The sequence below is a fragment of the Gymnodraco acuticeps genome, unplaced genomic scaffold, assembly GCF_902827175.1.
Source record: "Gymnodraco acuticeps unplaced genomic scaffold, fGymAcu1.1, whole genome shotgun sequence".
NCBI classification, from domain to species: Eukaryota; Metazoa; Chordata; class Actinopteri; order Perciformes; family Bathydraconidae; genus Gymnodraco; species Gymnodraco acuticeps.
Window position 1 is genome coordinate 2,472 of NW_022990020.1, and position 144,179 is coordinate 146,650.

At 42.4% G+C, this 144,179-nt stretch overlaps 8 protein-coding genes across 24 annotated transcripts in view; 5 read left to right on the plus strand and 3 right to left on the minus strand.

Moving 5' to 3' along the window:
- LOC117544646 (nuclear receptor subfamily 4 group A member 1-like) overlaps positions 1–3,193 on the plus strand; it is a gene marked incomplete at its 5' end in the record, with an annotated part of 5,517 nt that extends 2,324 nt beyond the window's left edge. Inside the window, one exon of the mRNA XM_034213864.1 lies at positions 1,561–3,193. Coding sequence (XP_034069755.1) covers positions 1,561–1,817 — 257 coding nt within the window. The remainder of the gene's footprint in view (positions 1–1,560) is intronic.
- Positions 3,194–15,484: 12,291 nt separating this feature from the next.
- Positions 15,485–40,194, minus strand: zgc:56699 (uncharacterized protein LOC405758 homolog). Its single transcript, XM_034213858.1, has 7 exons — positions 40,042–40,194; positions 36,163–36,289; positions 35,781–35,890; positions 27,881–28,007; positions 22,788–22,865; positions 17,986–18,043; positions 15,485–15,804 (listed from the first exon to the last, which is right to left on the minus strand). Exons 2-7 carry the CDS (start codon positions 36,251–36,253, stop codon positions 15,729–15,731), a joined length of 540 nt encoding a protein of 179 aa, XP_034069749.1. The 5' UTR covers positions 36,254–36,289; positions 40,042–40,194; the 3' UTR covers positions 15,485–15,728.
- A 412-nt stretch (positions 40,195–40,606) lies between these two features.
- Positions 40,607–52,908, plus strand: letmd1 (LETM1 domain containing 1). Its single transcript, XM_034213857.1, has 9 exons — positions 40,607–40,748; positions 42,562–42,689; positions 42,870–42,985; positions 44,295–44,377; positions 45,939–46,119; positions 47,876–47,977; positions 49,022–49,174; positions 50,658–50,754; positions 52,640–52,908. The coding sequence occupies exons 1-9, from the start codon at positions 40,651–40,653 to the stop codon at positions 52,699–52,701; spliced, it is 1,020 nt and encodes a 339-aa protein (XP_034069748.1). The 5' UTR covers positions 40,607–40,650; the 3' UTR covers positions 52,702–52,908.
- Positions 52,909–55,522: 2,614 nt separating this feature from the next.
- Positions 55,523–79,813, minus strand: cd63 (CD63 molecule). Of its 2 annotated transcripts, none has more exons than XM_034213859.1 (8): positions 79,666–79,813; positions 77,896–77,980; positions 65,783–65,971; positions 60,749–60,823; positions 58,119–58,217; positions 57,510–57,653; positions 56,558–56,641; positions 55,523–55,888 (listed from the first exon to the last, which is right to left on the minus strand). In XM_034213859.1, exons 2-8 carry the CDS (start codon positions 77,959–77,961, stop codon positions 55,823–55,825), a joined length of 723 nt encoding a protein of 240 aa, XP_034069750.1. In that variant the 5' UTR covers positions 77,962–77,980; positions 79,666–79,813; the 3' UTR covers positions 55,523–55,822. The 2 variants fall into 2 exon arrangements, with proteins under 2 accessions (XP_034069750.1, XP_034069751.1); XM_034213860.1 differs by having other exon boundaries at positions 77,896–77,977; positions 79,666–79,802.
- Positions 79,814–87,375: 7,562 nt separating this feature from the next.
- nemp1 (nuclear envelope integral membrane protein 1) lies at positions 87,376–105,506 on the plus strand. Of its 2 annotated transcripts, XM_034213862.1 has the most exons (10): positions 87,376–87,515; positions 89,823–89,953; positions 92,273–92,489; positions 92,607–92,679; positions 94,079–94,172; positions 97,165–97,279; positions 98,917–99,142; positions 102,397–102,573; positions 103,374–103,418; positions 104,245–105,506. In XM_034213862.1, the coding sequence occupies exons 1-9, from the start codon at positions 87,383–87,385 to the stop codon at positions 103,375–103,377; spliced, it is 1,170 nt and encodes a 389-aa protein (XP_034069753.1). In that variant the 5' UTR covers positions 87,376–87,382; the 3' UTR covers positions 103,378–103,418; positions 104,245–105,506. The 2 variants fall into 2 exon arrangements, with proteins under 2 accessions (XP_034069753.1, XP_034069752.1); XM_034213861.1 differs by lacking the exon at positions 103,374–103,418.
- Positions 105,507–109,450: 3,944 nt separating this feature from the next.
- LOC117544637 (protein NLRC3-like) lies at positions 109,451–137,781 on the plus strand. Of its 15 annotated transcripts, XM_034213842.1 has the most exons (12): positions 109,451–109,497; positions 110,305–110,460; positions 115,525–115,629; positions 116,727–116,861; positions 117,482–117,586; positions 126,580–126,717; positions 127,597–127,701; positions 128,640–128,875; positions 129,070–130,376; positions 130,443–130,939; positions 136,511–136,684; positions 137,089–137,781. In XM_034213842.1, the coding sequence occupies exons 2-12, from the start codon at positions 110,336–110,338 to the stop codon at positions 137,270–137,272; spliced, it is 3,111 nt and encodes a 1,036-aa protein (XP_034069733.1). In that variant the 5' UTR covers positions 109,451–109,497; positions 110,305–110,335; the 3' UTR covers positions 137,273–137,781. The 15 variants fall into 15 exon arrangements, with proteins under 15 accessions (XP_034069733.1, XP_034069730.1, XP_034069732.1 ...); XM_034213839.1 differs by having other exon boundaries at positions 129,070–130,939; XM_034213841.1 differs by having other exon boundaries at positions 129,073–130,939.
- On the minus strand, positions 122,042–125,253 carry LOC117544639 (zinc finger MYM-type protein 1-like). Its single transcript, XM_034213855.1, has 2 exons — positions 125,004–125,253; positions 122,042–124,900 (listed from the first exon to the last, which is right to left on the minus strand). Exons 1-2 carry the CDS (start codon positions 125,197–125,199, stop codon positions 122,523–122,525), a joined length of 2,574 nt encoding a protein of 857 aa, XP_034069746.1. The 5' UTR covers positions 125,200–125,253; the 3' UTR covers positions 122,042–122,522.
- Positions 137,782–141,174: 3,393 nt separating the features above from the next.
- Positions 141,175–143,506, plus strand: LOC117544640 (NACHT, LRR and PYD domains-containing protein 12-like). The gene is made up of 3 exons (XM_034213856.1): positions 141,175–141,465; positions 142,521–142,564; positions 143,337–143,506. Coding segments are annotated over exons 1-3 (234 nt in total). The 5' UTR covers positions 141,175–141,277; the 3' UTR covers positions 143,339–143,506.
- Positions 143,507–144,179: the final 673 nt, after the last annotated feature.

Below are 144,179 nucleotides of genomic sequence, written 5' to 3' on the forward strand. Positions count from 1 at the left end.
TTATTACTGCCGTATTTTATTCTATTCTATTTCTATGTAAATACTGCTATATTTTACTATATGTTATTTTTGATGTATGCACCACGACATCAAGTCAAATTCCTCGTACGTCTAAACCCACTTGGTAATAAACCTGTTTCTGATTCTGATTTATAATTAAGACATTATTTAACCCTAAGGCTCCAAATGCAAAAAGAACCTTCATTAGTGGACATATCAAACTTTGCATCGGAGTTAAATCAGACTTATTTTTACTCGGCGAGGACAGGGTTTGCTCGAGGACAATAAGAGAGTTACACAACACAGGACTGACAGGACAGGTGTGAGACACGACCTCATGTATGGTGCACAAGTTATATATATTATCACAGCATGCCGAACACCAACACAATGCCGTATACATTTACAGCTGGGAGTTGTTGCACCGCAGAGGCTTCAACACGTCTGTCAGCACAGAGCATTCAGCTTTACAAATCTATTAAAAGCGAGGAACTGCAGGTGAACAGTGTATATATATATATATATATATATATATATAACTAACAGATATCACCCACTTCATGACTGACATTAACTATCATTTTTTATATTGCAAGTTTTCTGGTATATGTTTAAATTAGCTTATGAGGCATTATGTAATGCTAACAGTAAGTACAAACATTAGCCGCCTTTAGCTTAGCGGTGGTGACGTGAATTCATGTGACCGTGCTGCAGGGGTGGGAAGTAGTGGAGTACAAATACTTGGTTACTGTACTTAAGTACATGTTTCTGGTATCCACTACTTATTTTGCTGAGGACTTTTTACTTTGACTTCTTACATGTTGAACACAAATACCTGTACTTTCTACTTCTTACATATTGAACCCAAATACCTGTACTTTCTACTTCTTACATGTTGAACCCAAATACCTGTACTTTCTACTTTTTACATGTTGAACCCAAATACCTGTACTTTCTACTTCTTACATGTTGAACACAAATACCTGTACTTTCTACTTCTTACATGTTGAACACAAATACCTGTACTTTCTACTTCTTACATGTTGAACACAAATACCTGTACTTTCTACTTCTCACATGTTGAACACAAATACCTGTACTTTCTACTTCTTACATGTTGAACCCAAATACCTGTACTTTCTACTTCTTACATGTTGAACCCAAATACCTGTACTTTCTACTTCTTACATTTTGAACACAAATACCTGTACTTTCTACTTCTTACATGTTGAACTCAAATACCTGTACTTTCTACTTCTTACATGTTGAACCCAAATACCTGTACTTTCTACTTCTACTTTAAAACAGCTGCTAGTTATGGGTATTTTTTACTGAAGTGCATTTCAAAGCCCTCTTTACTTTTACTTGAGTTAAGAAGTTTAGTCAGGACTTCTACTTTTACCAGAGTATTTTTAAACATGAGTATCTGTACTTCCACCTGAGTAAAGGATGTGTGTACTTTTGCCCTCTCTGTTTATAGCCCAATATTAGCCAACTTTTAGCTCTGTAGCAACATAAAACTATAAGCTCTCTTAACGTGTCTCCTTGTCTCCTCTGCAGACAGACACGGTCTCAAAGAGCCGAAGCGAGTGGAGGATCTTCAGAACCAGCTGATCACCTCCCTGAAGGACCACCTCTCCGCCTGCGGGTCAGACTCCCTCCGGCCTCATTACCTCTCCCGGCTGCTGGGGAAGCTTCCTGAGCTCCGGACTCTCTGCACTCAGGGACATCAGCGCATCTTCTACCTGAAGCTGGAGGACCTCGTGCCCCCGCCGCCCATCGTGGACAAAATCTTCATGGATACGCTCCCGTTCTGAGGAGGAAATCTGTGACGGAAAATCTGGAGATTGTATAAGACAACAGACTGATTTTATAAAAGCAGATTATGGACCTGAAGCTGACATGCAACAAGCTGGAGGCATTTTTGATGGATTGCACTGCCAAAGTTGCAAAGTTACACATTTAATGAAATTAATAACTGTAACGAGCACAATTTAAGCATTTTGAAAAATTGCTTACATGTCTTTTCTAACAGTCTTCTGACTTTAAATTGCACCTTAAATATCAAAGTAGGGCTGAAACATTTGGGGGAAAATATTATAAATGCGATTATTTTACCTGGTGTTGTCACGATTCGACAGGAAGGCGGACCCAAGAGCAGTCAAAACAAGATAAATAATTTACTTTGATCGACAAACAAGCTGATAACAAAGAACAACTAAACCGGTACAAACCGGGGAACATGGGGGAAGGGTCATAGCAAAGATGGACTGGAACAATCATGGGAACAACGACTAACCGACAAGGTTTGACTAGACTATGGTTGCGGTCGAATTGTCCAAAAATCAGCTCCTATCGTCTTCTCCTAACCACTATTCCTTGACCTCTGTGTGAACGTCACGGGGTCAAGGAATTGTGTTTAGGAGAATTCAAAAGGACTTAGGGGAAGGCGACCGGGCTTCAATTCAATTCAATTCAAAACCTTTATTTATCCAGGTAAAATCCCATTGAGATCAATGATCTCTTTTTCAAGGGAGACCTGCAGCAGTAGGTTCCACAAGAAGACATAAAAACATAAACAACAGAACAACAAAAGGACATCATACAGCAAAATGTACAGGGATTACAATAAGCTTCAAGAGAATCCGACTGCACTTACACTATTGACGTATTCATGGCGCGCCAGCGGATGTTATTAATGTGCGTCTGCTGTGGGGAAACTATATTTGATAATTGCGTTAAAATTCCCATTAATTGTTCAGCCCTACGATAAAGCATTTCTATTTTATTCACAGCAGAAGTATTACAAATGTCAGATCAAATACTTCAATCGCTCCGGTATATTCTCAATGATTTCACCACAAAACCCTCCTCCCTCAGAGCTCCAGTTCTCTCTGTGTAATATAACCACTGATTGTTTGTGGTTATAGTAAAGTAGGTTAACCTACAGTATCCTTCAGTGGTATCGTTCGTGTATCATGAATAACACTGAGCAGCTGTGTGTGTGTGTGTGTCCAGTCTCAAACACACACACACACCTTATGTAGATTATTTTAAAATCTGTGTTCGACACATGAACTGTATCCTGCAGTTTGAGGAAAATGTACGTATGTTTGTTTTGGATTATTTTTACATGCTGAAAAGTTTTATTTTACTGCAGAAAAACATGAAATAAAAAACTGTATATTTCAAATGGTTTTGTAATTTTTACGTAGAATATTTAAAGACTTCCACTAATGTTGGGCCATAAAGGAACTACAGCGCGGTCACATGACTTCCCGTCAGCACCGCTAAGCTAAAGGCGGCTAATGTTGGGCTATAAAGGAACTACAGCGCGGTCACATGACTTCCCATCAGCACCGCTAAGCTAAAGGCGGCTAATGTTGGGCTATAAAGGAACTACAGCATGGTCACATGACTTCACGTCACCACCGCTAAGCTAAAGGTGGCTAATGTTGGGCTATAAAGGAACTACAGCGCGGTCACATGACTTCACGTCATCACCGCTAAGCAAAAGGTGGCTAATGTCGGGCTATAAAGGAACTACAGCATGGTCACATGACTTCACGTCACCACCGCTAAGCTAAAGGGGGCTAATGTTGGGCTATAAAGGAACTACAGCACGGTCACATGACTTCACGTCAGCACCGCTAAGCTAAAGGTGGCTAATGTTGGGCTATAAAGGAACTACAGCACGGTCACATGACTTCACGTCAGCACCGCTAAGCTAAAGGTGGCTAATGTTGGGCTATAAAGGAACTACAGCGCGGTCACATGACTTCACGTCACCACCGCTAAGCTAAAGGTGGCTAATGTTGGGCTATAAAGGAACTACAGCGCGGTCACATGACTTCCCGTCAGCACCGCTAAGCTAAAGGCGGCTAATGTTGGGCTATAAAGGAACTACAGCATGGTCACATGACTTCACGTCACCACCGCTAAGCTAAAGGTGGCTAATGTTGGGCTATAAAGGAACTACAGCATGGTCACATGACTTCACGTCACCACCGCTAAGCTAAAGGGGGCTAATGTTGGGCTATAAAGGAACTACAGCACGGTCACATGACTTCACGTCACCACCGCTAAGCTAAAGGTGGCTAATGTTGGGCTATAAAGGAACTACAGCGCGGTCACATGACTTCACGTCAGAACCGCTAAGCTAAAGGTGGCTAATGTTGGGCTATAAAGGAACTACAGCACGGTCACATGACTTCCCGTCAGCACCGCTAAGCTAAAGGCGGCTAATGTTGGGCTATAAAGGAACTACAGCATGGTCACATGACTTCACGTCACCACCGCTAAGCTAAAGGTGGCTAATATTGGGCTATAAAGGAACTACAGCGCGGTCACATGACTTCCCGTCAGCACCGCTAAGCTAAAGGCGGCTAATGTTGGGCTATAAAGGAACTACAGCATGGTCACATGACTTCACGTCACCACCGCTAAGCTAAAGGTGGCTAATGTCGGGCTATAAAGGAACTACAGCATGGTCACATGACTTCACGTCACCACCGCTGAGCTAAAGGTGGCTAATGTTGGGCTATAAAGGAACTACAGCACGGTCACATGACTTCACGTTACCACCGCTAAGCTAAAGGGGGCTAATATTGGGCTATAAAGGAACTACAGCACGGTCACATGACTTCACGTCACCACCGCTAAGCTAAAGGTGGCTAATGTTGGGCTATAAAGGAACTACAGCGCGGTCACATGACTTCACGTCAGCACCGCTAAGCTAAAGGTGGCTAATGTTGGGCTATAAAGGAACTACAGCACGGTCACATGACTTCACGTCAGCACCGCTAAGCTAAAGGCGGCTAATGTTGGGAGTGATGACATTTAGTCGTCTCATTTAGACACTTGTTAGCAACATCTGTTTTTAAATCCAACAGTGGAGTATTTACTGAGGTATTTTATGTGGCAGAACACACCATTTAAATCTCTTCAGCTTGTGTTAACCACAGACCTTACTTCAGGATAACAACCAAAAACACATTCAGAAACCATTGACCTCCAGACCAGGGCACAGCGTGCTTAAATGCCGACTCATGTCAGGGTTTTAGGACCCATTAATGCAGGTCTGTAACTCAGCATCTACCTTAGCTTCTTTGGGAGCTAGCGCAGATGCTAGCGTAGTTTCAGATCTAAGAAAATACCGAATTAGTTGAGTTTCATGAAAAACAGAGGCCAGTGAATTGTTGTACATGTAACAATTGTAAATATGCAGTAGTGTTTAGTGTCAAATAAACAAATTCTGTGTTCTGGATTTAAAGGTCCAGGTCATGCTTTTCTGGTTATTACCCGTCCCCTTGTGTGTTATGAAGATTTTTCTGCATGTAAACGGTCTGCAGAGTCACAACCCCTCAAAGTACACCCAGTAGCGAGTAAAACTCTAACACAGAAAATACCTGTCTATGCTGCCCCAGAACGCCTCATTGGACATTTCTCTTTTTCCATTGTTTACTTCTTGTGTATAGTGACGTATTTCGGGTATAGTGACGTAACGTAACGTCCGCGGAGCCGTTACGTTTGGACCAATCCGCGGACTTCCTCACACACACACACTCGTCGGGACGTTGCGAGGCTCGCTGCTGCGAGGAGTGGGACACTGTGAGCCGGCTCACTGGTGTGGGGTCGGCAAGACACCGCGGAACTCAGCCTAAGCACACACACACAAACTCCCAGCCAGGCTGCGGGTGTGTGTGTGCTACGCTGTCTCGCTGATTGATTGATTGATTGATTGAAAAGTTTATTAACAGCTTGTATATTGGGTACAGTACAGTACAGCTCAAAACATACAATTGTTAAGGGGATGCAGACCAGAGAAAGACTTTCGTCTTGTTTACATCAGGGTCCCCCATTTCCAATTCATCATATCATTTAAGACATATTTGACATACAGATGGCTTATTTACAATTTACATACAGGTGGTTTTTTACATACAGATGGCTTATTTACAATTTTCATTTTAGATTTCGTTCTAATACATCCTAACCGGACATTTAAGACATACCAAGTCTACAGATATACAGTTAGTAACAGAGTCTAAAATGCGAGTATATACATAGATGGGGGGGGGGAAGCTGTCCATTGAACGACAGGTTGAGATTTGTACCATTACCGGGGCCAGTTCTGCAATGCTCTCCCCCGAAGGTGCTCTTTAAGAGAGGTTTTGAAGGTAAGTATAGTTTTACTTTCCTTTACAGTTGTGGGAAGAGCGTTCCACCTTGATGTGGCATAATTGCGAAACGTGTATTCCCCCTTTTTTGTGCCAAATCTGGGTTTCACATGATTTGTGGAGCTCCCTCTGGTGTTATGATCATGGTATTCCTTGACCTTTGGGAAGCATTTTGACATGTACATGGGTACCATAGAGGTGTAGTGGATCTTGTAGATCAGGCCCATTGCAAGTAGCTGTACTCTGTCGTCTACTCTAAGCCATCCTAGGTTGTCAAAGTGGGCAGAGGTGAGGTGGGTTCTAGATGAAAGGTCAAGCAGTAGTCTGACCAGTTTATTTTGCGATATTTGAAGTTTTATTTGTAGCGCCTTGGAGGTGCTATGGTACCATGACGTGCAAGCATAGTCATAGTACCCTTGATTGAGTGCTCCTGCCAGAGTTTTCAGGGTGAACTTGTTTACCAGAGAGGAGATCCGGTATAGGAATCTAGTTCTTTGATTGACTTTTTTTATTACATTGGATGCCATTTTGTCACAGGAGAGGTTTGCCTCAAGAATAGATCCTAGGTATGTAATTTCCTTCTTACTTGTGACAATAATGTCGCCCACTGCAACTGAGAAGTCGTCGGATTTGCTGAGATTATGTTTCGAACCGAAGAGAATGGACTCTGTTTTACCCAGGTGTAATGATAATTTATTATCGGCGAGCCAGGTGCAGATTCTGCCGAGCTCGGAGCTGAGGGTTTTTTCAACCTGCAACCCGTTCCTGCCAGAGACCAGCAGGGCTGAGTCGTCCGCGAACAGGAACAAGTTGCAGTCACATGCTGATGACATGTCATTTACATGCTGTCTCGCAGACGACCACTGGGCTCACAGGGGGGGGGGGGCAGGAGCTCCAACAAGCCGTTTAGGACAGAGTGAATACACATACTATACAGAGATGCTGTATGAGAAACCAATGTGAGTTTGGAACATTGAACAATATAAATATATTCTAGTAGACCTCAACGATGGAATTATGATCAGTAGAAATGCCCATGACATGGGACCTTTATTTACTAAACGTTAAATACCTGACTAGGTCTCAAATCAGTGGGCGGAACATCTGAAATTCAGTCGCTGTACCCAGACGATTATTTTTGTGGAGACTTCCCCCTTCATATTGTGTCCGTCACGTTTACTTCTTCCCTTTTTGTCAATGTGTTCCACGGGGGAGGAGTCGAAGTGTGAGGTATAACCAAACATATTAACGACTGATTATTTGTTACCTGTTGCCAGTCAGAATAAAAGGAGATCAACTCCAACGGTATGCTGACTCGGGTCTCAAACCTTCAAAAAACACAACGCAGACACCGCTAGTCGACACCGGTTACAAACAGACAGAAAGAAAGCGGTCCCAGGATGGAGCCCTGAGGAACCCCAGGGTTTAGGAGTGGGTCGATGAGGGTTTTAAGTTGTAAAGGTCTCCTGTCATGCAAAATGCACTTTGTGATGTCTTCTCTACATCAATATGTGTCCCCGGTGTGTCAGGACCGTCAGGATTCAGGAGACTCACAAAGTGTCAGGAAATAAAACCCTCTCTCTTCTCCTCCGTACCCACATCACTAAAAACATGGGAACAACGGAGCTGATCCAGATTTGCTGTGTCATGATGACATTACTCAAATGTGGGCGGGCTTTACACCCATGGGCCAATCAGAAACGTTGCTGTCAGAAACAATGAGACGTGTTCTGGACCTAATATGGTCTGTGTTTACATTAGCATCGCTAACACTCAGAGCTAACCTGTACTGGAGAGCATGTGTAAAGAAGCAGGAAATAAAAAGGAAGTCACCTTGTGGTAAACCTGAGAGAGAGAAAGAGTTTGAGCTCCATGCTGTTTCAGAAAGAATCCTTGATGTAGTTTGGAACATGATGGCGTTTAATCACGGCAGCATTTAGCTGAGTTTCTGCTGGGACAATTCTGAGCGGGCATTAGCTCCGCCTCAACGTTTCTCTAACAGCTGAAATAGAGGGATATGAGGGATGTCTAGAATGCATGATCTGTTTGGTATTTTGAGCAAACACTTCATAGACATTGTTTTATATATTTTTATATATCTGAGACCCATAATATATGCCTTAAAATAGCATGATAGGAGATCTTTGAGTCGGGACAGATCTGGGTTCTGCTCAGTCCTTTGGTGCTTGTTTTTTTCAGGGTTGGGGTATTAAAGTCACAGCTGGGAGTTTGCATGTCTCCAGAGAGGACATGATAATGTCTGAACACCACGGACAGCTGACAGACAGTAACTTCAAGTGTGACTTTTTCTTTTTGGCAACACACCAGAACACGCAGCTTAAAAAATGCCCCCCCCCCTCCTCCTCAAGCCCACATGTTCTTCACTGCTCTCATTTTAGAAATTCGCAGTCCAGTCTCAAGTGACTCAGGACTACTTTATCATTGTAAAGCACCACAGGCTCAGAGGGTGTGTGTCTGTGTGTGTGTGTGTGTGTGTGTGTGTGAGGTTGTGTGTGTGTGAGGAGACATGAATGTACACCTTTTACAGCTCGAATACATGTTGCCACAACCACGGGGGACAGGTTAGGAGCACCTACTAATAGCACTGCCTCTAATTAAGCAGTGCAGGGGGTTCATCATGAATGGGAACCAGTGCTTTATGTTTTTGTTTACTTATCAACAAGACTACAGAAATGACACTTGGTGGAGGCGTGTGTCATTAACCAAGGAAACTCATACGATTTTGGAGCAGATGCACATCAGAGAAGCCTCCATGTTAACACCCTTTTAGTGTATTTTGAAGTATAAAAACAAATGCCAGGAGTAGCTGTTTTTAAAATCCACCGGTGCTTTTAAGTGTCCCCTGGTCTCCTAATGTCAAAACTGAGGAAAACAAAAATAAACCCCGTGAACTTTGGAAATTACTCAATAACCAGCTTGGCTGCAGTAAAAAACTCAAAACGAGATTTTCTAACTTAAACATAAAGACAGATAACAGGCTCATCACAGACAAACTGGATGTGGCCAAGTACTTGAACATTTTTTTCACAAACATAGCCACAACTCTTGTAAATAAATTACCCTCCCACTCAGGGCTTTTTGGAGTAGATCACATCATGACCTACTACAAAAACCTAGGGGTACGCAAAGATGATTTCAGTCTAGCAAGGGTAACAACAGCAGAGGTACTCATTAAACTGAGCGCCCTCCAACCTAACAAGGCCACTGGCCACGACAATATCCCCTCCAAATTCCTCAGAGACTCAGCAACCGCCATCTCACCAGTCATAGCTCACATAATTAACCTCTCCATAAAACAGGGAAAAGTACCCAAAGACTTCAAAATTGCAAGAGTAACCCCCCTGCACAAAAAGGGCAGCAAATTGGACCCAGGCAACGACCGCCCTGTTTCTATACTTACCTCCATCTCGAAAGTCATGGAAAAAATAGTATATGAACAGGTCGAAAAGTACCTCGCGGAAAAGAAACTAATCTATGAATTTCAATCTGGCTTTAGAACATCCCACTCCACTGACACATGCCTTCTTTATTTGAGCGACCACATCAAACAAGAGGTGGACGAGGGCAAGTACTGCGGCATGGTGATGCTGGACCTACAAAAGGCTTTCGACACTGTCAATCACCCCATTCTGATTGACAAGCTAAAAGCAATTGGTTTTGATAAACTATCGGTGAGCTGGATGCAATCCTACCTGGAGGGGAGAGAACAGATGGTGGAGGTAAACGGTACTCTGTCCCCCCCCCTCCCAGTGAGCTGTGGTGTTCCACAAGGAAGCATATTAGGTCCGTTACTGTTCCTAATTTATGTAAATGACATGTCATCAGCATGTGACTGCAACTTGTTCCTGTTCGCGGACGACTCAGCCCTGCTGGTCTCTGACAGGAACATGTTGCAGGTTGAAAAAACCCTCAGCTCCGAGCTCGGCAGAATCTGCACCTGGCTCGCCGATAATAAATTATCATTACACCTGGGTAAAACAGAGTCCATTCTCTTCGGTTCGAAACATAATCTCAGCAAATCCGACGACTTCTCAGTTGCAGTGGGCGACATTATTGTCACAAGTAAGAAGGAAATTACATACCTAGGATCTATTCTTGAGGCAAACCTCTCCTGTGACAAAATGGCATCCAATGTAATAAAAAAGTCAATCAAAGAACTAGATTCCTATACCTGGATCTACTCTCTGGTAAACAAAATTCACCCTGAAAACTCTGGCAGGAGCACTCATTCAAGGGTACTATGACTATGCTTGCACGTCATGGTACCATAGCACCTCCAAGGCGCTACAAATAAAACTTCAAACATCGCAAAATAAACTGGTCAGACTACTGCTTGACCTTTCATCTAGAACCCACCTCACCTCTGCCCACTTTGACAACCTAGGATGGCTTAGAGTAGACGACAGAGTACAGCTACTTGCAATGGGCCTGGTCTACAAGATCCACTACACCTCTATGGTACCCATGTACATGTCAAAATTCTTCCCAAAGGTCAAGGAATACCATGATCATAACACCAGAGGGAGCTCCACAAATCATGTGAAACCCAGATTTGGCACAAAAAAGGGGGAATACACGTTTCGCAATTATGCCACATCAAGGTGGAACGCTCTTCCCACAACTGTAAAGGAAAGTAAAACTATACTTACCTTCAAAACCTCTCTTAAAGAGCACCTTCGGGGGAGAGCATTGCAAAACTGGCCCCGGTAATGGTACAAATCTCAACCTGTCGTTCAATGGACAGCTTCCCCCCCCATCTATGTATATACTCGCATTTTAGACTCTGTTACTAACTGTATATCTGTAGACTTGGTATGTCTTAAATGTCCGGTTAGGATGTATTAGAACGAAATCTAAAATGAAAATTGTAAATAAGCAATCTGTATGTAAAAAACCACCTGTATGTAAATTGTAAATAAGCCATCTGTATGTCAAATATGTCTTATATGTCTTAAATGACATGATGAATTGGAAATGGGGGACCCTGATGTAAACAAGACAAAAGTCTTTCTCTGGTCTGCATCCCCTTAACAATTGTATGTTTTGAGCTGTACTGTACTGTACTGTACTGTACTGTACCCAATATACAAGCTGTTAATAAACTTTTCAATCAATCAATCAATCAATCTCCCAGCTGTGTGCTTCACTCTTTAGTGTCCCCTGGTCTCCCAGCTGTGTGCGTCACTCTTTAGTGTCCCCTGGTCTCCCAGCTGTGTGCGTCACTCTTTAGTGTCCCCTGGTCTCCCAGCTGTGTGCTTCACTCTTTAGTGTCCCCTGGTCTCCCAGCTGTGTGCTTCACTCTTTAGTGTCCCCTGGTCTCCCAGCTGTGTGCGTCACTCTTTAGTGTCCCCTGGTCTCCCAGCTGTGTGCTTCACTCTTTAGTGTCCCCTGGTCTCCCAGCTGTGTGTTTCACTCTTTAGTGTCCCCTGGTCTCCCAGCTGTGTGCTTCACTCTTTAGTGTCCCCTGGTCTCCCAGCTGTGTGCGTCACTCTTTAGTGTCCCCTGGTCTCCCAGCTGTGTGCTTCACTCTTTAGTGTCCCCCTGGTCTCCCAGCTGTGTGCTTCACTCTTTAGTGTCCCCTGGCCTCCCAGCTGTGTGCGTCACTCTTTAGTGTCCCCTGGTCTCCCAGCTGTGTGCGTCACTCTTTAGTGTCCCCTGGCCTCCCAGCTGTGTGCTTCACTCTTTAGTGTCCCCTGGTCTTCCAGCTGTGTGCTTCACTCTTTAGTGTCCCCTGGTCTCCCAGCTGTGTGCGTCACTCTTTAGTGTCCCCTGGTCTCCCAGCTGTGTGCGTCACTCTTTAGTGTCCCCTGGTCTCCCAGCTGTGTGCTTCACTCTTTAGTGTCCCCTGGTCTCCCAGCTATGTGCTTCACTCTTTAGTGTCCCCTGGTCTCCAGCTGTGTGGCGTCACTCTTTAGTGTCCCCTGGTCTCCCAGCTGTGTGCGTCACTCTTTAGTGTCCCATGTCTCCCAGCTGTGTGCGTTCACTCTTTAGTGTCCCCTGGTCTCCCAGCTGTGTGCGTCACTCTTTAGTGTCCCCTGGTCTCCCAGCTGTGTGCGTCACTCTTTAAGTGTCCCCTGGTCTCCCAGCTTGTGTGCGTCACTCTTTAAGTGTCCCTGGTCTCCAGCTGTGTGCGTCACTCTTTAGTGTCCCCTGTGTCTCCAGCTGTGTGCGTCACTCTTTAGTGTCCCCGGTCTCCCAGCTGTGTGCTTCCTCTTTAGTGTCCCCTGGTCTCCCAGCTGTGTGCGTCACTCTTTAGTGTCCCCTTGTCTCCCAGCTGTGTCGGCGTCACTCTTTAGTGTCCCCTGGTCTCCCAGCTGTGTGCGTCACTCTTTAGTGTCCCCTGGTCTCCCAGCTGTGTGCGTCACTCTTTAGGTCCCCTGGTCTCCAGTTGTGTGCGTCACTCTTTAGTGTCCCCTGGTCTCCATTTGTGTGCGTCACTCTTTAGTGTCCCCCTGGTCTCCAGTTGTGTGCGTCACTCTTTAGTGTCCCCTGGTCTCCAGTGCGTCACTCTTTAGTGTCCCCTGGTCTCCAGCTGTGTGCGTCACTCTTTAGTGTCCCCTTGTCTGCCAGCTGTGTGTGTCACTCTTTAGTGTCCCCTGGTCTCCAGCTGTGTGCGTCACTCTTTAGTGTCCCCTGGTCTCCCAGCTGTGTGCGTCACTCTTTAGTGTCCCATGGTCTCCAGCTGTGTGCGTCACTCTTTAGTGTCCCCTGGTCTCCCAGCTGTGTGCGTCACTCTTTAGTGTCCCATGGTCTCCAGCTGTGTGCGTCACTCTTTAGTGTCCCATGGTCTCCAGCTGGGTGCGTCACTCTTTAGTGTCCCCTGGTCTCCCAGCTGTGTGCGTCACTCTTTAGTGTCCCCTGGTCTCCCAGCTGTGTGCGTCACTCTTTAGTGTCCCATGGTCTCCAGCTGTGTGCGTCACTCTTTAGTGTCCCCTGGTCTCCCAGCTATGTGCGTCATTCTTTAGTGTCCCCTGGTCTCCCAGCTGTGTGCGTCACTCTTTAGTGTCCCATGGTCTCCAGCTGTGTGCGTCACTCTTTAGTGTCCCATGGTCTCCAGCTGTGTGCGTCACTCTTTAGTGTCCCCTGGTCTCCGTTGTGTTTGAGCTTCTTCAGCGTCTGGTTTCTGCAGCTTTTAGTAAACGCTGCCATGTCTCCTCAAGTTTCTGAATGTTCTCTAAACGCCGCATGTGTTGTCAAGTTGCTGAAGATGTTTCTTCATGTGGAAAACATTTTATATTTGTATATCTGCATCGTTTCTGAAGCGGCAGCGTGTTTCTCCTGATGCAAGAGTTTTGGGTCATTGTAGTGTGTTTGCACCTGTCAGCCTCCGTACTCGTGTTTCTTATATGTTTTCATACAGACTCTTTGCTGTACATCTAGAAAGCATCTTCCAGAATAGCTCCTCACATGATGTACGGTATTCAATCATCTGGACGGCATGCACAGAGCTATTTCTAATCCTGACTCCGTGCTGGCTTTTTAATAAGAAACTGATATTTAATTTGCAGCCTCAGGTTCCTGCAGTCAGTATCTCTCTCCAACGAGCATCAATTTCTACCCCTGAGTCGTGTTCAAAGGGTCAACGAGACATCTAATCCCAGGCAGACACGAGTTTAAGAGGTCAGGACTAACTCGAGCTCGGAGGACAGGTAGGAACAGAGCTTCCTCGACACACATGGTGCACGTACTCCGAGGAGAAAGGAGATAGCAGCTCGCAGCACACAGCTCAACACGTCTAATAATAGACCTTCATCACATGGAATCAATAATGCCACTTAGAAATGACAGAGCTCTGTCCCCCCTCACACACACAAAGTTGTTTGATGTAACTAAGGAAATACAGTTAACTTTTTCTGTATACTGATAATCCCGTTTCATGTAATGTAATCCATTACTCCCCAAACCAGCACGCGCACACACAATTACTCCATGAACAATGGAAAGTAGTCAGTATTTTCTTTTTACATAATTTTAGAGAAATAATGTTCTTTTTAAGTTCCTCTAATTTCTATATTTTTTTCTAGTTGAAAGTTCATTTTTTTTTTTTTTGACATTTTAAAAGCATTTTTTACATATAGTTTTTCTAATTGTTTACTCATGTATATAATTTCCTGCCTTAGACATTTATTTACTTTTGCAGAGTTCAGAAAAAGTACAATATTTGTTTTAAATATTCCTAGTAGTTTCAAAGTACGTTTTTCAAATCTTATCATAAAAATTCTCCATCCTAATATATTCTTTATATTTGTCCTTTACACATTTTAATGGCATTTCCATATTTTATTGTATTCCTCATCAACTCCATTTTAGTTTCTAGGTCAAACTACGGTATTTTTATGTTTTTTCTCCAATACTTGCTTTAGTGATCTATATTTTCCTGACTATATTGAAGTAACATGTTCAATGCACTCGTTAGGTTATTTTTTAAAGCCTATTATTTTACTGAAACTGCCCTCTTGTTCTTTCAAAGGAACAGAATCAGTGTTTGAGTTGATGAGTGCTGCCCCCCAGTGGCGGCTCAGTGACACTTGTTTAAAAATGCTCTTTATTGTAAATTCTGACTTTAAAAACAGCCAATTAATTATAGATTGTGAATTAGGAACATCTGTGTGTATGTGCGGCGTCTACATGCGTTACTATATTACATTAAATGTTCTGTTAACCAGTCCAGCCGTGCACACAGCGTGCAAAATGTGTACGTTTCCAAATGTGTTTTTCTTAACGTACTACTTTAAAATGTTCTTTTATAGTATTTTATTTGTCTTGTACTGCACTTTATTCTTTCTACTCAGGATAAACATTTGGGTCTTGTTTATATTTGATTTATTTTTCTTCATTTTAAAGGTAGGGTAGGTAATTTTGGAGAAACCAGCTCGAGTGCGCTAGAATTTGAAAATACACAACCGGAGAAAATCTGCCACTTCCTTACAGAGCCCCTCCTCCAACACACACGAACGCGCTCATGACCAATGTGTGCACACAGATGGAAGGCTGACAGGCAGGTAGGCCATCCAGTTACTTTAGCCGGGCCGGCTCAGATGATTGGTCGAGCTTTTTACAGCGCCACAGATGACTTTTTTTATTGGATTTTTTGTCAAAGCACTTCAGATATTCATTGCTATCGGGATGTTAAGAGCATTCAATGGAATATAACAAGTGTATCTCGAGCCGGTTTCTCAAACTTACCTACCCCACCTTTAAAGCATATTATATTTCGATTATATGTTTTAGTAAAACAATTCCGTCATGCAGAAAAACATGCAATAAATGAATGAAGACGTTTATAACAAAAAAGCAACTTTTAATAAAAACAAGCACACAGAATACACACTAACACCCGAATATCAAAACAAGATTGAAGGCCATCAGTTTCCTCAGCGAGAGTTGATAAAAAAATCAAAGTGCCGATTTAAAACTTAAAATGGGGTTAAGGTTAAGGACATGCGGAGAACACATTCTAAAATAAATATTAATGCATGCGTTTATATAACACGTGTTACTTGTTTTTATTTGTTCACACGTCATGATTTAGAACTCGGCCCAGGGCAGCGTGTTGGGGGTCCTGAAGCTCGGACCCAGGTTGTTGGTCGGCTTCATCTCAAATCTGCAGACACAAAGAACGTACTAAAACATAATGCATGCCATTTGGGAAATACTGAAGCACTCTTTCAAGGAGGTGCACAGGATAATGAAGGCCCGAGTGTATAAGATAGAACAACCCAGTCTCACGGCATTTCGAGTTAAGGCCCGGACACACCAAACTGACACCAAAGAACTGACAGACGGACCCCGACTGTTGCGTCGCCTCGCGTCTTGGCCATGTGTCGCACTGGAACTCACCGCACACACTTCAGCCGACGGCCAAGAAGCACGTACGAACTGCGCATGCGTGAGTGGCAATAACTCTCCTTACCAGCAGGCGGCGGTAGTGTGTATTCGTCATTCAAAAGAGGCAACAACCTGAAGACAGACTGCGTGATAACCGAGAGAAGAAGAACAGACTGCGTGATATAAACAAACAACAAATAGCGTGCGTTCCATTTTCACTCTCGTCCATTAGACTGTTTCACATAACGACGTATCGAAAACATGTTTAGTGCGGTCCTGGAAAATGAAAAATAATAGCCGTCTGTGTGTGCCTTCTTCACTTCCGTTTCGCTTCTCATGCACTGATTCGCTAAGCTGAACAGCCAATCAGAGTGATTTATTTTGCCGACAGCCGGAAGGTGTCGGCACGGCCGAAAAGACACGACGGGGCGGGACACCAATCTGAGTCGGGCGACAGGACGCTCATCGACGGCCAGACATCTATCGACGGCCGAAATCGGCTTGGTGTGTAAGGACCTTAAGGCACGGACACACCAGGCCGATTATCGGCGTCGGTGGGCGTCAGGCCGACGATGAGCGTCGACACGCCCTACTCAGATTGGTGTCCCGCCCCGTCGTGTCTTTTCGGCCGTGCCGACGCCTTCCGCTAGGCTGTCGGCAACAGAAATCACTCTGATTGGCTGTTCAGCTAGCGAATCAGTGCATGAGAAGCGAAACGGAAGTGAGGGACCCAAACAAACGATTAGGAAGGCAAATCTGAGATGTCATTGAACTCCAGCTCTCGACACAGGTTCGGGAAAGCCCCGTGAGCTTCTCGCTGTAGAGGGAAGATGGAACGCTATTTGTTGCTTGTTTATATCACGCAGTCTGTTCTTCTTCTCTCGGTTATCACGCAGTCTGTCTTCCGGTTGTTGCCTCTTTTGAATGACGAATACACACTACCGCCGCCTGCTGGTAAGGACAGTTATTGCCACTCGTGCTTCTTGGCCGTCGGCTGAAGTCTTTGCGGTGTGTTCCAGTGCGACACAGGAGACGCAACAGGCGGGTCCGTCTGAGTCAGTTCTTTGGTGTCAGCTTGGTGTTCCCGGGCCTTTATAGTCACGACATGTAATCTATTGATTCGTGTTCACCAACACGATTTCTCCCTTTGTTTAGTTTCACACAGAACGATTTTAAAAGCAATGTATTTCTATTGGTAGTGTGTTTCGTGCCTGCAGCACGTCTTTTTGTCCGGTCGTGGAAGACCGGCAGCTGTGTGGTTCATAAAAACATGTTCTTACTCAATATCAAGCCACAATTATTGTTTTTATTTTAAATCGACTTTTTTTTGCCGTCCGTGAGGAAAATAAATGTTTTACTTCCAAAAGTCCTGAATTCTTGGGGATTTAGCTTCGAAAGCGACGATTTCTTCTACGCTTGACCGCTTTTGTTTGTAAGTTCTTTAAAATTGTTGCACAAAACGATGGATAATGTGAGTTTTTTTAAGTTGTACTATTATCCTGTCAAAGCTCAAACACTCGTTGCTATTTTCTGGTAATTTATGGCTCTGTAAAATCAGGGTTTCCTACATTTTAGGGCAAGTTAGATTAAATAATGTTCTGTAATGCCGTCCAATCAGGACCTACGTTAGTGCATTTTTAAAGATGTTACAACGCAATGTCAAAACACACTCATTCAAATCTACTTGCCATGTTTTAGGAATTAACACATGTTAACTGTACTAAGAAGTAAGGTGAAAGAATATCTTTACACTTGACTATCTTTAACGACTGTCTCCAGACAGGAACATCTGTACTTTTGGAAATGATAACGTCTCTCTTTTCTCAGTAAATGTTGACTTTACAAACCCTGATGAAGTAACCAATGAGAGACAGAAGACAGGGGATACTGTGCACTATTTAAAAAGTAGAGTTTGATTGTTAATGATGACGTTTTTAAGCTGAATCAGAGCACTTACTGATGATCTATCACCGTGTTCACCCCCCACACAAATGGAGGCGCCGCGTCATCGACCTCTGCAAGAAACAAAGAAAATAAAACCGTGTTACCTTCAGACAAATGTTCAGAGTGTGCAAGGGGAGAAGATCAGGTTACATATTGTGCATCTCAAGCCCCTTAGGGTCACTTTAGAAACACATGCATGTTTCATAAGAAGCAGGCGCCTGCAACATTTATACCAAAAAGGAAATTCAGCTGTTGTGCAGATTAGTTAATGACTATAGTACATTTAAATTGTAGTAGTTTGGTGTATTCTAACTTATGTCCTTGTATTTCATTGCTTTCTATTAACCCTCTGGAGCGGGGGGTAGCCAACACGGTGCCCACGGGCACTTAGTCGCCCGCAGGGGCAACGTGAGTCGCCCACGGGGCATGTTCTAAAAATAGCTCGCCAAGCAAATCCAAAATGTAAAAAATACACAAAACAAAAAAGGAAATGTAATTAAAAGAATCTACTCTATGCATAAACGTAAATCATAGCGATCTACTTACTACAACTCTATATCTATAGGGTTAGGGTTAACCCTGACGTTGTGAATCGCGCTGAGCTCCGTGGAGGTGTGGTTTCCTTGTTTAGCGACAGCGAAACACAGCCAAACTCATCCTGAGCACACACAAAGTCACAGTCGAAGTAAAAACTATAAGTGTGGCTTGATATTGAGTAAGAAAACGGTTGATAAACGCTGTGAGAATGGGTCTGCAGAGAGAACTGTCTGTTATCAGCCTGCAGCCAGGGAGGAGAAATCGGCAGAGCTGCCTGCACTGAGTGTGTGTGTGACGAAGTCCGTGGATTGGTTAATTTGGACCAATCAGCCTGGTCATAGCTCTGGGCGTGGCTACTGTGTTCAGACGTCACAATGTCCAGGAAGAACATGAGAAATCTCCAACGAGGTGTTTTGGAGAGTTATTTTCTGTGTTAGAGTTTTACTCGCTACAGGGTGTACTTTGAGGGTTTTGACTCTGCAGACCGTTCACATGCATAAAAACCTTCATAACACAAGGGGACGGGTGATAACCGGAAAAGCATGACATGGGACCTTTAACATTTGAAATCCGATATTCGGAAAATCTTCAAAACTCTTGTGAAAACACAAATTAACTTTTTTGGTGTTTTAGATTTGTTTACCAAAGTCTTTGGATCACAAAAGTAGTGACATATTTGAATTACACTGTATATTAATGTGTTCTTCATGTCTAAAACGAAATGTAGTAAATTCTGAGTAAAACAGCTGTCAATCGCTCTACTTTCACCACAGCAGGCTGAGATACATCAGGACAGATTCATAGATATCTTAGTCATAACCCATTTAAATACTTAATTGTCTCATGTAATTAGGACTTTTAGAGCATTCTGTTTCTCTATTTGTGTTCTTTATCTATATATATTTTTTTACATCGTGTATGAGTTTTTCAGTCTGTGGCTATACATGAGACTGTGGCTGCGTTTCACTTCGGTTAAATGGATTCCTTGCGTCCCTCACTTGCGTCGTTTCCCTGCGACTAGTCCCTCCCACCAGGGAAGCATGGAGAGACGCAAGGAAACCACGAGAAGCAGGGAAATGAGTTTTAAGAGCAATGGGACGTCCTTTCCTCCGGAGCGTCACGTGAAGCGACGTCTGTTTGTGATGACGCTGCACAGCTGATCGTCTGACGATCTTTGACCACTTTGTTGTTTAGATATACCACATATTTGTAACTAGGGATGTAAGGATACCAAAAACTCACGGTACGATATTTATCGCGATATTGAAAAATAAAGGAAAAAATGTGAATTTTCTGGTTTGTACAGCATTTTAGTAGATAGTAGTATTTTAAAGTGTCATCAATATAATAATCAGACCCTGCAATAGAATAAATCAAGTTTCACTTTAGTTGTTCAAGTAACTGAACTCTAACTCACTCACTCAGCAGCATCAAGGTTATCTTCTAGGAATATGAGCATGTCCACATTTCCAGGTAGAAGCTGGGATGTTTGGGCGTTTACAAAATCCCCTGCTGTGGAAACAACTCTCTTGCTTGGTACTGATGTTGCTGGGACAGAGAGATTTGGCCATGGGTGACAGCAGTGGGTCAAACTGTGCATTGTCTCTCCACCACTTCAACAACAATACCGTTGTTGCCAAAAAGGTGAGGCTTATTGACAGGGCGAGGTATAAACATACTATTGGTACTTGTCAATGTCTCTAGGTGTGTACATGTAGCGCTGTAAATATGATGTCCTTTTGTGTTCTGTTGTTTTATGTTCATGTTGTAACCTACTTGCTGCCATGTTGGACAGGTGTCCCTTGAAAAAGAGATCGATGATCTCAATGGGACCACCTGGTTAAATAAAGGATTTTGTCAGTCTCACGACGGTATTGAGACATCTATTTACCGCGATATATCGTTACATCCCTATTTGTAACTAAATGATACATGAATTGAAACAAAACACGGTATAAACTGAGGAGTGACTCCCGTGAGTTTCATGTATTTTCTTCACTCCGCTGGGAAACTGCTCTCATGTCAAGAAGCATCAGATCAGTGCATGCGCTGCATCGTCCAATCAGTGAGCGATACACAGTAAGGGGGCGGGGCGAGTGTCTGAGGATTTCATCGAAGGATGGTCTGGTGGTTCCTCGGTTATAGCTCCTCCATTATCGCTCCTCGCTCCTCCGGCAGAAATAAGGCCATTGGGACGGTACTCAAGATGGCGCAGACAAATCAACTTCCGGTGAGACCGAGACCGAGGAGCGAGGAAATGAAAAATAAGAGAAGTGAAACGCAGCCTAACACCTACGTCACTTCGGGGCGAAAATTACGGCGCCGCCCACTTTTGGGGGAAAACTGTCATTTGAATGGCAACAATACATTAAATCATTGGAAATCGACGATCGGGCTCGATATATGGTTAAATTAAAATCAGTAGGCGAGGCTGTAATTTCGCCAGCTGTTACTCTCACGAGCGAGGCGGAACATAATTGTGTTATCATGCCAACAAGCTGCTGCGTCGCTTATTGCTCCTCAAACATTAAAACAAATCCAGAGTTACGTGTTTCTGTACTTCCTCTAAGAAGAAAGGACAGTAACAGAAGAGCTCTGTGGCTTCAGGCTCGATCGCCGTTCAAATGACAGCGTTGTTTCCCCCAAAAGTGGGCGGGGCCGTACTTTTTGCACGGAAGTGAAGTATGTGTTACGGAACGTCCACACAGTTAAAAACGAGCAACGCGACCAACAACCAATCACATGAATCTAAAGCCCCCCTGCTTGCTAGCAATGTTAAAACGAAGTAAACTGGATATAAAATCCCCAAACAGGCGAAAACCTACCAGTTTCACCCACTGCCTCTGCCACCTCCCTCCATGCCTGGTTCCTCCGGTTTGTATCCCGGTAAATAGTTCTGGTCGTAAAGAACCGGGTGATTTGCTACCGTAATTTCTCGTTTGGAATATGAGGAAATGAACTGCGGTCTGGCTCTCCTAGCTTGCACGCAGTTTGATTGGCTAGCGCTTGTACTGTCAGATTTGCATAAACGGGATTTGATTGGCTGACGCTTCCACCTCAGCTTCAAAAGTTGAACATTGCTCAACTTTTGAATCCTGAAAATCCTGGAAATCTTCGTTTTGCTTCCCACAATGCAGTTCGGCGAAAGGTGAGGCAACGTTGGAAGATTTTTTAACGCTGCTGTGTGGACGTGCCGTTACTCTCATGTATAAGTATGGTTTTCTTGTGTTTTCTTACAACATGGTCTCTTCTTTATACTTGAGTTGGTGATTTCTTTGATAGTTAACTTTATATGTTATTAACATGTAATAGTAGGCTACAGTAATATAAATAATTATTGACAAAATGTACATTGCAGATGTTAGCCACATTGGTAAGTTAGCTAAAAAGATAGCCATATTAGACAGTTATTAGACAGGTATTAGTTAAACGTTCGTTTGTCACAAAATAAATTACACTTGTTGGACTTAGATTTGAGGGCTTGGGCTTGAGCATGATGTAATTATGTTATCTATCACATTCGCTAACCTGTCTGTCTTTAAATTCTTTAAACAGCTCTGGATGCCGGTCGACGAGGTGCTTAGCCAAGTCTGATGTGTTGGCTCCCTTGGTTTGCAGGGATCTAAAACATGTCTCACAGACGGGCCTCGTGGTGTCCGTAGGCTTGCCCTCACTGTCAGAGATATGGCTCAAATACTTCCACATTTAGCTTCTGGCGTCTTTTTTGTCAACAAGCCGAGGCGCATCGGCAGTCCCACTTGCAGCCATGCTTCTCGTTTTCTCACATGCTCTGGCAGCTAGCGCGTGCACGAGAGAGGGGAGGCACTTAGAGCGTGCTTGAGAGAGGAGGCACTTAGAACGCGCTTGAGAGGGGAGGGACTTAGAACGCGCTTGAGAGGGGAGGGACTTAGAGCGTGCTTGAGAGGGGAGGGGCTGCAGTGCAGGGAGTGGAAGCAGAGCGCTGAACACACACGGCTCTTATTAAAACAGCACTTTCTCACCGGAGTACTTTTCCCCGTCATTCTTAAAGTACCGATACTAATGAAACTGAGGAATCGTAACGTTTTTAACGGCAGGGTATTGCGGTACCTTTCAAGTATCGGTACACCGTGCAACACTAATTTATACTGCTTTTTATATATCTATTGATGTACAGCACTTTGGTCAACTCTGTTGTTTTTAAATGTGCTGTAATAAAGTTGGATCGGATGCTCATGACAGCAAATCTGGGAGAATAACGAGAAGGATTTAAAGCATTATTATATAACGGAACATTACCATGGTCCCAGTCCTCGGACATGTCGGGGTTGACCCAGGTGCTGACCTGCAGGGGGATCAGTCGGTTGGTGCTGCCGCCTGCAAACAGAGCACAATGTACTGAATGTATCTTCCAACATGAGAGTAAACTGATAATAATACATTACATTTATAAAGCGCTTTTCCTGGTGCTCAAAGCGCTTACAAGCAAGTAAAACAAAATAACAACAAAAGTAGAAAGTGCTAAGCTAGGAGGAATAAGGGCAAGGGGTTAGTTGATTAGGAGTTGAAGGCAAGAGTGAAAAGGTGAGTTTTGAGGGATTGTTGGAATGATGTGAGAGTGTTGGCGGATCTGACGTGGCTGGGGAGGGAGTTCCAGAGTGTGGGGGAGGCTGCAGCGAAGGCCCTGTCACCCCAGGTCCGGAGCTCTGTCCTGATGGGCTGCAGTAGGTTAGCTTCAGCAGACCTGAGGCGACGGGTGGGGTTGTATCGTTGGATGAGGTCACAGAGGTAGGGGGGGGGGGGGGGGGGGGGAAGGTTGTTGAGGGCTTTGAAAGTGAAAAGTAATATTTTAAAGTCAAAGCGGTGTTTGATGGGGAGCCAGTGGAGGTCATGGAGGATAGGGGTGATGTGGTCGGAGTGTCGGGTGGAGGTGAGCAAGCGGGCAGCTGAGTTTTGGACATATTGACATTTTAGTGTGAACGCAGGTGATCCAGTCGGGGTGTTATGAAGGCATGGATCAGAGTTTCAGCAGCGGTCGATGAGAGGGAGGGTCTGATGCAGGCGATGTTCTTTAAAATGGAGGAATGCGTTTTTTGTGACCTGGTTGACGTGAGGGAGGAAAGTGAGGGTGGGGTCGAGGATGATGCCAAGGTTACCGATGTGAGTGGAGGGGTTGACAATGGAGCCATCGCTGGTTGAGCGGGTAAGTGAGTTTGGGCCAATGATTATAAGTTCCGATTTGTCACAGTTAAGTTTTAGAAAATAGTTTTGCATCCAAATGTGAATGTCAGTAAGGCAGGTGCTGAGCTGGGAGTGTGTGGTTGGAGAAATTGATTTTGTTGAGAGGTAGAGCTGTGTGTCATCAGCATAACAGTGGAACTGGAGTTGGTGATGACGGAGGATTTGTCCAATTGGGAGGATGTAGATGATGAACAGAAGGGGACCAAGTACAGAAACCTGAGGGACGCCATGATTGACGGGAGCTATGGGAGATTGAGTTGTTAATGGAGATGAATTGATGTCTGTCAGAGAGACAGGATTTAAACCAGGAGAGGGCAGTACCGGTAATGCCAATGGAAGACTGGAGGCGGTTGATGAGGATGGAATGGTTGATCGTGTCAAATGCGGCTGTTAGGTCAAGGAGAATGAGAATTGAGAGGGAACCAGAGTCAGCAGAGAGGAGAATGTCGTTGGTCACCTTGAGTAGGGCAGATTCTGTGCTGTGGCGAGTACGGAAACCAGATTGAAAAGGTTCATGAAGGTTATTGCAGTCCAGATGGGATTTTAGTTGGGAGGCAACAGTTCGCTCCAGAATTTTTTACAGGAATGGGAGGTTAGCGATGGGCAACGGAGATGATCGGTGTACCAGGGGGCCGAGTGAGTGAAAGAGACATACTTGGTTTTTATTGGAACGAGTTGGTTGAGACAGGAGGAGAGAGCATTGTTGTAGGTGTTGACCAGGTCAGTAGGGGAAACATTCTGGGTGACGGTGGAGTCAGGGATGGTGTCAGCCAATAGGGAGGAGAGGGAGGGGTGTATGGACTTGATATTCCAGAATTATATGGTGCGCTTCTGCTTGATGAGGGGGGTTGTGGTTAGGATGTCCATGATGAGGGCCAGGTGATCGGAGATGGTGAGGTCATAGGTGGTCAGGTTGCTGATGGCGATGCCAGTGGTGCAGATCAGGTCCAGTTTGTGACCTGGAAGTTTTTAATTGTACGATGTGAGGGTCTAAGGACAGAGGGTGTCGTATTGTCATACTGATATTCTGTACAAACTGAGACAAATGTAACATTTGTGATATTGGGCTATATAAATAAACATTGATTGACCTTTTTTATGGGTGGGAAAATCAACATGTGTGATATTGAAACAGTTGAGTATGTCCAGGAGTTCTGAAGCGGTATTGGAGTCGTTTGAGTCGACATGAATATTGAAATCACCAAGTAACAATACAGATGGAGAGATAGAGCAAAGTTGTGTGAGGAATTCAGCAAGATCCGAGGGGAAAGCAGGGTTTGGTTTGGGGGGACGGTAAATGACTGCTGTAACCAGGGGTTTTTGACCAGACAGTTTAAATGCAAGGTGTTCAAATGAGGAGGGGCAAGGGATGTTTATTGCAATTGTTTATATTATTTCTTAGAATTGTGGCAATTCCACCTGCACGCCCATGGTGGCGTGATTTTTCAATATATGTGTATCCTGGGGGTGTTGTCTGGTTGAGGGAGAAGTATTCCTGTGGTTTTTGGCAAGTTTCTGTGATACAGAGAAAGTCCAGATTATTGTCAGTGATGAATTCATTGAGAATGAGACTCTTGTTTTTTAGAGACCGGGTGTTAAACAGAGCAAGTTTAAGATGAGGTTGAGTTTGAACAGGCTGGGGTGCTTTGGGAAGGGGGCGTAGGCAGGCAGAGTGCGTGTTGGTTGTTGTGATGATGAAATGGAGGGGGTGTGTCAGTGCACGCAGCAGACCAGATGGATGAGATGGAATGACCGGACCGGGAGTAAACAAACTTTCGCCCGGAGCTTCGGTGAATGTATTTGGGTCGTTGTAGCAGTCCATGCTCACTGATGGCGGAGATCATCGTCGGGCATGGTGGAGTGGATGTGTGCTTTAGCTGGAGTAGTTTCGCGATGGAGTATGACAGAGTTATGTCGGCCGGGAAGGATGCAGCTCACAACGAACCTCTTGAGAGGATTAATGTCAGACAGCAGGAAAGCACACATCATGGCAGGTGATCGGGGTGAGTAGCGAAGTTTCTGTTGACAATCAGTGATTTTGCAGGAATCAGTGGAATGAAGGCTAAGAGACGAAAAGAAGGAGAGCGGTCCAATGCTAGCGTTAGTATGTAGCGACCCGGTGACTGGAGGTTGGCTAGCTGTAGAGGTAGCGGTCACGGCTACTAGGGCTTTCCGCACCGGGACAGCTACAAATATTTTTTCCCACCGTAGCGGTGTTGTGCAGAGACAAGGGTGTCCAATGTTAGTGGCCAGCTGACGGCAGGGAGTTGACGAGATTGTTGACGGCCAACGACTGGAGGCTGGTAGCAAACGGGCTAGCAGGCTAGGGTCCGGTACGCAGGAAAAAGCAAATAGGTAACGGAAAACTACTTTAACAAAGTAGCGATTCAGTTGGAGCCAATATTGACAGATGTTATATATAACTAACAGATGTATACAGAAAAATCAGATCAAATATGTTCAAACACGAACTGAAAGTAGGATAGCGGTGGAGAAGCGGCGAACAAACCACGCCAGCATCCTCTCCTATCGGCAGAGTAAGTGATAACAAAGGTATCCCAACTGTAGCTGAGTACATGACAGGAGGTATGATTACCTAGAAGAGCATCAGGACGGTTTGAGGCATATGATAGCTATGTGATTAACATGATGCTCATTTCTGACGTGGAGCTAATCTGAACTAAACATTGAATACTGCTTTCTATTCCTCCATCTTGTGACTGTGTAACGGGAGTTGAATACTGCCTTCTATTCCTCCATCTTGTGACTGTGTAACGGGAGTTGAATACTGCCTTCTATTCCTCCATCTTGTGACTGTGTAACAGGAGTTGAATACTGCCTTCTATTCCTCCATCTTGTGACTGTGTAACGGGAGTTGAATACTGCCTTCTATTCCTCCATCTTGTGACTGTGTAACGGGAGTTACAATCGATAGAATACAATAGAAAGCAGTATTCAATGTTTAGTTCAGATTAGCTCCACGTCAGAAATGAGCATCATGTTAATCACATAGCAAAATTCTGACTTTTTCAGAAATCACTGTTCAGGAACTAGTTGATGCTCTGTATGTGATGACTACTTCCATTCTGGAGAGGATCACAAATACATGGATCCTGAGATTGAAGCTCAAGCCGGGGACGAGTGATTATTAACATTTTTAAGTATTCAGAAAAAGTGAGAATTTTGAGAAAAAGTGAGAATTTTGAGAGAAAAAAAGTCAGAATTTTGTGAAAGTCAAACATTTTGAGATTGTTTTTTAGAAAAAGTCAAACATTTTGAGATTGAGAAAAAGTCACAATTTGGAGAAATTTGATTTTCAGAAGAAAAAAAACATTTTTTTTAAGAAAGTCATAATTTTTAGATGGTGAAAAAGTCAGAATTTTGTGATTTTGAGAAAAAAGTCAGAATTTTGTGATTTTGAGAAAAAAGTCAGAATTTGGTGAAAAGTCAGAATTTGTGAAAAAGTCAGAATTTTGCTTTGGGATTAACCTAATGCTCATTTCTGACGTGGAGCTAATCTGAGATTGAAGCTCAAACTGGTGACGAGGGATTATTAAAAATGTTAAGTATTCAGAAAAAGTTACATTTCTGAGATTTTTGAGAAAAAGCCATATTTTTGGAGAAAAAGTCAGAATTTTTTGATGTTTGAGAAAAAAAAAAATCATATTTTTGAGATTTTTTAGAAAAAGTCATATTTTTGAGATTTTTAGAAAAAGTCATATTTTTGAGATTTTTGAGAAAAAGTTAGATTTTTAGATGATGTATATGTAACAAGGGGAAGATCCTGAATGTCCTCTTCCAACATGAGAGTCACATGATAACAAAGTTATCCCAACTGTAGCTGTGAACATGACAGGATGTGTGATTACCTAGAAGAGCATCAGGACTGTTTGAGGCATATGATAGCTATGTGATTAACATGATGATTCAGCCTCTATGGAGATAGACATCAAGCATGCTCATTTCTGACGTGGAGCTAATCTGAAGTAAACATTGAATACTGCTTTCTATTCCTCCATCTTGTGACTGTGTAACTCCCTCTCTTGGATATCAGCATGTGAAGGACACTGTTCAGGAACTAGCTGATGCTCTGTATGTGATGACTACGACCAGTTTCTCCAACAGAGCCGGTATAAAAGGAGATGTCTCACGGTCTTCAATGTCCACAGAGATGCGGTCCTCGCAGGTCTCCGTGTGGGACATCAGCTGGTTCTGAGGCACCAGGTGACGAGCGTTGTACGGGCACGTCTTCAACTCGCTCGCCAGCTTCGGGTGGTTCTACATCAGCCAGAGACAAAAGGAGATGCTGCTGTAATGGAGGCGTTTACATTTACACACAAAGCTTTACATGTCGTTATATCTTAGAACCAAAGAGCTGGGGTCGTGCTTCCTGAACATTTTCTACTGTTTTTGTTTTCAAGTTTCTTAAAACTGATGCATAATGTGTTTTTATATTTTGTTCTGGGTGGTTGTACATCAGCCAGAGAGGAGACCTGCTGCTGCTGGAACCGAGGGATTTACCTTTTTACATCCAAAGATTTCCATGTCGTAGGGCTGTGCAATTAATCGTATTTTAATCGCAATTACGATTTTGGCCTGCCTCAATTACGAAAACAACATAATCGAAAAAAACAATTATTTTGCTTTGCTAGGTTGTGACAGTGCACGGCAACATATTTGATCTAATTTATTTTTATTTATATATGTTTATTAGCTTGTGGAAGTGCGCTCAAATATTTGTTGGTATTTATTATTTTGATATTATTTATTTAAATGTATCATTTATTTTATGATTGGTTTTTCAGTTGCATTATACGTTCAGGGTGATCAACAGTTAAAAAGATACTGTTCAAATTGTTATTTGTTTTAAAGTTCAATAAATGGAATAATCGTATTTAATAATCGTGATATCAATTATTGACCAAAATAATCGTAATTATGATTTATGCCATAATCGCACAGCCCTACCATGTCGTTATATCAAAGAAATCAAAGAGCTAAATCTTGGCATTGTGCTTCTGAAGCGGCGACTTCCTTAAAAAGGTAGGTAGGTCATTTTGGAGAAACCAGCTAGAGTTCGCTAGAATTTGAAAATACACATCCGAAACAAATCTGCCACTTCCTCACAGAGCCCCTCCCCCAACACACAGGAACGCGCACATGACCAATGAGGGCACGAGGTGAGTTTGTGCCCAGATGGAAGGCTGACAGGCAGGTAGGCCATCCAGTTACTTTAGCCGGCTCAGATGATTGGTCGTGCTTTTTACAGCGCCACAGCTTCCACTGATGATATTTTTATATATTTATTGTCAAAGCACTTCAGATATTCATTGCCATCGGGATGTTTTGAGCATTCCATGGAATATAACAAGTGTTTCTAAAGTGAATGACCTACCCCACCGTTAACATTTGATAACGTTTTTGTGTGCAAGTTCCTTCAAAACGATGCATAATGTGTTTTTATTTTAAGTAAAGCTAAAATACTCTGTTGTTGGTAAATGAGTATTTTAAGTCTTGGCTTCTGCATTTAAGGCGACTAGATTCAAGAGGTCTTTGTAATGTTACCAATCAATGCAATATCCAATGTTCTAGCTTCTTCTACGCTTCTTTAGACTTTTAAAAGACTCCTTAGTGTAAACAACAAATGTTCAGTTCACCTTGTGCAAAAATGACGATATTTAAATGTTCTGCTGCAAAACTGTGCCGCAGCAATATTTCCGTAGATCCACGTTCTGATTATTGCACGATGGAGTGAAGCTGGGGATCGGAGATTAAAGCGTGTAGGATGCAGCAGAGCTGTTGCATCTGGGGTTTAGGTATTGTTCTGACAGCTGTGTGTTGCAAGAACTCATGCATCTGACAGCTGTGTTAGCTCTACACAAAGATCCTTTTAATGCACGAAGTACAGTGGAATCTGCCTTCATGATGCATGTAGTCTTTTCATTTAAAAAACACTATACAGCATGTCAAAATGTAAAGGTATCGAGTCGTGGTAAACCTAGGGATGGGTATCGTTAAGGTTTTAACGGGACTCTTATCGGTTCTTTTGGAGAAAATAAGGTAAACTAACTAAACAAATTGTGAACAAAGCTAACATTGATTTTTATTTAAAATTAAATAAATAATATTTCACATCAAACGAAACAACAATGTTTTAACAAATCGTATTACATAATCTGATGACAGAACTGTAAACACAGCTGAGACTTTAACAAAATAAATAACTCAGTTATAATGTAGTTAACTCCGTGTGTTGCTGCTAGCATACATAACACCTGACGTGGAAACGTTACTCGTGGACGGGGCTACAGAGCTGCTAGAAAGACGGTGGAACCCGGTGCATTCCTCCGTCTGGATGTGGAGCACTTTTGATAAATGTTTAGACAAAGTGCTCGTGTTGCCGCCCTTACATGCTAAACTCTTATTGCGCTTTAGGCAACGAGGATCGAGACGGGTAAAGTTTAACCACCTCGGAGCGCGTTCTCTCCTCCGTGTGTGTGTTGCTGCATGTAGCAGCTGCGTGTGTGTAAACTGCCCCGCCCCCTCGCAAGCAGAGATCTCGTCTCGATTGGAAAGATCGAAAATACAAAAAAATAATCATAGACGCATGTTGCAGTCTCCTTGCGTGTTAGAAACGGAGTTGGCGAAACTAAAACTGCAATATAATGTTTGTGTAGCAATAATACACATGACATATTTTTCACACGTCTCCAGCACCGATGAAAAGACCGATAACGTCGGAGCTTAACGGAACCAGGGTCTTTAATAATTCAGCCCCGGGGCCCGTTTAATGCCGGGGCTCGGTACCCATCCCGTGGTAAACCTCTGACTGGTTTCTTCCCATTATATTTGTCCACTTCTGCACATTGCACACATGTTAAACAGAAGGGAGCGTGTGCTGCGGCGCTCCTGTTCTTTCTGTCCGTGAAGAAATATGGTTGTTACTTTACTTCCCTCTCATGTCATGCATGTAATTCACACAGAGGTATAGAGGTGATCCAACAGAACGATGCTTTATGGGGATCTAGATTGTTAGCGATATGAAATCACTTATATATCGTAATAGAAATGTTGCGGTAAAAACCAATCCATAGTTTCATGTTCCTAGTTTTTGAGGCGTGCAGCTACCTTCACATACATGTTTAGGTTTTAAAAAGCGGCTTACGTTTTTTTATCTAAAAAAAACAGCAACATCCGTTATCAAAATAGCAGAAAAGGTGCTTTATGTAGATTTATCTTCAGGGCTCGACATTAAGGACTGCCCGATGGCCCGGGGCCATCTAGTATTTAGCTCGGGCAATGAAGCCTCACCTGCTGGTTGCCCGATCGGGCAATCTATTATGCCAGTATCATGCAGCTCCTGGATCAGTAATGAGTGACCCGACAGTAAAACTAAACATATCTATAACTAGTTTAGGTAGTTTGAGAGGTAATTAAAATAGCTACGTGTGATATTCTAACCTGAAGTGTGTGTTGTGTCCGCTCACCGCTGCATGTGATCATGCAGAGCTGCGTGTCGACTCGTCAGCAGCAGCTGATCTCTCTCTCCCGTCAGATTAGACTTCACTCGCGTTTATGTCCATATCGATCAGATCCAGCTAGTTCTAGCTAATGATATGACTACCTGCTTATTAAAAGACACCTACACAATAAGTGTCGCTATGCAACCGGGTGAGGTCACAAAGTATAGCGCAGCATTATGTATTTGTTTACATGCCCACCGGAACCCTGAGGCATTACCAACAGATCAACGCACAATCAACCCATACAGGACATCTCTTTCTCCACATTAAGTGTTAGACATTAGAATGGACTCTTCTTGTCTGTCACATCAGTGGCGCAACTGAAGCGCTTTAGATTTGCCGGCTTACGGGAACTCTGACGTCGCCATTTTGTGTGCTTCGCGGATGCGCTCGGCTCCTCTCGACTGCATTTTTCAGGGCCATCTGTAAATTAGCTTAGACGGCCCAAAGGGCCATCTCCCAAAATCCTTAATGTCATGCACTGATCTTATATGAAAATAAAGGATTTTTAACCATATTACCCGTCTTTACTTTAGATGCTGGTAGATCACGACAGGTTTTGATCCCTCCTCCCTGCCACTTAATTCAGGAGTTTACTTGATTGACAGAAAAAGCGACCTATCGCTTTCCAGTCTGTTAACCCAGAATGCAAAGCGATACAAAGTCAGTCAAGTGCCGGGAAAACTCAAATTAAGAGACAAACAAGAGACAAACAACCAAATGAGTGCGGGACCGAGCAAGAAGCTAAAGACAAACCACTTCCACCCAGAATGGGAGGAAGAGTATTTGTTTGTGATGTCACATTCAAAGGTTATTTGCCTTATTTGTAAAGCAAGCGTCGCTCTGCCAAAGAAAGGTAACGTGGAGAGGCATTATCGGAGTGTTCACAAGGCATAGCAGCGACTTCCCTCCGAGTAGCGAGTTGAGAAAGAGAAAGGTCATGTATTATTGCTACACAAACATTATCTCGCAGTCTTAGTGTCGCCAACTCGTTTCTAACATGCACAAAGACAAACAAATGCGTCTATGGTCGGTGTATTTTTGATCTTTCCAATCGAGACGAGATCTTTCTCTCTCCCATCTGTGTGCGAGGGGGCAGTTTACACACGCAGCTGCTACAAGCAGCAACACACGGAGGGGATGGCGGAGAGAAGCGCTCCGAGGTGTGGTTAAACTTTACCCGTCTTGAGGTGGACAATGCTCCTTGCCAAGAGAGTTTAGCATGTAAGGGCGGTAACACGAGCAATTTGTCTAAACATTTATCAAAAGTGCTCCACATCCAGACGGAGGAATGCACCGGGTTCCAGAGTTCTCGTTAGCCGGTAATTACCGGACTACGACCGGTAAAATATGCTGAAGACCGGCAAATCTAAATCTCTCCGGTCAAAGTGTCCGTTCAAAATAATTTCCTTTTAGCGCAATACCGCATCAGTTGCGCAATTTGCGCCACTGATGTGACAGACAAGAATAGTCAATTCTAATGTCTAACACGTAATGTGGAGAAAGAGATGTCCTGTGTGGGTTGATTGTGCGTTGATCTGTTGGTAATGCCTCGGGGTTCCGGTGGGCATGTAAACAAATACATAATGCTGCGCTATACTTTGTGGCCTCACCCGGTTGCATAGCGACACTTATTGTTTAGGTGTCTTTTAATAAGCAGGTAGTCATATCATTAGCTAGAACTAGCTGGATCTGATCGATATGGACATAAACGCGAGTGAAGTCTAATCTGACGGGAGAGAGAGATCAGCTGCTGCTGACGAGTCAACACGCAGCTCTGCATGATCACATGCAGCGGTGAGCGGACACAACACACACTTCAGGTTAGAATATCACGCGTAGCTATTTTAATTACCTCTCAAACTACCTAAACTAGTTATAGATGTGTTTAGTTTTACTGTCGGGTCACTCATTACTGATCCGCGAGCTGCATGATACTGACGGGCTGTCAGGAGAGGGGGAGAGTGCTCCGTTTATTATTCCCGTGTTATTATAAATTACTGAACACATTTGAATAGTTTATCTAATATAATTTGTTTAATATGGAATCATATCAATTTGTTTTAAAGCTCAATAAATAACAAAGAAGACCTTTGACCGGCACTTTTCTCATTTTGTCCGGAAGATTTAAACTTTAACGGACATGTTGACCGGCGAAAAAATATTCTAACGGGAACTCTGCCGGGTTCGACTGTCTTTCTAGCAGCTCTGTAGCCCCATCCACGAGTAACGTTTCCACGTCAGGTGTTATGTATGCCAGCAGCAACACACGGAGTTAACTCCATGATACAAACATGGGTTAATGATTAGAGGTAACTGAGTTATTTAGTTTGTTAAAGTTTCAGCTATTCTGTTTACAGTCCTGTCATCAGATTATTTAATACGATTTGTTAAAACATTGTTGTTTCTTTTGATGTGAAATATTATTCATTTACTTTAAAGGGATAGTGGAAATGGAACCTCAAATAGTTTCGTTTTAACTTATATACAAGCATAATTACGTACCAAAACAATCACACCTGATTAAAAAAATATAATAATTGCCTTACTCATGTTAGAAGCACTTTATTGCAGCTTCCCCGAAGTTTTTTAGAAACGAAATGTTCGACTCAGCCAAACCGGAAGTGACGAAAACTCAGGAAGACGATACGATAACAAACCATGGCGTCTATGCAGAATGAACGTGGAAGGGCAAATATACCAGACAAAGAAGAAGGATTGTACGAGGTATCCAGTGATGATAGCGAGTCAGAAACATCCTCTCGGCTTTCCTACGAAAATGTTGTTTTAGGAACTGAATCTGAATCCGGTTCAGTAAGCGACGATGGTGACAATATTGAGCCAGAAGATGGACCATTACGTCCTTATTTGTTCGAGCCCGAGCCCGAGGTGATGGTTCACGGCATGGGCAATGGCGAGGATGACCAGGAGCCAGATGATGCACCCCTACGCACAAATAATCTTGACTGGTAGGTCCCTAAGCATAGCTCACGCATCTTAAGATCACCTGTAGCCTTTACAAATATTAATCATTGTTAACCAGTTAAGCCCGAAGGTCCCCCCAGTGGACCCCTCCCACAGTTTTTTTTCTCTCACATGTCTCAGGGCTTCTTAACATTTATGAAACTATTAATGTTTCATACCCTTTTAAAGGTAAGAAACTCCGCTAACTGACAATAAGAACAATTGTTAACTAGAAAAAACACAAGAGTAATACCAAGCCTTTGAATTAGCATTGAGCGAAACAATGCTAACTAATGCTAACGCTTTTTTACACACAACACACGGTAGAAATGCCCTTATTACTATCTTAACTGCACAAACAAGATATACGATTTAAAGCTGAGACTCCACAGAATCCACACATGTAATGTCATCACTAATCCTAGGCTAGCCAGGCTGCCTGTCAAGTGTAGGCTGTACTCACAGTACTGTTAGTCTATCATGTCTATATGATGACTGTAGTGTACACATTCGACACTGTGTACCGGATAAATGGCGTTGTACAAAATGGTACAGGCTAATGATGCATTAAATCAACAAGAAAACATAATAAAATACTCACTTCTTATGTATTCCACTTTCAATTTGAGCTAGAGACCGAGGAATCTCGAAACAATCGTCAGTAAAATGACGGGAGCACACGACTGCCGAATTACTCGTCAGCTTCGGCTCCGTGAAGTTTGCCCGTGTTATCTGAACACATTTCACCCACTGACGACAAATGGCTGGGTTTCTTGGAAACGCATGCGTCGATACGCCATTCTCTGCATTTGCTGTCGCACTACAGCCATACAAAACACATCTATTCACCATAATAAAGGTCGGCTATTCACATGCAAATGCTATTGAATGTCCGCCATTGTTTGTGCCCGTCTTCCTTTGCTCTCGTCATCACCCGAAGATTCCCGACGATTCCCGAAGTATTTCGTTTCATTGAGAGGGCGCAGTAAAATTGAAAATAAAATGAAACTAGGCCATGAAATAAAAAAAAATTGTTTATTATGCTTATTTTTTATAAAATACATAAGTTAAACCCAAAATTCGCAGATTTCCACTATCCCTTTAAATAAAAAGCAATGTTAATTTTGTTCAAAATGTGTTTAGTTAATTCAATAATATATGTATTTTTGAATCAAGTATTCATCTTTATTGTCTTGTTAGTTTCCACATGCCTAAAACAACCTCAAGCTACATCTAAAAGTTGATGGCTAAATAAGAGCGTTTGAGAAATTGTGCAAGGCATACAGTAATAGTCCGAAAAGTCAATTAATCGTTTCATTAATCGATAGATTAATCGATTATCAAATTAGTTGTTTGTTGCAGCCCTATTATCCCATAAATAAATAAAACGTGTTATTCAGCAACCCTTGCAATTTGGGATTTTATTTTTGGTTGGTAGACCTCGGTGAGCTGGTCATTTCAAAAGTAGCTCACCAGCCAAAAAAGTGTGGGCACCCCTGCTTTACAAAATAAGTACCTACACGTCCACTTTAATGTAAATATATAGCCTGCTGCTGTCACTCACCTTCCTGCACTTTATCAGGTGGTACGGGAAGCGGCAGACCCGGATCAGGTGGTTCTTATCGAAGGGACACTGCAGGAGGGTGTCCGGATCCAGGTGTGGTTCTTTGCCAACTTTAAGATAAGATTAGATCAGATTAGCAATAGTTTAAAAGCAACAGGGTGAGGATGAAAAACAGGACGATTCACAGAAGATTAATAATAAGTCACTTTTTAAATAAGAAATGAATTAAATTAACATGTATACATATTTGGGTCGTATATACATATTAAATATATTTACATGTATGTGTGGCGGTAAAAAGTTATTGAAAGTGTTGCTTTGTCTTAAATCTGATTCCATAAATTAGGATGATGAAATGTGTAAAAAATAGGTTTAGTTTTACTTATTTCCTCGCCCTCCAGCAGCACTGCTCTCTCAGCAGCAGCCGTCCTGCACGGGTCGATCGTGGATCCGAATCTGAAGGAGGTCGCCATCTTCAGCTGAGATTCACCGGACAGCAGCTGGTCAAACTGGATGGAAGAAAACAAGGACAGGTTTCTTCTTCTGGTTTAATGGCGGTTGGCAAACAGCTATAAGGTGCACTGACAGGTTTCTAGACATAGATATATATATATATATAAACACAAGATGGCTCAAGGGGGAGTCGCCAGCGTAGCTCACCGGCGGCCATCTTACCACAGTCAACAACTACTGCTACAGCTGTTGTAAGGTGAGGGATCTGCACAAAAATACTCTTAACTCGCTGACATCTTGACTGATTTACAAACGGTTTGGTTTATTATAAACGTTATTAGCATGGCTATGATTAGAGATGTCCCAATCCGATCACGTGATTTTGCAAAAGATCGACAAAAATGACCATGTTCACGTCTTAAAGTCATCCTGAGGCCTTCGTTTTGGTTTAAAATGACACAACATCATGTATGTGTTGCTTCTTTTGGGCTTGTTTTCAGACCTGGTTGCTTATTTCTCTCAAATCTGGCAACAGAGTGGGCGCAGTGTCTAATAGTAGCAGTAAGCTAACGAGAGGCTACGTTCAGCTGGTGACTCGGGAGTCGGGACAGAGAAAATGTCAGGAGTTTGGAAGTACCGTAATTTTCGGACTATAAGCCGCGCCTTTTTTCCCCATTTTTCGACCCTGCGGCTTATATAACGGTGCGGCTAATCTATGGATTTTTACAGCTAACGGCCACTAGGGGACCTCCTAAATCTATGGATTTTACAGGTTACAGTCCACCACCTTTAACTCTATGGGCTCTATGGCCGGTCCGCGCCCCCCACCTTTAAGCGGCGGGCTCCAGCAGGAAAAGCTGGAGGCCGGAAAAGAGTGAGACAGGTAGCGCGCAAAAGTAAAAGTGGAACCGAGAGTGGTACGAGAGACAGAACGAGAGCAAGACAGACAGACATTACGAGAGCGAAACAGTTTGTGCAAAGGAAGTTTTCATGCACAAACGATCACTGCCGGTACGTGCGCTGGGAGCGCACCGTTTAAGTTTGAAAGTTGAAAAGTTTGTGTGTCTGAAACGCTATGTGATACAGTAGTTTACACAGCACAGTAGGCCTACATGTTCTGTAGCTACTATGGCACTAAATGGTAACACTTGAATACGTTATGCAAATATGCAACTTGTTTGTTGAAATGTTAATAAATGGGAGCTTCCTCAAACAGCCATCTCTTTCCCGACAATCCCCTCTGTGCACGAACCCTTGCATATGGTAATTAAACATTAAAACACCTGCGGCTTATCGTCCAGTGCGGCTTATATATGTACACATCATTCAATTTAGCTGCTGCGGCTTATATGCAGGTGCGCCTTATAGTCCGAAAATTACGGTATTATAAAATTGAAAGCGAAGGCAGTGTAACAGCCAGATGCAATGTTTGTAAGAAGGAGGTTCCGCGTGGTGGAAAGAACAGAGCTACGTTCAACACGACCAATCTAACACGCCACCTGAGAAACAAACACCACCAACAACACGAGTACACAGCGGCCACTCAGGTAACGGCACTGAAACAACCGACACTTTCAGAGGCTTTCAAAAGGAAAGAGAAACTGCCCCAGAACAGTGAAAAGGCCAAAAAAATAACAGCCAAGATAGCTGAACTCATCGCGTTGGATGAACAGCCGTTATCTGTTACCTTTTTTTTCTCTTAATGCATTGCATAAAGATCGCAGATTGTCAAAATCAAATGATCGGAATCGGGAGCAAAAAAAGGTGATCGGGACATCCCTAGTTATGATACAGGAGACAACAAGACATGTTGATAACAAACCAAACCGTTTGAAAATTGGTTGAAAATTGAGCAATCTACGGTTATTTCAATAGTGCACCATAGACATAATGTTATGAATGAGCCGCCATGTGGCAACGTCGGTCTCCATTGGCCAGCAGCGCGGGTGAGTCATCTAGTATATATATTAATGCTGTCAAAATTATCGCGTTAACGGCGGTAAATAATTTTTGAATTAATTGCGCTAAAAATATTTAACGCATTTAACGCGTGAAGAATGGCCCGCCCCATACATCCCACCAGTGGCAGCGCCAGGGTATGGCTGGGGTAGGCTACACCCATACCAAGAAATGGCTTAGCCCCACCTTGAAAAATGATGTTAAAGTAAGCAAAATAAAGTCCGCCAACTCGCGCCGAGGATTGCACAGACAGCAGCTAGTAAGATTGATTTCAGTAGCCACTTGTCTGGAAATACCGAAGACCAGAAACGGTTTTGAAAACTTTTGTCACGTAGTGATCGTCTTCTCAATAGAACATCTTTGATAATGGATAACAAGATAACGGCGTGGTGTTGTTGCAGGAAGTTCCGACGGAGAATACTTTTGCTGTAGTGCAGGGGTGCACATAACTGGTACGCAGGTTATGTGCGTAATCTGAAATGCGTACCGTCACTTGTGTCACAAAGCGCATTTGCATACCGACGTACTAGTGAAGCTTTTCCAGAAGGCGGTTAGATCACCGGACGACAGTTGGTCTCCGTGTGCACAGACAGGGCTGCTGTTAAAAAAATAGTTGTATGTATTGATTTAAATTGACATGCATCCGCTAAGAAAAATAGTCCGTTGTTACTGTTTGAACTAACGTAGCAACGGCAGGAACTGATTCGATAGCGTTTTTGAGGAGCTTTTTGATTACAGATTTGAAAACATCGTTGCTTCCTTTAAAAGTAGCACAATTCATTATGTCAAACCTTGGAAAGTATCTAGATATCCCTGCCCTAATGCCAAAGTAACTGCACACTGAATATGTGTCGCTGTCTGATGTCTATGTCTGGACCGCTGCGTAAAAAGGAGGGTTTCTGCCCGTTACTTCTCCGCTGTTTTCTTGTCGCTCTTGTCTTGTCAGTTAGTTTCAGCCAAACTGTAAACAGTTAAATCGAACGGACTTCTTTGTGCAGATGTGAGCGTCCTTAACAACGGTCAATACATCCTTGACATCGGTCTGTCTGTTCTGGATTAAAAACGTGTCAAGTGTTTTGAATTGACCAATCAGAATCGAGTATTCAACAAAGCCATGTAATAATGTTTTTTAACGGACGTTGTCTGATTATATAATCATATGCGCGGGCCGCTAGTGTGTATTGATCTCCAGACTAACAGCAGCATGAGAATAACCTGCCGAAAGTGCCGATGCTCCATGGCGGAGGCTCCGGTAGAAATTGCCGGGATTTGCGTTTTTACCCCCTTAATGTCTGACCAATGGTTGAACAGCATTTCCGAGCACATGACTTGTGTTTAAAGTTTATAGTCCGTTTGAGTTTTGCCCGTGTGAACGCAAACCGAACCTTCTGAAAAATGAAACAATGTAACAAACTGTGGTCTGGTGCATCCAGAGAGCGGACTATTAGGTGTGAACACACCCTTATATAGGCCTATACGGTCTATGGGTAAAACCGTTCAGAGGTACACGATACTAGGGCTTTTGAAGCTAGCCGCTAACTTCACATACATGTTATTAAGAGTATTCATCTGGTGGCTATATTTTCACACAGTTTAATCGTAGCAAAAGGCACATTTCTTAAAAATAAACATGAATAAAAAAGGAATAATCAAACTTTCCTGCTAAATTGCCCATGCGTTATTATTAGCCATTAGCTCCGCCTGCTAGCCAAAACTCGAAACTTCGAAATAAAGCAGATAATTAAAAGTTTAAAACTGCGACATCAACTCAATATCAGTTAAAATCTGTTTTGAATACAGTCTGTTTAAAAATGAAGAGTTGCCAAGTAAGAAATAAACATTTATGGACCTTTTTGTTGAGAGATGTTCCGAGCAGCTCCTGTAGTCACTACCCGATCTGCAGCCCTGCCTTCTCTGTAGTGCGCGCGTGCGAGATGGTCCACCATATTTGCCAACTACATACGGCAACCCAAGTAGGACACTTGACACAGTGGCTTTTGGCGAAGCACAAATAGAAAATCGAGAGAGATGAGTTATTACAACGTGACTTCACTATTATTTAACAACTCTTTTTATTGGGTTCTTTTATTTGGGGTTAAGTACATTGTCAGAATAAGTGAGAAATTAATTTAACTTCTGTTGGACAGCTATCATACTGAATAAATATTTACTGTGAATGTATGCAAATATGTATGGCATATAGCTGTCTAACAGAAGTTAAATCCATTTCTCACTTATTCTGACAATGTACATTACGGTACCTAGACGTCGTTTGTTCCCTACACTACGGTAAAGAAACGTCATTTGTCCTTGCCCTTTTCAAACGTCACTACGGTAAATAAACGTGCTCTTTTCACACGTCACTACGGTAAAGGAACGTGCTCTTTTCTTACGTCACTGCGGTAAAGGAACGCAATTGGTCCCTGCCCCTCTCTGCCCGTCACTACGGTGATCCAACATGGCGCTGCTGAGCTCCTCTTTGACCCGGTTCTGTTGTCTCAGGACAAACAGGATAAATAATGGACTTTATTCCGCTTACCTGCCCTGTCAGTACAGGTATGTTCTGAGCTATTTAAGCCTCTTTCGTCCACTATCCGTCCCGTTATTCTGCGAGCATTTCACTTAAGTCCTTGCTAAGTTTAGCTAGCTTCACTTCAGGGAACCATATACCGGTTTGTCACAAAAACGGTTAATTAAAAATACGTAAAATGAGATTTAAACTATATTTTAATTGCTGTGATACGCCTTAAACTACCCTTTTAATTATTGATGTGTTAATATATCAGCAGATCAATAGGGTGAGAGATGATTTCCGGTTGTTTTTCTCATAAATAATATTTACCGGCAAGTAACAAATACTGGTTTCATCCTGTTTGGATTATGACTTGAATTTCACATGATTTTTAACAATTAATAATACAGTAATTGCAAGAATTTTAAATATTGAAATAATAGTTTAAACAAATCGTATTTCTTATGTAAAAAAATATTCAAAATTCCTAATTTTGTTCATATTAATACCTTAAACTCATATTTCTGAAATGTTTATTATCAATATTATTAGTAAATATTATATTGAAGCAAGTGAAGGAAAAGTAGGTTTATATATGATTTAAAAAATCAATAATAAAATGTACATAGCAAAGATTTATTGGGACATATATTATTGTTAAAGGCCTATATAATTACTATTCATTTTTTTTTGTGATCAAATGCTTTATGTATTAAACAAATGGTACAATCAATAACATCAAATCCAATACTGTACAACACAGCACAACACCCCCCCATCCAGATCCCCATTAGATAGTTATCCTAATATGCTTTTGAGGTTCATAATGAGCGAAGTCCACATCTCTGGTGTTGACTCCTTCGCCCCATGTACCCGGGCTGTCGGTACTTCTAGATACGATATGTCTAGATATGTTAGAACCCAGACCTTACGTGAGAGGGAATGGCGAGGCTTCCAGCGAGTCGCAACCAATTGTTTTGCTACTGTAAGCCCGGCTAATAGTGCTCGCCTTTTGGTCAGGGTTAAACCCAGGTTGGACAGGTCGTTTAGGATAAGTGTAACAGGTGAATGAGGCACGTTAGTCTCAAATATCGCCGAAAGGTTAGAGGTCCCCCAGAATAAATAATAATGCATTTTATTTATAGAGCGCTTTTCTGGAAACTCAAAGACACTTTACACAGTCAAAACAAATGAGTTTAGAGAAAGTCTATGGCCTGCGCTCCCAAGATTTGATTCGGATGCTGGTTCCTAACGTAAGAACAAAACTAGGTAAAACAGCTTTTAAATATGCGGCCCCCACAGCTTGGAACAAAGTACAGAAGGAGCTGAAACTCTCAGATGTAATCACTATGGGGGAATTCAGGTCCATCCTAAAGGACAGAGAACACGACACCATTGGTAGATGTGCGTGCTCGTATATCCAAAAATCGTTTTAAATTTTGCCAGTTTTTAATGATTTTTAATAGTTTGTTTTACTTCGCATATTGACTGGCTAACGTGCCATTTTATTTGTGTTTTACAGCTCTATTCGTCCGCCTGTCTTGTTTGTGTTGTATCTGTTGTAACTTCGTTCATGCTGCCCTCTTGGCCAGGTCACTCTTGGAAAACAGATTTTAATCCCAATGAGTCTTTTACCTGGTTAAATAAAGGATATATATATAGTTAAAACAACACACTTAAAATATATAAAACACAACATTAATTACATATTAAAAGCAAAATAAAAAATGTAACCTCTGCATGAGCTATGTTCGTTATTCTGTGTTTTTAAATAAAAAAAGAGACAATTTCCTGCATTTTAATCCACTTTCCTTCCTGATGTTTTGCAATAAATACACGTATTCCCCCTCTCTGCAGACTCTACTCCACGTCTCAAGTCAGACGAGGTTTGGGGCGATACGTCCAGATAGTCAACTCCAAATATGAAAGTTTCCTCAAAACAAGATTTCCTCGCTTCTTCCAGCTCTATCACACTTTTGTGGAAGGTACGATCATCTTTGAACTCCTAACATTCAAAGGTCCCCTATCATACTCTTTTCCAACACGAGAGGGTCCGACCTTTGCAATATTTGTAACATTGACCGCCATCAGTTTGTTCTTTCCACATGTTTCTTATCATCAGCTTTCACATTACCGTCATTGATTTTTTAATTGAATGGTTCCAGGGATCAAGCTGCTGTTCAGAGACTGCAAAGAGGTGAAGAGGATAAAAGTGAACATGCACTCTGACAAACTGCAGTTCAAGGATCTGCCCTACAGGGACATGGAGAGGCTCCGACAGGTCAGTGCTTTATCAAATATTATATATATCAGTATAGTGCCTCTACTTTAAAGAGTCCTCTCCTGCTGATGTTCAGGTGTATATCAGTATGTAGTGTCTCTACTTTAAAGAGTCCTCTCCTGCTGATGTTCAGGTGTATATCAGTATGTAGTGCCTCTACTTTAAAGAGTCCTCTCCTGTTGATGTTCAGGTGTATATCAGTATGTAGTGCCTCTACTTTAAAGAGTCCTCTCCTGCTGATGTTCAGGTGTATATCAGTATGTAGTGTCTCTACTTTAAAGAGTCCTCTCCTGCTGATGTTCAGGTGTATATCAGTATGTAGTGTATCTACTTTAAAGAGTCCTCTCCTGCTGATGTTCAGGTGTATATCAGTATGTAGTGTCTCTACTTTAAAGAGTCCTCTCCTGCTGATGTTCAGGTGTATATCAGTATGTAGTGTCTCTACTTTAAAGAGTCCTCTCCAGCTGATGTTCAGGTGTATATCAGTATGTAGTGTCTCTACTTTAAAGAGTTCTCTCCTGCTGATGTTCAGGTGTATATCAGTATGTAGTGTCTCTACTTTAAAGAGTCCTCTCCTGCTGATGTTCAGGTGTATATCAGTATGTAGTGTCTCTACTTTAAAGAGTCCTCTCCTGCTGATGTTCAGGTGTATATCAGTATGTAGTGTCTCTACTTTAAAGAGTCCTCTCCAGCTGATGTTCAGGTGTATATCAGTATGTAGTGTCTCTACTTTAAAGAGTCCTCTCCAGCTGATGTTCAGGTGTATATCAGTATGTAGTGTCTCTACTTTAAAGAGTCCTCTCCTGCTGATGTTCAGGTGTATATCAGTATGTAGTGTCTCTACTTTAAAGAGTCCTCTCCTGCTGATGTTCAGGTGTATATCAGTATGTAGTGTCTCTACTTTAAAGAGTCCTCTCCTGCTGATGTTCAGGTGTATATCAGTATGTAGTGTCTCTACTTTAAAGAGTCCTCTCCAGCTGATGTTCAGGTGTATATCAGTATGTAGTGTCTCTACTTTAAAGAGTCCTCTCCTGCTGATGTTTATTTAGCTGGCCGGCTCTGTTGTGATTGGTCAACTGCTTAGAGATGTCCCGCCCCAAAGCCTATCACGTACAATGTGTTGGAGCGCTAGCCAATAGGAGCGGCAGTGTTCTGTAGTGATGTCACCATGTTCCGGAAGCAAACAAAGGAGTCCAACTGCAGGCCATTTACAAGCTAAACAAACAAATAGCAGACTCTTTTTTTTAACGTATCTCTGTAACTTATTTGAAATGTTTGATCTGACGGCAGCTCTTCTTCTGTCCCTCAGTTCCGCAGAGACGTGGGGAAGGCCGTTCCTCTGCTGGTGATCTCCATCCCTCCCTTTGCCAACTACCTGGTGTTCCTCCTGATGTGAGTCACTGTCCCCCCCTGCTCTTCATCACCATGCTCTTCATCACCATGAATGTTTACTTTCCTCCCTGTTAAGTCTTAAAACAGGTTTAAATATCCTAATTCTGGAAATTGAAGTGGGTTTAAAGGTCAAAGATGGTAACAGTAAAACGGGAACATGTGTTGTCCGGGGATTCAAAATGGATGAAAGGAATGTAAGAAGGTTAGAAAAGTGTCTAAAGAACTATAATCTCACGGGAAGACTCGGGGTCGAGCAGGGGTCTGCAACCTTTTTGACCAAAAGAGCCATTTTGCCACCTTTTCCAACCATTTTTTTTGTCTGGAGCCATCCATCCATCCATCCATCCATCCTTCCATCCATCCATCCATCCATCCATCCATCTTCTCCCGCTTATCCGTGGTCGGGTCGCGGGGGTAGCAGTTCCAGCAGAGAGCCCCAAACTTTCCTTTCCCCTCATCAACCAGCTCTGACTGGGGGGTCCCAAGGCGCTCCCAGGCCAGAGAAGAGATATAATCCCTCCACCTGGTCCTAGGTCTACCCCTTGGTCTCCTCCCAGCTGGACGTGCCTGGAACACCTCCCTAGGGAGGCGCCCAGGTGGCATCCTAACTAGGTGCCCGAACCACCTCAACTGGCTCCTTTCGACGCGAAGGAGGAGCGGCTCAACTCCGAGTCCCTCCCTGATGACCGAACTTCTCACCTTATCCCTAAGGGAGACACCAGCCACCCTGCGGAGAAAACCCATCTCGACCGCTTGTATCCGCGATCTCGTTCTTTCGGTCATGACCTATCCTTCATGACCATAGGTGAGGGTAGGAACGAAATGAAGACGAGTGAAGATTGTCAGCTGTCTTCCTCCCCCGTGTTTTCCCTCCAATACGTAAAGGCTGCAGCACCTTTGACAACTTCTCTCCACATATCAAACATCCCGGTAAGCCAGCATCGTTTGCTGTGAAAGCAGATAACTCTAACCACGCAGAATGAAACCCTCTGTGTTCCTGTGATACTTTGATGTATCCATAGTTCGCTCATCGAGCCGGGGGTCAGGTTATTCGCCTGCAGGAAAAGGCGCTGGCGCGGGACCGTAGCAGGATGTGACGCATATTTTAGTTGATCTAATTAAAACCGTTTTGTTTTTTATTTACGTGTCACAGTATCACCTCAAAATACAAGATATGAAACATTTTGCGCAACAAAATATAAATAGTCCTATAAATACTTTTATTTTATTTCCTTCTTATTTTTGGCTAAGCTCAAGGGAGCCTGAGCCGCGGGTTGCCGACCCCTGGGCTATCTGGTGAGGGGTGTTTCCAAACATCTGGAACAAACTCCCAGAAACCTGCCGGTCCGCTGCAACTCTGACTACCTTTAGATCCAAGACGTTTCTTTCTGCCGCTGCTTTTGATTGAACTATTCACATCCCACACTGCACTGTCACTTCCATTCATGTACCTGTTACTCATGTGTTATTATCTTTGCTTTTTGATGTTTAAGGTAAAGCACTTTGAGTTGCCTTGTGTTGAAAAGTGCTGTATCAATAAACTTGCCCCCCCCCCCTGCAGGTATTTCTTCCCCCGGCAGCTCCTGATCCCTCACTTCTGGACCCCCCGGCAGCAGCTGGAGTTTCGGGGTGTGTCCCATTCGGTGCGGGTCCAGCAGCACCAGCCCGTCCTCTCTGGGCTGCAGAACCTGAAGGTCTCTGAGGGGGTTCTGCAGAAACGCCTGCAGAACCTCTGCGTCAAAGTAAGAGAGCACCAGAGAACACAGAAGTCACCGGAAGGAGATCAAACATTCAAAGGTGTTATCGTCAGCAGCTACAGTGGAGAAATGGCAATGACATTCTTCTGAAAATACAAAGTAGTGTAAAAAGCATATACATGTAAATAGATGTGTACAAGAACAGAATATGAAATTAAATAATGTACATTAAGACAACATTAAATACGGTTTAATGCGGTTTAAAACGGTTTATTATCCTGTTTGGATTTTGAGTTACACATGATTATGCTCGATTAATAAGATCATCTTGAAGACGATTAAGTTAATTTAAAATGATTTTAAAAAACTAAATTATACAAAAACTGTATTCAAAGTTTGACCCATCTCTTTTTGACTTGCCTCTTTACAAACTGTTTAATCCAATAACAACAAAGACTTGAGGTGTTTCGTTAATCTTAATCCAAAGGTGTAATTAGTGACATGTATTAAATCCAGCCGCTAGATGTCAGCGTTGCTAAACTAATGAACACGACTGATTCAAATCATTAGTTTTTATTCTGTCTCTTTTATAAAAGCTTGTTTTGCTTTTTGGGGAAATGATTGGTGGAAGTAAATTAATCCCGTGTTACCACTTCCTTTGACTCCTCCCACACGCTCTCGTGTCTGAGGGCTTGCTTCCTCTTCTGCTCATGAACTTGTCCTAGCTTCGTGTTTTAGCTGTGTGTTCTAGCTTCGTGTTCTACTGTAGCTTCATGTTCTAGCTTCGTGTTCTACTGTAGCTTCATGTTCTAGCTTCGTGTTCTAGCTTCGTGTTCTACTGTAGCTTCATGTTCTAGCTTCGTGTTCTACTGTAGCTTCGTGTTCTCGCTTCGTGTTCTAGCTTCGTGTTTTAGCTTCGTGTTCTAGCTTCGTGTTCTACTGTAGCTTCATGTTCTCGCTTCGTGTTCTAGCTTCGTGTTCTAGCTTCGTGTTTTAGCTTCGTGTTCTAGCTTCGTGTTCTACTGTAGCTTCATGTTCTAGCTTCGCGTTCTACTGTAGCTTCATGTTCTAGCTTCGTGTTCTACTGTAGCTTCATGTTCTAGCTTCGTGTTCTAGCTTCGTGTTCTACTGTAGCTTCATGTTCTAGCTTCGTGTTCTACTGTAGCTTCATGTTCTCGCTTCGTGTTTTAGCTTCGTGTTCTACTGTAGCTTCATGTTCTAGCTTCGTGTTCTACTGTAGCTTCATGTTCTAGCTTCGTGTTCTAGCTTCGTGTTCTCGTTTCGTGTTCTACTGTAGCTTCATGTTCTAGCTTCGTGTTCTAGCTTCGTGTTCTACTGTAGCTTCATGTTCTAGCTTCGTGTTCTACTGTAGCTTCATGTTCTAGCTTCGTGTTCTACTGTAGCTTCATGTTCTAGCTTCGTGTTCTAGCTTCGTGTTTTAGCTTCGTGTTCTAGCTTCGTGTTCTAGCTTCGTGTTCTACTGTAGCTTCATGTTCTAGCTTCGTGTTCTACTGTAGCTTCATGTTCTAGCTTCGTGTTCTAGCTTCGTGTTCTCGCTTCGTGTTCTACTGTAGCTTCATGTTCTAGCTTCGTGTTCTACTGTAGCTTCATGTTCTAGCTTCGTGTTCTACTGTAGCTTCATGTTCTAGCTTCGTGTTCTCGCTTCGTGTTCTACTGTAGCTTCATGTTCTAGCTTCGTGTTCTAGCTTCGTGTTTTAGCTTCGTGTTCTAGCTTCGTGTTCTAGCTTCATGTGTGCACATAGAACCAAAGAGTGATAAATGGAGTGTCTTTGTTCTCCAGGTGCAGAACGGAGTGACTCCTCAGGTTTCTGAAATCCTGGCTGTGAGAAATCTGTTCTCCGGACCCCCGCTGGGCGTCAAGAGGATGAGCAACGAGCAGATGGTCAGTGACTCACTCACTAACTCACTCACTGACTGACTAACTCACTAACTCACTGACTGACTGACTCACTAACTCACTAACTCACTGACTCACTAACTCACTGACTCACTAACTCACTGACTGACTGACTCACTAACTCACTAACTCACTAACTCACTAACTGACTCACTGACTGACTAACTAACTCACTCACTGACTCACCTCCTACACACTCACCTCCTACACACTCACCTCCTACACACTCACCTCCTACACACTCACCTCCTACACACTCACCTTCTACACACTCACCTCCTACACACTCACCTCCTACACACTCACCTCCTACACACTCACCTCCTCCACACTCACCTCCTACACACTCACCTCCTCCACACTCACCTCCTCCACACTCGCCTCCTACACACTCACCTCCTACACCTCCTACACACTCACCTCCTCCACACTCACCTCCTCCACACTCACCTCCTCCACACTCACCTCCTCCACACTCACCTCCTACACACACACCTCCTACACACACACCTCCTACACACTCACCTCCTCTGACGCCCCAAAGGCCTGTCAGAAAAGGTGGGTCCTTAACTGCCCCTTAAAAATCTCTATTGAGGCAGAGGCTCTTAGTGTCTGGGGGAGTTTGTTCCAAAGCCTTGGGGCCACCGCCTCAGAGGCACGGTCCCCCTTTAGCCTGGTTCGGGGCACCCTTAGGAGGCCTCGCTCAGAGGACCTCAGGGCCCGGTTCGTGCTGTGAGGGTGGATCAGGTCGATAATATAGGCTGGGGCTTGGCCACTAACTCAATCACTCACTAACTCACTCACTCACTAATAACTTAATCAAATACTACTCTTACTTAAGTAACATTATGATTGCAGCACTTTTAATTGTAACTGAGTATTTGACGCTGTATTATTGGTGCTCTTACTTCAGTGAGAGATCTCAGTATTTCCTCCAGCTCTGGAAAATGCTCTTTTATAACAAGTCCTTGAAAAGTCTGTCAATCACAAACTGGAACTATTTGTGTCTCTCCTGTGTTTCTTCCTCAGAGGCTCGTCTCCCCGCTCCTCTTCCTCACCCCTCGTCTCCCCAGCTTCCTGATGTCTCGCCAGCTGCAGCATCGCGGATCAGAACTTCTGCATCTGGACCGAGCTCTGAGCAGCCTGGGAGTCCAGAACCTGAGCGAGGCCGAGCTCAGACAGGTGCGTCTCTCAGTGATACCTCCAGAGAGGGCAACGAACACACATCCTTTACTCAAGTAGAAGTACACATACTCGTGTTTAAAAAATACTCTGGTAGAAGTACTGACTAAACTTCTTTACTCCAGTAAATATATTTATTTGTCTTTCAGTAGGTTTATATCTCTGTGTATTTAATGTATTATTATTATATATCTATAACGCGCGGTTCATTATTCTCAAAGATATTGAAGTGAATGTTATTTTGTATATATTGATTACTGTGCTTTTATTTAGGTCTTAATGTGTGCATATCAGTGGCGAACCGTGTCTATCACAACTGGACCTTCTGTAGACACCCCCCCCCCCATCATCTTCACCCGTTGCACTTGCCATTTCAACGTTAAAAACAATAAAACGGCATGAATTGCTTCGTCGCATTCATTTGGCACACGGCACCGTAACCAGTGGCAACCTAGAAATAAGTGGAATAAGTGTGCAAAATATTTAAATTGTATTTTCGGATCCTGAACGAGACCGCCGCCAGAGCGCGTCTCCCCGTTACCTGCAGAAGGAAGCCATGCACGCAACGCAGCCCCGCTCTCTTTAACTCCAGGCGACTTTCTGCCGCTTTCCTCCGTGGTGCTGATCGTTTCACGACGGAGGAAAGCACTTCACTAACTGCAGTACCCACAAGGAGCTGTACAAATGCCGCAGTTTTTGCGTGGCTGTGTCTTTAGTTGAAAGCCCAGTGGCGATCTGCTCATCTCTCATCGAAATAATATGCTACAAAGGGGCGGACTGGCCATCTGTGTGTTGAACTCTCCTGTCGGCTCCCAGACCGTAGTGGAGGAGGGCAGAAGCAACAAGCTTCAGGTTCAATAACCCACTTTAGCTTCAATGACTGGAGCTCTTCTTGGGAGGCCGTTGCATTTATTTAGCTGCTCTTCTGTTTCACAAAATACATCACAGACCTCTGTTTTTCTGCTGCCTCGTTTCACTTCCAGAAACATACACATGCTCCCTCACTCTCGCTCTACCATCCACACACAGCGATCTCATCTCACTCTGCGTGGCCCTATAATATCATAACACGTGTGTTCTGGAGAATCACAGAACGGACGATCGTCCTTATTATTATTATGCCGTTTAAACCAATTATTTAGGTGTGTTGCGCTGACAGGTCCACACCTATGGTCCACACACTGCTTCCCCGCGGCTCCTCCCGCTCTCCTGCTGACAGTTCACGGGCGTCGAGCTCCTCATATATAATTAAATCGATTTTTTGTTTGTTTTATCTGAGTGTTCTCTGAATACCTTGAAGGCCCTGACGGTTCGCCACTGTTGCATATGTATACATGTGTCTATGGATTGTGTGTATATATAGGATATACATATTTTATATATATTTGTGTTTTATATTCTGGATTGTGGGAAACAGTATTTCGATCTCTGTCTGTGCACACAAACTGGAAGATTGACTTTGATGACGTTCCTCCTGCTTCAGGCGTGTTTCCTGCGCGGTCTGTACTCCAGCAGTCTGACGGTCCCTCAGTGCAGAGAGTGGATGTCCCGCTGGCTCCACCTGTCCAACTCCCTCAAAGGTGTGTGTGTGTGTGTGTGTGTGTGTGTGTGTGTGTGTGTGTGTGTGTGTGTGTGTGTGTGTGTGTGTGTGTGTGTGTGTGTGTGTGTGTGTGTGTGTGTGTGTGTTGTGGTGTGTGTGTGTGTGTGTGTGTGTGTGTGTGTGTGTGTGTGTGTGTGTGTGTGTGTGTGTGTGTGTGTGTGTGTGTGTGTGTGTGTGTGTGTGTGTGTGTGTGTGTGTGTGTGTGTGTGTGTGTGTGTGTGTGTGTGTGTGTGTGTGTGTGTGACTAGGCAGTTAAAAAGGGGATGATCAGCTGTTGCATTCCCCTGTGATTGTGATACAGCAAGAGTGCACCTGTGTGTGTGTGTTCCCATATTTAGAGTGTGTGTGTTTTCTCAGGAGATTGAAGGCAGAGTGATAAACAAAAGAAGCGCCTGATTGGTTGTCTTGCAAACAGCCAATCAGGCGCTTCTTTTCTTAAATGAATAGATGTCATCCAGTGTTTCACAGAAAGGACAACAGTCATTTCCCTTAATTGGATTTGAGTGACCTGGAAAGTCATTGTGGGAGTCGTTCTTTATTCCATGCATGCTTTTACCTTGTCTATACCAAGTGCCTACATTACCCACAATGCACTTGTAGTCATCAAACCCATCCAATGAGGAACCAAAGTGACTTTACTGCACAAAAATGGAAGAAATATCTCATCTATTTAAGTATTCCTTTAACCCTCCGTCATATAATCCTGTGTGTCTGTGCGAGGCCTGTGTGTTCAACTTGTGTTTGTGTATTAACTACTCAGGGTTCTTACGGTCATTACAAACCTGAACAAGTCATGGAAATTCAAAATGCTAATTCCAGGCCCTGGAAAACAAAATTGTTCCCAAAGTTTTGGAAAAGTCATGGAAATGTAACCAAAGTTGCATCAAATATAATTTATATTTTATCTAATCGCCAAAATAGTAATACTATAATGATAATACATACTGTATCGTATAGTAATGAAACGTAAAATGGCATTTAACTGACGAGGTGTTTTGCCTGTGAGAGATTTTAGTAGCTTGAGCGTGTAGAAGCTAGTAAGCCTATTGGATTTGTTTTAGACTCAACATGTTTCAGACCTTATTTTCCTGTTAAAATAAACCATTTTCAGTGGAACCGCTGAGAAAGAGTCGTTTGTTTGGTCATGGAAAATGAGGTAAAGGTCCTGGAGAAGTCATGGGTGAAAAAGTGTATGGATACTTTAGTGACTTTCTTTTAGGAGAAAGTTTATCTTAAGTTTGCTTTGTAACTTGGCCGTTCTTCCTTTTCAAGTCACTAAACATCATCTACTAAGTTCGCCAAGTCGGGTTCCTCTCTCCCGGTTCTTTGTACGTGTTGTTTCTTCCCTTTGTGCCGTAGTCTAGGAGGGAACGTCACTATAAGGCAGTGATTCTCAAATGGGGGTACGCGGACCCCTAGGGGTACGTTGGGGTACTGCAGGGGGTACGTGAGGTTAAAAAAATAAAAATACCATGCATGATTACAAAAATAATCTTAGTACAATAAGTTAAATAGAAAACACAATTTTATATAAAATATTCCTACCACTAAGGGGGTCCTCATTTAAACATGTTACATGTGTGTATTGTATTTATAGTTTTTAATAATATATCATATTGTTCATTGGTTTGTTAAACATATTGACATTTTTTTTTTGTTTTCATGCATAAAGATGAAAATATCCTTAGTTTGTTATTCATGCATTAAGGAGTTAATAAATCAAAAAAATATTGTAATAATTTATATAGGCTTTTTCTGTCAAAAATGTCCAGGGGTCGGTCAGGGGTACTTGGCTGAGAAAATGTTTCAAAGGGGGTACATTACTGAAAAAAGTTTAACTCTCTGTTCTCTCTGTCTCCCCTCAGACTCCGAGGTGTCTCTGCTCTTGCACAGCATCGTGTTCCTCTCCGCAAACTACCGCCACTGACGGGAAGTCCAGTGCAATCTGCTTCCTGAAGAGCTATCGACATATCCTTCGTCTCGCCGGAAAAAACCAAAAATGTTAAACACAATTTTTGCCAAAATAATGAGGTTCAAGAGAAGAGAAACGATGCATGGTTGCAGCCGAGAGAAATCACGTCGGTTGTGGAATTAGAAACGTCCGGTGTTCCGGTTGTTGTTCACCAAATCACAGGGGGAGGGGGGGGGGGGGGGGGGGGGGGGGGGGGAAGCATGGATCAATAGTGTGTTTATCAGAGGAGAGGGAGGGAGGCGTTTTTGACTTTTGGGGGATTATTTAAATTGAAATGGGAAATTCTCACCTTGAATATAACAAGAACAAATTATAAATAAATAGTTAGTTGTACAAAGATAATATAAATCTCATTGTTTTCCATCAATTCAGCTCAAGAGTCCACTGAGCTGTTCAGGTCAAATCCTGATTACACGTCGCTGTTTCTCCATCCGTGTTTAATATCCGGCTTTTCTCATTTTCCTCTGAGCTCACAGTACAACCCGCAGGAAGTTAACATTTGACTTGTGGCAAACAGTCTGCACACGGATACATATCTTCTTTTACACATCAGTTTAGCTTCTCGTGCATTCTCTCTGTGCTCTGCTCCGCTACTCGAAGAAAGCAGGTCAAAGGGGAGACGTGATGCAACGGGAAGTAGTTTAGACAAATACAAAACAAGATGGATGCTGAAAAAATAAGGATTATGTGTTTGAGAAGACGATGGAATATGCAGCACGAAATGTGACGGCACTTTATCGTTTACTTTTCTTCGGACCGAAGCGCAACCTGACATTAAAGCGATGGATCTGATCTAATGCTTCACACGTCTGCAACACTACGCCCGGCTCTCTGAGGAACCTCTGTGCTGAAGGGTTGTTAACAGGGTCACTTAAAGGGATGATTGGATTGTTTTGAAGTGTGTTTGTGTGAGGTACTTCGCATTAAATGATGTTAATTGTTCGCATATTTATAATACTTTCACCGCTTTACCTTGCCCTCAAACACATGACATTAAGATGCCTATAAAAGACCGAATCAGAATGCCTTCATTAGTCCCACAGAGGGGAAACTTGCATCGTTACAGCAGGAAAGAGCCACAGACAGATTAGTTGATGTTATGATATAGTAAAAATATAAAAAGGTTACATGCTTTTCAAATCCTGTAACAGTCCGGGTTTAGCAGCCAGTGTCTCTCAATGACCACAGAGCCAGAGTAATGTAAAACAGAACATTTGAGACGAGCAGGAGAATAAACCAGCAGGTGTTTGATATTCTGTCTTTTAAAACCCCAGAATCTGGTTGGTTAGTCTGTTATTGTGGGACTTTGAGGAAGCAAACCCTTTTTAACACATACGTCACTAAATAACAAACTAACTCAACTATAGAGCCAGCAGCAGATCAGAAACTCCTGCGGTCTTATAAGTTAAATGACTTTGAGTTTGGTGTCTCAGTTCCCGTCAGAAAGAACTGCTTTAGAGCAAAGTCATAGAAATAAGGTTTATTGCTCAGTACTTTTCTAGGTAAGCAGTCATTTGTAAGTGTGTATCAAGAGGAAATACAAAGACAGGCAACAGTCAAGAACATGCAGATTATAAGAATTACAGTAATAAGAAGGTACTGAAGAGTTCAGAGCAGAATTTGAACGAGTGAAAAGCTGTGAAAGTAAAGAGCTTTTCAAACATTAAAGCATGGAGACATGTCAGAGTAGAGACTCTACATTCTGATATCTGTGGATTTAGATTTGAAGGAGTCTTAAATGCATATCTACTACAGGTCAGATGAGAAATACTTAATTTAAACCCGCTATAAATCATCAAACTGTCCCTTTGTTTGATCTTAATGTCACTTCAGGATCTCACGTTTCCTCCCCTGCAACGACAGGAAGTTTAAATTGTGAAATGCTTCCTGTGCCTTTCACAAGAAGCAACACATCTGAGATAATAATATAAGTTGAAAAAGTTATTTTCCGTTTAATATATCAGGTTTTTGAATGTTGTGTTTGTGCCAATATTACACACTGTATCGCAACCGTGTCTGAAATAAAAACCTGTAAATGGTGCGTTCATGGCCTCTGTGTTTTTATGAAGGTGAAATAACCGCTCACTAACTCACTCACTAAGGCCCAATCCCAAACCACGTTCGTGCGGAGGGTCCGCCACATTAAAACATCCACAGATAAACCGAGATGTTAACCTCATGATGACCTCATATGTTTTAATTTAGGATCAAACCTGTGTTTAGTCTAGAAAAAGGTAAATGTGTGCATTTTATTATAAAGTTGTGTATATTTACAGACCGTTGCAAAAACTAAGAAGCTTATAAACATCAGGTTTAAAACTAAAAGAGCTTTACAAAAAAGAAACACAATTAAAGATGTTTGGAGTTTTATTTGAGTTATTAATTTTTTGTCTAGGAGCTGATTTGAAACCGTTGTTACACAGTTAGGGCATTTGCTGTTTCTGCCGGAGAGGGGGGAGGCCGTCCCAAAGCTTGCTGTTGTATTTACTCCCTCCATCTGACAGGAGGGAGCCTCATGTGTCACTCCACGGAGTTCACTCCGTCACAGAGGGGTAGGGTGTAGGGCGTGGTTTGGGATTGGACCTAACTCACTACCCTACTAACTCACTCACTAATAACTCACCCCCTTACTAACTAACTCACTCACTAATTACTAATAAGTTGTATAATCTTAAGATGAAAAGGGTTATTAAACGCGTTCAGTATAGAGGGGAAAGGTGTAACATGTAGCCATGTTTTGAGTAATATGCTAAATATAGCCGACACTTGAGGCAAATTCAGGTTTAATTTAAAGGGTCTTTAATAAAAACAGACACAGGGAACCAGCAATACATAAATCAGATCTAAAGTGTCGAAACAGAACAATAAACGATGTTATAATTCCTCAAAACCAACAATAATCAACCGTACGGTGAGATAAAATAGACATGAATCATTTGCTACACGGTGGCGGAGAGGAGAGTTCGTTAACCAGTGAAAATACAATCCGAAATGAAATCAGGAGAAATTGCATAATGTCTGAAGATGAATATTAATAAAGTTTTCCAAATGAAGCTCCTGAACAATGTGGAGGTGATCACATGACCTCGTATCCACTGCGGATTCCTTTCATCAGACAGCAGGCGGACACGATGCCCAAGATCTGCAGAAAAACAAACATTTACACATTTTAAACCTTTATTTATGACCTTCAGCAGAGTCAAAAACACTGTGATGTGTCTCTCTGTAGTCTCTATCCTTCTCTCTGTAGTCTCTATCCTTCTCTCTGTAGTCTCTATCCTTCTCTCTGTAGTCTCTATCCTTCTCTCTCTATACTTCTCTCTGTAGTCTCTATACTTCTCTCTGTAGTCTCTATACTTCTCTCTGTAGTCTCTATACTTCTCTCTGTAGTCTCTAATAGTCTCTCTGTAGTCTCTATACTTCTCTCTGTAGTCTCTAATAGTCTCTCTGTAGTCTCTATACTTCTCTCTGTAGTCTCTAATAGTCTCTCTGTAGTCTCTATACTTCTCTCTGTAGTCTCTATACTTCTCTCTGTAGTCTCTAATAGTCTCTCTGTAGTCTCTATACTTCTCTTTGTAGTCTGTAATCTTTGTAGGTCTCTTCCTGGTTTGTACCTGTCTCTGTAGTCTATATGTGTCTCTTAGTGGTCATGTGTGTATTTACAGTTGTATGTTAATTGTGGTCATTTTAAGCCTCTTCCTGGTTTGCATGTGTCCCTCTGTAGTCTTTAAGTGTCTCTTTGTAGTCGTGGGACGGCTCAGTGTCAGTGTATGTTCAGATTATATATGTTCTGCCCTGTGATGCGTGTTACCTGCAGGGCGGCGATAACGAGCACTCCGACGATCACCCACAGCAGATTGTCCTGCAGCAGCTTCACCAGCGTGTCATGGCAGCCCTGAAACCACAGAAGAAGAAATATGACCAGAGAGTCTCTTTACACAGAGGGGACACATGTTGATGTAGAAGAGGCATGAAGAAGAGGGGACACATGTTGATGTAGAAGAGACATGAAGAAGAGGGGACACATGTTGATGTAGAAGAGACATGAAGAAGAGGGGACACATGTTGATGTAGAAGAGACATGAAGAAGAGGGGACACATGTTGATGTAGAAAAGACATGAAGAAGAGGGGACACGTGTTGATGTAGAAGAGACATGAAGAAGAGGGGACACGTGTTGATGTAGAAGAGACATGAAGAAGAGGGGACACGTGTTGATGTAGAAGAGACATGAAAAAGAGGGGACACATGTTGATGAAGAAGATACATGAAGAAGAGGGGACACATGTTGATGAAGAAGAGACATGAGGAAGAGGGGACACATGTTGATGTAGAGGAGACATGGAGAAGAGGGGACACATGTTGATGTATAAGAGACATGAAGAAGAGGGGACACATGTTGATGTAGAAGAGACATGGAGAAGAGGGGACACATGTTGATGTAGAAGAGACATGAGGAAGAGGGGACACATGTTGATGTAGAAGAGACATGGAGAAGAGGGGACACATGTTGATGTAGAAGAGACATGGAGAAGAGGGGACACATGTTGATGTAGAAGAGACATGAGGAAGAGGGGACACATGTTGATGTAGAAGAGACATGAAGAAGAGGGGACACATGTTGACGTAGAAGAGACATGAAGAAGAGGGGACACATGTTGATCTAGAAGAGACATGAAGAAGAGGGGACACATGTTGATGTAGAAGAGACATGAAGAAGAGGGGACACATGTTGATGTAGAAGAGACATGAAGATCAGTTTACCGTCTGGTGCACTTTGGTGGCGTTCGTCATGACTCCGACTCCACAGTTCTGAGCGACTTTGACACAACACGAGTCCGGCACCGAGTGACCGTCGGGGCCGAAGCCCCTCCAGTCCGTGGAGCTGTTGGAGCCGCAGCACTTCCACTGCAGGGCGAAGAAACACACGTTAAAAACATTTAATAACGGACGTTTCCTGATTGGTCAAAATATAATCATTAGAAAATATTTTTACAAATCTATATATTTTTTTTTTTTTTTAAATAAATACATTAGGCTTAAAAGAAACCAATATTTTACCAGTTTTTTATTTATATTAATTATTAGGCTTCAAATAGAAAGAAAAAAACTGATATATTGTATTTTGTCTGACTTTTTAAAATATATTAATTAGAAAATATAATTAAATTTGGCTTAAAATAGAAAGAAACTAATATTTAGTGATCTCATTTATTCTAAAACAATCCAGAATCACATGGAGAGATCCGATTGGCCCAGGGCGATGCTGCCTTCAGGGTCCCTCCCTGTATTGCAGCATGTTGTCAGTGTGCAGTGAGTCAGCAGAGCAGCAGCATGTTGCGAGAGGGAGCGGTCAGCAAACATTCGACTCACGTCCTCTTGCAGTTTGTCCACCGTCTTCCTGAAGTCAGCAGTGCTGTTCTTGTACTCGTGGATCATGTCTGCCAGGCTGTCCTCCACCACCACGGAGAGCTGAGGGACAAACATTACATTACATTGCATTTAGCTGACGCTTTTATCCAAAGCGACTTACAATAAGTACATTCGACCAGGAAGACACAACCTTGAAGAAAACAGAATCATATAAGTACATCAGGTTTCATAGAGCCAAACATTTCAAGTGCTACTCAACTGGCTTTAGGTAAGCCAGTCCTTTATTAGTATAAAAGTGCTTCGTTAATAGTTCTATCGCTCGAAGTGGAGTCGAAAGAGATGAGTTTTCAGTTTGCGCCGGAAGATGTGCAAGCTATCTGCCGTCCTGATGTCAATGGGGAGCTCATTTCACCATCTTGGAGCCAGGACAGCAAACCCACGTGTTTTCGCCGATGGGAACTTGGGTCCCCCTCGCAGCGAGGGTGCAGCGAGTCGTTTGGCTGATGCAGAGCGTAGTGCACGCGCTGGGGTGTACGGTTTAACCATGTCCTGGATGTAGGAAGGGCCAGATCCATTCGCAGCATGGTAAGCAAGTACCAGTGTCTTGAAGTGGATTCTAGCAGTTACCGGAAGCCAGTGAAGGGAGCGGAGGAGCGGAGTGGTGTGGGAGAATTTAGGAAGGTTGAAGACCAGACGAGCCGCTGCATTCTGGATGAGCTGCAGAGGGTGGATGGCACATGCAGGTAGACCAGCCAGGAGGGAGTTGCAGTAGTCTAGGCGTGAGATGACGAGAGCCTGGACCAGAACCTGCGTCGCTTTCTGTGTCAGCTGGGGACGTATCTTCCTGATGTTTGTAAGCGTGTATCTGCAGCAGCGGGTTGTAGCAGCGATGTTTGCAGTGAAGGACAGGTTGTTATCTAGGGTCACACCCAGATTCCTTGCAGTCTGAGTCGGGGAAACAACTGAGGTGCCGATGTTGATTGTCAGGTCAAGAGTGGGACAATCTTTTCCCGGAAGGAAAAGCAGCTCAGTCTTGTCAAGGTTGAGCTTGAGGTGATGAGCAGACATCCACTGAGAGATGTCAGCTAGACAAGCAGAGATGCGTGCGACGACCTGGGTCTCTGAGCGGGGAAAGGACAGGATTAATTGGGTGTCGTCAGCGTAGCAGTGGTATGAAAAACCATGCGGGCTAATGACTGATCCGAGCGAGTTTGTGTACAGGGAGAAGAGGAGGGGACCAAGAACAGAGCCCTGAGGGACCCCTGTAGCTAATTGACAAGGGTCGGACTCAGACCCTCTCCAAGCTACCCTGTAGGTACGGTCTTTCAGGTATGAGGTGAGGAGGGAAAGTGCAGAGCCTGAAACTCCAAGTTTTTGGAGAGTGCGAAGGAGGATCTGATGATTCACCGTGTCGAATGCAGCAGACAGGTCCAACAGGATGATGACAGAGGAGAGGGATGCAGTTTTGGCAGTGTGCAGTTCCTCCGTGACAGCAATGAGAGCAGTTTCTGTGGAGTGACCTGCCTTGAAACCAGACTGGTGCGGATCCAGAAGGTTGTTCTGATTGAGAACAACAGCACGTCAACACTCATCCTTACTTCTACGTTGCTTAATACTGCACTTCTTCCTCAAGACCTCTGTCCAACATCGTCATATCTGACCCAACAAATGCTGAACAGAGAATATGAACTGTGTCCATTCAATCAGAAGCTACAGGGCCCATAACTTTGACCCAGTGTATCAGTTCTGTCCTGACTGAGCTCAGGCACCTGTAGCTTGGCTGCTGTGCTCTCAGTGTCTCCCTGCTCCTGCCTGCTGGCGTCAGCTGATAGAGGGGTTATCATTCTATCTTGTTATGCAGCATGTTGATGATTCTCTCTGAACTAGCTGAACACACGGGTCTGGGGTAGAGTTCTTCAGGTTTGACGTGGCACGTGAAGTCAGACCCTCTGGCTCTTGTTTTGTGAATCCTCCGGCCGAAGGTCCAAAATAACCATCAGTGTTTGACATGAAAGCTCCTGCTCTCCCCGCGTCTCCTTTTGAGGCGGTGACTCCTCCTGCATTGCTACACACAAGGTTCTCCCACAATTAGATAAAGCTAGAACTCTCCCTGAGCACCGGTCAATCCTCACTTTGAATACAGAGATACATCCCAGATCTAGAGTCTCTCTCTCTCTCTCTCACTCTCTCTCTCTCTCTCACCTCTCTCTCTCTCTCTCTCTCACTCTCTCTCTCTCTCTCACTCTCTCACTCACTCTCTCACTCACTCTCTCACTCTCACTCTCTCTCTCCTCTCTCACTCACTCTCTCTCTCTCTCACTCTCTCACTCTCTCTCTCTCACTCACTACTGTACATATTCTTACTGTTGTAATATGTTCATCCTCGTCAGATTTTAAGTATTGTGATTTAGATATTGCTCTAACTCATATTGAGATATAGCTAAAAATGTGTCAGCCAGCCCGGATCCACAGGAGAAAAGCCACTTATTTCTGGGGCAGCAGGTAGAAATCAGATCCATTTTAAGGCACAGAATCCAGTTATTCTGGTACTCATTACAGCTAACACTATTTCCATATGTTCCCCCTTTGAAATACCTGCTTTTGTCCCACAACAGGAAGCAGACACTCACTTTTTTCCTGTACACGTATCCAGCGATGGCGGCTGCGACCTCGATGATGATGAGCACGAAGACCAGGACGGCAAACTGGAGAGAGACGTTTAGAGTTTAACGGATATCTCTGTGTGATGAGCTTTATCTGTTTGCGTTGCAGCAGCATAAAAAACAACAAACAAAACAAGGCACAAGTAGAAATTAAATTGTAACTCTGGCACAACAATTTCCTTCGGGGATAAATAAAGTCTTATCTTATTAAAGAGTAGAAATAAAAAATACTAGAAATAAAACATCTCAAAATTGAATTAAAACAGCATTAAAAGAAGTTGAAAATATACAGTAGACCGTGAAGATAACAAATCTATAAACTCTCTTAGAGGTGGGAAGTATTGGAGTACAAATACTTTGTTACTGTACTTAAGTACATGTTTCTGGTATCAGTACTTTACTCCACTATGTTTTACTTTTACTCCTTACATGTTGAACACAAATACCTGTACTTTCTACTTCTCACATGTTGAACACAAATACCTGTACTTTCTACTTCTTACATGTTGAACCCAAATACCTGTACTTTCTACTTCTTAGATGTTGAACACAAATACCTGTACTTTCTACTTCTTACATGTTGAACTCAAATACCTGTACTTTCTACTTCTTACACGTTGAACTCAAATACCTGTACTTTCTACTTCTTACATGTTGAACCCAAATACCTGTACTTTCTACTTCTCACATGTTGAACTCAAATACCTGTACTTTCTACTTCTTACATGTTGAACCCAAATATCTGTACTTTCTACTTCTTACATGTTGAACACAAATACCTGTACTTTCTACTTCTTACATGTTGAACTCAAATACCTGTACTTTCTACTTCTTACATGTTGAACCCAAATACCTGTACTTTCTACTTCTCACATGTTGAATACAAATACCTGTACTTTCTACTTCTCTCATGTTGAACACAAATACCTGTACTTTCTACTTCTTACATGTTGAACACAAATACCTGTACTTTCTACTTCTTACATGTTGAACACAAATACCTGTACTTTCTACTTCTTACATGTGAACACAAATACCTGTACTTTCTACTTCTCACATGTTGAACACAAATACCTGTACTTTCTACTTCTCTCATGTTGAACACAAATACCTGTACTTTCTACTTCTTTACATGTTGAACACAACTACCTGTACTTTCTACTTCTTACATGTTGAACACAAATACCTGTACTTTCTACTTCTTACATGTTGAACACAAATACCTGTACTTTCTACTTCTCTCATGTTGAACACAAATACCTGTACTTTCTACTTCTTACATGTTGAACACAAATACCTGTACTTTCTACTTCTCACATGTTGAACTCAAATACCTGTACTTTCTACTTCTTACATGTTGAACACAAATACCTGTACTTTCTACTTCTTACATGTTGAACTCAAATACCTGTACTTTCTACTTCTTACATGTTGAACACAAATACCTGTACTTTCTACTTCTTACATGTAGAACTCAAATACCTGTACTTTCTACTTCTTACATGTAGAACTCAAATACCTGTACTTTCTACTTCTCACATGTTGAACTCAAATACCTGTACTTTCTACTTCTTACAAGTTGAACTCAAATACCTGTACTTTCTACTTCTTACATGTTGAACACAAATACCTGAACTTTCTACTTCTCACATTTTGAACTCAAATACCTGTACTTTCTACTTCTTACATGTTGAACACAAATACCTGTACTTTCTACTTCTTACACGTTGAACTCAAATACCTGTACTTTCTACTTCTCACATGTTGAACTCAAATACCTGTACTTTCTACTTCTCACATGTTGAACTCAAATACCTGTACTTTCTACTTCTTACATGTTGAACACAAATACCTGTACTTTCTACTTCTCACATGTTGAACTCAAATACCTGTACTTTCTACTTCTTACATGTTGAACCCAAATACTTGTACTTTCTACTTCTTACATGTAGAACTCAAATACCTGTACTTTCTACTTCTCACATGTTGAACTCAAATACCTGTACTTTCTACTTCTTACATGTTGAACCCAAATACTTGTACTTTCTACTTCTTACATGTAGAACTCAAATACCTGTACTTTCTACTTCTTACATGTAGAACTCAAATACCTGTACTTTCTACTTCTTACATGTTGAACTCAAATACCTGTACTTTCTACTTCTTACATGTAGAACTCAAATACCTGTACTTTCTACTTCTCTCATGTTGAACACAAATACCTGTACTTTCTACTTCTCACATGTTGAACTCAAATACCTGTACTTTCTACTTCTCACATGTTGAACTCAAATACCTGTACTTTCTACTTCTTACATGTTGAACCCAAATACTTGTACTTTCTACTTCTCTCATGTTGAACTCAAATACCTGTACTTTCTACTTCTTACATGTTGAACCCAAATACCTGTACTTTCTACTTCTCTCATGTTGAACTCAAATACCTGTACTTTCTACTTCTCACATGTTGAACTCAAATACCTGTACTTTCTACTTCTTACATGTTGAACCCAAATACTTGTACTTTCTACTTCTTACATGTAGAACTCAAATACCTGTACTTTCTACTTCTCACATGTTGAACTCAAATACCTGTACTTTCTACTTCTTACATGTTGAACCCAAATACTTGTACTTTCTACTTCTTACATGTAGAACTCAAATACCTGTACTTTCTACTTCTTACATGTAGAACTCAAATACCTGTACTTTCTACTTCTTACATGTTGAACTCAAATACCTGTACTTTCTACTTCTTACATGTAGAACTCAAATACCTGTACTTTCTACTTCTCTCATGTTGAACACAAATACCTGTACTTTCTACTTCTTACATGTAGAACTCAAATACCTGTACTTTCTACTTCTTACATGTAGAACTCAAATACCTGTACTTTCTACTTCTTACATGTTGAACACAAATACCTGTACTTTCTACTTCTTACATGTTGAACACAAATACTTGTACTTTCTACTTCTTACATGTTGAACACAAATACCTGTACTTTTTACTTCTTACATGTTGAACACAAATACCTGTACTTTCTACTTCTTACATGTTGAACACAAATACCTGTACTTTCTACTTCTTACATGTTGAACTCAAATACCGTACTTTCTACTTCTCACATGTTGAACTCAAATACCTGTACTTTCTACTTCTTACATGTTGAACACAAATACCTGTACTTTCTACTTCTTACATGTTGAACTCAAATACCTGTACTTTCTACTTCTTACATGTTGAACCCAAATACTTGTACTTTCTACTTCTTACATGTAGAACTCAAATACCTGTACTTTCTACTTCTCACATGTTGAACTCAAATACCTGTACTTTCTACTTCTTACATGTTGAACCCAAATACTTGTACTTTCTACTTCTTACATGTAGAACTCAAATACCTGTACTTTCTACTTCTCACATGTTGAACTCAAATACCTGTACTTTCTACTTCTTACATGTTGAACCCAAATACTTGTACTTTCTACTTCTTACATGTAGAACTCAAATACCTGTACTTTCTACTTCTTACATGTAGAACTCAAATACCTGTACTTTCTACTTCTTACATGTTGAACTCAAATACCTGTACTTTCTACTTCTTACATGTTGAACCCAAATACCTGTACTTTCTACTTCTTACATGTTGAACTCAAATACCTGTACTTTCTACTTCTTACATGTTGAACCCAAATACCTGTACTTTCTACTTCTCTCATGTTGAACACAAATACCTGTACTTTCTACTTCTCTCATGTTGAACACAAATACCTGTACTTTCTACTTCTTACATGTTGAACACAAATACCTGTACTTTCTACTTCTCTCATGTTGAACACAAATACCTGTACTTTCTACTTCTTACATGTTGAACACAAATACCTGTACTTTCTACTTCTTACATGTTGAACACAAATACCTGTACTTTCTACTTCTTACATGTTGAACTCAAATACCTGTACTTTCTACTTCTCTCATGTTGAACACAAATACCTGTACTTTCTACTTCTCACATGTTGAACACAAATACCTGTACTTTCTACTTCTTACATGTAGAACTCAAATACCTGTACTTTCTACTTCTCACATGTTGAACTCAAATACCTGTACTTTCTACTTCTTACATGTTGAACCCAAATACTTGTACTTTCTACTTCTTAGATGTTGAACACAAATACCTGTACTTTCTACTTCTTACATGTTGAACCCAAATACCTGTACTTTCTACTTCTTACATGTTGAACTCAAATACCTGTACTTTCTACTTCTTACATGTTGAACACAAATACCTGTACTTTCTACTTCTTACATGTTGAACACAAATACCTGTACTTTCTACTTCTTACATTTTGAACCCAAATACCTGTACTTTCTACTTCTTACATGTTGAACTCAAATACCTGTACTTTCTACTTCTTACATGTTGAACACAAATACCTGTACTTTCTACTTCTTACATGTTGAACTCAAATACCTGTACTTTCTACTTCTTACATGTTGAACCCAATACCTGTACTTTCTACTTCTTACATGTTGAACTCAAATACCTGTACTTTCTACTTCTTACATGTTGAACCCAAATACCTGTACTTTCTACTTCTTACATGTTGAACCCAAATACCTGTACTTTCTACTTCTTACATGTTGAACACAAATACCTGTACTTTCTACTTCTTACATGTTGAACCCAAAATACCTGTACTTTCTACTTCTTACATGTTGAACACAAATACCTGTACTTTCTACTTCTTACATGTTGAACCCAAATACCTGTACTTTCTACTTCTTACATGTTGAACCCCAAATACCTGTACTTTCTACTTCTTACATGTTGAACACAAATACCTGTACTTTCTACTTCTTACATGTTAAACCCAAATACCTGTACTTTCTACTTCTTACATGTTGAACTCAAATACCTGTACTTTCTACTTCTTACATGTTGAACACAAATAAATATGCATTATTATTATTGTTGTTGTTGTTGTTTGTATTACCGTGGTGACCATGCAGTAGCTCTCCCTCCAGGCGCCGCAGCAGCCGAAGAAGGCGATGAAGAAGATGACGACGCCGACGATGATGACGACGATGGGAGCTCCGGAGGCCGAAGGGTCTTTGATATTCAGAGTGTTGTGGAGGTTCACCTGCATCAGGACCCCCAGCACCACCAGGGCCAGGCCGCACAGCTGGGGGCATGTACAGGCACACTTACAATATCACATTTAAATAAACATATTAAAGCATCGAGGCAACGTGCAGAAGGAACACCACGACGGGACATTTAAATACAATTACATCTGTTTTGAATGAGAGGGAAGAATTTCACTCAACGAGGTCGGATGTGTGTCTGGCAACAATAAAAGGGTTTCATAAGGAACTGAATAAAAGAACGTAATACAGTTCAGTCAGACATGTTTCTCTGAGCAAATGGATTACATTAACACTATGAGCAAATGTCTCATTATATATACAGTTAATTCAAAGAAACCCCTCCTCCAGATGAGTCACTGACGAGAAACAGACGGAGGCAGCTTCCTGAGAAACGATCAGATAACAGAGAGTCAACAAAACAGAGACTGAGGAAGTGGGAAGTAACGAAGTACATTACTCAAGTTCTTGAGTACAATATTGAGTATTTCCATGTTATTCTACTGTGTACTTCTACTCCACTACAGTTCAGAGGTACATGGTGTACTTCTACTCACTACAGTTCAGAGGTACATGGTGTACTTCTACTCCACTACAGTTCAGAGGTACATGGTGTACTTCTACTCACTACAGTTCAGAGGTACATGGTGTAATTCTACTCCACTACAGTTCAGAGGTACATGGTGTACTTTTACTCCACTACAGTTCAGAGGTACATGGTGTACTTCTACTCCACTACAGTTCAGAGGTACATGGTGTAATTCTACTCCACTACAGTTCAGAGGTACATGGTGTACTTTTACTCACTACAGTTCAGAGGTACATGGTGTACTTTTACTCCACTACAGTTTAGAGGTACATGGTGTACTTCTACTCACTACAGTTCAGAGGTACATGGTGTACTTTTACTCCACTACAGTTTAGAGGTACATGGTGTAATTCTACTCCACTACAGTTCAGAGGTACATGGTGTAATTTTACTCCACTACAGTTTAGAGGTACATGGTGTAATTCTACTCACTACAGTTCAGAGGTACATGGTGTACTTCTACTCCACTACAGTTCAGAGGTACATGGTGTACTTCTACTCACTACAGTTCAGAGGTACATGGTGTACTTCTACTCCACTACAGTTCAGAGGTACATGGTGTACTTTTACTCCACTACAGTTCAGAGGTACATGGTGTACTTCTACTCACTACAGTTCAGAGGTACATGGTGTACTTCTACTCCTCTACAGTTCAGAGGTACATGGTGTACTTCTACTCCACTACAGTTCAGAGGTACATGGTGTAATTCTACTCCACTACAGTTCAGAGGTACATGGTGTACTTCTACTCCTCTACAGTTCAGAGGTACATGGTGTACTTTTACTCCACTACAGTTCAGAGGTACATGGTGTAATTCTACTCCACTACAGTTCAGAGGTACATGGTGTACTTCTACTCACTATAGTTCAGAGGTACATGGTGTACTTCTACTCCTCTACAGTTCAGAGGTACATGGTGTACTTCTACTCCACTACAGTTCAGAGGTACATGGTGTAATTCTACTCCACTACAGTTCAGAGGTACATGGTGTAATTCTACTCCACTACAGTTCAGAGGTACATGGTGTACTTTTACTCCACTACAGTTCAGAGGTACATGGTGTAATTCTACTCCACTACAGTTCAGAGGTACATGGTGTACTTCTACTCCACTACAGTTCAGAGGTACATGGTGTACTTCTACTCCTCTACAGTTCAGAGGTACATGGTGTAATTCTACTCCACTACAGTTCAGAGGTACATGGTGTACTTCTACTCCTCTACAGTTCAGAGGTACATGGTGTAATTCTACTCCACTACAGTTCAGAGGTACATGGTGTACTTCTACTCCTCTACAGTTCAGAGGTACATGGTGTACTTCTACTCCACTACAGTTCAGAGGTACATGGTGTACTTCTACTCCTCTACAGTTCAGAGGTACATGGTGTAATTCTACTCCACTACAGTTCAGAGGTACATGGTGTACTTCTACTCACTACAGTTCAGAGGTACATGGTGTACTTCTACTCCTCTACAGTTCAGAGGTACATGGTGTAATTCTACTCCACTACAGTTCAGAGGTACATGGTGTACTTCTACTCCTCTACAGTTCAGAGGTACATGGTGTACTTCTACTCCACTACAGTTCAGAGGTACATGGTGTACTTCTACTCCTCTACAGTTCAGAGGTACATGGTGTAATTCTACTCCACTACAGTTCAGAGGTACATGGTGTACTTCTACTCACTACAGTTCAGAGGTACATGGTGTACTTCTACTCCTCTACAGTTCAGAGGTACATGGTGTAATTCTACTCCACTACAGTTCAGAGGTACATGGTGTACTTCTACTCCTCTACAGTTCAGAGGTACATGGTGTACTTCTACTCCACTACAGTTCAGAGGTACATGGTGGACTTCTACTCCTCTACAGTTCAGAGGTACATGGTGTAATTCTACTCCACTACAGTTCAGAGGTACATGGTGTACTTCTACTCACTACAGTTCAGAGGTACATGGTGTACTTCTATTCACTACAGTTCAGAGGTACATGGTGTACTTCTACTCCACTACAGTTCAGAGGTACATGGTGTACTTCTACTCACTACAGTTCAGAGGTACATGGTGTAATTCTACTCCACTACAGTTCAGAGGTACATGGTGTACTTCTACTCACTACAGTTCAGAGGTACATGGTGTACTTTTACTCCACTACATGTATTTAATACCTTTAGTTACTTCACAGATGTGGATGAATGATGTGAAATCTAATCAAGTGTTAATTAGACTTTAGTTCCACCTGGAGTAAATCCACCAGCTACCCTGCAGTATACAAAGTTCAGTGTAAGAAAAAGTTTTTAGAGCGTAAAATTAGTTTGGAAATGTACTTGTCCGAATTGATGTTTCACTTGTCCATAGCTACACTTTGTGCATGCTGCACCCATTTTAAATATTATTAAATATCAACATAAAGCATACAAGAATCTGTGTTACTGCAAAAGGCCTCACGGTTCTTCTGGAGGAAGATTGAGGTTGTGGTGGAACCGGAACATAACGGGACATAATGTGTTGTTTAAACAAATTGCTCGTGTTAACGCCCTGACATGCTAAACTCGTATTGCACTTTTGGCAACGAGCGTTGTCCACATCGAGACGGGTAAGGTTTAACCACACCTCGGAGCGCTTAGTTCTCTCTGCCATCTCCGCTGTGTGTGTGTGTGTGTGTGTGTGGCATGCATGTAGCAGCCGCGTGTGTGTGAACTGCCCCGCCCCCTAACACAGACGGGGGGAGAGAGAGATCTCTCGTCTGGATTGGAAAGATAGAAAATAAATCATAGACGCATTTTGCATTCTTCTTGCATATTAGAAACGGAGTTGGCGACACTAAAACTGCGATATAATGTTTGTGTAGCAATAATACATACGACATATATTTTTTAAATGTCTCCAGTACCGATAAAAAGGCCGATAACGTCGGAGCTTAACGGTACCACTGTCTTTAATAATTCCGCCCCGGGGCCCGTTAATACCGGGGCGCGGTACCCGTCCCTACGCACACAGGACAAAGAAGGAAGCGTAAAGCAGTCGCAAACAACATGGCGGACACGGACAATTTGCGAATGAGTTCTGCCTTTTGTGAAGAAGTTATCAATAATGCGTCAATAGATATGAGCGAACTTTTTCTACTTGAGGAACATTTTGAATGAAGGACTTTTACTGTAACAGAGTATTCCTACACTCTGGTACTTTTACTCGAGTACAACATCTGAGTACTTCTACTTTTACTCAAGTACAAGACCTGAGTACTTCTACTTTTACTCAAGTACAAGACCTGAGTACTTCTACTCAAGTACAAGATCTGAGTACTTCTACTTTTACTCAAGTACAAGATCTGAGTACTTCTACTTTTACTCAAGTACAAGACCTGAGTACTTCTACTTTTACTCAAGTAAAAGATCTGAGTACTTCTACTTTTACTCAAGTAAAAGATCTGAGTACTTCTACTTTTACTCAAGTAAAAGATCTGAGTACTTCTACTTTTACTCAAGTAAAAGATCTGAGTACTTCTACTTTTACTCAAGTACAAGATCTGAGTACTTCTACTCTAGTACAATATCTGAGTACTTCTACTCTAGTACAAGATCTGAGTACTTCTACTTTTACTCAGGTACAAGATCTGAGTACTTCTACTTTTACTCAGGTACAAGATCTGAGTACTTCTACTTTTACTCAAGTACAAGATCTGAGTACTTCTACTTTTACTCAAGTACAAGATCTGAGTACTTCTACTTTTACTCAGGTACAAGATCTGAGTACTTCTACTTTTACTCAGGTACAAGATCTGAGTACTTCTACTTTTACTCAAGTACAAGACCTGAGTACTTCTACTTTTACTCAAGTAAAAGATCTGAGTACTTCTACTTTTACTCAGGTACAAGATCTAATACTTCTACTTTGACTCGAGTACAGTATCTTAGTACTTGTACTTTGACTCGAGCACAGTATCTGAGTACTTCTACTTTGACTGAAGTACAGTATCCGAGTACTTCTACTTTTACTCGAGTACAGTATCCGAGTACTTCTACTTTTACTCGAGTAAAGTATCCGAGTACTTGTACTTTGACTCGAGTACAGTATCTGTACACTTGTACTTTGACTCGAGTACAGTATCTGAGTACTTGTACTTTGACTCGAGTACAGTATCTGAGTACTTGTACTTTGACTCGAGTACAGTATCTGAGTACTTGTACTTTGACTCGAGTACAGTATCTGAGTACTTGTACTCCTCTGTCTCCAGTCACTGAGTTATTCTGAAGTGTCCTCATGAGCTTCAGTCTGCAGGCTCACCTCGTAGCTCCTCATGTCGGAGCTTCTTCATCCCAACACTCACATGACCTCCTGCGTCACCGGCAGAGGATGCTGATTGGTCACCTGTAGTAATAACACAGCAGCTAGCAGGAAGCGGGGAGGGGGCTGCAGCTAGCAGGAAGCGGGGAGGGGGCTGCATCTGGTGCTGTTGGCTAACCAGGCGGATCGGAGGCTACAAACACACTGACGACGTGCAACAAATACAGAAGCATGCAAAGCGGTGTGAGCGCTGCCTCCAGATGTTCAGTGCAGCGCCGCGGACACACATCGTGTTCAGTGCAGCGCCGCGGACACACCGTGTTCAGTGCAGCGCCGCGGACACACATCGTTCAGTGCAGCGCCGCGGACACACATCGTGTTCAGTGCAGCGCCGCGGACACACACCGTGTTCAGTGCAGCGCCGCGGACACACATCGTGTTCAGTGCAGCGCCGCGGACACACATCGTGTTCAGTGCAGCGCCGCGGACACACATCGTGTTCAGTGCAGCGCCGCGGACACACATCGTGTTCAGTGCAGCGCCGCGGACACACCGTGTTCAGTGCAGCGCCGCGGACACACCGTGTTCAGTGCAGCGCCGCGGACACACCGTGTTCAGTGCAGCGCCGCGGACACACACCGTGTTCAGTGCAGCGCCGCGGACACACACCGTGTTCAGTGCAGCGCCGCGGACACACACCGTGTTCAGTGCAGCGCCGCGGACACACATCGAGTCATAATAAGGCTTGTGTAATCTTTTATGGTCCTTTATTGACTCCTTCATAATCGTATCATACACACAGCGTGCTAACACAAACAGCTCTGTGCAGGAAGAGGAACAGGATACAGATATTATCTTATTGCTGTCATGGAAGATTTAACTCTGTGTTTATGAGTTTAATCTGCAGCCTAGAGAAGCTGCAGGTGCACAGGTCCTGCTGTGTGTGTGTGTGTGTGTGTGTGTGTTTGTGTCTGTCTGTCTGTGTGTGTGTGTGTGTGTGTGTGTGTGCTATTTGGAAACACCAGAGTAAATATTGGATCTGAGTCTGTAGGAAAACAGAACGGAGAGCAAACAGAGGAATAAAAGTGAATAACCCGGATGTTCATTCTAGATGTTGTAGAAGAACAAACTAAAAACATGATGTAGTTGTAACCTAATATAATGTTTTCTTTCATTGGTTGGACACACACACACACACCACACACACCCACACCACACACACCACACACACACCACACACACACACACACACACACAACACACACACACACACACACACACACACACACACACACACACACACACACACACACACACACACACACACAACACACACACACACACACACACACACACAACACACACACACACACACACACACACACACACACACACACACACACACACACACACACACACACACACACCACACACACACACACTCACACACACACACACACACACACACACACACACACCACACCACACACACACAAATAAATAATCTGGGATATCCCAATGTCCTCCTCGAGCAGCAATATTAAACAAATGTTGTGGTGCATCATGTGATGGGGGGGGGTGAGTCAGTGTGCGGAGGATATACGAGTCAGTGTGTGTGTGTGTGTTCACCGTCAGCTGATTTCACATGATGTCACACTTGAAGTGGAGTATCAGCAGCGAGCCTGGAGTCACGGGGTGGATGAGAATGAGAAACACCGCAGAGAGACACTCGGCTGCCAGCAGAGATAAGATGAGCCGATAACAGCCGACAAAATAACAACGCTTCACTTCCTGTTTGATGCCAACACAAGCTGCTGATTATTTAATGACTATTCTGTGAAGAAATGTCAGATAATATAGAAATATGTCCATCCCAGCTCCTTCAGTTCCAGGATGATGTGTTTGAGTGTCCAGAGATATTCACTTTAATGTGATACAACAGGGAAAAGCAGGAAATGCCCATATGTGGGCGCTGGAAGCAGCATTGAGACATTAATGCATGATTTATTACTAAAATCCACATTAAAACTGAACTTCTGTGATACTTTAAAGGATTTCTGCACAGTAAGAGTTATTATATTTTTTCTACAAAGTGTGTATTCAGGTTCCTCAAAGGTCCAAAGGAGTTCACTGTAACGTGATATCAAACAGAGCAAAACGACAGATTTGAGAGGCTGGAAAGCGCATCAACGCATTCATTAATATACTCAAATCAGGACATCCACATTCAAACTGAATGTGTCTGCTACTGTCGCAACAGTCCAACAGCCTTCATTAATAAGTTGCCCTATAAAATGTCCTCAAAGTCCAAGGTGTAGTCTTTAAAGGTCCAAAGATATTCACTTCAATGTGATATAAAGCAGAGAGAAGCAGCAACACTACAGATTAGCTAAAAACTGCATTTTCTGACATTTTACGTCTGGAAAAACGACTTAAATGATATATCGATTATCACAATACTTGATATTTTCTTCAATTAAACTAATCGTTTATTCTACAGCCAACAAGTATGTTCTGTTATCGACTATGGGTCTCTGACATTGTGAGAAAGTTTCCCAACAACCTAAAAATGTTTTCTTTATTCCGAACAACAATCCAAAATTAAAACTGCGGTCGCACTTGTGCGCGCAGTGATGAGCGGGCCCTCGCGTCCGTGCGCCTGTCGGGGAGGTCGTCCCGGCGTCAAGCAGACGCGCGCGAGTCCTGGGAAATGAGCCGTTTCTCATTTCTATAATTTTCGCGTCCCAGACTCCCAGGTGCTCCGGCAGCGACCCGGAAACGGATGTCGAAGGAAAACAAATTTCTCTAAAGGGTCGTCGAGGATCTATTATCGAGGAGGCTGTCTGGAAGAGCCGTAACCGAGGATACACTGATTTAGAGGAGAGAGGAGTGTCTCTAGAGGAGCTATAACCGAGGGTACACTGACGTATTCTCCTGAGACGATTTCAGCCAACGGTGATCTTTAAAAGAGGTGTGACGCATGGCTGGACTTCTGTCAACAAAGCACAGCTCTGCAAACTGTTCCCGTTGTGATTATAAGTTATTTGAGATGATCAAATGTCCATCAGACTTTCTGCCCTTTACCGTTTGTTTACTCACTAATCACATGTCCCCTGGATGTTAGGTGATGTTACAGTGAGAACAGCTGCTGAGGTCAGTGCAGAAAGCAGAACAGTGTGTATAATATATATCGCTCAATAACAAATGTAACAGGCCTACATGTCACACTTTATTTGTACGCTTTAGGAGATATCTACAAATAAACAGTAGGGTTAGGGTTAGGGAGTGTATAGGTGTCTGTTGTAATGAATATGCCGCCAGCAAAGGGTGTTGTTGGACTAACAGTAGGTGTGTGTGTGTGTGTGTGTGTGTGTGTGTGTGTGTGTGTGTGTGTGTGTGTGTGTGGGTTAGGGTTAGGGTTAGGGAGTGTATAGGTGTCTGTTGTAATGAATATGCCGCCAGCAAAGGGTGTTGTTGGACTAACAGTAGGTGTGTGTGTGTGTTGTGTGTGTGTGTGTGTGTGTGTGTGTGTGTGTGTGTGTGTGTGTGTGTGTGTGTGTGTGTGTGTGTGTGAGAGAGTTGATGTGCCAGGCAAACAGGCAGGCCTCAGTAGCTTATCTGACATATAATTGGTCAAAAATGGTACATTCTCCGTTAGCCTACGAGCTCCCCGTTTGAGCGAAGGACTATTCCTTCTCAATGTAGCATGACATTGGATATGCGCTGAAGTTGTTCTGGATTGGAATTTTTCCGATCATTCCCCTATGAGGAGTTTGCAGAAATGTCCTTAAAATGCATGAAAAACGTACATTTTTCAAAATGGCCGACTTTCTGGGGGGCGGGGCTAATGGAAGGCAATTCGAAATATGTGTGCAATTATAATAGCAATATGTATACAGCGTTTCGTGAATATTGGAACAACTATACGTGAGTAGTTTGGAGTCATTTGGAGTCATTTGTGACATGTAAATCGTAAAAAATGGTGTATTCGCTGTTAGCTTACGACCTCCACGATTGAGCTATCAAAAATGTTCTTCTCAATTTAGCATCATATTGGATAGGGGCTGAACTTGTGCTGGATTTGAATTTTTCCTGTCATTCCCCTAGGAGGAGTTTGCAAGAATGTGCTTAAAATGCATGAAAAACGCACATTTTTCTAAATGGGCGACTTTCTGGGGGGCGGGGCTAATGGAAGGCAATTTGAAATATATGTGCAATCATAATAGCAATATGTATACAGCGTTTCGTGAATATCGGAATAACTATATCCGAGTAGTTTGGAGTAATTTGCGACATGTAAATCGTCAAAAATGGTGTATTCGCTGTTAACTTACGAGCTCCACGAGTAATTTTTCAAAAATGTGCTCCTCAATTAAGTATCATATTGGATAGGGGCTGAACGTGTCCTGGATTGGAATTTTTCCGATCATTCCACTAGGAGGAGTTCGCAAGAACGTGCGTAAAATGGCTGAAAAACGCACATTTTTAAAAATGGCCAACTTTTTGGGGGGCGGGGCTAATGGAATGTATTTACAATTATATCCGCAATTCCATGAGAAATGTCTGTGCCAAAATTCGTGAAGTTCTGAGAAACTATATGTGACTACCACACAATAGGGGGCGCTAGTGAACAGTTTTTTTGAAAATGTACGTTTTTTTTTTTACATTCTCGAAAAGGTCCTGGGCTCTGACGTGTGTCCAAAGTTTTGCATCCGAAACTCATTTTATGCTATCGCAATTTAAAAATAATGCATAGGCCACGCCCACATTCTGCATTTGTTTCGACACTTTGAATCTAAGTTTGTAGTCTCCCCGAGAGTATGTGTAAAAAAAAAAAAAAGATTAGTCCATCCGCTCTTGAGTTATAAATTGGTGGTGTTTTTGGCGCCCCCTATTGTACAAAATGAAAATGCTTTGGTGTGCCTATTCCCCAAGACAGACTGAACGTTTCCACCAAAATCTGTGATGTTTGGATACATTGTTGATGAATTATGAGCATTTCTTTCTAAGCCCCGCCTTTTTGCGAGTACGTTTTAATTCATGGCGGAAATATTTATCGTTTGAACATGCTCATCTCCTAGGGTCATGTGTCTGACCCTCCACCGATGCTGTATACGAAGTTTGGTGTTGAAAAACTGAAAATTTAAATGTAAGTGAATATTTAACTGTGTATGTAAATTATGCCAATTAAAAAAAAAATAATGTAGGCGGAGTTTAGGGTTCCAATTGGATTATTTGTAGAGCAGGTCCACCCGGATATGTTTGCAACATTTCAGGTCATTCGGAGTTACGGTGCGACTTTGTGAATTTTTCCGAAATGGAATTGAGATAGGTGGCGCTAGCGAGCATGTTGGAATATTTTAACAAATTGAGTCCAGAATATTGTAATTTTCACCGATTCTGGAATCTGTGCAAAATTATACAACTTTGTCAGCGTCCTAAAGGCCTCAAAAACAGGAAAGATGGCGACTAAAAATAATAATACCACCAATAACAATAGGTATCCTCGCACTTCGTGCTAGGACGCCGTTGGGTCCTAGCACTCCGTGCTCGGGCCCTAAATATGATGTGAATTAGGGCTGAACGATTAATCGATTTTAAATCGGAATCGCGATTTGAAATGATGCGATTATCAAATCGCAAAGCCTGCGATTTTGTTTTACAATGTTTTTGTTCTTCTGTGTGTCAGTCATCCACACCAATCAGAAGTGCTGTGCTCCACGTGTACCAGCCATTGTTAACCAATCAGAAGTGCTGTGCTCCACGTGTACCAGCCATTGTTAACCAATCAGAAGTGCTGTGCTCCACATGTACCAGCCATTGTTAACCAATCAGAAGTGCTGTGCTCCACATGTACCAGCCATTGTTAACCAATCAGAAGTGGCCCATGATAGAAGGTGATAGACAGATTGATCCAATCACCTGCCAAGTGCTTCTGAAAGTGCCTGCCCTTTCCAAATGGCTTCCAATGGAGCTCTAGATGGTTTCTGATTCAGGTTAGTAATGCTCCATCACATGTTTCTATTACAGGGTGAATCTTAAACTGAAGCTTGACTTTAAAGCAACCCAACGGAAGTTTCCTGTAAGTTTAGTTCTTTCACTCGTAGCTCGGGCTGCGGGGGTGCTAGAGACGGGAGCACGTTGATACAACCTTCCTAGCCGGAGTTATGGCCGCATTTTACAATAAACTTCCGTTGGGTCGCTTAAAAAGAAATATCGCAAATCGAATCGCAATATTTGTCAGAAAAATCGCAATTTGATTTTTGCCCAAAATCGTGCAGCCCTAATGTGAATCTGAAAAAAAACACAAATCTTTAAATGTCAGGAGCTAAAAACAGCCTTTTCTGACATCTTCTCATAAGAAAAGCTGCTCAGAATCTGAATTATCTTTATTGTCATTACTCTAACTTTGCAAGGCGTAGTTAAAGATTTCTATACAGTAAAATGCCTAAAAAGATTCTCAAAATAGGCTGTCACAAATGTTACCTTTTTGGGTTCATTTCTCAATTAAATAATAACAAAAAACTGAAAATGCCAGATAAACGTCTTCAAATTTCGAAAGACCATCAGTTAATTTCAGCAACACACACACACCACTTCGAGGGGACATTACATTGACTTGCATGCATTTCCTGGAGACTTATCCAAACCTTAACCAACTCATGCCTAACCCTAACCAAGTCTTCACCTGAAAAAATTAATGATTCAATTTTTGACCTCCATTTTGTCCCCATAAGGGAGGCGAGTCCCCACACGTTACTGTGTAAACAGATGTAGGTCCCCACAAGGATAGTAATGCTAGGACACACACACACACAATAAATGTCTTGTTTTGTCCCCAAATATGTTTTAAGATGCACAATTTATTTTAAAAACTAAACGTGAGGGGAGAAATATTAACCTATTGATATATTTCTTTAAATTAAATGATTCTATGTAATGTTTTAAAACAGTCAAAATGACGGAGAAATGCCTTCAAATGTCTTGTTTTATCTAAAAGACGTTGAAATAGAATTGAGTAAAGCGCAGCAGTTTGCCGTGATGTTTCAGGAGACGTCCGCCTTTTGGCCACTTTACGCTCACTCACCCAGAAGATGAAGTTAAAGAAGAAAAGCAGGAACTTGAGGCATTTCATTCCTCCCTCGACTCCCATGGCTGCTCAGGATCTGCTTCTGGAATGAAACGTAAATATATATATAACTGTGATTTGAAAAGTGCAGTCATAACGTCAGCAGCGTGGAAGAGATGAGTCATCGGATGGTGAGCGTATGTCACTCTGACCACATGTCCCCCATTGTTTGGCTGTAACTTCAAATATTAAACAAATCTTTAAAAAATCTTTTAAATATACAAATAAATATGTGGAAAAATAAAGTAAAAAACTACATTAAAAAAAATCATAAATATGTGAAAATATGAAGTTAAAAATAATAAATTAAAATAAATAAATATGTGAAAAAATCCATACAAAATAAATAAAATGTAATATATTCAAATCAAACCATGGACAACATTTATATATCTATTTTAAGGCAGAACAGCACATGTTAGTGTGAACAAATTAAGCTAAAAAATACATTAAAAAAATAGATTAAAAATTACATTAAAAATACGTGAAAAAATTAAGTAAAAAAATAAAATACATATATTCAAACCAAACTATTTGTAGTCCTGGTACGTTCATGAACAAGCAGCTTTCTAAATGTTGGTTTAACTATTGTTTTTTATGTCACCATTTACTTAATGTAACCCTGAATCCCTAAAGGTACAACAGGAACACTAGTGGAGTACGTCGGGAAGCATAACGTCATATAGATAGATGGACATTATTGATCTTGAATTGGTAAATTAATAAAGTTATTTCCATTGTTTGCTACTGTGTACTTCTACTCCACTACAGTTCAGAGGTGAATAGTGTACTTCTACTCCACTACATGTATTTAATACCTTTAGTTACTTCACAGATCTGGATGAATGATGTGAAATATAATCAAGTGTTGAATCAGACTTTAGTTCCACCTGGAGTAAATCCACCAGCTACCCTGCAGTCTACAAAGTCATTCAAACTAGCTGCACCTTCACCAGCTTTGAGAACACTTTCATGATCAATCATTATAAAACATATCATATATATTATTCTGAAATGGACCAATCTGCACAACGACTACTTTTACTGTCGCTACTTTCACTATATTTTGATGAGAATACTTTTCTACTTTCACTTGAGGAACATTTTGAATGCAGGACTTTTACTGTAACAGAGTATTCCTACACTCTGGTACTTCTACTTTTACTCAAGTACAAGATCTGAGTACTTCTACTTTTACTCAAGTACAAGATCTGAGTACTTCTACTTTTATTCAAGTACAAGATCTGAGTACTTCTACTTTTATTCAAGTACAAGATCTGAGTACTTCTACTTTTACTCAAGTACTAGATCTGAGTACTTCTACTTTTACTCAATTACAAGATCTGAGTACTTCTACTGTTACTGTGGTAAATGAGTGTCTGATAAGTACGGTGGCCGACAGGTGTAACCGCGGTTCGCCCCACAACACTTCCCCTCCGTTGAGAGGACTGTTCTCGGACCGTTAATCACCGAGAAGTTCCCCACAATAACGGCTTTGTCCCGGCCTAATCACTCCATTAACCACAGCCAACTCCACTTATTTAATATATTACAGTCTGATAACTAAGTTAGTGTTAAATAAACACCTTTCCATCCCGGATGTGCCTCTGAAAACTGCTTTTAACCACTTTTTAATGAAGTTTAAACCGAAGTTATAAAGTTGTTAACAGGGTAACAGTTAGGATAATTAATGTTGGTTTGATTTGAAGCGGTGTTGTTGAGGTTTACCTTTCAGGAGAAGTTGTTAAAATCCTCTGATGAGAGCCGGAGAAACGTTTAATTACGGAGTAACTTCAGCCGTGTGTTCCTCCACGGGAGAACCCGCTCTATTTATAGACTCTATGCTGCGTTCAGTGACTGTTCGGTAAATACACACCTCGCCAAAATATACTCCCACGACTTCAACGGAAGAGGATTATGAGTTTAGGGTCACATGAGAAATACATTCTGGGATGTGACCATACATACCAATTTTCAGGGGGGGGGGGGGGGGGAATAGAGCAAGACAAAACATATCTGACTTTTATATTTTTGTAAGACTGTTTTTTCATAATTATGACTTCTTTCCATAATAATGACGTTTTTTTCAGAATTATGACGATTTTTTAAATTATGACTTCTTTTAGAACTATGGTTTTGTTCCCAGATATATTACTATTTTCTTAAATAAACGTTCCCCTGAATGGTTAATGAACATGGGTTGTGTGGTGTTTCTTTGTCACGTATTTATGACCAGATGACTTCCTGTAAACTCTAACCACCTTGAATGTGCAATAAAAGCGTCACGATGTTCACACACACAGCAGTCTGCAAACTTTCCAGGATCCAACAAACCTTTATTGACTTTAAATCAACAGAGCATTACTTTATATCACAGACAATCCTGGATTAAATGCACTTTGTCCTCATACAGTATTTAACCTATAATGTGATTCTGTTGTTCATTTGTTGTAAAGCACTTTACTTGTGTTGAAATGTGCTATAAAAATAAAAACGTGCCTTGTAAACGTTAATCTGTTTTAATTATTTTATCCGTCAATATATCTGCACATTTTCCAAAAAAAATGTGTCTTCCAACTGTATGTTTCAGAGAAAACAATACTACTTAGTTTGATATCTGTTTTTATTTAACACAAAACAAACAGGCTGGGAAAATAAGAGATGTTTTTCACAGCCACATGTCAAAGAGTTGTCATTTAGGTTTCAGGAACCTAATGATTAATTGCTGTCTCTACGCCCAGCTGAGTTGTTATAGGACTGATCCAAAAGTAAACTTTATAAGTGAAGCTTATCCTGGAGCCGCCTCCATATCGCTGTCTATTTACTCACTCCACCAAAAACACACCACAGCTGCTGTGAAAGCAGAGGGGAGAAGTACTCAGATCTTGTACTTGATTCAAAGTAGAAGTACTCAGATCTTGTACTTGATTAAAAATAGAAGTACTCAGATCTTGTACTTGATTAAAAGTAGAAGTACTCAGATCTTGTACTTGATTAAAAGTAGTACTCAGATCTTGTACTTGAGTAAAAGGAGAAGTACTCAGATCTTGTACTTGAGTAAAAGGAGAAGTACTCAGATCTTGTACTTGAGTAAAAGGAGAAGTACTCAGATCTTGTACTTGAGTAAAAGGAGAAGTACTCAGATCTTGTACTTGATTAAAAGTAGTACTCAGATCTTGTACTTGAGTAAAAGGAGAAGTACTCAGATCTTGTACTTGATTAAAAGGAGAAGTACTCAGATCTTGTACTTGAGTAAAAGTAGAAGTACTCAGATCTTGTACTTGATTAAAAGTAGAAGTACTCAGATCTTGTACTTGAGTAAAAGTAGAAGTACTCAGATCTGGTACTTGAGTAAAAGTAGAAGTACTCAGATCTGTTACTTGAGTAAAAGTAGAAGTACTCAGATCTGGTACTTGAGTAAAAGTAGAAGTACTCAGATCTTGTACTTGATTAAAAGTAGTACTCAGATCTGGTACTTGAGTAAAAGTAGAAGTACTCAGATCTTGTACTTGAGTAAAAGTAGAAGTACTCAGATCTTGTTCTTGAGTAAAAGTAGAAGTACTCAGATCTTGTCCTTGAGTAAAAGTAGAAGTACTCAGATCTTGTACTTAGTAAAAGTAGAAGTACTCAGATCTTGTCCTTGAGTAAAAGTAGAAGTACTCAGATCTTGTCCTTGAGTAAAAGTAGAAGTACTCAGATCTTGTACTTGAGTAAAAGTAGAAGTACTCAGATCTGTTACTTGAGTAAAAGTAGAAGTACTCAGATCTGGTACTTGAGTAAAAGTAGAAGTACTCAGATCTTGTACTTGATTAAAAGGAGAAGTACTCAGATCTTGTACCTGATTAAAAGTAGAAGTACTCAGATCTTGTACTTGAGTAAAAGTAGAAGTACTCAGATCTTGTACTTGATTAAAAGTAGAAGTACTCAGATCTTGTACTTGAGTAAAAGTAGAAGTACTCAGATCTGGTACTTGAGTAAAAGTAGAAGTACTCAGATCTGTTACTTGAGTAAAAGTAGAAGTACTCAGATCTGGTACTTGAGTAAAAGTAGAAGTACTCAGATCTTGTACTTGATTAAAAGTAGTACTCAGATCTGGTACTTGAGTAAAAGTAGAAGTACTCAGATCTTGTACTTGAGTAAAAGTAGAAGTACTCAGATCTTGTTCTTGAGTAAAAGTAGAAGTACTCAGATCTTGTCCTTGAGTAAAAGTAGAAGTACTCAGATCTTGTACTTGAGTAAAAGTAGAAGTACTCAGATTGTGTACTTGAGTAAAAGTAGAAGTACTCAGATCTTGTCCTTGAGTAAAAGTAGAAGTACTCAGATCTTGTTCTTGAGTAAAAGTAGAAGTACTCAGATCTTGTTCTTGAGTAAAAGTAGAAGTACTCAGATCTTGTACTTGAGTAAAAGTAGAAGTACTCAGATCTTGTCCTTGAGTAAAAGTAGAAGTACTCAGATCTTGTTCTTGAGTAAAAGTAGAAGTACTCAGATCTTGTTCTTGAGTAAAAGTACTCAGATCTTGTACTTCAGTAAAAGTACTCAGATCTAGTACTTCAGTAAAAGTACTCAGATCTAGTACTTCTGGAAAAGGAGAAGTACTCAGATCTTTTAAAATTAGCTTATTACAATACAAAAATAATAATAAAATAAAATAAATACAAAAATAAATATAATAATAAATTAAAAATGAAAGAATACAATAATAAAATAAAATACAAAAGAATAATACAATTAAATAACAAATAATACAAAAAATAAATATAATAATACAATAAAAAAAAGAAAAGATAATAATACTGCTAATAGTAAGCAGTAGCAGAGAGGCAGAAAGCTAGCTGCCTGTCACTCACGGGGACAACGCCCTAATGTCTGCATCACCTCAAGGATTCATCATTTACACAAATGAGTTGTCAATTTGCTGCTTGGGCTAAACAGGAATGCTCCTTCATTGGAGTCAGTAGCCAGGCATTAGACCTCCATCTGCCAGAAAGGACCACAGCCCTGCTTCAGACTGAGGCCACGCATAACCAGTTATCTCTTTTTTTAGAGTATGTTACAAGTGCGTAAATGATCTGAATATTGGACATGTAGCATCAGAGCAATTGCAAGTTAATTTGTTATAAATGTTGTCGTATCCACAGAATACAAGGCGACCAAGCAGAGCTGTGTGAAACACGCAGACATTAATATATTAATATTAGTACAAATAAATGTAGAAATACATTAAAGATATGTGTGTTCTGTTTTATTCTCAATTTATATATTTTTATTTATTTATTCCTGTATTTATTTATTTCAGATTTATTGATTCTTGTATTCCTGTTTTTTTCCCTGTATTTATTTAGTACTTATGACACTGTTAGGTTGTCTCCCTCTTCCTTGTCCTTACCGTAAAGCAGAGGGAGACAGGGTGGAACTGGAAGACCACACTTTAAAGAAGTTACTCTTACAACCAATTAGTATCTGCAGTATTGAAATTAGTAATCTAATTTAGATTACTAATTTGATCGGTCATTTCATACTTCAAGTGCTTTTATGATTATCTTAGATTATCTAAAATACTCATAAAAGCACTTGAAGTGAAATGACCGCAGCACTGTAGTGATGGGTTACTTTTTGCATGTAACTGTAACCAGGGGCGTCGCCTGGACCTGGAAACATTCGGGGCTTAGCCCACAGTGGCGGTGCTACAGTCACATGTTCTACTGCAAGACTCCCCACACGCACATACACAATTGCGCCATCTGGTGTCACAAACAAAAAGCTTTGTTACGGCAATGGATTGTGGGAGACTCTCATAGCACGTGAGGATCTCTTGAGGGTTAGGTAACTGTATTATCTCGGTGGACAACATGTATGTTTTTATTTTATAAGGACAATAACGTACTCTTGTGTTTGTTTAGTTTAATGTTAATTGTTTAATGCTCACAGTCACAGCAACATGTTTTTAGTGAGATTGGCTATTTGTTTTATATAATTTATCAACGTGATCATCAATAGCTAATCTGAGCACTAGAACCCAGCTCACGAGTCCTTTTATGCTGTCCATTGAAGTGCAGGTATGTGAGTTTTGTACACCAGTTTATTTATGTTTAATGTTTCACATTGCTCCACATGATGCCTCGACTACAAAGTCTTCCATGTTTCTACGCTTCTTCCTCTGTGTCACAGTTTCTGGAATATCAAGATCATTGCACAGGGCCTTGGTCTTGTCATAGACCTCATGTGCTTTCTCATTACTTTGGTAACTTTTCAGTGTGTTCTCAACTGCTGTTTTGTAATCTACTGCCTGCACCAAGTCAAGTGTTTCTTTCTGCAGGTATTTGTGCAGGCCCTGAGTGGTTGAGAGCAGTGTCTGGAACATGACAGCATGTAGATGGTACTGCATTTTCAAAGCTTGCTTTCCAGTCCCTTTGCTAGAGGGGCTGAAAGGCTCCCTAAAGTCTTGATCAAAGCAGGGAGGTTTTTGACATGCCCAGCGAACAAGTTGTTCGACCTCTAGCTGTTTCTGAAATGTTTGCAATCTCTGATGGTGGACAAGAGATGTGGAGAAGAAAGAGTAAAGACACTCCAGGAGACCAATGCAGGTATGTGAGTTTTGTACACCAGTTTGTATAAGTGTAATGTTTCACATTGCTTGTGAAAAATATACTACCACTATACGATCACTGATGTTTTGTTGTTGACTGGACACTTCTTTTGTAAAAGAGATAGCATGAGAGGATCTCTTAAGCAATGCAGCTCACGTGTCCTTTTTATATGCTGTCCATTGAAATGCAGGAAAGTAATCACCAGCTCTGAGTGATCTGTTGCCGAGGGGACACTACACCGGAGTTACATAGGCAGAGATAAAGTACTCTTTTGGGGGGAACTCACCTCCTCTGGGGGGGCCGGGCCATGCTCCCCCAGGAAGACTTTTTTTAAATACTGAAGTTAAAAGCATCAATCTTGTGCACTTTGAGAGCAACATTAAGAGATATGGATACATCTCTCAACACCCATATGTCAAAAAGAAATCTCAGAATCAGAAACGGGTTTATTATTTAAAAACACTTCATTTTCCAATTAAATCATAAACTATGTCAATTTATTAGAAGTTGTTAGTAATCAGATTAAACAGAAAAAAGGGATGGAAGGAGGAAATAATAATCCCTCATCACTTGCTGCTTCCCTCATCACTTGCTGTTTGCGGTTGAAATGATCTCTTTTGCTGGCCAAACATGCTGGATGGAAAGCAGTGGTGTCTCACTTGCCTTGACCCTGTATCTGCAGTCCCTAAATCAGTCATGTTACTCATTGACTCTTGTCTGTTCTGGTGTTCCTGTTCATTGTTGTCTCCATTGTCGTTCTTGTCTGTTGTATCTCCTTCTTGTGTGTCCCTTTCTCCTGTTCCCCTTTCTTCATCCTCTACTCTGTTTGGCTCATCTGTGATGACTGTGGGTAAACACAAACAAGTATGTAAGTCAATCAGTTTCCAGCTCTGTCAAATAAATGAATTTCAAGATACACACATTTGTCTTCATTAAAATGAGTGTCACCACACTGTCACACAATGTAATACTAACCGATTGAAAATAGTTAAATTTACATCTCTTGTAGATATCACTGTTAGAGTAGTTATCTGCCAATAGGACAGAATCATTCCTATACAAATGCAGTTTGAGTAATTCACTTAATATATTCACTTAACACTTTAATATAGTCATTTTCACTTAATACTCTAATATAGTCATCTTTCTGCATTCAACACTAAGGAAAGCTGTACAATTTGACATGATAATGAGGAAAAAAGGCCTCCGACAATGCAGATAATTTTTTGATCATATCTATTTTAAGATGCGGGTCAAGGCTTAATATTTGGGAGCATCGTGTCCCTTGCCCCTTTCAGGAGCCCCACTGGATTGGCTTTGATCTGAAATATTTGTATAAAAAGCTTGTTAGCTGGCTGTCCATCTCATAATGTTCACATAGAAACTAGCTGTCAATAGGAAATATCAATCAGAAGAATTATATTTTCATACAAAATCTGTCACAAAAAGAGGTTGCACATTTAAATGCAGGTGTTGTTATGGCAACGTCAGTGGCCAGACAGCCACATTTACTGCTGCAAATACGTTCAAACATGCTGTCGACACGTAAAGCAGTGGCAACTATGCCACCATTTCAGCTGACTTTTTCTCAGAAATACTGTCACATAACATCCATATATTTCAGTGCTAGGTTGATGCTAAGCTAAGCTAACTATGAAACACTTAACTGACAGGCACTCAGGAATCAGGATCAACTGTGTACTACTGTAAGGTAGCTTCTAGCTTCATGTCGAACACAGACAGTAAGTCAACATTTCCCAGAGAGCTTTCTTTGAAATCACCAGGTAACGCTAAAAAACACAACATTTATATTGTATGACAAAGTGTTTATTTAATATATCTGGCTAGCTATAGCTACTTGCTAACGGTTTAGCTTACCCGCGCGATTCAAAGTAACGTCAACGTAGCTATAATTTATGCTTTGCTTACATGTTCGCATAACTTGTAAGTTTACTGACAGGTACATACCTTGTTCACCTGGCTCAGGTGGTGGCTCTGGGGTTGTTGTGAGCCACCACTTGAGAATTGCCGTCTTTTTTATTTAAGAAATGTCTAATGTCCATCTTCAGAATCTCCGCGTCCGGGGCTGACAGTTTAAAGTTTAAACATTGTCACAGAGGAGAGGTACGTACCTGTCAGCCAATAAAACACGTTTATTTCCATGCAACTCTCTGATTGGTCTGGTGGCGTCGTCTTGCCTCTGTGTTGCATTCACTGAACATGGGAAATTACAGTCCTGCCGTCCGTCCTATAGGTAAAGTAGGTTAATGTATTATATTATTGAGGGAGAATTTGTCCGGGGCTAAAGAAAAAACATCCGGGGGGCGACGCCCCTGACTGTAACCTTTGAGCAAAGCATTAAATCCCCATTACTAATCAATCGATGCTTTCTACTGATCTGTGAAGGTTTTCATTTTCATCACTTTGTTAGATTCAGTGGTGACAATTTATCCATATTTATTGACATCAGCAGAAGGCAAAAGATGTCCCGCCACTGGGTGTTGAACCTAAAGCGCCTGCATCTCGAGCACCTGCACGAAGAACCAATGAGTAAACCTCTGGACCACCAGTGTTTTTATTAAAAATAATGATCACCCAACTAAATATCTTGTTGCGATTTGGATTGAATTTGTACCTTTATGCACACAACACACAGGTATGGAGGTATGACAACATCAATTTAAATGTATTAATTAATTTAGTTATTTATTGCCGTATTTATGTATTCATATTTGTATTTATACATTTATTTTTGTATTACTCGAACCACAAGCCTCGGCGCAGTAACATCGTTTGTGATTGGCTGAACGGCCTGTAACTCAAAGAAGCTACCGGAGCCGGAAGAGGCGGGACCAAACATGAGAGGAGGACATGGTTCTTCCATCATGGCGGGATGCATGAAAATGAAAAACGGTTTCACGTCTTTATTCATGATTTCTATGTGTTTGCTGCTTATCTCTTCACCCAAAACCTCAGGACAACAGGGGGCAGGTGAGAAGCAGTGTTCGGCATTATTGACAGAGGTTTTACTGTGGTATTATATTGATAAAAACGTGTTTTAAAGAATAAAGTAGCTGTGCTCATGTTAGCTACTAAATAACCGTTACATAAAAGTTACAGAAGTTTCTCTTGAAGCGGGATTCACTGCTGACTGGTTTCTGGGTATTTCTCCATGTAAGGGAGGTATTAAAGTTAGTTTATAATCTTTATTGATTAAGCTGTTGTAGAGTTGAGGGAATCTGTAAACTTTGCTAACAGCCGGCGCCCCGCCCTCTGAGCTAATGCTAATTACACTGCTGTGGGACGTTCTTAATTTGAACATGATTTATTGTTTATTTTTTGGTTTCCTTTTGGTTTTTATTTATTCAAGAACATATATGAACATTATATATTTTGTATTAATAAAAGCTCACATCATGGGTAGACATATAAAGTAATACAAAATTAAAAATAAAGTAAATAAATTGATTTTAAAAAATCATATTTCAGATTAAATATTCGTCAAATACATAATTACTTTTATACATTTACTCAAGATCTGAGTACTTCTACTTTTACTCAAGTACAAGGTCTGAGTACTTCTACTTATATTGTAGTACCAGGTCAGAGTACTTCTCCTCTCCCCCTCTGATCATGGTAAATGAGTGTCTGATAAGTACGGTGGCCGACAGGTGTAACCGCGGTTCGCCCCACAACACTTCCCCTCCGTTGAGAGGACTGTTCTCGGACCGTTAATCACCGAGAAGTTCCCCACAATAACGGCTTTGTCCCGGCCTAATCACTCCATTAACCACAGGGTTTGGTTTGAAGCGGTGTTGATTTAAAAAAAACATTTCAGATAAAATATTTGTCAAATACAGAATGACTTTTGCTTTTTTATAATTATTTTTGGTTTATCTATATTTCATGTAAATATTGCTCTATATTTTAAAGTTATAATAGTGTTTTTTCTAAAATAATATATAAAAAGACAAACAAATCAGAGTTGTTTGGCATTATATCTAAATAAATATGATTGAAAAATAAATAAAAGCACAGTCGATAAAGTTACCTATCAACCTCTTTTGCTTTACATTTGATTAAACCTCTTTCACCCAGCGATCCTAAGACGAGGGAACAAGCTAACGGTTAAACGTTATAGTTTACATTTACATTTGGGCAGAGTTTTAGTGATGATAATCAGCGCTTCCGCCAGGGGGGCGTCTTGCCGTAATTTGACGAGAGATAATTCGAGAGAAGATCGAGAGTTTTTTTCGCTTGATATTACAAAAAGAAAAAAGGACATCCCTCTGTTGGAGGGGCAAAGGAGTCTGGTGGGATTATTTTCGGAGTATTGAAGATCGTTTCCCCGACATGGCGGTGCCTGCTACAGAACAACACGGTAACCTGCGCGATTTGGACGCAATGAGCGGTACTAGTGGAGTGCGCGCATGAGCTGCGAGCGCCGGAGCCTCGCAGCGCCGAAACTGAGGCTCCGTGGTAAACTGTGGTAACATGAAGAGCCGCTTGGGAGCCGAAACAGCCGGCGCTTTAAGAGAGCCGAGCGAAATGTATAAAGGCCGCTACACACCAACCTGAGACCAAAGAACGCGTACCGAAGGCGTCCCGACTTTTCCGTCCGCTACGAACGCACCGCAAAAACTTCAGTCGACGAGTGGCAATAACTGTCCTTACCAGCAGGCAGCGGTAGTGTGTATTCGTCATTCAAAAGAGGCAACAACCAATCAGAGAGATTTCTTTGGGCGACTTTATTTGGCCGATTCAACATGTTAATTCAACATGTTGAATCGGCGGTGGGAGGTGTGAAAATGTGCCGTAAAGCAACGACGGTGCGGGACACACCAACCTGAGTAGGGCGCCGCAAATGCCCGACTGCCTCTGTGTGTCAGGGCCTTTAGAGACGGCTCAATTCTCAGCCCTGGTCTGGCAGAAACACTGATAACGCAAACATCTTTGAAAACATAACTGCTAAGTGCTTCCCCAAAGCAGCACTGTTGTTGTCCCAATGACAACAGAGACATCAATACGTTTTAAAGTCAGTGTGATTATATTTATTTATTCATTCATTTATTTATTTATTCATTTATTTAACAGGGACGGTTCACATTAATCAACAGCTCTGTGGATGTGGTAACCAAGAGGCTATTTTTCACCTGTAAAGTAAATAAAAACATGCAACACACATTACTGGAATTCTTAATGAAATAAAAAAAACAGAACCATCAAATAATAATAATGTTGAAACACGGGCAGTGGGTGATGCAGTTTTTGTTTACCCTGCATGTCTGTGTTTGTCAGTCTCAGGGAACATCAGGCTTCGCGTCACGGACCTCCAGGACGGAGGAGAGTCCGTCGTGTCCGGGTCCAACCGGTTCTGTTACACGAACTCTGTGGTGCCGAGCTGGAGGCAAACATGGACCAGGATCCAGGTAGGGTTCATAAGCTGCTCCGTCAAATCCAGATCTATTTTAACTCTTGTTTATTTATTTGTGTCTATTTTTTGCTGCAGTGAGAGTTGCCAAATACATGTTGTTGTACTTTGGGTTAGGGCTGCTCGATTATGGCAAAAATCATAATCTCGATTATTTGGGTCAATAATTGATATCACGATTATTAAAAACGATTATCCATTTACTTTGAAAACATCAATTTATTGGAGAAAGAACATTTGAACTATGTTTTTCACAGTTGATTACCCTGAACTTTAAACATAGTTCCACTGAAAAAGCATTACAAAAAACTAATTTAATTTGAAGAAGAAAAAAAAAGTAATAATAAAAAAATTATCGTTTTATTTCGATTACGTTGTTTTCGTAATCGTTGCAAGCCATAATCGTAATTGCGATTAAAATATGATTAATTGAGCAGCCCTACTTTGTATGATGACAATAAAGATACATTCTATTCTTAAATGTAACCCTCATGTAGAAAGAAGTCGCCCTGATAGAGGACAGATGTGTCGGCTTGGAAAAACTACCATAAAGGATATATTCATATTATTCACAACATATGTATTTAAGAAAAGAGAGATTATTTTACTAAGACAGACTATTATATAATCATATTATTTCCCCAGATTTCTAACAACCAGTCGTCTGGATCAAATTAACAAATATGTATTTATTTTCATAATTTGTAACCCTTGAAATACGACGTGGTGTTCATGTGAAACAAATGCAAATATTGTATTTATTTATTTGTACTTAATGCCCAGCGGATGTTACACCTCCTAAAAAAAATCACACCCCTGCCAAAAATGATGCCTTCCAAATAGACAAACAAAACATATTTTAAAGGTCACCTATCATGCTATGTGTAGGCAATAGCACATGCCTCATATCCCTCTATTTCACTTCCTGTTTCTAAAGTGCTGATTTGGGGATAAAGCTTTTTTTTTAAAAAGGAGGGGCTGAGCTCATGCGGGACCCGGCAGCTACCTGTCCAAACTAAACACTGCCGTGATGAAACGCCATATCATGGATTATCAAGGATTCTCTCTGAAACAGTTTGGAGCTCAAAGGCTTTCTCTCTTGCCGGTTATACCACAAGGTGAGTTCCTTTTTACTTCCTGCTTCTTCACACACATGCTCTCCAGTACAGGTTAGCTCTGAGTGTTAGCGATGCTAATGTAAACACCGACCATATTACGTCCAAAACAGTCGGGCATTGTTTCTGATAGCAACGTTTCTGATTGGCCCGTGGGTCCACATTTCAGATATTACGTCATATCGGACGCAAATCTGGATCAGCTCCGTTGTTCCCCGTTTTTAGAGATTTGGGTACGGAGGAAAAGAGAGAGGGTTTATTTTCTGACGCTGCGAGAGTTCCCCGACACACCGGGGACACATTGATGTAGAGAAGACATCAAAAAGTGCATTTTGCATGATAGGTCCCCTTTAAATAATTATAATAATTATGAGAGAAAAAAGATAATAATAGATTTAATTTTAATATACACTTGAAAGGGTAAAATTAACAAAAACTATTTAAACAACACACTTCAAATATATAACACAACATTAATTACACATTAAAGGGCCCATGTCATGCTTCTCTGGTTATTCCCCGTCCCCTTGTTGTTAGGAAGGTTGTTCTGCATGTGAACGGTCTGCAGAGTCTCAAACCCTCAGAGTACACCCTGTAGCGAGTAAAACTCCAACACAGAGAAGACCTGTCTGTGCTGCCCCAGAACGCCTCGTTGGACATTTCTCTTTTTCCATTTACTTCTTTGGTATAGTGACGTAACGGTGGACTAATCCGCGGAGCCGTTATCGTAACGCGGCGCGTCGAGGCTGGGAGTCAGTGTGTGAGCACACACATAAACTCCCAGCCAGGCTGCGGGTGTATGTGTGTGTGTGTGCTCGGGCTGGGTTTCGCTGTGTCTCGCTGTCTCGCAGACGGCCACTGGGCTCACAGGGAGGGGGGGGGGCAGGAGCTCCAACAAGCCGTGAAGGACAGAGAGTGAATACACAGACTATACAGAGATGCTGTGAGAAACCAATGTGAGTTTGGAACATTGAACAATATAAATATATTCTAGTAGACCTCAATGATGGAATTATGATCAGTGGAAATGGCCATGTCATGGGACCTTTAAGAGCAATTCTGAAGATAAATGTTGAAAATAGACATGTGGAAATACATGTCTATTTTCAACATTTATCTGTCTCATCAGTGTTCCCAACCTCACAGACTAAAGTCCTTACAGTGGAGCTCTGTCCGTGATACCTCCTGCGTGTGTCCTCCAGGTGAAGGTGTGGAGCTCCAACGTGTTCAAGGTGCAGATGGCGGAGGGCGAGGAGGAGCTGCAGGAGCTCGAGCGCTTCAGCGTCTGGTCCTGGATGCAGAGTCTGTTACGAGAGCGGCAAAACGAGACCACCATCAACATCGGTCTGTTCAGCAAGAAGACCTGCTTCAAGATCGACCCGGCCGGCGAGACCAGCTTCACCGTCAAGGCTCTCAGGAGTGAGTGGGAAACACACATGGACTCTCGTTAGAGATGCATTACAGTGATCCTTTTTCACATCTCCGCTACAGGAAGAGGTTGAGACACTTTGATTGAATCCTTTCTTTTCGTTGCAGAGTTTGATATCTATCTGTTTTTGGTTTTCCTCGCCGGAGCGTTGTTGTTCCTCTTTGCAGACTCACTCAGCAGGTAACTTTAACTACACTAAGATGCATTCACACCTAATAGTCCGCTTCTCCCCAGACCACAGTTTGTTCCATTGCTTCATCTTCCAGAAGGTTCGGTTTGCGTTCACACGGGAAACTCAAACGGACTATAAACTTTAAACACAAGTCATGTGCTCGGAAATGCTGTTCAACCATTGGTCAGACATTAACGGCCCGTCCACACAGCGGCGTGCGTTGACGCTTGGCGGTGGGCGTGTCTGAAGCTTGGGGATTTTTTGCGACCAACAACCAATCACATGAATCTCCCGCCCCGGCATACAAAGCAATAGCAATGTTAAAACGAAGTAAACTGGATATAAAATCCCCAAACAGGCGAAAACCTACCAGTTTCACCCACTGTCTCTGCCTCCTCCCTCCATGCCTCGCTCCTCTGGTTTGTATCCCGGTAGATGAACAGAGACTGATCATACAGCACCGGGTGATTCACTACCGCTACAATGAATTTACCTCCATGTTTTTGAATATGAGGAAATGACCTGCGTAGTCTCTCCCAGCATACACGCGGTTTGATTGGCTAGCGCTTGTACTGGCAGATTTGCATAAACGGGATTTCATTGGCTGACGCCTCCGTCGAGGCGTCAAAAGTTGAACATTGCTCAACTTTTGAAGCCAGCAACGCTCCACGTCGCTTCCCAAAATGCAGTTCGGCTAAAGGTGACGTCACCCCATTCAAAGTGAATGGGCAGAAGCGTTGGAAGCTTCAACGCACGCCGCTGTGTGGACGGGCCGTAAGGGGGTACAAACGCTAATCCCGGCCATTTCTACCGGAGCCTCCGCCATGGAGCATCGGTGCTTTCGGCAGGTTATTCTCATGCTGCTGTTAATCTGGAGATCAACAGACCCGGCCCGCGCATATGATTATATAATCAGACAACGTCCGTTAAAAAACATTATAACATAATGAGAGACGTTCTGCAGTCAGGAGGAGGTTTCGACTTTTATGTAGCTGACGGAGAATTTCTACTTTACACGACACTGTTCAACACTTCATTCACTTCACTCTTTGACTAAACAACCGCGGATGTCTTGAAAGAGTCTTTCGCTAAAGATTTTGAAGAAATCCGCGTTCTTGTGACTCGTAAATACTACGCTTCCTGTGTTTTGGTGCGGACTGCGTTCACATCAGCAATGAACCGCTCCAGAGTTCGCAAGCAAGCGTTCTGAGACCACCTATTTTAGCGGACCAGAGTCCGGTTGTCTAGTTCACTTCAGAGGTCTGTGTTCACACCGACCCAAACGAACCGCACCAGGGTTCGTTTCAACCGGACTATAAACGGCTGGTGTGAACGCACACTAAGATGCATTTAAATTAAAAAGGATAATAAAATATTGAATCTCTCGTCTTTCTCCCCTCAATAAAGGAGTCAAGTGTTCTTCTACTCTGCTGGTATGAGCACCGGCATGATCGCCTCTCTCATCATCGTCTTCTTCATTCTGGCTCGCTTCCTGCCCAAGGTAAGGACTCATTTTACTGCCATGTAAAACAGATATTGGGTTTTCCTCCAGAGGGTGGCTGGCATCTCCTTTAGGGAGAAGGTGAGGTCAGTCATGGGGAGGGACTTTTCATACCAAGGACACTTAACCAATAAACAAACACTTTTATTATTCATTATGTGGAATGTCTACCAGGTAAATGTAATGATAAACCACCAGGAGTGGATAATTTAGTTGGTACATTTCTTAGATATGTTGCTAATTTTGTTGCAGAGCCTATCTGTCATATTATAAATTTGAGTATTGATAAATGTATTTGCCCACAGGCATGGAAAATAGCAAAAATTATTCCACTTGCTGGACCATTTTTACAAATAGCCATCCAATAAGTTTATTACCAGCTGTTACGTTCCCAATTGGCTAGGGCGAACAAAAGGGAAACGACATGACCAGAGTAGAATTGGTATAATTATAAGTGGCTTTATTATAAAGCAAAGCGTAACAAAATGGCCGGCAGGCAGCCTGACACAAACAAAAGGGCCAAAAGGGAGGACTCTTAAAAAGGAGCCTGTGTACATACACAATAAATAAATACTCACTTTAACAGTGGTACAACTAATTAAAGGAGATATATACAAAACACACAGCTAAACTAAAAGGCAACAGTCACAAAATCCTAAGCTACTCTAAACACTAACTAAACTACTCTACACTCTAACTAAGTTGTCACTCGACACTGAACACATATATTGACACTCGTTACTTAGCACAGTCTGTAGTGTCCATGACACGAGAGCAAAAAGGTATGAGGCGTCTGATCGCAGCAGAGCCTCCAGAGTGGTGATAGTTCCCAGGCTTTGTAGTCCTCTCCAGCAGGTGTGCGCTGGGCTGGCACAGGGATTGCGCATTTGGGCGTGCTCCAATCAGTGTCCTCGGAAGTGGACCAGGAGATGACAGCCAATGACGTTGGGGCAACCACACAGCTCATCTACATAATCACCCACAGCTGAAAACACTCACAGGCAGGTTAATGAGCAGACAGCAGCCGCAGCAGCCGCCGTGACACCAGCATTAGCAAAGATAATGGAGAGAATAATTTTCAATCAAATACAAAAATACTTTGAAGGTAACAAACGTAATACTGTGTATCAACATGCTTACAGACCTGGCCATTCCACATGCACTGCTTTAACACAAAGGACAGATGACTGGAAGGGCGAACTAGATAATAGGAAGTTAGTGGGTGCAGTACTACTCGATTTTAGTTCTGCTTTTGATGTCATTGACCATTCTTTGTTGTTACACAAGCTGGAACAATATGGTTTTCATTTTGAAATGCTGAGGTGGTTAGAAAGTTACCCGACAAATCGAAGTCAAACTGTTTTTTTTAATGGAAGTCTCTCAAATATGAAAACAGTCACTTGTGGAGTACCTCAGGGTAGTTGTTTGGGACCACTTTTATTTTCTATTTTTACAAATGACAAGTGTTAGAAAAAGCTAAAATTGTAATGTATGCAGATGACTCAACAATATATTATGCAGCATCAACTACAAGAGAGTTGACCAATGTTATGAATAAAGATCTACTACTGATATCAGAGTGGGTCATAAATAATAGGTTAGTACTTAATGCGGGAAAAACAAAATCGTTATTAATAGGATCAAATCATCAGTTAAAAGGTGAACCAAAATTGCAACTACATTTAAACCATATTGAAATTGAACAGGTCAAGGAGACAACATTGCTCGGTATAACCCTGGATCATAAATGATCTTGGTCTAAACACATTGATAATGTTGTATGTAAAATGGGAAGGGGTCTGTCACTTGTAAAAAGAATTGTAAAATATTTGCCTATGATGTCAGTAGACAAGTTTTGGATGCTTTGGTTCTGTCGCAACTTGATTATTGTTTGGTTATAAGTGCTGCTGAAAAAGATTTAAACAAACTACAAGTAGCACAAAATAAGGCAGCACGATGTGCACTGCAGAGCTCCTCCAGAACCAGAGCCACTGAGATGCTGGAGACACTGAAATGGTTAACTGTCAGACAGAGGTCAACTTATATTTTATTACATTTAGTCAGAAATATTACAGTGACTCACTCACCAGATATATTATCACAAAGGTTTATAGCGCAATATGCACAACATAATTATCAAACACGACATACAATAGAAGGAAGGTTTGTATTACCCAAATATGGGACAGAGAAACAGTCAGAGTCGTGATCAGCTGGAACTCTACCGGTTCACATCATTCAGGAACATTCTCAAGTACATTTCAAAAGGTTGCTAAAAAAATATGTAAGTATTATAAAGTACATTTGAACTGTGCCTGTGGCTATGTATGCATATATTATTATGTACACTTATTTGTATTTACTTTTGTTTGGCCTTAGGATGGCGATAATTGGATGACCATTTTAGTTTTCACTTCATACAGCGCTGTAAATTGCATGAAATTATGAGCTGTTTTGTTGTATGTATGTTTATGTATGTTTTGAGTGTGTGAGGACCCCAGGAAGAATAGCCAATGCTCATGCTAGTGCTAATGGGGATCCTAATAAAGACATAAACACTCACGGACCACCTGACTCCCCAGACATCCAGAAACAAAAGGCCTGCTCACCACTCCAACAGTTTATAACAAACTACAGCCTGATAACGACTGCTTCTCTGTATCGCCTCGTTCACACATTAAACCAACAACACAACTACAGATTCTACAAGCATTTCCTTCATATGAGATTTAAAATGCTCTCAGGTTTTACACCTCTTATGAAAAGTAGACATTTATTACGGAGTTTATGTCCGAGCCGACAGACTCTCAGAAAGATCGTTCTCTACTGAGAGAAATGCAAAATGCCTGTAAATGTAAGAAGTAAAAGTAAAAAGTCGTCAGAAAAATAAGTAGTGTAAAGGTACTGATGCCAGAAACATGTACTTAAGTACAGTAAGGAAGTATTTGTACTCCTCTACTTCCTCACACCTTTCTTCGTCTCTTCTCTGCAGAAAAGCCCGTTTTATGTCCTGATTGTCGGCGGCTGGTCGTTCTCTCTGTACGCCATCCAGCTGGTGGGAAGGAACCTCCAGACCATTCTGCGGGAACACTGGAACGTGGCGTTAGGTGAAGAAGAGCCTTCATAACACACACATTTTATAGACAATAAAACACTTTTTATTTGCCTCACATCGCAACAGAAAGACGCTCAGGTGTGTTGGCACGCAGCCTTCATCAGAGCGTATTCATTTACAGATTGGATTTGGTAAATAAAGGGCACAGTTATCACAGCTGGGGAATGGATCCAGTTATCTAGAAACTCATCTCTTCTCAAATGGCTGTAGATACAGGGACTCATCACAACTATTTAGTGAAATCATGTTCACCAAAAACAGGTTTTATTATCTGTCATGTATTTATAATATCTTATTCATATTGGTTAAAGAACTTGGTAACACAATGTTTACAGGCATCATGTATTCACTGCTAACACCATGTTGGAAGAGAACTCACCTCTCCATAGCGTCTCCTTGGTTAACTGGATTTATAACATTCACACTGTACTTTTTATATTTACATTTCATTGAATATTCCATTCCTTGCACACTTTATGTAAATAATATCCTGCTCATATTGAGTTCAGAGAAAATTGGCCCTTTGTGAGACTTTTATAGATTTCTTTGTATCTTCTGTACATTTTCCTTTTAACTCTCTAGTGCTGGTTTATTTCTATTTTGAGATGTTTATATTTTAGAATTGTGTATTTCTAGTCTTTAGTTATTATGGGCAATGCCTCGTTTTGTTTTATGCTGCTGCAACACTTTCTCTTATCAGACACTAGATGGCAGTACAGGATTATTTGAATATGCCTCATTCACTCATAGTCCCATATTATCCCAAGTTATTTAGTGGTCAGTTTATAGAGAGGTGCAGGGAGGACGTGTTTACCCTGAAGGAAGCTGCTGGTTCCCTCGACAAAAAAGCAACGGGATTTCTCCATAGGATTTTGGAAAATAGCTCAAAATAAGGTCTGTGGAAAACGAACCTGTTAGATAAATGCACGTTTTGTTCAGCCGGATAATCTCCACATGTCTACCCTACTTTTATACATTTCAAATCAGGTGATCAGGTGATCAAATCAGATATATCTAATCTCCAGAAGCAACATGCTAACGTTATGCTATAAAGGAACTACAGGCGAGTCCAGCAGCACGACTTCAACGTCACGCCAACTTCAGATCCATATTCAAACACACAGATTCTAGATGGAACGAGTTGAAGCGTTTGTTTGAACAGTCTGCAGGAGGCAGGGACTTGCTTTCAAGCAGAACAGAAACTAACTTAGGAGTGTTTACGTGTTCGGCGTAATGACAAACAACGGCCTCCACGACTTCTGTAGTCCTATTCAGCCACTTGGTAACAACCATCGTTTCTCAGACACGTCCACTCTTCAGAAATCACAGTGGGGTCACTGCTGATGATTTAATGTCCTAGAACAAAACGTGATCCGTCTCTTCAATGTGTCTCAACCACAGACCTTAGTTCAGATACTTTCCAAAACCCTACGGAGAGATCCCATTGGCTCTGAGACAAGGGAACAGGAAGTGGAGAAATGCTCCTGGTTTTCGGGCTCGTCACTGCACCACTCTATTACTACAGGTCCTTCAAACCTAAAAACTTCTGATCATGTGTGCCCTAAAGTTGTTATTAAAAAGCATAATAAAACCCTGTAAGTAACTATACATGTTCCCGTGTTTCCTCAGGCTACGTGACGGTGGTGGGCTTCGTCACCTTCGCCGTGTGTTACCGGTACGGCCCCCTGGTGGACGAGAAGAGCATTAACATCCTGTCGTGGACGCTGCAGCTGTTCGGCCTGCTGCTGGTCTACCTGGGGATCCAGATCCAGCAGGTGGCCTTCGCCGTCATCGTGGCCGCGCTGATCTCCAAACACCTGGAGCACCCGCTCAGACTCTCTGTGACCGCCTGCAGGTGAGGGGGGGGGGGGACTTTTTATTTATAGATATTTTACATTTATCACATTACACAAAAACAACAGAACATTCCCCAACATTAGACATATGGCAGATTACAAAATAATGCTTAAATAAAAATAAAAAGTGTGCAGTTACTAGAAACCAGTACAAAGTACAGACCAAGAATATAATTACATTTGCAAATTAACAAATTCAACAAATACAATAAAAGCTCATCCACAAACAGAGCAGAGCACAGTTTACAATTCTCCAAATAGATTAACCATTTTCAACATTTCCTCACAGTAGTTTAGTCTTTTGAGCAGGGGGGGGGGGGGGGGGGGGGGGGGGGGGGGGCATTTCAATCTGAAAGAGCTTCAATGGTGGTCCTCCTTTTTATTACCCAGAGCAAAATGTATTAAAAATAAAACTGTCTAATATGTATTGAGTTTTTATTCATCAAGTAGTATTTTACATATTAATTCAAGTAGAAAAAATAAAATCTTACATCACTTTTCCTCCTTCATAAATCATCCATTTCTTCCACTTATTAACTCAAATATCTTCTCGCTGTAAATTGGTTTGTCATTTATCCAATTATACGGAGGATTGTTTTATTTCCATCCATCCATCCATCTTCTCCCGCTTATCCGTGGTCGGGTCACGGAGGTATCAGTTCCAGCAGAGAGCCCCAAACTTTCCTCTCCCTGGCCACATCAACCAGCTCTGACTGGGGGATCCCAAAGCGCTCCCAGGCCAGCGAAGAGATATAATCCCTCCACCTGGTCCTTGGTCTACCCCTTGGTCTCTTCCCAGCTGGACGTGCCTGGAACACCTCCCTAGGGAAGTGCCCAGGTGGCATCCTTACTAGGTGCCCGAACCACCTCAACTGGCTCCTTTCGACGTGAAGGAGGAGCGTTTCAACTCCCAGTCGGCCGCTTGTATCCGCGATCTCGTTCTTTCGGTCATGACCCATCCTTCATGACCATAGGTGAGGGTAGGAACGAAAATGGCCCGGTAGACAGAGAGCTTTGCCTTCTGGCTCAGCTCCCTTTTCGTCACTACGGTGCGAACTGCAGACCCCCTCCCCCACGACTACGCCTCGAAATCCTTCCATGAATTTTACAAACAGGATTAGTGACAAAGCGCAGCCCTGGCGGAGGCCAACCCTCACCGGAAATGAGTCCGACTTCCTGCCGAGGACCCGGACACAGCTCTCGCTTTGGGAGTACAGAGATTGGATGGCCCTGAGTAGAGACCCCCTCACCCCATACTCCCGCAGCACCTCCCACAATAACTCCCTGGGAACTCGGTCATACGCCTTCTCCAAATCTACAAAACACATGTAGACCGGATAAGCGTACTCCCAGGCCCCCTCCAGGATCCTTGCGAGAGTAAAAAGCTGATCCGTCGTTCCACGACCAGGACGGAATCCGCATTGTTCCTCCTCAATCTGAGGTTCGACAATCGGCCTGACCCTCCTTTCGAGTACCTTAGAGTAAACTTTCCCGGGGAGGCTGAGTAGTGTGATGCCTCTATAATTGGCACACACCCTCTGATCCCCCTTTTTGAAAAGGGGAACCACCACCCCGGTCTGCCACTCCTTCGGTACTGTTTCAGACTTCCACACAACGTTGATGAGACGTGTCAACCATGACAGTCTCTCAACACCCAGAGCCTTCAGCATTTCTGGGCGGATCTCATCCACCCCCGGGGCTTTGGCACTGTGGAGTTGTTTGACGACCTCAGTGACCTCCCCCCGGGAGATTGGTGTTGATCCCCCGTCATACTCCAGCTCTGCCTCTACCATAGAGGGCGGAGTTGTCGGGTTCAGGAGTTCCTCAAAGTGTTCCTTCCAACACCCTAACACTCCATCAGTTGAGGTCAACAACGTCCCATCCTTACTGTACACAGCTTGGATGGTTCTCTGCTTCCCCCTCCTGAGGTGTCGGACAGTTTTCCACAACAACTTTGGTGCCGCCCGAAAGTCCTTTTCCATGTCTTCTCCGAACTTCTCCCACACCCGCTGCTTTGCCTCGGCCTGTCGGTACCTTGCAACTGCCTCGGGAGTCTCCCGGGATAACATATCCCTGAAGGCCTCCTTCTTCAGTCGGACGGCTTCCTTGACCACCGGTGTCCACCAGGAGGTTCCAGGGTTACCGCCCCTTGAGGCACCTAAGACCTTGAGACCACAGCTCCCCGCCGCGGCTTCGGTAATAGAGGCTTTGAACACCGACCACTCTGGTTCAATGTCCCCATCTTCCACAGGGATGCCCGAAAAGCTCAGCCGGAGGTGTGAGTTGAAAGCCTCCTGAACTTGGGCCTCCTCCAGACGTTCCCAGTTCACCCGTACTACACGTTTGAGCTTACCGGGTCTGTCAAGAGGCTTCCCCCGCCACTCGACCCAACTCACCACCAGATGGTGATCAGTTGACAACTCCGCCCCTCTCTTTACCCGAGTGTCCAAAACATATGACCTCAGGTCCGATGATATGATAACGAAATCGATCATGGACCTTCTGCCTAAGGTGCTCTGGTACCACGTACACTTATGAGCATCCTTATGTTCGAACATGGTGTTTGTTATGGCCAATCCATGACTAGCACAGAAGTCCAGTAACAAACCACCACTCCGGTTCCGATCAGGGGGGCCGTTCCTTCCCCCCCAGAAAGGTGACGTTCCACGTCCCCAAAGCCAGCTTCTGTCGCCCGGGTCTGGTCCGTCGAGACCCTCTGCTTTCACTGCCACCCTTCTGGCAGTTCACCCGACTCCATCGCTGTTTCCCATAGGTGGTGGGCCCGCGGGACGGCTTCCTCCGGGCCGGGTATCCTCACTTCTTGTGTCTTCTTTCATGAGGTCTTTGATCCAATCTTAGTCAGGCCCCTTGCCTGAGACCAATTTGCCATGGGAGACCCTACCAGGAACACAAGGTTCCAGACAACACAGCCCCCAGGTTCATCAGGGCACACGAAGAACCAGCACCTCACCTTCCCGTAGTGGAGAGGTTGCTGGTTATTTCTAATCTTCTTTATTTCAAACGTATTTGTTATTTTAAGTCATGCATGATGTCTGCTTATTTCTGCCGTTTGAGCTCTACATCCACGATTCAATTTGCTTTGTTCACTTGTTTTATTATTATTATTATTAATGGACATGTTCCCCTTTTTAATTCTGTTATTTTGGTGAGTGGTTCTGCGTTGTGAAGCCCCTGAGCAAGTGTTATTTGTGATATTGGGTTATATAAATAAAATGTAATTTCTTTCCTGCAGGCGGCTCAGAGCTGCAGTTCGCTGGAAGACGGAGCCTCGCCGCCTGCTGACGGAGGAGGAGTTCCAGCGGGAGGCGGAGGAAGAGACTCGTAAAGCTCTGGAGGATCTGAGGAAGAACTGCAGCAGCCCCGAGTTCAGATCCTGGAGGACCGTGGCCCGCCTGCAGTCCCCCAAAAGGTGCCCGTAGTTCCCTCTTTTTCTCAGTGCAGATTATTTAAAAGCGCCTCTGCTAATCCTGTTAAATCAACAGAGCGTCATGCTTAAAACCCGGGTCCTCTTGTAGTTATTAAGAAAACAAGAAAGACCATATACTTTTTTTACCCACAAGGGATAATCCAGTTTTTACTGCGGTGATGTGATACTTTTATTTATTCTGTGTGACTGGCGGAGCCACACACAGTCTAGTATTCAACATACTTATCTCATTTTATTCTCCCTCTTCCGCCACAAATGTTGTAATGCTACTCACCCGGTAGCGTTGACACGAAACACACAAATAATACATCAAAACGTGCGGAGTGACCGGGATCGTGTTGCTATGACTTTTATTAGAGATTCGCTTTGCCGTTCTCACGCAAATCACAGAAAACTGCGATCATTTGCCCGATAGGAATGAATGGGAAATCCATTTGAACAGAGCTCAAAAACACCGCACTTTGACCCAATACAGATTCCGCATATTTTAACGTAGAACAAAAACTACAAGTTTAAAGGATTCTCGAGACTATGGACTTTATTAGACTAATTGGATATTTTTTGATAGCGAGTACGGTTCTCACGTAGTCGCAGTTTACGTTTTGTGAAAATATGACTTTATTTATTTGTAATTATTTTTGTTATCATCATTAAGGTCAAAGGGTTCATATGTCAATGAAAACGATCCACTGTTTACAAATTGCTTGATAATTAAATCATGAATGCTTTATTGATTAACCTGACTTGCATGATTAATAGAAAGGTTGTTTTTGTTTCTAAAGGTAATTGGTTATCGCGTTCAAGCCGTCTGCACAGTTTGATTCGAGGTATATTCATATTGATCCGGCCATAACACCTCGTACTGGTTCCAGAGATCAGTGTTTATATTTCTTTGTACGGTTTCTGATTCTGATTTGATGTAAAGCGTCTTTGAGCACCAGGAAAAGCACTATCACAATTAAATATATTATTATTACACCGTGGTTTCTTATTACAGAGTACACCCTGTAGCGAGTAAAACTCTAACACAGAAAAGACCTGTCTGCTGCCCCAGAACATTTATCTTTGTTACATTGTTTGCTTCCTGGGTACAGTGACGTGCCCATACCCAAATGGCTGTTACGTTAAGTCCGCGGAGCCGTTACGTTAAATCCGTGGATTGGACCAATCCACGGACTTCCTCACACACACACACTCAATCTTTTCTCAGCTGCAGCTCCGCCGATTTCTCCTCTGAGGCTGTGAGTCGGTGTGTGAGCACACACACAAACTCCTAGCAAGGCTGCGGGTGTGTGTGTGTTCGGGCTGGGTTTTGCTGTCTCGCAGACGGCCACTGGGCTCACAGGGAGGGGGGGGGGCAGGAGCTCCAACAAGCCGTTTAGAACAGAGAGTGAACACACATAATATACAGAGATGCTGTTTGAGAAACAATGTGAATCTATTCTAGTAGACCTCAACAATGGAACTATGATCAGTAGAAATGGCCATGACGTGGGACCTTTAAAGTCTTTCATGTTTGTAAAGCACTTTGAATTGCCTTGTGTTGAAAGGCTCTATAAATAAACTTGCCTTGCTTTAGCTAGGGCTGCAAACTGTATATGAATGTAATATAATATCGTGCCTTATCGTTGCTGATGTGTTTTTCCTCCTCAGGTTTGCAGACTTCGTGGAGGGCTCTCCTCACCTGGTGTCCAACGAGGTGTCGGTGCACGCGCAGGAGTACGGCTTCGGAGGGTCATTCTTCGAGGAGGAGTTCTTCGACACGGACGACGAGGAAGACGACGACATGAAACCTCTGAAGATCCCGGAGTGAGACGACGCTTTGTGGAGAATAAAGAGACGATTTAAGTATTGCCTTTCAGGACAAACGATGAGAGGAGAGCCGCTCTGCGCGAGCTAACGTCCGGAGAGAGGAGGACACGGATCGTGGTCTCCAGAGAAATGACAGGAAGTGGAGAGGACTAAAGACGAAGTGATGTAGCTTCAAAGGATGTAAACAAACTCTTTGTTTAGGGAGAATCTGACGGTACTCTGTGATCGGGAGCGCTTTCTTTTGGAGGTCAAAGCTAATGTTTTACTGTGTGATGGCAGCGTGTGCGGGCCAGAGAATGCAAACACTTGAGGAAATAAAAAGTGGGTTTTTTCTGATTAAACTAGATTTATCTTTTATCTCAATGGGAATTAATTCTGCTCTGTTTTTCTGAGTGACTGAAAAATCCCAAAAGAAGCTTTTCCTGGTTTCCTAGAAGTCCCACCTCGTTACTTCTGCCAGGGTTTCAGCCCTGATCGTTGCAGGTGCATCTTTTTAAGTCTCTGAATCATCAGGATCTAGTGGTCACAGATCAGAGCATGTCTGTGTTGTATTGAGACTCAAGTGTCTCCCAATATCTACCAAAACAAGGGGTTGAATGTAAAGCTTCTTTGCATGAAACGTACCCTTCAACTGAGGCTGAATATGTGCCTTCGTTCATTTATAAATAAGAAGTCTTGTGATTAATAATCCCCCATCAGTTTTGCAATTCTGCTTTATTTGTTTTATTGAACATTTGACCCTAAAACCATTAAATACAGTCGATTTTCAACTCTAAAAGTCCCAGAGTATAAATAATAAGAGTCTTTCTTTAAGTATTTATCACGCATTATTACTACAGCGGTGTTTCGTGCAGCCCTGCCGAAGTTTCCCGTTAATTCAGAAAAACAAACAGTATTTATTTCCACGATTTCTCCAAACGTTGAGATGAAATAATCTCTGTTTCTTGAATAAATGCTTGACGCTGTTTGTGTTGTCTTTAGCTCAGGAGAGGTTTTTACGTTCAGTGTGTCTGACCTTTGTGTGTGTTTCACTGTTTTCAATTTAATGGACATGAACACAGGAAGTGTCCCCAAAGTATTTTGAATAAAAAACTATGAATTGAGCTCTGACGTGTTTCCATTAGCTTCATTGTGAGGTAATGAAAGATAAGGGAAGTCCACGAGGCTTTGGGTAATCACGCATGTCTCACTTGAAGCCATGAAGCTGTTATTTAAGCGGCTGCAGAGGAGATTTCTGAAGTGGTGGAAAGGGATTTACTCTCTGCTCCGTCTGTATCCGTGTAACACGAGGCAATCAGATGGAAACATTATGCATAGAAAGAAAATACACAGTTACAACGTCTCAGGAACTGCACCTATTCATCGTCTTGTCCATCAGATCAATTCAGATCCTTCCCATGATCAATGAAGGGTCTCCATAGGGTCTCAAACACAGGCTGTCTAGCTCTTAATATATAGGATATCTCGTCCAATGGGAGGCCTGACAGCATCCGGCGCAGCCAATGAGTGATGAGTGACTTTTCCCAAAACAATGCCATCCAGGTTTTGGCGCGAGCTGAGGACTCTCTATATTCATATAACAGATCTTTGGATCCAGTGAAACCTGCTTTGAAATTATATTCTCTATTCTCCTTCGAGCCTGAATGAAAATTCCCCTATTTTTGGCTGTTTTCCACCAGATTGAGACTTTAGTTTCAACAAAATGCTCAAATTCAAAGTATTCTTGCTAATCATTGGCGAGTTACACACTTTGAAAAATAAATTATAAATGTAAAAAATGCGTCGATGTTGGTTCCAATTTTACACATAAAAAATACTTTATTGTTTATTCATAATAATGTTGTCCTCTTAGGTATAGCTTTTTAAATGTTTTTTTTTTAAAGAAATACAAATAAAATATATTCAATGGGTTTGGGGATGTTCTGATTCTGCGGACCCTCTCTCCTCGCACTATTCTAACTATTGTATCTGTGTTATTGTGTTGCTCTGTTGGAGGAGCCTGAGACCTCAGATTCTCATTGATATATCTACACTGTAGCTATGTTCAAATTACAATAGAAGCCTTGAATCTCACCCCGTGGCATTTCCCCTTGCACTGTGCCCCCTCTTGTGGCGGAAATGAATATTACACGTGGAGCTTATTTTAATACTTAATTCATAATAAAACAAACTAGACTTGATAGCAACATGCTAACTGGAAGAGCAGCAGGGCACAATAGCAATGCTAACAGCTACATTATCACTGGGCAGTTAAACACCAGTGGTTTGAATATAAAGCCAAAACAGTATTCCCAATATCAATCAAACATCATGAAGATATTACTTAATGCTTAAGACTTACACAACAACATTTAAACAATCCAGCTGGACCGTTTTATCCTATCAGACTGCATCGGGCGCTGACATTGGCACCCTATGACCATCAGATCTGACGACGCTGATTGGCTGAAATTATGTTTCGGCGGCATAGTTTACAAATAGCAACAGTCAGCAATGTGTTGGCTGCTGCTGCTCTGGCTGAGGGCTCCTTTCTTAGCGCCCAGACGAGAGAGGGTAATGCGGCCAGGCAGGAAACATGTGACTTATCAGTAACTTTAGACATCGTAACACAATTTTAAACAACATTTTCTTATTTAAATATATTTTAAATTTTAAATTTTATTTTTTAATGACAATCAAACACGTGGGAAGAGGGGGGGGGCGCCCCTAACGCCCCTGTGGGCCGGCCGCCACTGCAAAACAGTATTCCCAATATCAATCAAACATCATGAAGATATTTCAAACCGGAGAGACGTGATGTAAGAATTACATATTTATTGTTTACACGTCATATGAATGAAATGATTGCCACGATAATACAACAGGAGAATGTAATGGTGTTTGGCGATTAGGCCCCGGTTTGCAGGATAATCATTCAGGAGGGAAAGAACCGCTCCGATGAAATCCCCGGGGTCTAGACACTGGTGGTGGTGATGAGTAGGTGAGACCGGTCTGAAGGAGGAAGGTTGAGCTTTGTCCTGAAGGAGACGGGAGGCGAGAGGGGTGGAGGCGGGTTGCGTGTGATCATCTGCAATGACAACTGACAGGGAGGAAGAGCAGGCATTTAAGGAATTTAGCATGTGCAGCGATTGGCTGCTGAGGGGTGACGCCCTCGTATTTAATGAGGGGGGAAGGGAGCCATAGAGTGACGTGTAAGTGACTCGTGTTAGGTCTTCCTTATTGAACTTGCGCTAAAGCTTTCATTACTTAATGCTTAAGACCAACAACATTTAAACAATCCAGCTGGACCATTTTATCCCTGATATTGTTCATTATTCTGTATATGCCAAATATAACCTATAATCATTTCACTTAGCTGTTGTGAAAAACACCTGAACAAGCAAACATGGCGGATCAGCTGCAGGTGGAAGAATCGGGAAAAGACGTTACGTGATGACGTCAGGCGCGATACGAAAGGAAACCACATCGATGCACTTTCACTGATACAAGGAGTCAACAAACTATAGATACAATCCACAACATTACACCAAAGCAGAAAACTGAATCAGAAATATCAAATAGACTTTTAGATTGTATTACTTTAGTTTATTGTTGTATTGGAAATGGATTTAGTGGAGTATAAATACCAACAAACAAAAGTACACTTACCTCATAATGTACTCAGGTATTTGAGTAAAAATACTGAGTGACATTCCGCCACTGAAACGTCATCACGTTGATCCAGCCTGAGCGCGGGGCAGCTGACAGGAGGATGGGGTGCAGAGATATCTGATAATAAGAAAATAAACAAGAACACGAGAGGCTGGTTTGCTCGTTCTTTTAATCCGTCTTCATGGCTCTAACAGCGGACTCAGGGTCGTCCCTCCCTACAGGCCAATCACGCAGACGGTTTGGGGCCTCACCTGGCGGAGGGGGCCTCATCTTGTACCTATGCGCCTGTGCAGCGCAATTAGTGTTGAAGTTGAGTGTGTTGAAGTAGTGTGGCGCGGCACGTTTTCTCCCCCCCCTGTCGACGCTCGCGAAACAGAGGGCCTCATCATATAACTTTGCATGGGGCCTCAAGTTGGCCAGGGACGGCACTGGGACTCCCTCTGCCGCTCCGCCCGCTGATGTCACTCCAAGCCTTAACTCTCATGTCAAAATTCTTCCCAAAGGTCAAGGAATACCATGATCATAACACCAGAGGGAGCTCCACAAATCATGTGAAACCCAGATTTGGCACAAAAAAGGGGGAATACACGTTTCGCAATTATGTCACATCAAGGTGGAACGCTCTTCCCACAACTGTAAAGGAAAGTAAAACTATACTTACCTTCAAAACCTCTCTTAAAGAGCACCTTCGGGGGAGAGCATTGCAAAACTGGCCCCGGTAATGGTACAGATCTCAACCTGTCGTTCAATGGACAGCTTCCCCCCCCATCTATGTATATACTCGCATTTTAGACTCTGTTACTAACTGTATATCTGTAGACTTGGTATGTCTTAAATGTCCGGTTAGGATGTATTAGAACGAAATCTAAAATGTAAATTGTAAATAAGCCATCTGTATGTCAAATATGTCTTATATGTCTTACATGACGAATTGGAAATGGGGGACCCTGATGTAAACAAGACGGAAATCTTTCTCTGGTCTGCATCCCCTTAACAATTGTATGTTTTGAGCTGTACTGTACTGTACCCAATATACAAGCAGTTAATAAACTTTTCAATCAATCAATCAGTCAATCTCCCATACACACCCAAACACTCCAGAGACATGTTCTGTGTATATCTGGACCTATAATATATTGATGAAAAACAGTATAATAGGGGACCTTTAAGTGAGGATTTGAATGCAGGATGTTTACTGGGTGATTTCCACACTGTGGTATTAATATGTTTATTTCAATAACTTTGTTGAGCTTGTTTTTAGCTCTATTTCTATCTCACTGAACATAGTCCCTGTATGACTGTGAACTGGTTCAGCTGATAAGGATGGTTATGAATCAAGAGGAGCTGCAGACAGGAAGGGGAGTTGAAAGTGAAAGTATAAAGTCAGACTTGTCAGAGTGCCAGACGCCATTTTACAGCTCGTCGGAGCAGGAGGAGAACAGGGTGAGTGTTAACACCAGGGTCTGCTTTCTAACACATTATTTACTCTGTTTTACTGGATGTCAGAACATCAGCGTCCTAGAGTCCAAAGAGATTTCTACAAGTGGTGTGAACTGGTTTTATTTCCTGTTTTCTGACTCATCAAAGCAACATAACATGCGACAGCCCAGCGCAGTCAAAATGGAGAGCGGCCTGTCGGAAGTCTGACTGATTTGATGTTTGAACCAAGTGTTAAACTTTCCTGTCGGCTCCCAGACCGTAGTGGAGGACGCAGGGGTGACTCTCTGCAGTCTTCCAGGGCCGAAGCAACACACTTCGGGTTCAATAACCCACTTTTCAATAAGGCTGAGAGGCGAGCTCTTCTTTGGGAGGCCGTTGCATTTATTAAGGTCTTTGTTACAGATCTAACTTTGAAGACACTCGACAGACCTTTGCTGCTGTTTCGTTCACTTCAAAAACACACAGCACCGCTTCTCCGCTCGCTCTCTCTCCCTCGCTCGACCATGCGCACACACATGCACGCGCCTCTCTCTCTCTCTCTCTCTCTCTCTCTCTCTCTCTCTCTCTCTCTCTCTCTCTCTCTCTCTCTCTCTCTCTCTCTCTCTCTCTCTCTCTCTCTCTCTCTCTCTCTCTCTCTCTCTCTCTCTCTCTCTCTCTCTCTCTCTCTTAAAGGGACAGCTGTCTGACTCTGCATGATCCTAATATCATAACACAAGTGTATTATTATGATGGTTATGATTGAAACAAGTGTGTTATTATAATGTGTGTGTGTGTGTTTGTGTGTGTGTGTGTGTGTGTGTGTGTCTCCAGTGTTCGTGGTTTATCTCTCAGACTGGAGAAGATGAGTGATTTAAAAGATGAGGAAGAGGACACATCTCCAGTCCCCAGCTGTCTGTCTCTGAAGAGTGACCGGTCTAAAGACAGACCTCCAAACTTCAGTAATGAACCTGGACCCTCAGACACAAAGTAAGAGTTTCTGCTGTAACCTGACCTGAAGAGCATCCAGTTATTATGTTATCTGATAATTAGTGTGAATGCTGAGCAACAGACTATTGTTCTTCAAATCTTTATTCTTCTACTTATTTCAACCAATGTTTGCCGTTTAACTCCTTCAGCATACTTTCAGCTACAGAAACCATTCAAATATTAAAATGTCCTCTTTTAGCTACACCGTGTGCAAAATGCTTCTCCTTCCACATACTTTCAGCTAGAGACTTCATTCCTACTTTAAAACGGTCACAAGGCATTCAGCTATTTGATATATTTTACACTTTTTGAAATATTAAACTTAGCTTGGAGCTTGGTAAAGAGGCCTTCTTCAGATTTTAACCTTAGTGTGCGCCGCTCGTTAAGTCTAGAGTGCTTAGATCTCAAAACAGAGTGGAGGAGAGCTTGAAATCCGCCTAAAAAGAAATGTTAAACCTGCCATAAGTCCCAAACCCTAAACTCCTGTGACTTCATTTGTTGATGAACATGTAGGAAAACATCTCTTAGGTTGAAAAATAAAAACATTTAAGTGTAGAACTTTTAAAACATATCTGTTGAGGGCAAGGATGTGACAAAAACCTTTCACATGAAACCCTCTCCTTTCACTGATCACTGATCACATCTCCATGGAAACCTTTGATCTCTGGACTCAGACAGGTGTTCTTTTCTTACTACACATTCAAGCCCCCACTGTTCATGTACCCTTCAAAACAGCCAGCCACACTACCTATCACCAGGTGTGACTGTGGCTCTGTGTGACTGCATGGGTCTCTCAACTATAAGGTGGCCGGTTCCATTCCAACAGTCATCATGTTAATATCTTTATACCTTACTCACCGTTAGGGTTTTTTCCAGTTGACAGTCCACTTGATGTACAAACACACTGCATTAAGGTATATCTCCACCCTTTCTGCCCTGAAATGATTTTCTAATCATTATTACTGTTATTAAGGGGCTGCATGAACACTTTTCCTGGGCTAGAAAGTGAGGTGCTGCAGACTGTTCTCTGGGTAACAGTTAATGACACTCTCCTCCTATTTAAAACAGTTTCCCCGACATTTAGAACACTTTTCCCCAGGTTTGCTGCACCTTTACTCCCTTAGAAAGTCAGGTGCTGCAGCCTGTTCTCTGGGTACTCTCTGTCCCTATTTAAAACAGTTCCCCCGACATTTAGAAGGCTTTCCCCCAGGTTTAAAGCACTTTTCTTGGTTTAGAAAGTCAGGTGCTGCAGCTTGCTTCTCACTACAAATGATTTATAATCATTATATTTACATTCAAGTGATTTATTTTAGGCGTTATCAGGCGTTGTTAACACTTTTTTCCATGAAAATGATTTTTAATTACTATCATGGAGCTATATAAATCCATCCCCGGGTAATCCGGAGCACATTTGCACCTTATACTATTTAAATGTATTTGTATTATATATTTTTGGCCTATAAAAGTGACATTTCTGGGTGATTTTGTCAGTTTATGGAGCTTAGCTCAAACATTCTGGAGGTTTCAGGCCAGATATGTGTGCTCACAGACGGCCTGCCAGGCTCACCCATCCGTGGAAAGAAGAAAAAAGTGAAAAAAACGGATAATATGTTTTTAAATAATAAAAAAAGAAATAATTTTTTTTTGGAAAAAATGACTAAGTGCCCACCGGAGAAGCGACCAGACGTTTCCCGCTTCGGCCTGCTGGTACTCATGAGGCCGCCCTTTGAGGGTCTTAGAGCGGATAGAAAGAGGTGGATTTACTGGGGTGTTTTCATGGATGATGGAAATGACCTAAGTACACATGTCAGGGAGACAAGCTGGAGGTCCAGAGTCTGTCCTTTGAGGGTCTTGGAGCGGACAAACAGAGGTGTATTTAAGCACAGAGTCAAGCTTTCATGTTTCTCTCCAGTCTTTTTATTTAATACATTTCTATACACCAATAAATATAATAAAACACTTTAAAAAAGCTTATTCCCAGGCGGTCTCCCATCCAAGTACTGACCCGGCCCGACCCTGCTCAGCTTCCGAGATCGGGAGTGATTTTTTTTTTAATTGTCTTTTATTATAAAAATACATAATTTACATTTTTATAACATAAATCATATAAAAGAGCCCTCAAAGAAAGGGACTCCATGGCCTTACATTCAAGCCAAAACAGATCAAACAAAAAGAAGAAAATAAAGGGATTCACATCCCAGTAACCCTAACTCCTAAAAGTATAGGGGAAACTTTACAAATCATCACACAATCAACATATTTCAAAATCTTAGCTTTCCATCATTAACTTCAATCAATGAGCAACCTTCCACAAAATCCTCCACACAAACCTCCTTTTCCTGGAATAACAGTCCAATGTCTCTTTTTATCGTCCTTTCCATTTTGTCCCATACTTCTTCCATCCTCCCCTCATAATGTGCAATATTTCTTCTTCATTTAACTGCATGTCTTTCAAGACTTAAACAAACATTCAGGAGACCAACATTGCACTCACTCCCCATTCACACCAAACAGCCAGTGTAGCGGCCAAAATCATATAGAACTAAAACAGATAATTAACTTAAAATAATACAGCCGCTGAGGCACTAGTTAGCGGATCTTGATCCAGGTCCAGACAAGATTCTCCGTTGTGCATTTTATTCCTATTACAAAATAAAATTAACAGGTTTCCTATATCTCTTTCCTTTAAGCCTTTCCTATGGCTTTCCTTTGTGTGGCTTGAAACACCCTTTGCCTACTAGTGCTCTGGCCCCACCACCCACCTGTCTCCAATATATACAATTACACCAGGTTCTCTAATCACCCAGTGCCCAAACATGCCTTCAAAATAAAAGCATAGAAACTACTTTCATTTATGACACTAACTAAGAATACATATACAATAAACACTATAAACAGCAAGAGAATACATTTTAAACTATTAAATAATATAAAGAGATATATATAACTCCAACAGCCAGAGCTCCTTCCATTCCAAACACTTTATCAACCTTTCATTCCAACATCTGCCTTTCATTTATTTTATTCTGACAGAAAACACCCTTAATTTACTGCATTCAACAAATTCATGCATACAATTCTCCACTCCCACCCTACATCACATTCTTTCTTCACCTCACTATCAAACATACTTATCACTAAATGATTGAAGATCCTGTTGTGCCTGAACAGGAAATCAAATTGCTCACACTCCACACTGTTACCATTCACTCTCAAGTTCATCCAGATCTTTTTCACATCTAACCTCATCCACTATCACCTGTGCCCTCATGAAACCCGGAACATACTCATACACTAAATCCCTCACAACTCTGAACCCCGCCCCCAACTTGGCAAATTGAAGATGACCTTTTGTTCCTTCACAATCCTTTGATTCAGGAAGATGGGTTGCTTCCACACTTGTTTTGCGCTCACACATTCATATCTCACATTCGACCCCCCCCCCCCATGCACTCACCACTTCCCTCTGAAACTCACTCATCCCCCCTTTCTTAAGGCTCATAAAAATACCACTATCCCCACACCCCCCACACTTATTTAACACATCCCTCAAAAGCACCTTTCATATATGGTCATCCTTTTTATTGAAATACTTTAACATCATTTTAACTCTTATTGTTTTTAGTTTCCTTTCTAAATGTATTCACTGTAATCCTCCATCCTTGTATTCTCCAAAACCTCCCTAGCTATCCTGACCCCTCTCCCTCCCCAAATAAAGTCACTCACCAATTTATTAATTTATTTTATTATCCTTTCTGGACCATCCAAAGCATTCATTACATAAACTAACTTACTCTTAATTAACCCATTAACAACAATGACCTTTCCCCTTAAATTCAGTTTCCTTCTTTTCCAAAATCTCAATGTCTTTTGAACACCATTTACTTTCAAACTGAACATCCCTACCCTCTCCATCTTGTATTCCTAAGTTAACCCCTAGCACGCTAAAGTACTCTTTGTTTTCTTCAGACCTATTTCTACCCTCCCCACACTTTCCTTCCCTAAGACCACACATTCTGATTCCTCTATATTTACCCTCGCCCCTGAAGCCCTATATATCCACACTATCAAACACTCCTTTCATGCTCCCGATATCCTTAACTGTTATCGTGGTGTCATCAGCATGCTGATACACCAAGCTTTCCTTTCCCCCGGTACCTCCACTCCCTTCACATCCTCACTCTGCTGTAGCAGGCCCGCCAGTGGCTCCGCTGACAACGCATACAGCATCGCCGAGAGAGGGCATCCTTGCCGGACTGACCTCCCTAGCCTAAACACATTAGTTAAAATCCCATTCACCTTTACACAACTAACTGCTCTACCATAAACTCTCCTGATCCATCCCACTAGCCTCCTCCCAAGCCCCGCCTTCTCTAACACCTTAAACAAATACCCATGATTCAGACCTCCAAACTTCAGTAAAGAACCTGGACCCTCAGACACAAAGTAAGAGTTTCTGCTGTAACCTGACCTGAAGAGGATCCAGTTCTTATATAATCTAATATATTAAACTGTTCTTTAATAATATCATGTGTGCAGTATAGTACAGAACAAAGCAGAGTACAGCAAGCTAACATTATTATTATTAACAGTTAATGACACTCTCTCTTTAAGTGGACGTCACATTTCCATTGTGCGGAAGTTTGTCCAATGGCACGAAGCGTCCCACGTTATTTGTGTCCAAAAAGAGGAAGTTTCCCTAACTACAATGTATCAGCTAGTTATTGCAGGATAACACGTACTTAGTGGAGATTGATCAACTACTTAAACTATTGCACATCTTTTAAACATTATTACTAAAAGCCACTTGTTTATTCAGCTGCAGTCACCATTCAGCTTTTCAAATACTCAGCTTTCTCTGCTTTTTCAGCGGGAAATGCCTTTTCTAGTCGAACCTGTTCTTTAATGATCACAGTAAAGAAACTTAGTAACAGTACAGTAACAAAGCTTAAACTCTTGATCCCTTGCGTCATCAGCGATAGTAAATAATCTACACACAGACAGAAGTCAAAATGTGCTCTCTGAATGAACTAATGATGTTTAAAACATGTGTTGTTTCCACAGACAGAGAGCAGAGTCTCCAGTCCCCAGCTGTCTGTCTCTGAAGAGTGACCGGTCTAAAGACTTTCCTCTAAACTTCAGTAAAGAACCTGGACCCTCAGACACAAAGTAAGAGTTTCTGCTGTAACCTGACCTGAAGAGGATCCAGTTTTTATATAATCTAATATGTTAAACTGTTCTTTAATAATATCATGTGTGCAGTATAGTACAGAACAAAGGCAGCAGAGTTCAGCAAGCTAACGTTATTTGAGGTTATTTCAATATGCATTGATAGCATCGTTGTATCAGTGGCAGAACATGGTTTCAAATGGCAAAGATATTGATAAATACTCACTAGAAACTAAATATATCGTCCAAAACATGATTTACTACTTGGGTATGTTTATGATGTATTTTAAAGATGTTTATTAATGATAGTGATGACCTGGTGAGCTGGTTGTGTTTAGCATTAGCAGATATAACAGAGTTGTGTGATTACATGTAGAGTCAATGCAAAGACCCAGATCCGTGCCTGGCAACACCAAGAAAGTGAAGAGGTGAAATTCAGTCAGCTGCGTATTCCTGCAGCGTGACACATTTCATCTTTCATTACATTTCATCTGTTCCGTTCATGGTATGCACAACTTAACGTATAACAAACATTTACAAAACATGTCTCTATATGAAAACAACCCAAGCTACACGTGAAGCACACTCGGAAACAAACAAGTTTGTTCTCCTAGCAACAGGAATCGAATAAACCACTAGCAGTGTCAACCGACCACCACAAGGTGGTGCCAAACACAGCCAAGAAACACATACATGACAGATATCCACCAAACACACATCAAGGACAGAACACTCCCCAAACCCGCTATTGCTCCTTCCACTTCCCCTTTCCCTATTTCCCCCTCACACCTCTCTCTCTCTCTCTCTGTCTCTCTCTCTCTCTCTCTCTCTCTCTCTCTCTCTCTCTCTCTCTCTCTCTCTCTGTCTCTCTCTCTGTCTCTCTCTCTGTAATACACAAGTGTATTATTATGATGGTTATGATTGAAACAAGTGTGTGTGTGTGTGTGTGTGTGTGTGTGTGTGTGTGTGTGTGTGTGTGTGTGTGTGTGTGTGTGTGTGTGTGTGTGTGTGTGTGTGTGTGTGTGTGTGTGTGTGGTGTGTGTGTGTGTGTGTGTGTGTGTGTGTGTGTGTGTGTGTGTGTGTGTTGTATCTCTCAGACTGGAGAAGATGAGTGATTTAAAAGATGAGGAAGAGGACACATCTTCAGTCTCCAGCTGTCTGTCTCTGAAGAGTGACCGGTCTAAAGGCAGACCTCCAAACTTCAGTAAAGAACCTGGACCCTCAGACACAAAGTAAGAGTTTCTGCTGTAACCTGACCTGAAGAGGATCCAGTTCTTATATAATCTAATATATTAAACTGTTCTTTAATGATATCATGTGTGCAGTATAGTACAGAACAAAGCAGAGTTCAGCAAGCTAACATTATTATTATTAACAGTTAATGACACTCTCTCTTTAAGTGGACATCACATTTCCATTGTGCGGAAGTTTGTCCAATGGCACGAAGCGTCCCACGTTATTTGTGTCCAAAAAGAGGAAGTTTCCCTAACTACAATGTATCAGCTAGTTATTGCAGGATAACACGTACTTAGTGGAGATTGATCATCTATACTTAAACTATTGCACATCTTTTAAACATTATTACTAAAAGCCACTTGTTTATTCAGCTACAGTCACCATTCAGCTTTTCAAATACTCAGCTTTCTCTGCATTTTCAGCAGGAAATGACTTTTCTAGTCGAACCTGTTCTTTAATGATCGCAGTAAAGAAACTTAGTAACAGTACAGTAACAAAGTTTAAACTCTTGATCCCTGGCGTCATCAGCGATAGTAAATAATCTACATACAGACAGAAGTCAAAATGTGCTCTCTGAATGAACTAATGATGTTTAAAACATGTGTTGTTTCCACAGACAGAGAGCAGAGTCTCCAGTCCCCAGCTGTCTGTCTCTGAAGAGTGACTGGTCTAAACAGGAACCTATATACTTCAGTAAAGAACCTGGACCCTCAGACACAAAGTAAGAGTTTCTGCTGTAACCTGACCTGAAGAGGATCCAGTTTTTATATAATCTAATATGTTAAACTGTTCTTTAATAATATCATGTGTGCAGTATAGTACAGAACAAAGGCAGCAGAGTTCAACAAGCTAACATTATTTGAGGTTATTTCAATATGCATTTATAGCATCATTGTATCAGTGGCAGAACATGGTTTCAAATGGCAAAGATATTGATAAATACTCACTAGAAACTAAATATATCGTCCAAAACATGTTTTACTACTTGGGTATGTTTATGATGTATTTTAAAGATGTTTCTTAATAATAGTGATGACCTGGTGAGCTGGTTGTGTTTAGCATTAGCAGATATAACAGAGTTGTGTGATTACATGTAGAGTCAATGCAAAGACCCAGATCCGTGCCTGGCAACACCAAGAAAGTGAAGAGGTGAAATTCATGTCAGCTGCGTATTCCTGCAGCGTGACACATTTCATCTTTCATTACATTTCATCTGTTCCGTTCATGGTATGCACAACTTAACGTATAACAAACATTTACAAAACATGTCTCTATATGAAAACAACCCAAGCTACACGTGAAGCACACTCGGAAACAAACACGTTTGTTCTCCTAGCAACAGGAATCGAATAAACCACTAGCAGTGTCAACCAACCACCACAAGGTGGTGCCAAACACAGCCAAGAAACACATACATGACAGATATCCACCAAAAACACATCAAGGACAGAACACTCCCCAAACCCGCTATTGCTCCTTCCACTTTCCCCCTCACCTGTCTGTCTGTCTGTCTGTCTCTCTCTCTCTCTCTCTCTCTCTCTCTCTAGTCAAGTCCTAAACTTTGACAAAACGAGTCATAAACAAGTCATTATGTGTTTTTCACCAAATGTAATGACATCGATCAACAGAATAATACTTAATAATCAAATTGCTCTTTATTAGTCACATTAATAATTTAATAATCCATTTTCTCTCTGCTGGTAAAGTAACGTGTGTTTTTCTAATTTAAGAGGGATCAGTAAGGTAAGGCTACTGTGACGGTTTGATTCAGAAGGAGTTTAATGTATAAGATCCCTGATGTTGAGGTAACCAGAATGTTTATTTCCACTGTGTACAACATGTTATAAGGGACCCACAATCTATCTTTATGCAAGGGATAATGTGCAGCGAGGCGGTCTCTATGGGGAAAAGAACACCTGCATCTAGATCCCTCTGCAGGTGGTACTTTAAGTATATTTTGATGCCAATACTTTTGTACTTTTACTTGTAACATTTTGAATGCAGGACTTTTTATTGTACAGGGTTCCTGCAGGTTTCGCCAACTCAAATTTAAGACTTTTTAACACCTTTTTAAGACCACTTTGAATAGAATTTAAGACCTATTTCACGGCAATAAAGTATGAAGGAAAATGTATATAAAGAAGAAATACGTCCCATAATCACTTACAAAGTAAATGTATTCATGTTCAACATAAGAACAATGACTGAACACAACAGCGTAACAGTACAGAACTGTGTTAGCGTGTTAGACAAAAAGTGTGTATGTGTGTGCGCTTGAGTGTGTTTGTGTGTTAGGGCTGTGCAATTAATCATATTTTAATCGCAATTACGATTTTGGCCTGCCACAATTACGAAAACAACATAATCGGAAAAAACGATTATTTTGCTTTGCTAGGTTGTGACAGTGCACCACAACATATTTGATCTAATGATTTTTTTAGTAATGTATCATTTATTTAATTAATTTTTGTATTAGTTTTTCAGTTGAATTATACGTTCAGGGTAATCAACAGTTCAAAAGATACTGTTCAAATTATTATTTGTTTTAAAGTTCAATAAATGGATGTTTTCAAAGTCAATGAATAATCATATTTAATAATCGTGATATTAATTATTGACCAACATAATCTTGATTATTGCCATAATCGAGCAGCCCTAGTGTGTGTGTGTGTGTGTGTGTGTGTGTGTGTGTGTGTGTGTGTGTGTGTGTGTGTGTGTGTGTGTGTGTGGTGTGTGTGTGTGTGTGTGTGTGTGTGTGTGTGTGTGTGTGTGTGTGTGTGTGTGTGTGTGTGTGTGTTATTATATTCAGAGCTCTGCTGCCTTGGCTACACTATTTCATCGTTGCTGTTGTATGATTGGTGTTTAGCTACGTTATTTAGCGTCTACAGCACCTCCGCTTTTAGGGTTGACGTAGACCCAAACTTCGCCCGGAGGTCCCCCGGTGTTGTTGCGGGAGCTGCGGCACTAGCTAACGCTACATTAGCAAAACAAACGCTAATTTATTTTGCAAAAGATGCAGCGGGCTTCAAACACGTTCCCTCCACTGGTTTCAACCAAGCACTAAATTAGATGTTTTCCAACAAAATACGATTGAACTGACACTTCCCCATATTTATTTGTAAGTAGATTCGAAGATAGGCTACATGAGCTGAAGCTTGGTTGCTAGGTTACTAGCTGGGTGTTCTCCAATAAGGGGCCGAGGGAAACAAAGTTAGTGATTACTGGTTCCATGTTGATTTAATTCAATACAAATTGTTGGGGGGAACTGAAAGGCTATTACCGTACTGGTTACTTTGCAGCCCGGACATTTCCCCCAAAACACATTTAGACGCTATCGCAACACAGAAGTACCTTTCAAATCCGATAATTTTTAAGACCTTCTGAATCATATTTAAGACCTTTTTAAGGCCTTAAAAACCCTGCTCTGAAGGTTATTTTCATTTTACAAATCCTGCACTCAGCTTTGCTTTCTCCAATATCATTGAAAAGCAGCCAGATGCTGCTTCTTTTTTCAGTTTTCGCTCATTTCTTGACTTTTTCCGACGCGCTTGCATTTAAATCCGTCTCCCCGTCGCTCTGTGCAGCTGGCCAGTACCACTACACATGCTGTGCCCCCCACCCTTCTTTCACATAATGGTATGATCCTAGTGTGTCCTCGCATATGATTGGCCGCATGGTGGGCCAGCTAAATAAAGACCCGCCCCTGCCTGCAAGGATTCTCAGCAAGAGTAGGAGCGGCTGAAGATTCTGCTCTCCCCGACGGGAGTCTGCTCTTCCAACGGCAGCTCGCAATCGGCGTGTCGGAGACCTCTGAATTAAAGTAGCAAGTCACCTCAAGTCAGAAGGCTCAAGTCCAAGTCAAGTCCCGAGTCATTGGTGTTCAAGTCCAAGTCGAGTCGCAAGTCTTTTGTGATGTTGTCAAGTCGAGTCTCAAGTCATAAAATGTGTGACTCGAGTCTGACTCGAGTCCAAGTCATGTGACTCGAGTCCACACCTCTGGTGGATACTGCCCTGAATGACAGACTTTTTTCCCACTCGTAAAGAAAAGGCGTATTTGTCGTGTGATTGCATGTGCCGAACCGTGACGTACGAACCGTGACGGTACGGGACGAATGCGGATACCGTTACACCCCTAGAAACATTAAATTCTCCATTCCTTACCCCGTGTCTGGACCTGCCCCCTTGCATCTTGCATTTTCCTCCCCATTGTCTCTCTTCCTCTGGCTCGTCCCCTCGCCGTCACACAGGAACTCCCAGGGACCCCTGCACCTCTCAGAGCCTCCTCTCCCATCCCGTCCTCTCTCTCCTTCATATCCACTTTATCGTCTGCAGACTTTCTGTTGCAGCTCCGGTTCTTCTGCGTCTGGTTCTTATTATCGAAGACCCAGCCACCGTCCAGATCCTGCTCTCCCACCAGCACCTGGACTATCTCCCCCTCCGACGCTGATGAAGCCTCCTCCACAGCCACGACCCCGCTCTCCTCCTCGCTCGGCTGCTTCTCCATCTCCATCTCCATCTTCCCATCATCTTCATCCCCTCCCGCACAGCTCAACCTCCCATCTCCAGCTCCCCATCATCAGACTCCTCCTCCTCCTCCTCCTCCTCCTCCTCCTCCTCCTCCTCCTCCTCCTCCTCCTCCTCCTCCTCCTCCTCCGTCTGCCCCTCCCCATCATCAGACTCCTGCTCCGTCTGCCCCTCCCCATCATCAGACTCCTCTTCTTCCGTCTGCCCCTCCCCATCATCAGACACCATTTCTTCCCTTCTTTCCACAATAAACTGGAGCTTCCAAATCAAAACTTTCTTCGAACAGTTCAGCACGCTGTTTACCTCGCACTCTGTGCCTCTAGTCCAGGGGTGGGGAACCTGCGGCCCCCGGGCCGTATACGGCCCGCTAGACAATTTGGTACGGCCCTCGAGGTAATTTATAAACACGCAAAAAAGAAACAAATTGAAGAAATCTAGACCGCAAAAAAATTAAACAAGTGAGTGCTTGTTCCTGGCCAAGGTCGGGATCCTTGAACACAACACAAGCCTAACGTGTCATCACGTGGTATATGTCTCGTCTGACAGGGGTGCAGTTCTGACGGAGAGCACCAGAACGCGGCTCTGGCACTTCCAAAAATTGCAGTACCGATAAGGAGCCAGTGGCGTTGCGCAATATTTCGGGGCTCCCCCGCAGGTCGGACCATGGGGCCCCACCCCCTCCCCTAAATCAATAATAGAGTGACATGGGATAGACATCGCGGCCACTTTTTTAAATGTTTAATTTTTCAGGCATCTTTTGTAAACAGTAGGCCTATAGGTCAGTAGGAACTTTCTGTATAGATACATCTGATTTAAACAGTATAGGGTCAGTAGGAACTTTCTGTATAATATACATCTGATTTAAACAGTAAGGTCAGTAGGAACTGTATAATAATATACATCTGATTTAAACATCATTGACAAATACAAACAAGTGGCTGTGTATTTTTTGTAACATGAAGGTATATTGTAGAACGTTATAGCCTATCATCATTGGAGTTCACACAACGGAACGGTTCACATATATATAACATTCTGTATAAAAGAAAAGTAGCCTACAAAAAACAAACAAATAAAACACATCCTATATAGGCTACAAAGAGGATGCAATCAGGAGCTGCTTTGTAGGCCTATTATTTTATACGAGCGCAGCTCCTGGCATTCTTCTGCGCAAAGTCCTGTATAACAGTCTTTAAATCTATACTGCGCGCGCGTCGGCTCTCAATACTAAGGACTGCTAACCCAGACAGTCTCTCTTGCGACATTGTGCTCCTCAAATTTGTCTTTATTAATTTAAGTTTTGAGAAAGATTTCTCAGCACTGGCAACAGTCACGGGTATAGTTAAAAACAATTTCAGTGCTGTGGCAACATCGGGGATACTTGGCAAAATGGACTGATTTTCAATGAGCAGGGTTTGTGCAAGGTCTTTGATTGTTCCACGCTCAATTTTCTTTATAGTAGGCCTAAGAGCATTACGGAGGGACAGGATCTGGAAAGGAAACTCGGCTGACAGGTCGTCTTTATACTGGCCTGATAAAGCACTTGCGGACTCAGACAGATCCTTGTCTGTTGCACGCAAAAGTTTGCGGGGAAGCAGAAAAGAAAATCGCTGTGCAACTTCGCTCATTCCAACAAATCGATTTTTGAGTTGGGCAACGACAATATCGATATTTGCGTAAAATACCGCCACTCTAAAATGCTCCCCTGGGTCTTGGAGCCGCTGGTCCTCGCAAAGCTCTGAAAAGTGCCTCTTTGTGCGCCTTGCGCGTCTGTCTTTGAAGAGACTGTGGACACCCCATGAGGATGCCAGGTCTTGCGCGTGCGCTTTTAAGCCATCAAACTCTCCTCGGAGTTGGGCAAGTGTATCGGTTGCGTTACCAAGCATTGCTGTCGCCTGTAAGAGGTCCACATCTTTGCGCTGGAGAGCTTGGGACACAATGTTGACTGTTTCAAGGACCTTGCCCTGTATTACAGTCATTACAACAAACTCAAAGCTCTCCATGGCCTTTTTCAAGCCAGTCGCCTCGGCACGTTCCTCGCTTTTTTTGGAGAGCAAGTCTATCTTAGTTAGCGCTTGCATAATGTCAGCATAACAGAACCGCAATGATTGGACGGCGTCTTGTCTTGATGCCCATCGTGTCGGGCATAGTCTCTTCAGTGTAGGCTGGCCAGCCTTGGGCACTGAGAGGTGTGTTTCCAAAAGCTCCCATCGTTTGATGCTTCCACTAAAGAATACATATAGCCTTTCAACAGTGTCGTAGAAGTCTTTTATCTCAGGTATATTTTGGCATGCGTCATTGAGTACAAGGTTTAAATTGTGCGCAGCACAATGAATGTACACTGCGTTGGGCTCTTTATCCCTTATGCGTTTTTGTACACCGGAGTAGACGCCACTCATATTGCTAGCCCCGTCATATCCTTGTCCGCGGCACTTCCCAAGTAGTATCCCCTTTCTCTCCATCGATTCGAGAATTTCTCTCTCTAGACCTGCAGCAGTTTGGTCTGTGACTGCATGGAAGCCCAAAAAACTTTCGTTTATTTTCACCTCTGTAGGGTTTCCATTTTCATCATTTGCTATAGTAACATATCTGAACACTTGACTCAGTTGGTCTACTTTTGAAATGTCCTGGGTAGTATCCATTATAATCGAATAGAATTCTACATTCTGTATGTCTGTAATGATTGTGTCCTGCACTTTTTTCGATAGCAATGAAATTATTTCGTTTTGAGTTTGAGGACTTAGGTAGTGCACCTTCTTTTTGCTTTCAATAAGCCTTTGCAGAACTGGATCATAACGCGCCATAAGTTCTATGGTAGATAAGAAATTACCATTATCTATATCACCTATTTTCTCTCTGTGACCCCGGAAAGCAGAGTTGCGAGAGGCCAGTGTTAGTGTAACATCAGTTATTCTGGTTAGGACCTCGGTCCAAAACCCCACCTCTCTCTTAAACTCAGATGATATTTGCGCGTCAATGGTCAGATTATTTTTCCACGTATCATACACGACACATGCTGCCAAATGAGAGCGAGAGAATTCGTGTTCCTTAATCTTTTTAGAGAGACCCTGCCAATCATTTATTCCTATTCTCCACGCTTGGTGGAGGTGATGGGCAGACGGTCTGTCACCGAACAGCCAGCACTGCTCACAGTACACCCGGTCCATAGATGGCGAGTAACATAGCCACTTTCGTGGAATTCTACATCCAATTTTGGATGTTTTGTTATAGAACTCTTTTGAAAAGCACCTTCCCTTCCCATCCCTTTTGAATGGCCCTTCAGGCTTGCATGGCCCGTTATTCAGAATGTACCGTTTAACATCATCGTCTTCTAAATCTACAGGGAATTTCCCCCTATCAGTAGGGTATTCAGTCACAGAGTTGTCGCTGGCCAACGTGTCCCTGGGGTGGGTGGGAGCTGCTGTCACTGTCGGGGCACGGCTAGCTGGCTGGGCAACCTTGGCTATGTCTGAACTGGCCTCGGAGGGGGCACAGCTGACTTCTTGCTGACCTGCAAAAAGGAACGGATTATATTGCAATTCCAATGTAACCTGTAGCATACTGAATCGTACTGTTTATGGCGATTGGCGAATAAAACGTTCTATTATTCTAACCTGTCTCGAAGCGTGAGGCACGACTAGCTGGCTCGGCTGTAACGGGGCTGCTGGGGTCTGTGGGGGCACGGCTAGCTGGCTGGGCAGCCTTGTCTATGCCTATGTCTGAACTGGCCTCGGAGGGGGCACAGCTGACTTCTTGCTGACCTGCAAAAATGAACGGATTAGATTCCAATTCCAATGTAACCTGTAGCATACTCTTACTGGTTATGGCGAATAAAACTTTCTATTATTCTAATGTCTAACCTGTCTAGCTGTAACGGGGCTGCTGGGCTGTCTGCCTGGACTCGGAGCTGACGGCCGGGGGGGGTTGCTAGCGGTCTATCTGCAGTAACGTTAGAGTCTACGTCTACCTTTGCTGCCTGCCGGAACAATGACGTTATTTTAGGTAGTTTTGCCCTCTCCTGTTCGGCTTTCGCTCTCATTTTGCTTTTCTGAGCACCGCTTGGGTAGTGGCGCTTCATTTTTCATGTTTACCGGCAACGCAACTAATGAACGTTATTTATATGAGCAATGCTTCCCGCTTTGTTTTGAACGCTGCCCAGCCTGCCAATGAACATTAGTTATCAGCCGGCTAGCCCTATCGCAGGTGAGCAAATAATTATAATGATACACTGTTGTACTACTACAGGCAGCGTACACATGACGTAGCAACATAGCAGGGAGGGGGGGGGCCCGCCCTCTGCGCCCTGTTCCCGCGTTACGAAATCTAAGAGGATAGCCTACAGTGGGGGCGGGGCCCCCTAAGCTCCGGGGCTTAGGTGCGGGGGCCTCTGCTACGCCACTGTAAGGAGCCGTACACATGCCGCAGTTTCTGCGTGGCTGTGTCTTTAGTTGAAAGCCCAGTAGCGATCTGTTCATCCGTCATACTGATCATACAGTCAATAACTGTGTTGTTATTAGCATCTGGTTAGCTAACTATGCTAACGAATATAAGAAGCTTTTTCTACAACCAGTGAGGTAAAGGCAGATATTTATATGATCATTATAGTTATACGAAAATAAGAGAATAAAGTAAACAGGTATAAAATACTGACGGTAACAAAAAGTTGTTATTAATAAACAAGAATACAGTTTGAAAGGGGAGTGATTTGTAAAATATCCATAAAGAAAATAAATCTGCTTACAGTTCTGTTTCATATGGGTGTTGAGAGATGTATCCATAGATCTAATGTTGCTCTCAAAGTGCAAAAATCTTCATGTCCACATGAATAGGAAACTAAATAAATGTGCACACATCTTGTGTCCATATATCTTTCTGTTTTGGTGGTCATGCCACAACCGTGCACGTGAATACATGTGCGAGTCATGGCAAGATATTTGGATTAAAAGGTTGCTTTTTCTTTGCACAGCATGAAAGAAAGGTGAAATGAATGAGCTGTGATTTTAGTATTTTTAAGCAGAGGTCAGTCATTTGTACGGCCCTCGGAGGATGTTGAAAACATTGAAATGGCCCTTGAGAGCGGATCAGGGTGGTATGGCCGTAAGCAAAGAGTGTGGAGGGATAGGCGCTTCTTATGGGTCAGAGAGGGGCTCCTATGCTGGAGGTCCCAGGGCCGAGTTTGGGTGCTGACAGGCGGACTGCCCCCCTCCATGTCGATGGGGGTGCTGCAGGGGGCCCAGGCCGTGCTGTGAGCCCGTCTCCCCCTCTTCAGCACCTGGGAGCTCTCCGGGCCCTGGAGAGGCATTTTCAGGCTTCCCCTAAAAATGAATTGTAATCAATACTTTTAGATGTAAATGGTTTATTGTATCATTACTATGGGTCTCTGAAACAATCTGACTTTTACCACACTGTTACCAGACTGTTATCAGAGTTTTATCAGACTTTGATCAGACTTTTAGCACTCTTTTCCCCCAGAAACGGCTTTAAATCATCAGTGTCACTATTGTTGGGATTGAGGAATGTTCCTGTGTCTGGTGTGGAGCCTCCCTGCACTTTAAATTAACTGATTTGCCTTTTTTTATTGTATTTTCTACTGTTAATGCACTGTGCCCATGTCGGGTGATGAGCCCTCCTGTGTGGAAACATAGGAACTGCACTTAAATCACTTGGTGCTTTTTAACCGGTTTAAAATCGTGGGTTAGAAAGTGAGGTGCTGCAGACTGTTCTCTGGGTAACAGTTAATGACACTCTCTCTTTAAGTGGACATCACATTTCCATTGTGCGGAAGTTTGTCCAATGGCACGAAGCGTCCCACGTTATTTGTGTCCAAAAAGAGGAAGTTTCCCTAACTACAATGTATCAGCTAGTTATTGCAGGATAACACGTACTTAGTGGAGATTGATCAACTACTTAAACTATTGCACATCTTTTAAACATTATTGCTAAAAGCCACTTGTTTATTCAGCTGCAGTCACCATTCAGCTTTTCAAATACTCAGCTTTCTCTGCATTTTCAGCGGGAAATGCCTTTTCTAGTCGAACCTGTTCTTTAATGATCGCAGTAAAGAAACTTAGTAACAGTACAGTAACAAAGCTTAAACTCTTGATCCCTGGCGTCTTCAGCGATAGTAAATAATCTACATACAGACAGAAGTCAAAATGTGCTCTCTGAATGAACTAATGATGTTTAAAACATGTGTTGTTTCCACAGACAGAGAGCAGAGTCTCCAGTCCCCAGCTGTCTGTCTCTGAAGAGTGACTGGTCTAAACAGGAACCTCTAAACTTCAGTAAAGAACCTGGACCCTCAGACACAAAGTAAGAGTTTCTGCTGTAACCTGACCTGAAGAGGATCCAGTTTTTATATAATCTAATATGTTAAACTGTTCTTTAATAATATCATGTGTGCAGTATAGTACAGAACAAAGGCAGCAGAGTTCAGCAAGCTAACATTATTTGAGGTTATTTCAATATGCATTGATAGCATCATTGTATCAGTGGCAGAACATGGTTTCAAATGGCAAAGATATTGATAAATACTCACTAGAAACTAAATATATCGTCCAAAACATGTTTTACTACTTGGGCATGTTTATGATGTATTTTAAAGATGTTTATTAATGATAGTGATGACCTGGTGAGCTGGTTGTGTTTAGCATTAGCAGATATAACAGAGTTGTGTGATTACATGTAGAGTCAATGCAAAGACCCAGATCCGTGCCTGGCAACACCAAGAAAGTGAAGAGGTGAAATTCATGTCAGCTGCGTATTCGTGCAGCGTGACACATTTCATCTTTCATTACATTTCATCTGTTCCGTTCATGGTATGCACAACTTAACGTATAACAAACATTTACAAAACACGTCTCTATGAACACACCTTTGACCGAAAAGGAGCAGGGAGCAGAAAATAATCTTCTGTGACCTGCCCCTTTCTAAACACATAAACAGATGGTCTGTCCTTCATATGTTCTTATTCACAGCCACACATCACAGCATCGTAGGATAATAAGAGAAACACGAACTAACAAAAATACTTAGTTCCCTCTTGACAGTTAACGGAAAGAAACAAAACAACAACAACAACAACACCAACAACACCAAAACATCACATGAACAAGGAAAAGTGCAGCACCCTCACCTGAGTCCTACTGGAGGAGAAGAGTCTTGAGAGAGACGTTTGTGACGCTCTGCCCTTTGGTGAGAATCAGCTCCACTAATGTAAAGTGCTGTAAAGGATGTGTTCATCTCCACAGAGGGAAGAGGAAGAGTGGTGTTCCTGTGGAGGAGCAGCTGTCCAGCTGTGCTCTGTGTCAGGACGTCCTGAAGGATCCAGTCTCTACCAGCTGTGGACACTGGTTCTGCAGACAGTGCATCACCTCATACTGGGAGCAGAGACCTCCATCAGGAGACCCCTCCTGTCCCCAGTGTGGAGAAAGACCCAGAACCAGAGCTGGACTGCAGACAGCCAGCCAGACCAGCTCTGTACGAGGTAAGAGGCCGAACACACGCAGCGTTTTATTCCTCTTCCTGGTTCCTTTGTTTCTGAATAGGTATACTGTTGAAGAGCAGAGACAGTAAGCTGTTTATACAACATTTAAACTCAGTCTGTTGTTTGTTGTTTTATTGTTATAATTAGATTCTCAGAGCATTTTCCTCATTCTCTCACGTTTCCTTCTCTTCCAGCAGAACGTGGTCTGCAGGAGGTTTTAGATGAACATAGGCTCAGTCTGAGGAGGAGATGTGAACGTGTGACTGAAGGAATTGATCAAAGTGAAACCCTCCTCAACAGCATCTTCACTGAGCTCTACATCACACAAGGCCAGAGTGAAGAGGTTAATACCCAACATGAGGTGAGGCAGCTGGAGGCAGCTTCCAAGAAGAAGCCCCTCCATGACACTCCAATCAAGTGCCAGGACATCTTTAAAGCCTTACCTGACCAACAGACTCTCATCAGAGCGGTCCTGACCAACGGAGTCGCTGGAGTTGGAAAAACCTTCTCAGTGCAGAAGTTCACTCTGGACTGGGCCGAGGGTTTGGGAAACCAAGATGTCAGTCTGGTGATCCCGCTCTCCTTCAGGGAGCTGAACCTGATCAAAGGAGAGCAGTACAGTCTTCTCAGGCTGCTCCATGTTTTCCATCCAACCTTACAGAAGGTCACAGCAGAGCAGCTGGCTGTCTGCAAAGTGCTGCTCATCTTTGACGGCCTGGATGAAAGCAGAGTTTCTCTGGACTTCAGAAACAATGAGGTTGTGTCTGATGTCTCACAGCAGTCCTCAGTCAACGTGCTGCTGACAAACCTCATCAGGGGGAAGCTGCTTCCCTCGGCTCTCGTCTGGATAACTTCCAGACCTGCAGCGGCCAATCAGATCCCTCCTGAGTGTGTGGACAAGGTGACAGAAGTACGAGGCTTCACTGACGCCCAGAAGGAGGAGTACTTCAGGAGGAGATCGAGTGATGAAGACCTGTCCAGCAGAATCATCTCTCACATCAAGAGCTCCAGGAGCCTCCACATCATGTGTCTGATCCCAGTCTTCTGCTGGATCACTGCTGCAGTTCTGGACCACATGTTGACTACAGACCAGAGAGGAGAGCTGCCCCAGACCCTCACTGGCATGTACTCACACTTCCTGCTGGTCCAGACCAAGAGGAAGAAGCAGAAGTATGAAGAGGGACATGAGACGAGTCCACAGCAGCTGACGGAGGCTGACAGGGAGGTTCTTCTGAAGCTGGGGAGGCTGGCGTTTGAACATCTGGAGAAAGGAGACATCATGTTCTACCAAGAAGACCTGCAGCGCTGTGGCCTTGGTGTCACTGAGGCCTTGGTGCACTCAGGAGTTTGTACACAGATCTTCAAAAGAGAGAGTGTGATCTTCCAGAAAACAGTCTACTGCTTTGTTCATCTGAGCGTTCAGGAGTTTCTGGCTGCAGTCTACATGTTCCACTGTTACACCAACAGAGACACAGCGGTACTGAAGGACTTCCTGAGGAGAGACCGGGACGAAGACAATGAAAGCAGTGATGGTTATGATGAGGATGATTACCAATCCCTGAAGAGTGACTATAACAACAGCAGAGATCAGGATTACCCATCCCTGCCTGTCTTCCTGGAGGGAGCCATGCAGAAATCTCTCAGAAGTAAAAATGGCCACCTGGACCTGTTTGTCCGCTTTCTCCACGGCCTCTCTCTGGAGTCCAACCAGAGGCTGTTAGGAGGCCTGCTGGGTCGCACAGACAACAGACCAGAAACCATCCAGAGAGCCATCAGCAACCTGAAGGAGATGAGCAGTGGATATATCTCTCCTGACAGGAGCATCAACATCTTCCACTGTCTGACAGAGATGAAAGACCTCTCAGTACATCAGGAGATCACAGAGTTCCTGAAGTCAGAGAACAGATCAGAGGAGAGACTCTCTGAGATCCACTGCTCTGCTCTGGCCTACATGCTGCAGATGTCAGAGGAGGTTCTGGATGAGTTGGACCTGGAGAAGTACAAAACATCATGGGAGGGACGACGGAGACTGCTTCCAGCTGTGAGGAACTGCAGGAAGGCCAAGTAAGTCCAGATGTGATTAACTTTGTAATCTAAAGTGGATCAGGAGTTTAATTATTCAAATAAACACGATAACATTTATGCTGTTTAAATACTGAGAGCAAAATAAAACCAACACTGTTCTTCTATTTATTTATAATGTTAGTTAAACTGAAGCGTTCCTCTCTTCATATTGAGTGAAGGAGGCGACATGTCAAACACATGAAGGACTTGAGAGGTTTCTCAGCATGTGATCACACAACCCAGTCTCACGGCATTTCGTGTTCACCAACACGATTTGCCCCTTTTTTTCGTGTTGCACAGCACGATTTTAAAAGCAATGTATTTCTACTGCCTGCAGCAAGTCTTTTTCTCCGGTCGGGTCGAGGAAGACCTGAAGCTGTGTGGTTCATAAAAACATGTTCTTACTCAATATCAAGCCACAATTATTGCTTTTATTTTAAAATCGTATAATTTCGGACTTTTGTTGCCGGCTGTGAGGAAAATAAATGGGGCTCAGAGCCTCAGAATACTGAAATCTGTATTTTTTAAATATTTTGTTCCTTCTAATTTGTTATTCTTTTCAAAATAACACACTGTTATTTACTCACCAATAACACACAATTATGCTTGCTTTTATTTATTGGTTTAATTCCATAATCTCGGGCTTTTTTGGCCTCCGTCAGGGACTGAATTTCAAAATAAAATATCCGGAAACAGACGTAGGCCTATAAGGGACATTTCGAGCGTCATTGCGATTGTCAACCTTTCTGAGTTTAGGATGGTCGAAGACACTACACTACCCATAATCCCCAGCTATCGTTTAGGACTACAGTCCCCTGTAAGGTTACGCAGAGCGTCAAACAGCTGTGTGAAATGGAACGAAACCACGCCAGACTATCCAAAACTGGAATCGAACGCCCCCCCAGAACTACACATGCTGGATGCTGGCTATTGTGTTTCGCCAAATGTTCTATGGGACGTCTCTACTGAACGTTTTCGTTTTTCCCACAATTAGAAGTTGCCAGTATTAAACACATTGGCGTTATCAAATGTAAAACTATTATATATTATTTATTATAATTAATAAATGGGTGAAAATCGCTATATATATACCCACATGACAGCTCATTGTTACTTTGTAATTCTACTCCACTACAATTCAGAGGTTAACCTGGTATTTTTACTCCACTGCATTTATTTGAGTTACTTTGCAGATTCTGATTAATTATGTGAAATATAAACAACCCTTAAATCAGACTTTAGTTACACCTGAGTAAAATTCAGGTAAGGTGATTGTCAAGTGCCAACAATCAGGAGAGATATTTGATAGTTGGTGCTTGAGAAGACTAAACATGTATCTGCAATTGACATGAATGGAAACGAGTAATAAAGTATATTCATTACTCGTTATTCTCTACTAATAGTTAATTAAAGACTGTATTTATGGCTATTTTGCACATCCCTTTCAAGATTTTCAAAGGTTTATTGACATATCATATACACAACTACGGTGTAGTTATGCAATGAATGAAACACTTGGGTCACAGGTTCCTCAACAGTGCATTACAAGACATCTATCAATATGTGTGTACCTCCACCATTAAACTGTCATATTCTGCACATTTCTTATTCTATCTACATACATAAGAGTATAATTCATATGTATAATATCAGTTCAAATAAATGCTTCAACATAGTTAACATTGCAGGAAAGCAATATATTAGACGTTAAGTACTTTGTCAGGCTTAATATTTATCTGTAGATAGATACCCCCAACGTTTTTTTCTTATTTAAAAGAAGACCTTAATCTGTTATTTAATGTTTAAATAAAGGTTCATTCGTTTTTCTGTTTTGCACCTCCTCCTATTAATATCTTTGTACATGCTGCCAGAGTTCCCGTTAGAATATTTCTTCGCCGGTCAACATGTCCGTTAAAGTTTAAATCTTCCGGACAAAATGAGAAAAGTGCCGGTCAAAGGTCTTTGTTATTTATTGAGCTTTAAAACAAATTGATATGATTCAATATTAAGCTAATTATAGTAGATTAACTACATTATTCAAAAGTGAACAGTAACTTACAATAACACGGGAATAATAAACGGACCGCTCTCCCTCTCCTGACAGCCCGTCAGTATCATGCAGCTCGCGGATCAGTAATGAGTGACCCGACAGTAAAACTAAACATATCTATAGCTAGTTTAGGTAGTTTGAGAGGTAATTAAAATAGCTACCTGTGATATTCTAACCTGAAGTGTGTGTTGTGTTCTGCTCACCACTGATCATGCAGAGCTGCGTGTTGACTCGTCAGCAGCAGCTGATCTCTCTCTCCCGTCAGATTAGACTTCACTCGCGTTTATGTCCATATCGATCAGATCCAGCTAGTTCTAGCTAATGATATGACTACCTGCTTATTAAAAGACACCTAAACAATAAGTGTCGCTATGCAACTGGGTGAGGCCACAAAGTATAGCGCAGCATTATGTATTTGTTTACATGCCCACCGGAACCCCGAGGCATTACCAACAGATCAACGCACAATCAACCCATACAGGACATCTATTTCTCCACATTAAGTGTTAGACATTAGAATTGACTATTCTTGTCTGTCACATACTCTTTTGTCTGTCACATAAATGGTGCAAATTGCGCAACTGATGTGGTATTGTGCTAAACGAAAAACAATTTGAACGGACACTTTGACCGGAGATATTTAGATTTGCCGGTCTTCAGCATATTTTACCAGTCGTAGTCCGGTAATTACCGGCTAACGGGAACTCTGCATGCTGCACTAAACTGTTTTATTGTAGAGATCACTTTATAGTATCTTCTTGATTTTTTATATTCTATATTTCTATATTTATACTTTCCCCCTATGAAAGTATGTACTCTTAATATTTTTTTAATCAAACACAATAATTCAATAACGTGCTTTAACCACTAGATGCACACAAGGTACACAAATGTTTTCCGGATTTCATATCATATAAACACCAAATCCCAGCATGCATTGCGGCTAAAACATCCAATAAGCGAGTTTAAAACCATAGCTGAGGATCTTGGGTAATGCCTATGTCCGGTTATTTTTATTTTGAAATGCAGTCCCTGACGGACGCCAAAAAAGCCCGAGATTATGGAATTAAACCAATCAATAAAAGCAAGGATAATTGTGTATTATTGGTGAGTAAATAACAGTGTGTTATTTTGAAAAGAATAACAAATTAGAAGGAAACAAATATTTAAAAAATACAGATTTCAGTATTCTGAGGCTCTGAGCCCCATTTCTTTTCCTCACGGCAACAAAAGTCCGAAATTATACGATTTAAAATAAAAGCAATAATTGTGGCTTGATATTGAGTAAGAACATGTTTTTATGAACCACACAGCTTCCGGTCTTCCTCGACCCGACCGGAGAAAAAGACGTGCTGCAAGCAGTAGAAATACATTGCTTTTAAAATCGTGCTGTGCAACACGAAAATAAATCGTGCTGTGCAACACGAAAAAAAGGGGCAAATCGTGTTGGGGAACACGAAATGCCGTGAGACTGGGTTGGATCACACCACACAGCAGGACTTACAGTTATCACAGAAACATGTTATTATTACTTTCTTTGCTTTTTAAGAAAATATTCACAAAGCATTCAGAACAAATAAACACATCTCAGTACATAGATTAACTACATAACAGATGACCAATCAGAAAAGACACAACAACATAATAGTATTACAAATAAAAGAATGAATACATTATGAATACTCAGGTACACATTAATTATATTCACTATATTGTTCTACACTGACCCATTCCTCCCCCCTTTCCTCAAAGATATGCATTTGGTTTCTAATCTAGTTGATTTCTCCGTTACATAGATTTCATTTACTAAGTTATTCCATTGTGAGTTTACTAAGTTATTATCTTTCAGACAATTCCTTGTCATTTGTTTGATCTCTTTTCTAATGACCAGAAATAGATAGATCTTTTTGTATCTCCTCTGGTGTTCCCCCAGTGATAGGGAGAATGGGTTTTTGTTGAGAGATCAAGATATTGGACATTTCTCTTCAAACTGTTTCCCAGAAGTCTCCCAACACATTACAGGCCCAGAATATATGTCTGGTTTCTGCTCAGCGCGTTCTCTCCAGCGTTTGGAAGTGAGGCTTTCTTTGTATTCACTTTGAATCTGGGGTGTCTTAAAGTGTGGAATTAAAAGCTTCATGTGTTTTCTTTCCAGTAGTTTGAGTTGGTTGTGTTATGAATGTTTCTGCACATGTGTTCCCAATCTACTGGTATATTGCAGGATCATTCATTTCCCCATTGATTTATTACATTTCATTTCATTTCAAACCTTTATTTAACCAGATTGGTCCCATTGAGATCATAGATCTCTTTTTCAAGGGAGACCTGCAGCATATAGGTTCCACATGAAATATAAAACAATAAAGGACATCATACATTATATTTACAGGATACATTTACATAGTTGTAGACATTTACAAGTGCCCATAGTATCAACGAGCATTTCATTTAGCCTTGCTTTAAAGACCTGCAGAGGAATGAGATTGCTCAGTTTCAATTCTTGCTGAAGATTGTTCCAAGCAAGTGGAGCTGCGCACATAAAAGCTGTCTTACCTAAGACAGTCCTTGCTCTTGGCACATCTAACAATACTACATCATGCCATCTCAGACAATAGCTGCTTGCAACTCTCTGTGTTATCAGAGAGGAGATGTAATACGGGAGTTTACCCAACAAAGCTTTATAAATAAATAAAAGTTACATTAATAATAATGTGTTCCCAATCTACTGGTATATTGCAGGATCATTCATTTCCCCATTGATCTGTTGCATTAATAATACTGTGTTCATCTTGATTTCTTTATTCTAATATTTGAACCATCTTAGTTAGAAATGTTGTTTCCACTCCAGGGTCATAAACTGTAAGCATGTATTTTATCAATGGCTTGATGTCTTGAAAAGATCTCTTTTTGAAATGCCAGAAAGATAACTCCTCACTTGGAAGAATCTGAATAAATGCTATTTGAGTAAATCATATTGTAACGAACGCTGTTCAAAGGATTTCACGTCTTTATCACCGAACATATTTTGATCACAATGTGTTCGAGTTTAAAATCAGATCTATATAATTTCCCCCCAATAACAGAGTTATGTCTTAATGCTGATATACTGGGAACATCTGATGGTATCAAGTTGAACATATTGAAACTTTATTTGTTTGTTAATTGTGTTTGTGTGCGCAGTAAATGTTCAGAAGCTCAGAGAAGCCAAAACATCCTTCATCCATCATTCACATCCAAATGTTAACTAACATTTAAATATGTTCATCTCTAATATCGTCAAGTGGTTCATTTAATTTCTGTTTCTTTAGGTAACAGTCAGTGACAGCAGGAGCACAGACATGTGATCAGATCACACTGACTACTCATTACACTCTATTATCATATATTATTATATATTATATTAAATGGACCAACAGCAAAGGTCTATCAGAACATGTCAAATCTTTTTTCATCAAATGCTTGAGGTTAATATAATGTTTCCTCTCTTTTTAACACATGTTGTAATATATGTTTTATTATAGACTTGCTGGCTGGATAATCACAGAGACTGACTGTGAAGTCGTGGCCTCAGCTCTGAAGTCTGACCCCTCCCATCTGAGAGATCTGGACCTGGGTCACATCCCTCTGCAGGATTCAGAAGTGGAGCTGCTGAGTTCTGGACTACAGAGTCCAAACTGCAGACTGGAGGCTCTCAGGTCAGTTCACTGACTGCAGTTCATATTGATCTGTTTGTGTTTATGATTTTCTGAATTTGAACAAATACAATGTTATTTTTATTTGTTCCGTTTCTGCTAATGACTGAATATTGATCAGAGTAACAGAGAGAAGGTGAATGTGTGAGGGAGAGAGTTTGAGCTTCCACAGACTCACCCTGTGCTCCAGGAGTCAGTGGAGATGCTGTCAGTACTGAGGAGCTGTGAGGGAGATGAAGGAGTTGTTCAACATCTGATCAAAGTTAGAGTTCCAGATTATCAGTGGATTGTTTCTGCATCATCTCTGACATTAAAACCCTGTTTGACTCTGAACAGATTATTAAACCTGGAGTTATTTCCAACAGGAACTTTGTTTTCTAAACTTACATCATGGTTTCTTTATTCAGACTGAAGGGCAACTGGTTGTCACAGATCAGCTGTTCTGCTCTGATCTCAGCTCTGAAGTCCAACCTCCATCTGAGAGATCTGGAGCTGAGTCTCAACGCTCTGCAGGATTCAGGAGTGGAGCTGCTGAGAGATCTTCTGGAGAGTCCAGACTGCAGACTGGAGACTCTCAGGTCAGTTCACTGAAACTGTGACTGAAAGAATGTTGCTTTGATTTGACTTTTTTATGATTATTTCATTTTTTTTCTTCTTATAATGTCAATAATGGAGCCCAAGTAATATCTGTTCCGAGCCAGCGGATCTTTGCTGACAAGAGTTGGGATTTCCTGACCAGTCTCGCATTTGTTTTTCTCTCCACAATTTCTCACACACAAAATGTTCCTTGGAAGAGCTGTGTCCTTTTGTAAGGCATGCTTCCAGTCTTTGAAGCCTCTTACGGTGAACGATGCGTCATGATGACGAGCCTTAAACTTTCTGCATGGGAAATACGCAGCATCTCCAAGATCACACAGACTTTCATTCAGAGTTTCATAGCAAGATAAAAACATGATATCACACTAATCTTTCAACATAGTTTAATACAAAAATACATATTAGGACAAAGCCCTACGAATAACAACACTAAACATAATAATACAACAATTCAATGTTTTTAATCAGCCCAAATCCTGGATGGGGGGGGGGGCATACGTTAATAACTAACATCCATAGAGTTGTAAATGTCCTTTTATTCATGTTTCATTTTTAAGAGTAAGAAGTAAGAACTGCAGACATACATGTTGACTGTTTCTTAAAGGAACTGTAATAGATGTTAGTAGTTCAAAGTAAATCTCTGTATTTAATATTTAGTAAACGATAACGTCTGAATAAAGGTCATCTGAAGTCATTTTAGTTTTACATGATAAAGTTCACTTTCTGAAGTAGACAGATGTTTCTGTTCAGATTCATTTTGTCACTATCTGTCTTTATGGTGTCTTGTCTTGTTTCATGTGTTATTTTGAAAGGTCTTCACCTCCTGTCTTGCCTGTTTCTGTCTGCGTTGTGTCTTGTTTAAATCTGTCTGTGGTTCCCGGTCGTTAGTTTCCCTGGTGTGTCTAATTTACCCGATTGTGTTCACCTGGTGTCCCTGTGTGTTCTCCTCCCTCCTCACCTGTGTCTTGTTTCTGTGATTAGTCTTGTGTGTATTTAAGTTCTGGTTTTTCTGTCTGTCTTTGTCGGTTCGTCTTTTGTCATGACTAGTTCGTCGGTGAGTGTTCTGTTCTGTCTGTGTTATCACCTAGCCTTGAAATAAAGGAACTTTCACTTTAAACTGCATTTGGGTCCTATCTGCTTCACACACCGTGACCGTACGAACCGACCACATTATGGACCCAGCAGACTCAGCCCTTTTGATGCGACAGGCGGAAAGTCTTGGATACTCTCTGGAGTATATTTTTTATACGTGGAAAGGCGCCTCATCTAGACGGGGTAGAGAGGCTGCGTTGAAGGAGGCACGTCAGGAGGTTGCTCGCAAGCCCTGGCTCTGGAGCTTGTTGCCCGAGTGGCTTAGAGTTTTCTCAAGTAGCCCTGAGTACCAGTCTTCATGTTCTGACCCTTTCTTGGGGTCTGGTCTGGCGTTTGGAGGTCCACGAAGCCTCCAAAAGACTCCTAAGAGACGAAAGGCCAGGGTTCCGGCGCCAGTTCCGGCTCCAGAACCGGTCCCCACAGCCATGGTCCCTGCTACAGAACCGGCCCATGCAGCCATGGTCCCTGCTACAGAACCGGTCCACACAGCCATGGTCCCAGCCCCAGTCCTGGCCCCAGCAGCCCCAGTCCTGGCCCCAGCAGCCATGGCTCCGGCCCCAGCAGCCATGGTTCCAGCTTCAGTACCAGCCCCAGTAGCCATGGTCCCAACTCCAATTTCGGCTACAGGGCTCCAGCACCTCGTCTCCTGCTGGCTCCCCAGACGACGCCAGCTCCCCGTGTCCTGTCGGCGTACCGACCGACACGAGTCCCCTCTCAAGTCCCCTCTCAAGTTCCTACCCGAGTCCCCTCTCAAGTTCCTACCCGAGTCCCCTCTCCAGTTCCTACCCGAGTCCCCTCTCCAGTTCCTACCCGAGTCCCCTCTCCAGTTCCCTCTCGAGTCCCCTCTCCAGTTCCCTCTCGAGTCCCCTCTCCAGTTCCCTCTCAGGTCCCCTCTCGAGTCCCCTCTCGAGTCCCCTCTCGAGTCCCCTCTCCAGTCTCCCTCAATCCCTTCTCGAGTCTCCTCTCCAGTCCCCTCTCAGTCTCCTCTCGAGTCCCTTCTCGAGTCCCCTCTCTAGTTCCCTCTCAGGTTCCTACCCGAGTCCCCTGTCGAGTCCCCTGTCGAGTTCCCTCCTCTAGTCCCTCCTCTAGTCCCTCCTTTAGTCCCTCCTCGAGTCCCCTCTCTAGTTCCCTTCTCTAGTCCCTCCTCTAGTCCCTCCTCTAGTTCTCCTCTCGAGTCCCCTCTCGAGTTCCCCCTTGGTTCCCCTCTCGAGTCTCCTTTCGAGTCCCCTCTCGAGTCCCGTCTCAAGTCCCTACCCAATATCCTGGTCCGTTGGAGGTTCCGCTGGGGGTCCTGCCAACTCCATGTACTGTCCCATTGGAGGCCCCGTCGACTACTCCTCTGCCGGGGGTCCTACCAATCGTATGTCTGTCCCGTTGGAGGTCCCGCCGACTACTCTCCTGCCGGGGGTCCTGCCAACCCTTTGTCCTGTGCTGTTGGAGGCCCCGCCGACTACTCTCCTGCCGGGGGTCCTGCCAACCCTTTGTCCTGCCAACCCTTTGTCCTGTCCCGTTGGAGGTCCCGCCGTCTACTCTCCTGCCGGGGGTCCTGCCAACCCTTTGTCCTGTCCCGTTGGAGGTCCCGCCGTCTACTCTCCTGCCGGGGGTCCTGCCAACCCTTTGTCCTGTCCCGTTGGAGGTCCCGCCGTCTACTCTCCTGCCGGGGGTCCTGCCAATCCTATGTCCTGTGCCGTTGGAGGTCCCGCCGTCTACTCTCCTGCCGGGGGTCCTGCCAAACCTTTGTCCTGTCCCGTTGGAGGTCCCGCTGTCTACTCTCCTGCCTGGGGTCCTGCCAATCCTATGTCCTGTGCCGTTGGAGGCCCCGCCGACTACTCTCCTGCCGGGCGTCCTGCCAACCCTATGTCCTGTCCCGTTGGAGGTCCCGCCGACTGCTCTCCTGTCGGGGGTCCTGCCAATCCCGTGTCCTGGTCCTTTTCCGTGGGGGATCCTGCCGAGGCCTGTCCCACCAGCTCCGACACCGGTTCCTGCCCGGCCTCCGGAGCTGTCTGGTCTTCACCCTCGAGCCCGGCCCTCTGAGAGCTGCAGTCTTCACCCTCGATCCAGGCCCCCTGAGAGCCACGGCCTTCGCCCTCGAGCCCGGCCCCCTGACTTTCCCGGCCGCGGTCCTCGCCCTCATGCTCGGCCCCCTGAGTTCGCCCACGATGGCCTTCGCCCCTCCATAACCCCCACCTTGGACTCTGTCTTGCCCCCGGGCCGTCCGCCCGAGTCCCCCTTCTCGGCTTCTGCCTTGCCCCCGGGCCGTCCGCCCGAGATCCCTTCCGGGTCCTCCGCGGTGCTCTTGTGTTGTCAGCCCAGACCCGTCCTCCGGACCCCCTCCACCCACCCTGGTGGCCTAGTGATACGTCCCTCCTCCGGACCCCCTCCACCCACCCTGCTTGAGGACTTTTGTGTTTTTTTGGGACGTCTGAGATCCGTCCCTTGAGGGGGGGGTACTGTCACGATCTGTCTTTATGGTGTTTTGTCTTGTCTTGTTTCATGTGTTATTTTGAAAGGTCTTCACTTCCTGTCTTGCCTGTTTCTGTCTGCGTTGTGTCTTGTTTAAATCTGTCTGTGGTTCCCGGTCGTTAGTTTCCCTGGTGTGTCTAATTTACCCGATTGTGTTCACCTGGTGTCCCTGTGTGTTCTCCTCCCTCCTCACCTGTGTCTTGTTTCTGTGATTAGTCTTGTGTGTATTTAAGTTCTGGTTTTTCTGTCTGTCTTTGTCGGTTCGTCTTTTGTCATGACTAGTTCGTCGGTGAGTGTTCTGTTCTGTCTGTGTTATCACCTAGCCTTGAAATAAAGGAACTTTCACTTTAAACTGCATTTGGGTCCTATCTGCTTCACACACCGTGACACATTTAAATGTTGAGAAACATCTGATTGGATTATAAACAGATTTTTATCCTCATCATGTTTTCTTTATTCAGACTGAGGAGCTGCAGTTTGTCAGAGATCAGCTGTTCTGCTCTGGCCTCAGCTCTGAAGTCCAACCTCCATCTGAGAGATCTGGACCTGAGAGAGAACGCTCTGCAGGATTCAGGAGTGGAGCTGCTGAGAGATCTTCTGGAGAGTCCAGACTGCAGACTGGAGACCCTCAGGTCAGTAAGGGGTCTCTGCTGGTTCAGCAGTATTGTATGAAACACAGGGAGGTGTTTCTCTCACTGGGGAAACAGATCAGTGATGTTACCCACTGACTGCAGGCTCTCTCATTCTTCCAACAACTAGAGAAGGCCAGCTGAAAATGCAAAGCCACGTTTAGTTCAATCAGGAGAGCTTTTGATGTAATAATACATATTTATTGCGCAGATGCACAAATGAATGTAATGGTAATTTTGGTGATTAGGCCCCGGGAAGGGCTGTAATCATTCGGGAGGGTAGAGCCGATCCGATGAAACCCCCCTGGGGTCTAGACACTGGTGGTGGTGAATGGATAGTTGGGGTCGGTCTGAAGGGGAGGGGCTTAGCTTGACCCTGGTGGTGGTGAATGGATAGTTGGGGTCGGTCTGAAGGGGAGTGGCTTAGCTTGACCCTGGTGGTGGTGAATGGATAGTTGGGGTCGGTCTGAAGGGGAGTGGCTTAGCTTGACCCTGGTGGTGGTGAATGGATAGTTGGGGTCGGTCTGACCCTGGATTCAGAGGGACAGGAGGTGAAAAGGGGTGGAGGAGGGTTGCGTCGAGTCACCTGAAATGACAGCTGTCAGAGGGGGAAGAGCAGATTTAAAAGGTTTGACAGAGCGTTATGATAGGCTCTTGGGAATAGAGCTAGGTGATTGGTTAAGCTGAAGAGTGACGCCCCCGGTCACTTATTGAGAGGAGAGAGAGTAGCATGGGAATAGAAATACATGAAGAGTAAAGACGGTCTTCCTGGTTGAATTTGCGCTGAGCTTCATTAAGTAATCAACTTTCCACCAGACATATGGGGTTTGACAGAAGAGTGGAAAAGGTAGTCTGTGTTTGATGGGATGTTTTTAGTTCCTTGACTAATGGCTGTTACTTCCTGTCATGCAGCTGAGAGCTGTGGCAGTCAGTCGTAGTGTTTGCAGAGAAGATATGATGGGATGTAAAGCATGAGATCAGGACTCTGAAGCTGACTCAAAGAACAAACACTTATTTTAAACTGGATCATAACTGTTGGATTGTGTTCATCCCTACAGGATCAGAGATGATGAGACGATCAGAGCCAAGATCCAGAAGACCTGTGAGTACTGAATATCCTCCATTCATCCAGATATGAGACTCTTTGATGGAGCATGTCCTCAGAGGAAAACAACACTCTGGTTTCTCTCTTCATCATTTTGGCTGTTTCTCTTCACAAGAACTTTCTATCAACACAGTGACGCGTTCACTGACACTCTGTAAAATGTAAATAAACTCTGAAGAATAAAACACATGAAAACATCAACATTATAACCTGTCTGTTACAGTATTACCCTCAAAATATACTTCAGTAGAAGTACTCAGATATTTTACTTGAGTAAAAGTAGAAGTACTCAGATCTAGTAGCGACAGTAAAAGTAGTCGTTGTGCAGATTGGTCCATTTCAGAATAATATATATGATATGTTTTATAATGATTGATCATGAAAGTGTTCTCAAAGCTGGTGAAGGTGCAGCTAGTTTGAATGGCTTTGTATACTGCAGGGTAGCTGGTGGATTTACTCCAGGTGGAACTAAAGTCTGATTCAACACTTGATTATATTTCACATCATTCATCCACATCTGTAAAGTAACTAAAGGTATGAATACATGTAGTGGAGTAGAAGTACACCATGTACCTCTGAACACCTCTGGTTAGCATCCAGCAGCTTCTATGTGCTGGGGACCCGTACTGTACATTTCTATCATCACACTTTGGGCTCCTCAACATGTGTGGGTTCCCAGCAGGACTCTCTGAGCTGCAGACACATTCTTTCTGTGACTTTGTTCCAGATATTTGGAGCATAATAACTGAAGCTGTTTCTCCATGTTCAGGAACTCCCATCCCCCGAGTCCTGCGGCAGGAAGCGCTCCTTCTCTCCAAGAACTCCTGGACCCTGCAAGCTGGTCCAGAACCAGAGTCCCAGTGAGGAGTCCAGCCAGTCGACTTCTCAGAGTTCAACTAAACTACAACATTATTAAAGATCATGTTTAAAGTTAAAAAAGGATGCTTTCAGACTGAATCCAGAAGTTTCTCCAGCTGCAGTCAAAGCAGATCATTTGAGGAATATATAAAACAATTATTACATTACATTACATTTAGCTGACGCTTTTATCCAAAGCGACTTACAATAAGTACATTCGACCAGGAAGACACAACCTTGAAGAAAACAGAATCATATAAGTACATTAGGTTTCATAGAGCCAAACATTTCAAGTGCTACTCAACTGGCTTTAGATAAGCCAGTCCTTATAAAACTGTAATAAGAATTACTCTGAATACTTTCTTTTAATTTCTTTTAATCAAATGCTTCTGACTTTCTATCAGAGTGCTTTTCTCCTGAATCAACGACTTCAATCTTCTTTATTTTCTTGTGTATTTCATAAACAGGATGTTGTTGTTTGTCCTTATATCCTGATTGATGAGTCAGCAGTACAGCAGCCAGGCGGTAACGGTCAGCTGGCATGTGTATCTGTTCATTGGCTCATATGTGTAGCATGTTTAATGGCAGTGTTTTGAAAATGGCTGACAGGTGAATATGTCAGATCTCTGTGTGTTACTCAGAGAACCGTGTGCAGGGTTTTAGAAAGTGCAGAGTTGAATTGCAGATTGTGTGCAGAGCTGAAAATGTGTTTAGAGTTGTGTTTGATTGAATCCAGCCAGTGTTGCCGCAGCAA

Coding starts and splice junctions, on each gene's coding strand:
- LOC117544639 (XM_034213855.1), bottom strand. CDS start 125,199: ATGCTACAGGTTACATTGGAATTGGAATCTAATCCGTTCATTTTTGCA. Junction 124,901..125,003: donor TGCCTCACGCTTCGAGACAG/GTTAGAATAATA, acceptor TCCTTTTTGCAG/GTCAGCAAGAAGTCAGCTGT.
- LOC117544640 (XM_034213856.1), top strand. CDS start 141,278: ATGTTTTCTTTATTCAGACTGAGGAGCTGCAGTTTGTCAGAGATCAGC. Junction 141,466..142,520: donor TGCAGACTGGAGACCCTCAG/GTCAGTAAGGGG, acceptor TCATCCCTACAG/GATCAGAGATGATGAGACGA.
- zgc:56699 (XM_034213858.1), bottom strand. CDS start 36,253: ATGGCGACCTCCTTCAGATTCGGATCCACGATCGACCCGTGCAGGACG. Junction 35,891..36,162: donor GCTGGAGGGCGAGGAAATAA/GTAAAACTAAAC, acceptor CTTATCTTAAAG/TTGGCAAAGAACCACACCTG. Junction 28,008..35,780: donor ACCTGATAAAGTGCAGGAAG/GTGAGTGACAGC, acceptor TGGCTGATGTAG/AACCACCCGAAGCTGGCGAG.
- cd63 (XM_034213859.1), bottom strand. CDS start 77,961: ATGGGAGTCGAGGGAGGAATGAAATGCCTCAAGTTCCTGCTTTTCTTC. Junction 56,642..57,509: donor CCACCAAAGTGCACCAGACG/GTAAACTGATCT, acceptor CTGTGGTTTCAG/GGCTGCCATGACACGCTGGT. Junction 55,889..56,557: donor TCGTTATCGCCGCCCTGCAG/GTAACACGCATC, acceptor GTTTTTCTGCAG/ATCTTGGGCATCGTGTCCGC.
- LOC117544637 (XM_034213839.1), top strand. CDS start 110,336: ATGAGTGATTTAAAAGATGAGGAAGAGGACACATCTCCAGTCCCCAGC. Junction 116,862..117,481: donor CCTGGACCCTCAGACACAAA/GTAAGAGTTTCT, acceptor TTGTTTCCACAG/ACAGAGAGCAGAGTCTCCAG. Junction 117,587..126,579: donor CCTGGACCCTCAGACACAAA/GTAAGAGTTTCT, acceptor GGGTGCTGACAG/GCGGACTGCCCCCCTCCATG.
- nemp1 (XM_034213861.1), top strand. CDS start 87,383: ATGAGAGGAGGACATGGTTCTTCCATCATGGCGGGATGCATGAAAATG. Junction 89,954..92,272: donor AAACATGGACCAGGATCCAG/GTAGGGTTCATA, acceptor TGTGTCCTCCAG/GTGAAGGTGTGGAGCTCCAA. Junction 97,280..98,916: donor ACACTGGAACGTGGCGTTAG/GTGAAGAAGAGC, acceptor GTGTTTCCTCAG/GCTACGTGACGGTGGTGGGC.
- letmd1 (XM_034213857.1), top strand. CDS start 40,651: ATGGCGCTGCTGAGCTCCTCTTTGACCCGGTTCTGTTGTCTCAGGACA. Junction 44,378..45,938: donor TACCTGGTGTTCCTCCTGAT/GTGAGTCACTGT, acceptor CCCCCCCTGCAG/GTATTTCTTCCCCCGGCAGC. Junction 50,755..52,639: donor CCTGTCCAACTCCCTCAAAG/GTGTGTGTGTGT, acceptor GTCTCCCCTCAG/ACTCCGAGGTGTCTCTGCTC.